Source organism: Octopus sinensis, linkage group LG2, assembly GCF_006345805.1.
Source record: "Octopus sinensis linkage group LG2, ASM634580v1, whole genome shotgun sequence".
Taxonomy (NCBI): domain Eukaryota; kingdom Metazoa; phylum Mollusca; class Cephalopoda; order Octopoda; family Octopodidae; genus Octopus; species Octopus sinensis.
The window spans coordinates 174,542,417-174,679,916 of record NC_042998.1 but is presented as its reverse complement, the minus strand read 5'-3'; the positions used below and the strand labels follow the sequence as shown (position 1 = coordinate 174,679,916).

Below are 137,500 nucleotides of genomic sequence, written 5' to 3'. Positions count from 1 at the left end.
GTATATATATATTATTATAATAATATATATATATGTGGTGTATATATATATATATATATGTATGTGTATGTGTGTATGTGTAGGTATGTATAGGCACACATGTGTACGTATGTGTGTGTGTATGTATATGTGTTTATGTATGTATGTGCACACATTTTATTTTTTCTATTTTTTTATTTTTTATTTTTTATTTTTTATTTTTTTATTTATTTTATTTTTTTATTTTTTTATTTTTTTATTATTTTATTTTTTTATTTATCTATTCTTTCATCTAACTTACCACTGACTCCTTGACCACTCCCCCAAGTATGATATTTTGCGCTATGCCTACCCCCAAAAAAGTCCCCCACCACCACTCCTTTAAACCTGCCTAAATGTATAAATGCTAATACAATTCTTGTTAAATAGCTTCCTGAAGATTTCTCTTGAATGAAACAGTACTAGTCCTGTAGAAGCTCCTTCTATATAATAAATTAATTTTACTCTGCTATGTATTGAGTACCTTACTTACTGTGGTTAACCCCGGATCAACCCGGGACCTACATATATATATATATATATATATATATTAAGCTATCTAATGAAATATAATTTTTACTTGTGTACAGCAAATAAATTTTTTTGGTCATTTTGGTATTTGCTGTTTTCTTTCAAATTTCTGATTTGATCACATCATATATCTTTACTAACCTCAAAAATGGGAAAGAAAAGTACCAAAAGGTTACAAGAAAGACCAAAAGACCGGTTGGTGTGTCATCTGCAGATACTCTACAACCTTTGGCCACACAGATGTTGGCTTTTCTCTCTGCCTTTTCTAACAATGTTACAAAGGTCACTGCTCCTCTGAGTTGGCTTGGACCACTTCCATTCAGGCACTACTGACTCATTCGTCTCCCCTCTTCTTATCACCCATGCTGTGTCCAACCTAAACCCATTATTATGCCTGGCACTTACCTCTATATCCAGTCTTCTTTTTTCTATGTTTCTCTATCAGGTGTTGACTTAAAACAGTTTAAGAGAAACGTTAACAGCATTAATTTCGCCGGTCTTTGAGGGCTTGGGAAGACCATAGACACCGCCTCGAGGATGAGGTGGGGGATATCACTTAACCATAGTAAAGTAAAACCCCTTTCGGTCATGACTGGCCATAGGATTGCACCTAGAAAATTACACCCCCGAGGCACAAGTCTGGGCAAGGTTGTTTATGGAAGACTAGCAGTCGCCCATGCATACCGGTCTCCCCTTTTCGCGTCACCGATGCTATCCAAAGGAAAGGCAAAGGCCGATATAGCTTGGCAGCAGCGACGTCGCATCTCATTTCTACAGCTGAGTGAACTGGAACAACATGAAATATAGTGTCTAGCTCAAAAACGCAACATACAGCCTAGTCCGGGAATCGAACTCACAACCTCATGATTGTGAGCCCGACGCTCTAACCACTGGGGAAAATGAATAAGAGCCGCCGATATTTTTCAGAAAATAATTGTAAGAACTAGATGACCCTGACGATGTCGTTGGGTAGGATAATGATTTCGATCTTTTGTCAGCATGTCACCATACAACTGTTTTTTTCTTTTCTTTTTTCATAACTTTTTTCCTCTTCTTTATTCATAGTTGTTATAAAACGGCTGGAAAGCCGAGACCGAAAGGACAAGAAGCGAAAGTCTTCATGGGAGAAAACGAAGCTGTTAAGTGAAACTTGTCACCAAGTAGTGCCATTACAAAGAAAAATTAGGTATTTTTTCGAAGCAAATAACTAATATACTAAGATATTTAATCGTCGACCTGATTATTTTTATGTTATATACTGGGCGAGTAACAATTTGGGGAGAAAACAAAATGTTGTACAGGCACGTTTAAAGACTTATGTACAAATACTGACCACATATGTAGAGAAGAATTCATTTTCTTCCTTGCATTCGTTAATATGAGATTTAAAATTTGTTCCAAATATATAAAGACACGGAAAGCGGTGCTATATAAAATAAAGAACCGATGTCAAGTTCACTTAAGGTTTTCAACACCAAATTCTTTTTTTCTCTCATACAAGATTCTATTGAAAATTTCCAATTAAGGGGAAGAACTCTATAAAGACTATCTGCAGCTAATATTATCTAACCCTTTTCTTCTGTTTGGAATATTAGAACGTTTATATTAACTCCCTGCCTTCTGCTCAAAAAAATATTCATAAGGATTATAATTCATTAAACTTTTCGACACGAATGGTTGCAACCCCACACCGACACTCAGAAAACCTTATATCGTTGTTCTTTCTTTCCTAATTAACTCATTCAATACTAAGGTCAGCCCTAGTCCACCCAGGCGTTCCACTTATGACCTCCACTAGTCGTTTTTATGGGCATTCCATTCGTGATCAACCCGTGTTCCAAACATGACAGTATTATCTTCCTTACAGGGTTTTTTTTTAAGACATTAGATTATGAAGTTTAGAGTATATGAGACCTTGGTCTTCTTAATTAAATTTGACCTAGGCTGAACAAAAATAACAGTAACAGACTCACCCCAGCCAATGAAGAATATTTTGTGCAGTCACATGATCCGCTAGAAAATGTACTCCCCTTATAACTCCATAGAGACAGTTATATATGACACTGGAATTAGCCACCTTGGCATGTCATTTCAAATCATCTGTTCCAACAAAATCAACAAATCTCACATGGTTCAAGGCCATTTCATATGACACATAAGGGAAATCATTCAACAGATCAAACATCACCAGCTGTGAAACATTTAAAAACCATGGCTTTCAGGAAACTCAATGAGAATATTGTCGATTTCATGATCTCCGAATTTTCTTGTCTAATTATTTGCGATAGGTCCTTCTTACTTTTCGTCAAATGACTCTACAAATGTTGTTGCACCCTTTTTTTGTTCACAATTTCTACTAATTTGGTAGAAAAATACTTTGTCCCTTACTAATTCAGTTATCTCTCCTAAACACATTCACTGAACAAAATAAATTACATGTTAGGAAAAATGCTGTCTGACATCATTTGACCATCATTCAAGTTGTGGTCATCTCATTCTCTTTTCTGACATATATTCTGGATTATATATTGTCATCTGCATGAGGAACAGCAAGATTCACAATGATGATATTCACATTCATTCTTAATATATTCCAGCAGATTTCAATGTCATCATCATCATCGTTTAACGTCCGCTTTCCATGCTAGCATGGGTTGGACGATTTGACTGAGGACTGGCGAACCAGATGGCTGCACCAGGCTCCAATCTTGGTCTGGCAGTTTCTACAGCTGGATGCCCTTCCTAATGCCAACCACTCCAAGAGTGTAGTGGGTATTTTTACGTGCCACTGGCATGGGGCCAGTCAGGTGGTACTGGCAATGACCTTGCTCGAATGTTTTTTCATGTGCCACCATACAAGTGCCAGTAAGGCAACAATCATGCTCGAATGGTGCCTTTTACGTGCCATTGGCATGGAAGACAGTCAGCCGCTCTGGTAATGATCATGCTTGGATGGTGCTCTTAGCACCCCACTTGCATGGGGCACAAGTGCCAGTAAGGCAACACTGGTAAATATGCTATTGCTGTTGTATTTTGTCATTGGAGAACAACTCCTTTCAGGCAAATTATCATAATTATTTAACAATTCTTAAGATGGTAAGGTAAAAGTTGGAAAAACAGAGCTGCAATTTCCTGCAGATTGTGCAATGATATAGAAGTTTCTTCATTCCTGTTAGCATGAGTAGTGCTACATTCAATTTCTTTTGTAACATTACTTTGATAAAGATAATGGTCTGGGAGAAACTAAATTTAGGAGATAGTTAGTACGTAAAAATATCATTGTTGAACATTTTTTATTATTATTTGCACAGTTGTATTGCTGATCACTAAGTCTTTGGTTTCACTTGGGCTACACGTAAGAAAGTTAGTTAATTGTGTCTCAGGCTTGGCTTTTATTACAGTAAGACTGAACAATGTAAAAAGTTGAATATGAAGACATTCCAAGTGTCAGATGTCAACCGTCTCAACCAACTGATTCCTCAAAATATACATAATATTTATTTCTGTAGAAATGAAGTCACAATGACAATGGGACTTCCAAATCCTCCTACTCTTCCTCATCACCATTTAATATTTACTTTCCCATGTGTACATCTATCTGTCTGTCTATCCATGTGTGAAGGCATGTAGCTTATTGGGGTCATGATTGTAAGGTTGTGAGTTCAATTCCTGGCAGCATGTTGTGTTCTTCAGCACAACACTTTTTTCTCATGTTGCTCCATTTCACTCAGCTGGCAAAAATGAGTTGTACCTGAAATTCAAAGGGCCAGCCTAGCCACATTCTGTGTCATACTGAATATTCCTGAGAACTATGTTAAAGATACATGTGTCTGAGGAATGCTCAGCCACTTGCATATTAATTTCACAAGGAAGCTGTTCTGTTGAGTGGATCAACTGGAACACTTGTTGTTGTAACAGATAGAGTGCCAGTTATCTCTCTCTCTCTCTCTATATATATATATATATGTGTGTGTGTGTGTATGTATGTATGTGTGTGTGTGATTATAAGATCCAAGGATCAAAATGTAGGAAGTTTGTAAGCTTTGAGCTGTTGTGGTAGGTATAAAAAAACAACGTTCAGGAACAATAACAATTTATTGGCATCGAAGGTTTTAGAATTTGATGAGCTGAACAAACTTTTTTCTTATAGCTTACAGTTAGCAACTTGAGTAGCTATGAATGTGAATAAAAATCCATATTGATGGAGTAGAGTAGGTAAAATCCAGGCTAGATGTTTCCTAGTTAGCAGATCCTCGGATATAATAATTACTCAATGATGGGTACACTGTCATTAAGGAATCCCAAGTTAACTTGCTGAAGATGTAATTTGAAATCTCATATACCAGGCTATGCAAAAGTCCTGTTGCAGCCAGTTTTGATCTTTTGAGATGTTAACGTGCGTGACAGAAAAAGTGCCGTTAAACATACTTATACTTCTATTTTTCCAGTACGTGTCATTAAAATGTCTTTTTCATTGTGTGCAGGTGTATCGAGATGGAAGCAAAAAGAATCAAGATCTCTGCTCTCCTGTGCGTGGGCCACAACAAGTCTGACATCGCCAAGTGGCTCAAAGTCAGCTGGATGACTGCCCACAGAGTTACAGAGAGGGTCAAGAATGGGAAACACTACAAAGATTGACCTTGATCAGGAAGACCTCAAGTCAACTGTTTGGCTGTGAGAAAGGCCTTCAAAAGTGATCTAAAGCTCAAAATGACTGCTCGTGAAGAACAACAAATTCTTGGTGACCATGGTTTCAGGGCCATCAAGAGCTTAAGTTGTGTGGAAAGGCCTCTGCTCACCAACCGTATGCAAGAACAATGTTGGGAGTGCTGTCATCACCTTCTCAATGACTTCTTGAAGTGTCATAGCAATCGAATTCTCATTTTTTCTGATGAAAAAACCTTCATAGTCAATCCGGTTATCAAGAAGCAGAACGACTGCACATTCACCTCCAGTCAGGATATCTCTGAGGTCTGCTACGTATCCACAACCAAGAACTTGACCTCCATGATGAAGCTCAGCATTGTGGCTCCGAATGACAAGAAGATGCCACTGGTGTGCTTTGCAGCCAGTTAACCCTTTCAATACCAACCCGGCTAAAACCGGCTCTGGCTCTGAATACAAATGTCTTGTTTTCATGAGTTTTGAATTAAAATCTTCCACCAAACTTTAATCACAATTTATGTTCCTAACTCTAGCTGAATGATAACAAAGTTATTTTACTAAATTCTTTGTTATATTTCAAAGTAATTGAAAGAAACACAGAGCATCTCAAAATAAATACAGTAACGAAAGGGTTAAAGGCTTACCATGCCCAACTACAGGGACATGTTGGCCACAAAAGTCCTGCCCTGGGTGAGAAAGATTACGAGTAAGGCAGACTGTGTCTTTCAGCAGGATGGTGCTCTGGTCCACATGGCCACAGCTGTACAAGAGTGGTTAGGGTTGAACATGAATTCTGGTTGAAGGACTTTTGGATGCCACAGTTGCCCAAACTCAACCTCCTTGGGAGTCCATGTCGAGGACAAAGCAATGTTGATGAGCTGAAGTCCTCTGTCAACCACATGTGGGCCAACATTAGGAAGGACTTCATTTGCAACATGTGCATGGCCTTCAAGTCTCATCTGGAGTGCGTGCTCACCACTGAGGGTAGCCACATTGATTAATATTTAAATTTAAACAGGTATTTATATGCTAAAATAATAAAAATGTGTCTAAATGCATCAAAACTATCGTCGTGTTCTTTGTTGGGAGCATTGTAACGAGTGTAACAGGACTTTCGAAAAGCCCAGGATATATATATATATATATATATATATATATATATATATATATTATATATATATATATATTTATTTATATATACATATATATATTGTGCGGTAAGTAGCTTGCTTACCAACCACATGGTTCTGGGTTCAGTCCCATGCATGGCACCTTGGGCAAGTGTCTTCTACTATAGCCTTGGGCCGACCGAAGCCTTGTGAGTGGATTTGGTACACGGAAACTGAAAGAAGCCTGTTGTATATATATATATATATATATATGTATGAGTGTGTGTGTATGTGTTTGTGTGTCTGTGTTTGTCTTCCCAACATCGCTCGACAACCGATGCTGGTGTGTTTATGTCCCCGTAACTTAGCAGTTCAGCAAAAGAGACCGATAGAATAAGTACTAGGCTTACAAAGAATAAGTCCTGGGGTCGATTTGCTTGGTTAAAGGCGGTGCTCCAGCATGGCCACAGTCAAATGACTGAAACAAGTAAAAGAGAGAAAGATATATATATATATATATATATATATTATATATATATATAAATATAAACACACACACACACATTATTACAGACTTTTTTTAGTTTCTTTCTACCAAATCCACTCAGAAGGCTTTAGTCAGTGCTAAAGTAGAAGACACTTTCCCAAAGTGCTGTGCAGTGTGACTGAACCTGAGATCACATTGTTGGGAAGCAAGCTTCTTAACTACACAGCTATGCCTGTGCCTCTACAATGTAATGAAATTATTCTAAATGACTTGTCAGCAAATAATAGCAGCAAAAGAAGTGATAACTATTTGGAGTTTATATATTTGTGAAAAATACAAAAGACAAACTTCTTTATAATTTACAGTCAGAGGTTATACAAACGTGTACAAGTTTATTAAGTGGAAGATTCTGCAGTTACTTCAGCATTGAGTGAGATAATGAGAGCTAGCTACCATATTACAATGGATAATAAAAATCAATTTATAAGGGTTAACAGAGTTTAGTCATTCCGCTGGGTGAGTGATTAAATTTCTCCATACTCATTTGGGGGAGTGTCTTACTAGAAAAGGCATTGAGTTTTAGTTTTTTTCAAATCTGTGAATATGTTTATGGTGATTTAATATTCCTCTGTACAAAGTGCTTTACTGCCAGATACCACAATGATATGTTCTTTCACAAGTGTGAGTAAAGTTGTGTGAGAAAATATCTCATCATATATATTCTTTTCTACTCTAGGCACAAGGCCTGATAATTTTTTTTTTGGTGGGGACAGTTGGTTAGATTGACTCCAGTACACAACTGGTACTTAATTTTTTGACCCCAAAAGGACGAAAGGCAAAATCGACCTTGGTGGAATTTGAACTCAGAACGTAAAGACAGACGAAATACCTATTTCTTTACTACCCACAAGGGGCTAAACACAGAGAGGACAAACAAGGACAGACAAATGATTAAGTCAATTATATCGACCCCAGTGCGTAATTGGTAATTAATTTATTGACCCCAAAAGGATGAAAGGCAAAGTCGACTTTCAAAACGTAAAGACAGACGAAATACCGCTAAGCATTTCACCTGGCGTACTAACATTTCTGCCAGCTTGCTGCCTTCATCTCATCATAGATGTTATAAAGATATGGTTTCTAACCTGAGTGAATATGTTGGTGGACAGTTAAATTACTCTTGAGAGAAAATGTTTTACCACAAATATCACAGGGGTATGGTTTTTCACCTGTATGAATACGTTTATGTGCAGTTAATGCACCTCTCTGTGCAAATGCTTTATCACAGATATCACATTGATATGGTTTTTCACCAGTATGCGTACGTACATGAGAAATTAATATAGTACTCTGTTTGAATGCCTGACCACAGACATCACAACGATATGGTTTCTTACTGCTGGTGGTGCTTGGATTGTTTGGTTTTATACTAGTGTGAATACATTTATGATAAGTTAACTTATATTTATGAAGGAATGTTTTACCACAGATATCACAGTGGAATGGATTTAGACCTGGGTGAGTACGTTTATGAGCAATTAATGTACTCTTGTGCGAGAAAGCTTTACCACAGCTATCACAAGGATATGGCTTAACCACAGAATGACTGTTTTTGTGATGGAGTAAATATACATTGCGTGTAAATGATTTACCACAGATATCACAGTGATATGGTTTCTCACCTGTATGAATACGTATATGACTGGTTAGAGTACCACTTTCAGCAAATGTTTTACCACAAATATCACAATGATATGGTTTCTCTCCTGTGTGAATACGGTTATGATTGGTTAATTTACCCTTCTGTGAGAATGTTTTACCACAGGTATCACAGCGAAATGGTTTCTCACCTGTGTGAATACGTTTATGATAAGTTAATTTACATTTGTGTGAGAATGCTTTGCTACAGATATCACATTTGTATGGCTTTTCACCAGTGTGAATATGTTTATGCAGAGATCGTGCTCCAGTATTAGTAAATGCTCTTCCACAGATATCACAATGGTATGGTTTCTCACCTGTATGAATACGTTTATGAGAAATAAACGTACTCTTGACTGAGAATCCTTTACCACAGATATCACAGCAAAATGGCTTCTCTCCAGAATGGCTGCTTCTGTGATGAGTCAAATGAACATTGTGAGTAAATGATTTACCACAAATATCACAGTGGAATGATTTTTCACCTGTATGAATACGAATATGACCAGTTAGTGTTCCCCTTTCAGAAAATGTTTTACCACAAATATCACAATGGTATGGCTTCTCACCAGTGTGAATACGTTTATGATTAATTAATTTACCCTTTTGTGAGAATGTTTTACCACAGGTATCACAGTGAAATGGTTTCTCACCTGTGTGAATACGCATATGGTATATTAATTTACATTTATGTGAGAATGCTTTGCTACAGATATCACATTGGTATGCTTTCTCACCTGCATGAACACGGACATGACGAGTTAGTGTTTCCTTTTCAGAGAATTCTTTACCACAAATATCACAGTGGAATGGTTTCTCATCGGGATGAATACGTTTATGGTTAGTCAATGTACTCCTATGTGTGAATGTTCTTCCACAAGTGTCACAGTGGTATGGCTTTTCACCTGTATGCATGTGTAAGTGTGAAGTGAATTCACACCTGAACGAGAAACTTTTACCACAGCTTTCGCAAAGATATGGTTTCTCACCTGTTTGCTTACACTTGTGAGAAGTAAAAATATGTTTCTCAGAGAATGTCTTTCCACAAATGTCACATGTGTACGATTTCTTCTCTATGTCTATTTGTGGATGATGAGATAAATCTTTATCACTGGATTGTATTTCACCATAGTCCTGACTTTTAGATGAGTTCTCTTCCATACTGTCATCAATTATAATTTTTATATTTTGTAGTGTTCATGTGGCTGTCTATGAGACATATCAATGAAGTAAATGTGCTTAACAAGTTTATATAATCAAAACTTGCTCTTGATTGTAATCATGATTACAATACCTAATTTAAAGATATTTGTAGATATACTCATTCACAAAGAAACACTGGAAGTTTGTTTTGTAATTAGAAATTAGAAACTAAAAATAATGCTACTAGCTCCAGTTCTTGACATGGAACAAGCATGTAAGACGTTATGTATCAATCAGTAAACATTAGCGTTTAAATTTCTCAAATATATTACAACTTTTTAACAAAAACACATGGAAATATATCTGTAAGCTATATACAAAATTTCTTTAAAGTGTCACATGTATTCTTGATAATGTTAGTGTTTCAGTTTGCAATGTTCTTCGTTAATTTGTCGAGGAATCCTGAGTAAGAAATCATTGTCTTAATATGACCAAACACCTGAAATGAAACAAAAATGTAAGAAGATATAATGGTGTATTAAATATAAATAGAAAGATTATCAAGAAGAGACTTGATGCAAATTTCGAATGTTAAAACAAAGTAAAATCGAAATCGATCAACATCAATGGAAATTGTAGCTGTGATACCAGTGCCGGTGGCACGTAAGAGAACCATCCGAAAGTGGCCATTGCCAACGCCGCCCCGACTGGCCTCCGTGCCGGTGGCACATAAAATGCACCATCTGATTGTGGCCGTTGCCAGCCTAGTCTGGCCCCCGTGCCGGTGGCTTGTAAAAAGCACCATCCGATCGTGGCTGTTTGCCAGCCTCGTCTGGCACCTGTGCAGGTGGCACTTTAAAAGCACCCACTACACTCACGGAGTGGTTGGCGTTAGGAAGGGCATCCAGCTGTAGAAACACTGCCAGATCAGACTGGGCCTGGCGCAGCCTTCTGGCTTCCCAGACTCCAGTTGAACCGTCCAACCCATGCCAGCATGGAAAACGGACATTAAACAATGATGATGATGATGATGATGATGAAGAGAGATGGGGAGAAAGTCATGGAAAAGTGGTTGTTTAGTCCCTCGATGACTACAATCAAGCTGACCAGCATACCAACCACAACCATCCTGTTTTTTTAGGGGTATGTACAACAGTAACTGTAGTCTTATATTAACTGTATTTTTTCTTTATTTAAGATGGTAAAATGTAATTTAAGGGCGAGTTGTTTGCAATTTTCCAGCAGATTGACCCACAAGGTAGAGGCTCACTCATTGTCAACATAAATAATATGGAGATAACAAAAGGTGAAAAGAATAATGGAATATGTTAATACATTACGCTAAGAATTGCTGAAGCATGGAACAAACTGCTGGCATCAGTTGTTAGTTGTCGGAGCACTGCATCCTTCAAAACTTCCATGCTTCCTGAGATTCGCCAACACTACACCTGATTTTCTCCCCTTCATACACACGCAAGCATGTATCTGACTCATACACTGTTCACTTCCCAGACATTTGTACATTACTGCATATGCTTTATACGCACTTTTGACAAGTTGTGGTGTACCTGAGCTCTGTATACAATAATTTCATTATTATTATTATTATTATCTTGGGTGGAAAGAGAAATTTCTTCTCATCTGCTCTGAGGATAACTTCGTTTCTGCCTCCTACTGATAATGGAGGCCTAAAAAGAGTCTTAGGCATTGCCTTTCTTTCTCTGATTAACCTAATGTATAAAATATATCCATAATGTTAATAAAAGAAAAATGAAGTACTACAAATCAACAGAAACAGATTTTATTCTGTTGAACACTAGCATTGACCACACCAAGTAGCAACAAGAATAGTAATAAGGCTTTTTATTTTAACATCATAAAATGTTGATAAGGCTAAATAATAATTCTTGCTGAGCAAGGCATGTGATTATGTGATCCAAAGAGACGTCCAGTGTTTATGAAAAGATTGATAAAAAACTAATCTGGTCAAGTTAGCATTCTTTTAGTAAAAGTTTTGTAAAGGAACAGCAGAAGTGTAAAGTAAAAAGGGCTTTAATGCGGACGGTATACCTGTGTTATAAGTATTGACTAATTCTAGTTGTATTAAGTAAAATACGTCTGACACTAAGTAGACACACCATGTTAACGTTTATACTTAGGCAGACAAGCACAGTAGATGGAACTTTGGGAAATTGATTTTGACATTACTTACATTACTGGATCTTTTCGGTTTGAATGGCAGTTTTTAACAATTTCTAGGTAACTAAAAAATTTTAAACTTCGTATACTGGTAGAACATATTTTTCTCTTGGCTTTATTGAGAAAATTCTATAGTTTGTAAGATATTCGTTCAGAGGAAGTTGTTTTACACCTATTACACACATTTTTTTTTGTTTCTTTGAATGGTGTAACGCTTTAGTTTAACCATTAGATATTAGGCGGATGTAAAGAATATGGACCACACACGCTTTCGTCTGTTTTTTTCCTTTTTTATACAGAACCCCCTATTTTCGAGTACGGAGATTCTGATTCTGCAAAAGGAGAAAAAAGCCTTTTAACACCTCCCCCGCCAAATTCTTCAATTTTCACTTTTTCAGAATTTTTTTTTTTTTTTTTTTTTTTCCGAAATACGTAGAAAAATACGGAGATTATGATTCTGAAAAAAAAATTTGTAAAGTTTCAATTTTTAAGAAAAAAGTGAAAATTGGACAATTTTTTGGGGGTGGGTGGGGAGAATTAAAATTTTTAAATTCCATTTTTTTTTTTGCAGAATCAGAATTTCTGTACTCGAAAATGGGGGATTCTGTAAAAAAACAAAAAAAGGAAAAAAAAAAAAAAGTGTGTGTGTGTGTGGGGGGGGGGGCACATTCACGTCCACCTAGATATTATGTAATATTTGGAGAATTTTTGTTTTGAAAATTCAGCGACGTTTATGTTTGTTTGCATTCTACTTTATGTTTCTCTATTGTTTTTAGTTCACGGATTGATATATATATATATATGTAAACAGTAAAAATAATTACAGACATGGACAAGAACATGAAACACCAAAGAGACGACACAAGAACCACAGGACGGGACATTCGAAGCCCTCAGTCATCAGTCAAGAACCAGATCATCTTCGCAATTTCGGCTGATTAATATATATATATATATATATATATATATATATATATATATATATATATGGCAATTGGCATTATAATTTCTTTAAGATACTACTGGCTATAATAATTACATTGAATGCATTCAGATAATGCCACCCTACATGCACAAAATTTCCCTTTTTCTTTTCATTCACCAACATTTTAATTCATTTTCGATCTAATAATATATGTTCCAACTTATCGGAGATGCTCTTCGAGATCAGCTTTATTGTTTAGTGACCAACCTCCATCAAACGGTTTACATAAAACTAACCAGAACAGTTATCATTTTTAAAATAAGAAATTAATAACAGGTTTACTTACTGTTTCACATGCCTTTCTTAACCGTTTACTGCAAGTGCAGGATAAAAACAATAATACGGAAAACAGAAACAGACATAACTAATCCAGCAAATTAGTAGCCTTGTTTTCGTAGATGGTCTTGCGTTCATTCATTCATTCATTCATTCATTTTTTTTTAAAGAATACGGAATATATCAAAGAATCGTTCAACATTTACGCAAGTTATTATTTTTTTGGTTTGCTGTACAACATAAGTTCCATCGATTTAATTTTATTATCAAGGAAGCATATCTACACAATTGTAGCCTCCCCCCTCCAATTAACTTTGTTTCCTCATAACTTTTAGAAAATGGATATTTTAAATGAATTTATTTACAAATACACTCCAGATGGCGTAGATTATGATTATATTGGACTTTAACGTAAAACTAACAAACAAACAAACAAACAAAAATGGTGGGTGTACACGTACATACTGACACATACCTCAAATTATTTTCGAAATTTCAAGTTTCATTTCGTAGATATATAAGTAACTAACAGCATAGCCCGGCGTTGCCCGGGTATGTAAGAAACTTTGTCGATAAGCAATGCCCTTTACCTTTTTACCCTTTTTTGTACTCATTGAACCGTTATTTTGTAAAATGAAGCCTAAAAGGCATTAAGGCATTCAAGGCACCGTTCCCTTGCATGCATGAAGAAAATCTATGACAGTCAAAGTGCATTTTCTGGTTTTGTTTAGCACACCCAACCCAGTTCTGCGGGATCAGTGTCGCGACGGGAACGCATGGGTTGTGAGTTTGACCGGCAGAAGTGATAAGGTTGCACATGCCAGCCCTTTTGGCACCGCCCCCCGAACCCAAATTGGGTTCGGACCACAGCTAAGCCCTGCCTAATCCTAACTTAAGTCTAGCGAAAGGGGGCTCAGGAGCCTCTAGTAGGCAACGACTAATCCCGATCTAGTCCTTTCCTTCTAGGGAACGAAGGCGCATGTGTGCCTGAAATCCGCCAACTATTTAACAAAAGTCAGTTTTGTAGGGTTCGCATGGTTGGTCTCAAAGTGATATGGTTTTGTCGATTTCTCCCAACACTTGTTAACTGCATTGACAAAAGGTCGTTAGTTTGACATTTAATGCAAACTTGATGTCCAACATCAGTGTAGGGAAAATTTATGTGAACTTTCAAAAGATATCGCAGAAAAATCGGTTTGCTATGTGTGCCACATATGATGTAATTAACCGATTTTTCCAGTAATAACGTATCCTATTGGAATCAAAAGGGCCATATAGCTCCTTGGAGCAGACATGATACTCGCTGTGAATTTCAAAAAAAATTCCTGCCAATTTGTTAAAGATATTGTCGAAAATTTGTCATCTTGAATTTGAACGCGATTTCCCAAAATGGTATGATTTTATCGATTTTTTCTGATGGTAAGGTATTGCATGGAAAACTAACGTCAGAATTAAGTTCCTTAGGGTAACATTAAGCTTCACCATGAGTTTGGTGAAAATCGATTGCAAGTTGCGAAAACTACAACGGAAAATGTGTTGCATATGATAAGCTTAGATTCTCGACCCCATGTCAAATTTATCGATTTTTTTCAGAACTGGGGGAACTTTTCAAAATTTTCGCTGCGTTAGTTTTGAATTATGACATTGGGCTATGTGTGTGTCAAGTTTCATCAGAATCGGTTGAAAGCCACGATCAGTCAGACAAACTGCCTTTTATATATAGAGAGATAGAGATGTGTGTCAGTATGTATGTGTGCACGCCTACCATTTCCCCCCGATATAATCATAATCCACGCCATTTGAAATGTACTGATAGAAATTTTCATTAAAAAAAAAACCTTTTCTTAAAGTTATGAGGAAATAAAGCCGACTCGTGTTAATTATGCGAAACTGCCCCCCCCCCCGTTACCGAAACAGCATTTTTACAACTAATTCTGATGTAAGGGAAATCTACGCTCTGAAAGCAATTTGTAGAAAATTTCATTTACAAATATACATTTTTCTGAAAGTTATGAGGAAACAAAGTCGGTGGGGTTGGGACATACCTACACTTGTGTAAATATGCTGTCAAATATTTTCGTTCTTTCTACTCATTTATATCTTTTCGTATATATTGTAATCGACCGTGTGGTGTACTAAAGGAGCCTTTCTCGTCACCTTTTCTTCGCACGGTCGTTTAACATACTAAATATGCGATTGTTTACAAATCCCGTAATGTGGGTTTAGTTTCGCCATTGATTTACAGTCAATGAGAATATTTCTGTTTCTTTGCAATAACTTATTCAAATCATTTTATTTTGTGAATATATCACAAAGAAAAAAGATATCGCACCTTGCAGCCATCAAAGATAGTGGAGTATCTTCAAAGAAAGATATGGTTATATGAAACAGTTCAACAAAGCATAAAACACAGTTTCCTTTTGACAGCCACTGCACTTCGGTATGGTATAAGAGTTTAGCATGGTCCTCATCATTTCTCAGACAGAGTTGATGGAGAATTCGATCAGACTAGGGACTGGACTTCAATTTGTTTACAGTCTTGATAACTAACTGAGCGCATCATTCAACCTACCACTAAATGCTGCCGGTGTGCCAAGCAATGAACAGTTAATATCTGGTGGGAAATTTCACGCTTTAGGAGAGATGAAAAACCTCTGTATCTTCCTATCATCGAAGGGGCTCCATTAGATGCACAGGCAAGAATATTACTGAGTGGGATATTCTGTTCAAAAAGGAAAGACTTAAGAGTGTGAAAAATAGTTGCATCTCTTGAATCAAGTAGTAATTTCTCTGTGAACAGCATTTCCTCACAAGGTTGAAGGTCTTCGCTGAAATACCGAACAAATACCATCATCAAACATTGATTGTCCACAACAGTTGGCTCATTCACTTGTATAGAAAATTCAGAAAGCTAGAGAATATTAATGAGCTCATGTTTGATATCGTTGGCCATTTCATCGATGCTTCGAGAAATTGTTTTATTACTAAGTGGGATCTTCTTCATAATTTTATCAGGTTTTTCGTGCATAACGATTGACGAAACCTCTTCAATAACTGGGCGAAGTAATGTTTTTCCAATTGTGTGAAACATCCCAGACTTAGCAACAAGCAAGGCAATGTTGTACGACGCAATCAACTTGTCAGCCTCCTGTTTACTAGTTTCCTGGAGTAGCGAGATGAATGTTTGTATTTACTTTTTGAAAGAGGATCTCAGTTGCAAAAAAAGAATGATAACGGCTTGTCCTTCTTGTCAGAATGCTTTGCATCAAAGAGATACTTCAAGCGTGAAGGTTTTGTAGCGGGCTCTCTCTCTTGGTTATATATACATGAGTACGGACGTAGTAGATAACAGCTAGTCTTCGGTCGCTTAGACTCTGTTGTGTCCACTACTCTGATCGGTTGGTATTGGCGCAGTTTGTCTCTTGCTTTGTTACGCGCCCATATGCAACCCAACCAATCTCAGCCTCTGATAAGGTCACGTGAGACAGTCTCTTCTAAATCTCCGTTTGCGCCGATTGGTCCCTATAAAAAGCTAGCTTCAACACCGTATTTCGTCTTTAGTTCTAGACCTTCTAAGGTCTAACCACTGACCACCGAGCACAAAGCCAGTTCCAACGAAAACACCACTAGCCACATGGAGAAAGACGCGGATCGCTGGCCAGGAAATGCCGGAGAGCAATCCTATGGTCCGGCGCCCCGATCCTCCCGAACAACGTAGCAAAGTGCGCGTGAAAGGCCTAGCGCATCTCTTCTTGTCCTTGGATCTCCTGTCCATACTCGTCTACCACAGACCTTATCGTAGCCTCCACGCCCCATCGGATTTCTTCCGAGCGAGCTCACCCGGCAACATTGATACCCTTGCGGCCCAGTGTACGTATTTTAGCCCGGACTCTGCATCCTTCGAGTTTGGCATTGAGGTGTCGGTCCAGGACCGATCTCGCTGTCAACACTTGGGATGCAGAGCCCATCCTCAGCGCTTCTAATGCCTTAACTAATTCCCTTTCTACTCTAGTCTGCTCTAGACTTAACTGCTTGCTAAATCTAATCGACTCCATTCGAATGACTCTTTTAAGGGCACTCCACTACCAGTTGTTAATCACAGAGCCCGTTAGTACCTTCATTACTAACACCTTAATCTGGCTACGGTAAGTTTCACAATCCAATAGGGACTTGTTTAACTTCCAATAGCCAGATCGCTGTTTATGAACCTTATCTATATGTATCCTACACGTCACTAATTTGAGATTCGTGTAGGGTACATAGGCAAACTGTGGACAGCTTAAACTAGACTTATCTCTAGCATTAACTATTATTCTGTCTATATAAGACCTGAGAGATCCGTCGTTATGAGATCAAGTCCACATTGGAACGCTCGGATTATCAAGTCTGTATCGATCTGCCAGCCTAAATCATTTCAGCAGATCGACGAGGCGTGATTTATACTTCTTAACATTCGAGCCTACGCTATCCAGGCGTGCATCTAGAATATCGTTAAAATCACCAAGCAAAATGTCACAAGAAAGTTCTCTAGGCATCGAGAGAACTCATCCCGTTTGCCTGGCGTGCCAGACGCGTAGATGCCCCCTTACTTTCTTGTAGAGGAGTGTGGCAACGATCCATGCCACCTCTACCTCTGGGGCAATGTTCTTAATCCTTATCTGGGACGTTCTGCGTCCCAGATATAGAGGCAGTAGCATGACATTGTCACATTGCAAGGTTCGAGTCTTGCCTTCGAACCTTGCTTCAATGTGCCTTGGGCTAGGTACTTTATTTCGCTCATCACTGGCCCGAGACACCTTTCAACTGTGCTTTCTTCACAAAACTCTAGTCTTTTCTTTTCTACATCATATGATTTGTATATAATTGTCTTTTCTTTTGTCTTGTTCCTTATTTCACTTGGTGGTGTTATCTTGCTTTCACCGTTTTCTTCGGTAATCATTCCATAGTAAGCCTGAATATCTTCCATCTTCAATGTAATTGTTTCACGTCCACCAATAGTAGCGGCAAAATTCATTTTTTTTCTATTTTGTTCTTCAACAGAAGACATTGTTTTTAATATTTTTTTTAATATTCAAAAATTCCATAATTTTTGTTTCGAAGGGGAACGCGATTTAAACTTAACCGCAAGCGGTAAACACAATTCATATATCCTTCCCCCTTGGGGGAGGATAACAGTTAACAATATTAACACAGACAAGAAATTTTAACAACGTTTCCCTTACGGGAAACCAACAAGCACAACGTAACAATTCCTGCAAGTAGGCAATAATTATAACAAGTAACCTTCAAGGTAAACACAAGCAAATATATCACGTAAGAATGTGAGCGAACGACGGTCTGGAACCAAAGACATCGAGACGAGGAGAAGCTGGGTTTTTATATGGAGCTGTAGATTCAAAATTGGGTTGAGAACAGGCTGCCTCACGTCATTTTATTTAGAGGCTCCAATTGGTTATATGCTGCAAGAGACAAATTGCGCCGATACCAACCAATCAGAGTAGTGGACACAACGGGGTCCAAATAGCGGCCAAACATTAGCTGTTACCTGTTACGTTCGAATGCACGTATATATAATAAAGGGGAAAGAGGCATTTCAATCGAGTGTACGCTACACGGATTTTAATGTCTATGGAGTGGATTTCTTCTACATACTAATCAAGTATCCCAAATGTTGGGATCAGCACTGGTACTGCAAATGCATTATGGGATATTAACTTGTAAGAGGAGAGTTCGGATTGCCACATTTTTCTTAGTCTGGTGTAATATTCTTGGGTCACTCTATCTTTATTCAAAGCACCTTGATATGATGTATTCTCATCAATGCCAAGGCACTTGTAGCATTCATTGTGTAGGACAGGAAGAATAAGTGAGAGCATTGATGCATAGGTTTTGTGTCTGAGAGACTTATGTTCCCTCTTCAACAAATAAGAACACTTCTGGTCAAATTCCATTCCTATGTCAGAAGAAAATTTCAGTTGTTTATTGGCATTGTTAACATTTTTAGCATAAATTTAAGGTCATCCACAAAGAAATTATGGGTTATATTAATATCTCTTGTAGTTGCAGACTCTATCATGTAGCCATTTGTTTTTTGTAGCAGGAATTACAATAGGTTTAACGTCAAAATGAACAGAAGTACAGAGAGACTATCTCATTTGAATGATTTATGGCATTAGAAACTATCGTTCCACTCTGTGTTCTAAGTGTAGGAATTGTTGCCCAGGTCTTTGTGAGCTTTTCAATGGCAGCAATTAAGATAGCAGGCATTTTTGCTAAATGGAGACACTTCAGTGGTCATAAGTGGGGAATAGAGTCAAATGCCTTCCTATAATCAAGTCATATCGTTGTAAGGGTCCTACGATGTTTTTTCTTTCTTAAAAATTTTTTTTTACCTCAGACAGTACAGCTTTGTTCATCAGATGTATGTCATTATTCAGTTTTATTTCAAGATTTCTTGCCAATAGAGAAAGAGTCGGTTTCTAACCTAGATCCAAGGCTCCTTCACTGGAATTTCAACATCAATAACAGGGTATTTTTGTATGTATGTATGTATGTATGTATGTATGTATGTATGTATGTATGTATGTATGTATGTATGTATGTATGCATGCATGCAGATTTATGTTTTGTTTTATATAAGTCTTCTCATGCATATGCTTGCGCATGCTCATATGTACTTAAATAATAAACTTCTGGAAAGATTTTTACAGTTCCAGTGATGGATTGGATCTGTAGTCTTCGAATTAGCTTTCTCTTTTCTGGTTTTGAGAAGCCTAATTTCTCAAGATTGGTATTTAGGCAGTGTGTTACATATCCCAGGGCCCCAATAATTACTGGTATAAACCTGAACTTGTAATCTGGATAGAATAACTGCAGATTGCTCAATAGTTCAGCGTAAGTATTCTCTTTTTCACTGATTTTCAGCTCTATGTTAACATCTGCCGAGCAGCTAATCTCCACAACTGTACACAGTTACTCTTTTCTATCCTAAACCATTACAAAAGGGCTGTTGTGCTTACATGTTGTTGAGGTTTTCACTGGGACATTTCACCAGTACTCCTTTTTTATTATGAGTGACTATGGCTTCTGCTTCACAGCGGGTTCTCATTTCTTTTCCCCTCGGGGTTATCCTTCCGATAGATTTCATTATATAGTTCTAACTACAACATAATATTTCATCGGTAGATAATACCGTGATAACATTTTCCGACAACTGCGTATGATGTGGGAGATATCTTCGGTGTTAACACCACGAAGTCTGCATCACTCGTCTCATTTTACTGCGTTTCTTGCATCTCTATTCATTTTGTGCATCAGGTATTTGATTTCTGGATTGCAAATTCATACTCTTCAAAGCTTTTATGATCAATGTTACTGGCGTCTCGTAGCTTTCTATCCGTGCATATATATGCACATTCTTTCATCTGATGATACATTGCGGTAGAATCGTGCGACTTTGGGCATGTATTTAAGGTTACCAGACAAGGAATGCTGTCTGCCTGTATGTATGTGTGTATGTATGCACGCACGCACATATCTACGTACATATGTACGTACGTATGTATGTATGTTTGTACAGGGATTTCCGTCTTCTTCAACAAAATAGATTTATTGTCAAAGTAAGTTTATAATAAAATTATGAAAAACTTCAACAAATTCTATTTTATTTTTTTACTATGTTTGGGCATTGGGTTGAACCCCATTGTAGGGTAGGCACGTTGTATCAAATGTATTGTTGACATGTAGATCATTGCTTTCTCCCAGGAGTTCATCTGTTTTCTAGATGGACTATTGATTTCATAGTAATTTATCCTAGGATATAGCATCGTCAAATTTGCCTCTAATAACTGATGGTGATAAATTCTTTAGTAAGAGGCAATTCATCCCACATCCGTCCCGAGATATGCTTCTTTTGAGTGTGTACTAAGCTTCTGTGTTTAGAATAGAGCTCTCAAAAGTTTCAACGTTGGCTCATTCGAAGCGAATCGTCGCGCATGAAAGTGATCTCCCAAGTATATTGCCATAAATGACAAACGAGATATCAGCAAATTACATTAGAGTTATCTACCTTAATGTTCACTGTTTAAAGATTGTTGTCTCCCTTCAATGTGTTGTTTTTCGAGTTCCGACAGTTTAATCAACATCAACAGATGTAACGGGTACCGTGGTCAGTTTCTAACTTGTGAAATATACGAAACAGTTTCGATTTCCGTTTGAAGCCATTTCAGTTTACCTATGCTGCTAATAACACTGTTAAACAAGCATGGTCATCACCCCTTCACCTTATTTCCACATACACACCTAGAATCGTTTACTTTGCGGAAAGAAATCAACCTTAGGTGCTTAAAACTAAACAAAAACAGAACTGAAACTGCTGCGAGATAACATCTCATAACATGTCAGATGTAGTAAGTTGTTTTTTTTTTGTTATGGGATATTTATTTTATATTTTATTTAAAACTTATGCATTCTTAGAGGGTGAATTTAAATTAATTTACATTTTAAAATTAGTTCAAATAACTTTATTTTATTCATTCGGCCTGTTTCAAAATAGTATTAATTGAAGTGTTGTGTTTAAAGCAGTGCACAAGGTGTGCACATCCTTCCTGTTTACAGTTTTCAGTTGTAGTTGGTTATACGGAAATCAAAGAATGCATTTTAGCTGTGTGTATGCACAGGCATACGTATATCGACTTATCACACTTTTTTTCTATCTGCATATGTGTATACACTCGCATTTATATACTCCATTCGTAATGTGCATGTGCGCATGTTTATGTTTTATGTTTCACTTTCTATTGGACACACTCTTACACATACATGGACACATTCAATAGGTAATCTTCATACTGCGGTAGTAAACTTAAAAGAAAATACTAAGTAGTTACCAGAATACTATTCAAAACCCGAACGTCGTTAAATTTTCGAATGAAACGACTATGCTTTAAATCCTATACAAAAGTCTTTTCGAAGTATAGAATAAGTAATTGCATAAAATTTGGGTGTTAATCTTACGTTCGTGTTTGTATTATATTTTGGATTCTAAGGCGGCGAGCTGGCAGAAACGTTAGCACGCCGGGCGAAATACTTAGCGGTATTTCGTCTGCGTTACGTTGTGAGTTCAAATTCCGCCGAGGTCGACTTTGCCTTTCATCCTTTCGGGGTCGATAAATTAAGTACCAGTTACGCACTGGTGTCGATGTAATCGACTTAATACCTATGTCTGTCCTTGTTTGTCCCCTCTGTGTTTAGCCCCTTGTCAGTAATAAAGAAATAGATATTTCGTCTGTCTTTACGTTCTAAGTTCAAATTCCGCTGAGGTTGACTTTGCCTTTCATCCTTACGGGATCGATAATTTAAGTACCAGTTGCGTACTGGTGTTGACCTAATCGACTGGCCCCCTCCCCCAAAATTTCGGGCCTTGTGCCTAGAGTAGAAAAGATTATATTTTGGATTCTGTTAAGTTCGTTCGGTGTTTACGTCCCGAATAAGAAGGCTTATCCATTTAGTGTATTGTTTCCTAACCACATGTTTCCGGGTTCAATTCCACTGCATGGCACCTTGGGCAAGTGTCTTGTACTATAGCCTCGAGCCGACCACGCCTTGTGAATGGATTTGGTATTTCAAAACATTGGTTGTCTGACTGATTAGTGAACTTCAATCCATCCACTATCTCGATGCTGTGGTTCATTTTCTCTACTGTTTGCTACAATGATTTCTTATTTCTTTACTGCCCACAAGGGGCTACACACAGAGGGGACAAACAAGGACAGACAAACGGATTAAGTCAATTATATCGATCCAGTGCATAACTGGTACTTATTTAATCAACCCCGAAAGGATGAAAGGTAGAATCGACCTTGGCAGAATTTGAACTCAGAACATAGTGGCAGATGAAATACCTATTTCTTTACTACCCACAAGGGGCTAAACACAGAGGGGACAAACAAGGACAGACAAATGTATTAAGTCGATTATATCGACCCCAGTGCGTAACTGGTACTTAGTTTATCAACCCCAAAAGGATGAAAGGTAAAGTTGACATTGGCAGAATTTGAACTCAAAACGTAGCGGCAGACGAAATACTGCTAAGCATTTTACCCGGTGTGCTAACATTTCTGCTGGCTGCTCTTTTTGAACTAGTGAGCTGTATATCTCATACACCCATTGCCTTTATGATATCTTATCTCTGTCTTCATTCATAAAGTACCACCTTTTCAGTTTTTGGTAGAAATCAATTTTACACGAACAGTTAAATACTGAATATTTTACTAACATTTTCTTTTTTTACTTTTGACAGAGCATCATTTTACCTGTGCACAATGCTTCTAAGTGGTTGGATGAATGTTTGAAGTCAATATCTGATCAGACATTTACAGGTTCTTTGGAATTATCAGCATATGATGATGCCAGTACAGTAAGTATTGCAGTCTGAAACATATGATGATATAAAGCACAAATTTGCCCTACACTTGAGTACTGTTCATGTATTATATATCTTGAATTTAGTATAGAGGCACAGAAATGACAAATGTTGTTCACATGCAACCTAGTTGTCTACCATTAGGTTTGTAGCATGGTTGCGAATAAAGTTGATATGTCAATGTAATCTTATTTAATAATACTAAGACACAGTTGCTAAATGTATAAAAAAACACAATCACAACACTACAGTCTCTCTATAAAATTCACTACAAAAGTTCACACTTTCCAATGACTCTTATGGTGACTCTGCAACTTCTATTATTATAGTTAATGTTGCATCCTAAAGCTGTTCTTGTTGTTAAGCAACAAGACGGGTAAGGGTGATTAGGTGATGGTCTAGGGCTTAGGGGCGGGAGACCCCCAGACCTTCGGAAAAAAGAAAAAAACTTAGGTCGTCTTGTTGTAGTCGAGGGCTCTTCGTTAACGCCCGACACCACTGGGAGGTGGCCCTCAAAGTCGCTGGAAATGGAGATCTCCTGGTCCAAATTCTTGAACTGCGCATCCTAAAGCTGAATTTATCTCTTCAGGGCCCAAAAATACTTTAGCTCTGAATAGTCGTTGATCCTCTACACCATACATATGTATCCAGTATTAGAGTACTACAGTGCTAGCTGCATACATAAATGTCCTACACAATGACACACTTACACATGCACACACGCAAGCATGCATGCACACAGTCACATGCACAAAAGGGAACACAATAAACAAACTTTCAGCTGTCAACATGCTATAATGATAAGTTCATTAACACTTGATGTCTGTGTCTATCATAAAGGTTTCTACTTGTTTGAACAAACAAGATGTATATCACCAAATGAGGTGTTTAGTAACAGACAGTCATAAGTGCCACAACTTAAAAACTGAGAAAAACACAGTCAAAATTTTGTGACTTTCAGAATGTGATATCTTGGCAAGGAATGAAGTTAGGAAGCTGGTTTTGGTCTTAAAATAACTGTGAAAATGTCCTCTAATCGTTCCACCTATGTAAAATTATCTATTTATGACTACCCATCTGATAAGGGTATACTAGGCACATGCATCACAACCATATGTGCGTGACATGGTGATCTCATATCAAGATAAACAGTGCATGACCTTGCAGTTGGGGCCCAGTTAGAATTTCCTTCTAGTCGAGTAACCCATCCCACTCAACAGGTCCCTGAGTAAGAGTTGTTTGAGGATGTTGAACGAAACACCCATGTTTCCAGAGGTGAATTATTCAAACCCCAAAGAATCCCTCTCAACACATAGCTATGATTCTCCCCCACTACTTCTGCTCATGATCAGAGATGCACATATTGTCAGCCACTAAGGGACATGCTCAACTGGTTAAGGTCAAACAACTGACAAGCAAATCTGTGGTATTGAGCAGAATATTTGCTGTAGCCCATCTTTTATACCAAGACAAAACAATGTACATGATAACACTTCCAATCAGTTAAGATCAGAAGCCACGAGAGCCACTAACTGGGCTCCAACTGCAAGGTCATGCGCTGTTTATCTTGATATGAGATCATGTTGCACACATATGGTTGTGATGCATGTGCCTGGTGTACCCTTATCAGACGGGTAGTCATGATGGGTATACTGGGCTTCGTATATTTTACCCCAATGTCACTTTGATGGCATGCACTGCTCTATCACTCAATAATAATAATAATATAATAATAATAATAATAATAATAATAATAAAAAAATGAGATAATAATAATTGATATTATTTATTTGAAACTTTAGGATGATTCATTTGACCTTTTAGAGGTTTGGAGATCAAAATTAAAAGAAAAAAATATCCAAGTTACTTTAATGAAAAATAAATATGGTTCGCCCAAGGGAGGTAAGTCACTAACGTTACATTTTCTCCTTTATTTATAGATATCTTTTTTATACAGATCTGAAACCTGCAATTTTTGGCCTCAAAAGATAAGAAGCTTTAAAATTCATAACTTCTTTGTGCACATTATCTGTCTATGTGAAGTGAATTAGTTCAATATAAGAACAAAACTTGTCTATGGATTAAGTTCAAAAACTTAACATCATTGTATCTGCGACAAGTTTTTTTTAATATTTAAAAAAAATATTTTTTAAAAATATTAATTTTGTTCGTTTGTAGAGTATAAACTGAATTTGTAGGAGCATTGTATTTCTGTAGTATATTACTTGTACTGCTTTTCATTAATTTCTAAGAAGATGAAAGATATTGTTTAACTGAGTGGTATACTTATATGGTGCACTTCTTATCCAAAACTATGCCCCAGAAAATCACTCTGCATCTTCATCATCATCATCATCATCGTTTAACGTCCGCTTTCCATGCTAGCATGGGTTGGACGATTTTGACTGAGGGCTGGCGGACCAGATGGCTGCACCAGGCTCCAATCTTGATCTGGCAGAGTTTCTACAGCTGGATGCCCTTCTTAACACCAACCACTCTGGGGGCCAGTCAGGCGGTACTGGCAATGACCTCGCTCGAATCTTTTTACATGTACCAGTGAAGCGATGTTGGTAACGATCATGCTCGAATGGTGCCCTTTTACATGCCATGGGTACGGAAGCCAGTTGGCTGCTCTGGCAACGATCATGCTTGGATGGTGCTCTTGGCACCCTACTAGCACAGGCATAAGTGCCAGTAAGGTGATGCTGGTAATGATCATACTTGAATAGCCGCTCTGTTAACGATCACACTCGTATGGTGCTCTTTGCACCCCGCTAGCATGGATGCCAGTCATCGAATTGATTTTGATTTTGATATAAACACAAAATCAGAATGTAGATAAATGGTAGTTCAAGAAAGGGCCTGCTAAAATTGAGATAGTGCATGTTATAAGTTTTCAAAATATTTAAGTTCACATACATCAAACACTTGGTATATTTCCAGTGAATGGAAGCAAATAAGATGTATTATTTTGTCTAGAGATATTACAAATTGTTTTCAGGGTGCTGGTGCCATGTAAAAAGCTCTGGTGTTGGTGCCATGTAAAAAGCACCCAGTACACTCTGTAAAGTGGTTAGCATCAGGAAGGTCATCAAGCCAGCCAAAACAGACTATGGGACCTGGTGTTGTCTCTGGCCTTGCCAGTTCTTGTCAAGCCATCCAACCCATGCCAGCATGGAAAATAGATGTTAAATGATGAGAGTGAGAGAGTTTGACCTTTAAATCTATGATCTGGTAATTAACCCTTTAGTATTTAAACCGGCCATATCCGGCCAAAATAGCTAATCTGTTTTATGTTCAAACTGACCAGATCCAGGCTCTCACACCAACCCTACAATGTTATTCTACATTAAGTAATTACACCATTAAGATCTTGAAGATATGAGATAATGCATGATTAATTCAAATCAATGGGAATCAGTAGGCATTATGTTTGATTGAATAATCTGAATACTAAAGGGTTAAGTAGTTTGTTAACTGAGCCATTTTGCCTCTACTCAAATGTTATTTTTATTCTTTTAAAAAGATAAATAAATAAAAATTCATTATGTATAGATTAACTTAATATACCTTTGTTGTACGATTTACCTGAAATGACTCATGGATTGTGTATAAGCAAGTAGTTATGCTCATATTATTATTAAACTAAACAAATTTTTGCTTCTTTTTACTTGCAGTTGGTTTTGCTCGAAACAGAGCTGTGGAAAATAGTTGTGGCCATTTCCTTTGCTTTTTGGATGCTGTAAGTGTGATTAACTGTTTTTTCAAGTATGAAATTTTACCTTCATAAATGTAGGTTTGTCTATAAATTGAGTGAATGTAATTTATATGATACCTAAAACGGACGAATATGAACAAACAAAGCTGCAATTTATTCAAACTCTAGTCAGCAACAAGAAGAGTTGTGATGGAATTGGTCAGGATGAAAGAGAATCTTCTGAGGTAGCTTTTTACACTGTTGTTTGACTTGTGCAATCATCAACATTAAATGTCTGCTTTTAATGCAGGCATAGGTTTGACAGGATTCCATCAGCTGAGTAATTTCTTATTAGGAGCTGTTGCTTTCATCAACTGGTACTTGTATGTATCATTTAGTTTGGTTTCCTCAGTAGATGACCTTCAATCACAACTTTTTTACAACTTTACTGAGTATATTAGGTGCATTCTTGTGGCACCAACTCTAGAGAGGTTAAGTCCTAAACAAGATAGGACTAAAGGGACCTCACATCCCTACACTTTCTCTATTCATTTGCCAACCATTCCATAGTGTACATTGGGTGCATTTTTTAGAGCACCAATACGAGAAAAGTTATCTCTCTCACCATGCAGAGTGACTGTGCAAGTTCTTTCTTTTGTTGTACTACCACATATGTATGTATGCCTTGGAAGCAGTAAAATTTAGAGGGTACTCAGTAAGCTATGATATGTAAACCAAAGAGGATATTAGAAGAAACCGATAGAAAGAGACAGAGTGTGGTAATAGCAGAACAGCTAGAAATAGGTGGATGAAAGGGGCAAAAGAGTAAGTGTTGAGAGAATTCAATTATCTAGAATGTGCAAAGTCTCTTAAGTGACTGAGGAGAACATGAGAGAAAGTGATGACAGCAGGAGGACCAGGATGGGTGAATGGAAGAAGCAAGAGTATGTTAGAAAAGGCAGGGTTATTGGGATGGAGTTGAGAGTGGATGATTGACAAAAGTAAGAGTAGGTGATGACTGGCAGTAGAAATGTTCCACTGAAGAGAGAGTGATAGTTAGCAGTACAGAAATGGCAAAGTTTAAAGTATACATGTTGGATATAGATGGCTTGATGCAGTCTCTTAGCTACAGCCTAGAAATACGAGAGAGTGAAATGAACACAAGCCAAAGGCTGTTATAAAGAATAAGAATTACAGTATTTTATGGGACTTCCCCATAAATACTGACCATACTATTGAAGTAAGAAAACTAAACATGATTATAGAGGGCAAAAGAAACAAACAGTATGAGATCATAGACTGTATAATACCATATAATAGAGTGGATACCAAAGAAATTGGGAAATATCATGACTTAGGAAGAGAGATTAAGAGATTGTGTAAGATCATCATCATCATCATTTAACGTCCGCTTTCCATGCTAGCATGAGTTGGATGATTTGACTGTGGACTGGTGAACCAGATGGCTGTACAAGGCTCCAATCTGATCTGGCAAAGTTTCTACAGCTGGATGCCCTTCCTAACACCAACCACTCCGAGAGTGTAGTGGGTGCTTTTATATGCCATCGGCACGAAGGCCAGTCTGGTGGTACTGGCAATGGCCACGCTCAAATGGTGTTGGTGCTTTTACATGCCACCAGCATGAGGGCCAGTCTGGCGGTACTGGCAACGATAAAGATGATAATTATTCCTGTGGTAACTGGTGCACTTGGCACAGCACTCAGATTGCTTCCTAAGAGGCTGAAGGATATTGGAATTGAGACTTATATTATCAAGCTGCAGAAAAGTGCAATCTTTTATTCTGCAAGAATCCTAAGAAAAATTCCTGAGATTTGAGGAGACTTATTATCACCAAACCTCAAGACAAGATCCCTGCAAACTAATATAGCATGTAGTGGTAGTTGAAGTAGTAGTAATCATCATCACCATCGTTTAACGTCCGCTTTCCATGCTAGCATGGGCTGGACGATTTTGACTGAGGGCTGGCGAGCCAGATGGCTGCACCAGGCTCCAATTTTGATTTGGCAGAGTTTCTACAGCTGGATGCCCTTCCTAACGCCAACCACTCCAAGAGTGTAGTGGGTGCTTTTTACGTGCCACTGGTATGGGGGCCAGTCAGGCAGCACTGGCAATGACCTCGCTCGAATCTTTTTTTTTTTTTCACAAGGCCTGAAATTTTGGGGGAGGGAGAGAATCACTTACATCAACTCCAGTGCTTGACTGGTACTTATTTTATCAACCCTGAAAGAATGAAAAGTCAAGTTGATGTTGGCAGAAAACAAAGCCAGAAGAAATGCTGCTAGGCATCTTGTCTGATGTGCTAATAGTTCTACCAATTTGCTGCTTAGCAAGAAGAAGAAGAAGAACAACAACAACAACAGCAGCAGCAACAAAACAACAACAACATTGGTTTCTGATATAAGTACCAGACCACTATTCTGTTGTGTCTGGGGAGAGTCATTTTCTTTTTGTGCCTTGTAATGTAACACACTCACTGGTAAAATTTCCACGTATTTCTTATTTTTATTATTACATTATAAGACACAAAAAGAAAATGGCTCTTCCCAGACACAACAGAATATGCTTCAATACACGAACTCATATAAAGAATCTTGCAAACCAAATCCAAAAACGAAATACCAGATCACTAGTTTTGAGGGGAAAGTGGTTAGCTGATACCATCAACTCCAGTTACTTGATTGGTATTTAATTTTATCAAATTCCGAAAGGGTCAAAAGCAAAAGTAACCTAAGAGAGATTTGAACTCACTTGTTTAGACATAAAGAGTCTAAACAATTGCCACAAGGTATTTTATCCAACACTCTGAAGATTCTGCCAGCTTGCTAAAATATTTTCTGGCTTTGAAGAAGGAAATCCAACAATTGGATGAAGTATCAATTGTTCTAAATGCATGATCACCAGAGAATATCTTTGCTATAACTGCTGTATGAATTTTTAATGTCTTTATGATTACTATTAGCAGCAGAAAATAATTGTTAATGTCATCATAAAAAATTGTCCGACTATTTCCTGATTGCTGAGCTCTATCATCTACATCTGTACCAGACCATTATCTAGTAACAGGAAAGAGAGAGAGAGAAGTTAATGATTGATGACAATAAGTTGCTGTGGTTATAATTTAACTCCAAGCCAGCTTTGATGATGTAGATCAAGACCAGAGGTGTTCCATCTATGATCTTTTCCCTCAGACACGTATAAAGTGCTATGCTGTTCTATATCTTCTTTCTCAGTAGGGTATGGTTTGAGGGAGATTTAACTGCTAAACAAATGCAAAAATGGCTCCTTCATTGATGATTAAAATTAAAGTTGAAAGCGACAAAGTGATGAAGGGGATTATGCTGACCCCATATTGTGGGGAGCTGAAGGCACAATTTAGTTTTAGTTTCTTAGAATATTTTTTACTTGCTTTGATGATGTTTTTGGGAAAAGTATGACCATATCACAACTTTGTATTTCTACTCTTAAAAGCCTTGCATTTATATAAATTTATGTCTTTGCAAGAAAATATAAGATTTTAGGCAAGAATGAGTTTATTATTCTTGTTATCGATGACAGGTTTTTGTAAATGTGGAATTCCCCAGAAAGAGAGAGAGAAAGTGAAAGCGAGTGAGTGAGCTCTTTTATAGAAGCCTGGAGACATTTCTAAAACATATTTAGTTCCATATTACATTATAGCGTTCTTGACTGAGTCCTTTGAGCTAAATATAATATAGACAAAACACGGAATGACAAACAAGAAACCTTTTTTTGCTGGTTTTAGTTGTGAAAGATAAACACATGACAAAAAAGAATTCCTTATTCATTTTTGTTGGTGATGCATTCTTTTATTCTTTCATTCCATTATGTCTTATTTTTATCTCTGATAAGATTATTTTGTTGCATTCTTTTATTTCTAATAATAAACATTCTTTCATTCCATAATGTTCAATTTGTATTTTATTTTCTAGTTTGTGTAGTATTCTTTTATTCTGTTTTTATCTCACATATTGTTTTGTGCAGTGTTCTTTTTTCAATCTTATTGTTATCTTTCTGTTCCATGTTATTCTATTGTATGTGATAGTCTTTAACTCTTTTATTCTACATTATCAATAGTCTTTTGTTTTTACTATTTTATTTCTGTTTCACATTCTTTTTCTTATTAAAAATTTTTCTTTTGAAATGTATTTTGTTATTCACACTTTCCATGTTGCTTTAGATGAAAAATAGTTTTTATTCCATTACAAAAAAAAAAAAATTAAAAAAAAAAAAAAAAAAAAAAAAAATTTATATCTTTTTCTTAAAACTGATAATTCTGTCATTTCATTCTAGATTTCAGTAATGAATTAATAATAATGATATGCCGTTTCAGGATGATGTCATGAGTGTAGAACGAGTACAAATTCAATACAATGCTGCCTTCGAACATCCAGAGTGTGTATGTAGAAGTCTTTCACTCAGCTAAGCTATACTTTTTCATCCCCTCTGAAAAACAGACATTTCTATGACACTTATCATCATCATAATCTATTTCTTTACTACCCACAAGGGGCTAAACACAGAGAGGACAAACAAGGACAGACAAATGGATTAAGTCGATTATATCGACCCCAGTGTGTAACTGGTACTTATTTAATTGACCCCGAGAGGATGAAAGGCAAAGTCGACCTCGGTGGAATTTGAACTCAGAATGTAACGGCAGACGAAATACGGCTATGCATTTTGCCCGGCGTGCTAACGTTTCTGCCAATCGTCGTCATCATCAGTATCATCATCATCATCATTTAATGTCTCTATTCTATGCTAGCATGAATAGAACAGTTTGACATGCCAAACTGTCCAAGAACTGCATTGTGTTCCAGTTTCTGCAGCTGGATGTACTTCCCAATGCCAACCACTTCATAGAGTGTACAGGGGTGGGTGCTTTATCTGTGACACCAGCCCTAATGAGGTTGTCATGAAGCTTGTAAAACAAATCAAGATTCCTTTCAACTAAATAGGGCTACTGTAGAGCGGGAGATGGCATCATAGTAGGAGATGGAGGGTTAAAGTATGAGAGAAGGGGCTAGAGCAGAAGAGGTTTCTTGCTTTTGAAGAGCTATATGGCTAATAACATTATAAAAGAGATGATGGGGGTGACCATGGAACTGGAAAGAGATAAAATAGTGGTTATGAGATGTCAGGGTGGATCCTTGAGTTAGGAACAAATATCAATGAGTGGGGACAGGGAGTGGATGTGCATAGACATTGCAAGAGTATGGAAAAGTGAGGGAATGGGTTAGGGTGTGAATATAATAAAATACAGGTGTTAAGGGATGATAAGTAGAGAAGGTCAGGGAGAGTAGTTTGGAGTCAGTTGTAGAAATTGGGTAGGTTGATGGTGGATAAGGGGTAGGTGGGTGGTTGACCAATATGGTATATAAGTTGGGGGTGGCTGGGGAGAGAGTAGGAAATGACTGGCAGTGCAGAAAAAGGTGGGGTTCAGAAGATAGGAAACGATGAGGAAGGGACAGTATTAAGAATGAAGGATGGCTAACAAATGAAATGGTTTTGGGTAATAAGAAGGATAAAAACAGTAGCAGGGAAAAGCTGGTGAATTGTACAGTTCTGTTTAATAAGAGTTGACTCAGAGTTTAGCAACAACAGATGCTCTATAATTTTAAAATGAAAAGTATATATTTAAGTCTAAAATTTTAGAAAAACTTGAATTAAATTTAAAAAGATAATGAGTTGGCAATGACCAAAAAACACTGATTGTATTATTTATTTAATTAGCTAGTTTTGTGTCTTAAATCTCTTCAATTGAAGCTGATCTGAGCTATTTAACCCTTTTGTTACCAATCCAGCTGAAACCAGCTCTGGCTCTCAGTACAAATGTCTTGTTTTCATAAGTTTTGAATTAAAATCTTCCACCAAACCTTAGCCGCAATTTATGTTCCTAACACTAACTGAATGATAACTAAGTTATTTTACTAAATTCTTTGTTATATTTAAAGTAATTGAAAGAAACACAGAGCATCTCAAAATAAATACAGTAACGAAAGGGTTAACCATAAGAATATCAACAGTATTTTCTCTGAAATAGTAAAACTGTAACTAAGAGGACTTTAAACCAAAACCTGTAAGGACCTATCTCTCAGTTTGTGCCATTATGTCAAAAAAAAAACCAGTTTTGCTTGATATTTTATCATTATTTATGCCTTATACTGTTTCTTGCCTTCTAGCTTATTGGAAGCCGTTTCCACCGAGAACCATCAGATTCAATGAAACGTTTTACATTGTGGGCAAACACATTAAATGAGGAACAACTTCAAACCCAGGTGAAGGATTATAATGTATTTATCTGCTTCTCATGTGGTAACTGTTCATCAGATGATTAATTCCTTCTAATCAGAAGTACATGTATACTCTCTTTACTCTTTTTTTACTTGTTTCATTCATGTGACTGTGGCCATGCTGGAGCACCACTTTTAGTCAAGCAAATCGACCCCGGGACTTATTCTTTGTAAGCCTAGTACTTATTCTATTGGTCTCTTTTGCTGAACCGCAAAAGTTATGGGGACGTAAACACACCAGCATCAGTTGTCAAGCGATGTTGGGGGGACAAACACAGACACACAAACATATACACACACATACATATATATATATATATATATATATAGAGAGAGAGAGAGAGAGAAAGTTTACAAAAAAAACAAAAGACGAAGACAAGTAGTGTACAAAATAAACAGATGTATTAGTATAATGCTCAGGAATAGAAAAAGTCTTTTACGTTTCGAGCCTACGCTCTTCTACAGAAAGGTACACAGAAAAAACAAGGAGAGAAACAAATATATATATATGTATATATACATATATACGATGGGCTTCTTTCAGTTTCTGTCTACCAAGTCCACTCACAAGGCTTTGGTCGGCCCAAGGCTATAGTAGAAGACACTTGCCCAAGGTGCCACACAGTGGGACTGAACCCAGAACCATGTGGTTTGTAAGCAAGCTACTTACCACACAGCCACTCCTATGCCTGTTAACTTGTTAAATACTCTCTATGATTCCATTTTCAAAAATACATCAATGCCAACTACGTGCCTTCATTTGAGTTCAAATTTAACTACTGGTATTACTTTGTAACTTAATAAAAGTCATACTTTTCAACCTATCCTTTGTTTAGTTAAATGAAAAAATAATATCTTTTGTTTTTTTGCCACTTAATTCAAACAAACGAAAAAAATAAGTGGGAAAAATATTTACTCTGAAAACCTGGTACTTTTTTCCTTACCAATCACTATAGTCAATACCAGAGCCAGCACGTTTGACCAAGAAGTAAACTCCTGGGGAGTCAAGATAGTAAACTGGTTTTAGTCCTCTGATGAAACTATATCACTTCCCTTACACTCCTTTGAGAAAAGCATGAACATTACACTTTCCATTGATGCCTCTTCTAAAACATGGGGGGTCTTCATATTTGGTCAAAAAGAAATCCCCTGTGCCATATTTTGATAAAATCAAGACCGTTTTATTCTTTACGTGTTTTCTGCTTCTGCCGAAATAACAAACAAGGCCATAAGACCGTAAGAAAAGAATCTGTTACCTTGTTTGTGGTTAACCAGTTGCTGAGTTCATGCTAATTTTTATTTGTTAATGGTAAATGCCTTCACTGAGTAAATATTTTTGGGAAAGGTATAAACTCTACAACTTGCCACTTACCTGACCCCGTATATAGAAAAATTGTTGCTCCATTAAGAAATTATTATTATGTTATTTGTATGTAGCATCTTTCTGTAATTAAGTTTATAATGTTTATAGATTTTTACATCCCATGGTCCCACAATTGCCATGCCAACTTGGTTTTGCTCTCGAGAATTATTTGACAAAGTCGGTGGCTTCTCAGAAGATGGTCAAGTAAGGGTTATTCTTTCTTTCTTCAACTATTTTTGCATGACTGTAGAAAGGACGGTTGGCAGTTGGGTGGATAGGTTTTTAACCTAACTATCAAATGGTCAAATGATATGTGTAAATGCTGCATGCATATTACTCTAAGGCTAATTGTGGAATGTTACTCGGGCCCAGTATTTTCATAATTACATCTGGACCACCATTAACGCAGCAAATGTATCAAGACATGTAGCTCTTAATTACTATACCATCAAGATTGTGCTAGCTGCATGGCTTGGAATGACTGAAAACCTATGTTAGAAATTTGAGTTCTGAATTCATATTCAGCCTTGAATTATGTACATGACTAGGAATAGGCTACTGGAGATGACTATAAATGTATGAATTGATATGAAACAGTTATTTTTAATATTAATACCATGTACAATGTTGATTGAACTGATCTGTGATCAAAAGATTTCCATCAGTGATTATTTTTTACTGACTTATATCTTGGACTACATTATATAATTTTGAAGGTGCATGGCTTAGTGGTTAGATTGTCAGGCTCACAATCATGAGGTAGTGAGTTCAACTCCTGGACTGGGCTGTGTGTTGTGTTCTTGAGAAAGACACTTTATTTCACATTGCCCCAGTTCACTCAGCTGTAGAAATGAGTTGCGACATCACTGGTGCCAAGCTGTATCAGCCTTTGCCTTTCCCTTGGATAACATCAGTGGTATTAAGAGGGGAGGCTGGTATGCATGGGCAACTGTTGGTCTTCCATAAACAACCTTGCCTAGAGAGTGCCTTGGAGGGGAACTTTCTACGTGCAGTGGTCAATCATGACTGGAGGGAGTCTTTACCCTTTACTCTTTTACTCTAGTATGTGATTTGAGAAAAAGCCTTGCTAGTATTTCTGGCTGTTAACACAACCATATAGAAGCTTCTTCATTCCCTCAATATATAGAAGAAACAAAAAAGATTATTTCAGCTATAATCTTTTTATTTCGTTTTTGGATTTGGTTTGCAAGATTCTTTAGATGAGTTCATGTGTTGAAGCATGTTCTGTTGTGTCTGGGGAGAGTCATTTTCTTTTTGTGCCTTATAATTTAATACACTCAACGGTAAAATTTCCACTTTTTTTTCTTATTTTTATTTTCCTAAAATTTTCGTTGCGTCTTGCAACCTTTTCAATAGTTTTGGAATAGTGAGTGTGTTACATTATAAGGTACAAAAAGAAAATGACTCTCCCCAGACACAACAGAATGTGTTTATTGTAATTTCGTTTTTGGATATATTGTAACATTTACCCATTTGTGTTTGTTATTTTCTAATTTTTAGGGAACACCTGAGGACCTGATATTTTTCTATAAACATCTGGACTTAAAAGGCAGTGTAATAAGAGTAAATAGTGATTTACTAATGTACAGATATCATTCCAGCTGTACAACGTTCTCAGTTTCTGAGTAAGTGCATTGCTTTGTGCTACATCTGTTGTGGTTTATTTGAGAATTTGTTGTGTATGTATGGCAATAACTGTATCTGCATAACACAACTACCTGTTTTATATCTGTCTGTCTCTGGCCAGGTAACCATGTACTCCCCTACAGCAAGACTCATGTTTCTGTCCCTCTGTCTCACTATAACTTTTCATCATCTGACACAAGATCCCTTCCTCCATTCCCCCTCCCCTCTCAAGTTACTTGGTGACCCTGCCAGTGCTGGTGCCACTTAAAATAGCATCCATTCCACACTGTAAAGTGGTTGACATTTGAAAGGTCATCCAGCTGTAAAAACCATGCCAAACTGACCTCACCTGTGCTTGTGTCAAGTAAAAAAGCACTCAGTCCACTTTGCTGGGTGGCTGGTGTTAGGAAGGGCATCCAACCGTAAAAACCATGCCAAAACAGACATAGAAGTCTGGTGCAGGCTCTTGCCTGGCCTGCTCCTGTCAAACCGTCCAACCCATGCCAGCATGGAAAGAAGACATTAAACAATGATGACGAGGACACACACACACACACACACACACACACACACACACACACACACACACACACACACACACACACACACACACACATTTTTAGAAAACATTTTTGATAGTCACAGTTTTTGATGGAAGATTTTTCTTAAATAAAAAAATTATTAATTATATAAGAAAAAATTTTTAAAAACCAGAATGACACAAACCTATGGAAAGAAATTTGTGCGTTGTGTTAAGCATTTTTTTTACTATTTCAGCTTTTCAAAAACAGAGAAAGAGAGAGGGTGGGGTGGGGGAATGGCCATGGGTCCAGATATGGCTTTGTGGTTGAAAAGTTTTCTTTGCAGCCACATGATCTCACCACATTCAGCCCCAATACGCACATTAGCATATTAGGCAGAAGCTTTGAAGATGCATTTGCTTCATGGAAATTTAAAAGAAGCCAGTTGTTTTCTATATGTGTGTGTGTGTGTGTGTGTGTGTATATATATATATATGGTGGCATGTAAAAAGCACCCACTACACTCACGGAGTGGTTGGCACTAGGAAGGGCATCCAGCTGTAGAAACACTGCCAGATCAAACTGGAGCCTGGTGCAGCCTCCTAGATTTCCAGACCCCGGTCAAACCATCCAAACCATGCTAGCATGGAAAATGGATGTTAAACGATGATGATGATGATATATATATATATATATATATATATATAAAAAAACACCATCCGAGCGTGGTCGTCTGCTAGCCTTGTCTGGCACCTGTGTCGGTGGCACATAAAAACACCATCCGAGCGTGGCCGTTCGCCAGCCTCGTCTGGCACCTGTGTCGGTGGCACATAAAAACACCATCCGAGCATGGTTGTCTGCCAGCCTTGTCTGGCACCTGTGTCGGTGGCACATAAAAACACCATCCGAGCGTGGTCGTTCGCCAGCCTCGTCTGGCACCTGTGTCGGTGGCACATAAAAACACCATCCGAGCGTGGTCGTCTGGCACCTGTGTCGGTGGCACATAAAAACACCATCCGAGCGTGGCCGTTCGCCAGCCTCGTCTGGCACCTGTGTCGGTGGCACATAAAATCACCCACTACACTCTCGGAGTGGTTGGCGTTAGGAAGGGCATCCAGCTGTAGAAACACTGCCAGATCTGACTGGCCTGGTGCAGCCTTCGGGCTCCCCAGACACCAGTTGAACCATCCAACCCATGCTAGCATGGAAAGCGGACGTTAAATGATGATGATGATGATGATGAACTCCATAAGATAGAGAAACTCCATAAGATGTACCTGGTGTAAGCTATGGATACATAAGAGGTGCAGCAATATCAGAGGAAGGTTAATAGGTAAGGTAGTTTTTGTGTGTGGGAGATGCACAGGTACAATAAAGACCATAAATGTATAGGAAACAGATTCCATCACATGCCAGGGGGAAACTAGAAGTAGTTGATAGCTTCCATTACCTAGGTGACCAAGTCAGTAGTGGGGGTGGATGCGCTGAGGGCATAGCTACTAGAATTAGAATAGGCTGGGCAAAGTTCAGAGAGCTCCTACCTCTGCTGGTAACAAAGGGCCTCTCACTGAGAGTGAAAGGCAGACTGTATGATATCTGCATGTGGACAGCTGTGCTGAATGGCAGTAAAACATAGGCTTGTAAGAAATGAAGCTAATATGCTCCACTGGATATGTAATGTCAGTGTGCATGCATGACAGAGTGTAAGTGTCCTGAGAGAAAAGTTGGACATAAGAAGCATCGAATGTGGTGTGCAAGAGAGACGACTGTGCTGGTATGGTCGTGTGATGCATATGAATGAGGATAGCTGTGTGAAGAGTTGTCGCACTCTAACGGTGGACGAAACCTGTGGAAGAGGTAGACCCAGGAAGACATGGAGTGAGATGGTGAAGCATGACCTTCGAATGTTGGGTTTCACGAAGGCAATGATAAGTGACCAAGACCTTCGGAGATATGCCGTGCTTGAGAAGACCCAGCAAGCCAAGTGAGATTGTAGTCATGACTGATGTCAGTGTCATGTAACTGGTCTGTTAAAAGCACCCTTCAGTTATTGTGTGATAAACTGTGCTTGTGAAGACCTGTTGAACCGAGTGAAATCTTAGTCGTGGCTGATGCCAGTGCTGTCTGACTGGCACTTGTGCTGGTGGCACATAAAAAGTGTTGTTTAAGCCTTGGGCCTCATGGAGGCAGTGACACGTGACCAAGACCGTTGGCCATATATCATGGTTGTGTAGACTTGTCAAGCCAAGTCAGACCATCCATAGTCATGGCCAATGCTGGTGTCAGGTCAATGGCACCAGTGCCAGTGGGATGTATAAAACACCCACTACACTCTGGGAATGGTTGGCATTAGGAAGGGCATCCAGCCTTAGAAATCTTGCCAAATCAGATCGGAACCTGGTGCAGCCCTCTTGCTTACCAGTTTTCAGTCAAATTGTCCAACCCATGCCAGCATGGAAAGCAGATGCTAAATGATGATGATGATATATATATATATATATATATATAAATTATTATGAAGAGTAATTGTTAAAAGGTTTTGTAAGCTAGACAGTGTAGAGAGTATGGGAGTGGTTAGTATGTAAGTGATAAGACTTTCAAAATGTGAAAAAATAAAAAAAATTTAACATGGCTTGATGCTTTGAAAGAGAGCCTTCATTGAGGATAATTCTTTCAAGGCATTAATAAAGAGAAAATGTTCCGTTACCTAATTTTACAGTTTATTAACTCCGAATTTAGTGAGTGCAAAGCTAGGTCTGGTAAAGTGTGTCATCATATTAGATAGCACAGCTCATCACACACCCAAGATAATCGTATTAGCCTTCGGGCTTAGAATGATAGCACACATCTTGTGCAGAGTTTAACTGTCACTTCATAGAGAACAATTTGCCACAAATTAATTTTATCTGTATTACATATTTCTAGAGAGATTGTCTTGCTATTTAATGAATTTTCATTTTTTTAAAATGTTTTTTGAACATCTGAAAATGTAACAGTATTTTTTATCTGACATTTGCTTGAACAAAAGATGTACATATTTCATTTTCATAAGTTCTTGATTTGCTAATGTAAAACGTCGAGCAAAGTACATAGTCTTTTGTATTTTAACGTTGACTGTTCAAATCGTGCTAGGTTTAATTGAATTTTTCCAGGATTGGTTACATCATCATCATCATCATCATCGTTTAGCGTCCGCTTTCCATGGGTTGGACGGTTCAACTGGGGTCTGGGAAGCCAGAAGGTTGCACCAGGCCCAGTCTGATCTGGCAATGTTTCTATGGCTGGATGCCCTTCCTAACGCCAACCACTCCATGAGTGTAGTGGGTGCTTTTTATGTGCCACCGGCACAGGTGCTAGACGAGGCTGGCAACAGCCACGATCGGACAGTACTTTTTACGTGCCACCGGCACGGAGGCCGGTCGGGGCGGCGCTGGCAACAGCCACGTTCGGATGGTTCTCTTATGTGCCACCGGCACTGGTATCACAGCTACAATTTCCACTGATGTTAATCGATTTTGATTTTGATTTTCACTTGCCTCAACAGGTCTTCACAAGTAGAGTGAAGTAGGTACCTACACTCTGTCGAGTATGAACACTGACATTACACATCCATTGGAGCATACTGGCTTCATTTCTTGCGAGCTTACGCATATCCTCAGCAGTCACGGCCCATGTTTCACTGCCATATAGCATGGCTGTTCGTACACATGCGTCATACAGTCTGCCTTATATATATATATGTATAAAGTAAATCGAAAATTAAGAATAACAAAGCAACAAAAGTCAAAAAACAACATACACATGGAATGTATTAGCTTGACACTCAGTATAAGATGGGAAAAAAGAGTGGCTATATAACGTTTCGAACATGGCCCCACACACTTATCATCATCATCATTGTTTAACGTCCGCTTTCCATGCTAGCATGGGTTGGACGATTTTGACTGAGGGCTGGCGAACCAGATGGCTGTACCAGGCTCCAATCTTGATCTGTCAGAGTTTCTACAGCTGGATGCCTTACCTAACGCCAACCACTCTGAGTGTAGTGGGTGCTTTTTATATGCCACCGGCATGGGGGCCAGTCAGGCAGTACTGATATTTGTGTGTAAATTTGTAAATGAATTTGTCTTGGTGAATGTTTGCTTGTGTGTGTTGCATAAAAATAAACTTAAAATGGTGCTGTTTGTTGACATTCTTTGTCACCAAAATTATTCTCTGATTCTGTGCTTTTGAAGAAGGAATAAATCTTAATTGAAAAAATACAAAAAACAAAAACAACAACAAGGAGTAGTGGCAGGAAGGGCATCCAGATGTAAAACAAGGCTTCAATAGGTATTTACTTAACCCAGCCAGTATGGAAAAGGAATGTAGACTATTGACATACCATCATCCCCCTTAATGTTCACTTTTATATACTTCCATGGGTCTGACAGAGTTTATTTGAGGCAGATTTTCTACAGTTGGATGCTCTTCCTGTTACCAAACCTCACCTGTTTCCAAGTAAAGTAATATTTCCTCATGGCAAATCACATTTTCACAGAATCAAAATCATATTTGATGACTGGCATCCGTGCTAGCGGGTGCAAAGAACACCATACGAGTGTGATCGTTGACAGAGCAGCTAACCGGCTTCCGTGTCAGTGGCACATAAAAGGCACCATTCAAGTGTGATTGTTACCAGCGTCACCTTACTGGCACCTGTGCCAGTGGGATGTGTAAAAAAATTTGAGCGAGGTTGTTGCCAGAACCACCTGACTGTCCCCCGTGCCGGTGGCACATAAAAAGCACCCACTACATTCACAGAGTGGTTGGTGTTAGGAAGGGCATCCAGCTGTAGAAACTCTGCCAGATCAAGACTGGAGCCTGGTGAAGCTATCTGGTTCACCAGCCCTCAGTCAAAATCATCCAACCCATGCTAGCATGGAAAGCGGACGTTAAACGATGATGATGATGATGATGATTGGAAATGAATGACACTCATTTACATCTATCAAATGATTTCAATACAAGGAGACACACACACACACACACACACACACGCGTGTGCGCACACACACACACACGCGTGTGCGCACACACACGATCCAAAAGTTTATGTTAATAATGGGATACCAGTCCATTACAAGATCACTATTTTTTGCTTGCTGAATGAACTATGCAACATGAAATAAAGGTTTGGGGTCCAATAATTGAAACCTGAAATCTTACAATCTTACAACCACTAAATCACATCCCTCCATGCTTGTAAGTAAATGTGGGGTGAGGAGCCTGTGTTTGCACTCTTAGAACAAGACTGACTCCATACTGCTGGTTACCAAGAGAATGCATCATGGTAGACTTTACAGATTGTGGGAGTGGTAGTTGGACAGGCAGTTGTAGCGGTGGGAACAAGGTCATTTGTACTTGTGCTCTGAAGAGCAAACTGAAGTCAAGATGACAATTCTTAAGAGTTAATTGATTAATTGTAGTAATTGCCCATGGTGAAAGAAACAGAAAATTGGAATGTTTTCACTTAACTATTATTAAACAGCATGTCATTTCCTTGAAGCCAAAAAAGTGAATGGCAAATTTAGTGGATGTGAGAGCAAACAAGAGACGGGGAGAGAGAGAGAGAGAGAGAGAGTGTGACTGGGAGAAAGAGACAGTGACTGGGAGAGGGAGATAGAGAAAGGAAAGGAGAGATAGAGAGAGGAAAGGAGAGCTAAAATGAAGAAAAATATCTGAGGCAAACACGTTTACTGTTGGATGAGCTAGAAACCTTATCCAGAGGCAAAGAAACATGATTTGGGAACAAAAAAAAAGAAAAGAATATACGTTTATATTTGGTTCTGTGAAGAGCTAACTAAAAATAATTGCCAAAAGTGAAGGAAATAAAAAAATAAGAACGTTTTTCACATAGCTGTTATTTAACAGCTTGTTCCCTAGAAATCAAAAAGGAATTAATAAATATATCACAATCATCATCATCATCATCGTTTAACATCCGCTTTCCATGCTAGCATGGGTTGGACGATTTGACTGAAGTCTGGTGAACCAGATGGCTGCACCAGGCTCCAATCTGATCTGGCAGAGTTTCTACAGCTGGATGCCCTTCCTAACGCCAACCACTCTGGCGTTAGGCGTTAAGCCTTTGGGAAGTAGAGGGAAAGAATTGGACACACACACACGAAAATATAAATATCATAAAAATATTAATGATATTAAGAATAAAGCACCATATAGGTAGAATTATAAATATATATATATAGCAGGTGTGCACAAAGTATGATCGTTGCTAGAAATAGCAGCCTGTAAGTTTATGGTGCTATGTAGAGCTTCACTGAATATTTACAGGTAGAGATGTGTGCAGGCAGTGAATATAAGAAAATTCCGTCTTACCTCTATGGAGACCGTTAGAGGAATAAAGGATAACTCAATACTGCAGTTTCAAACTCTTCAGATCATGTGTGTGAGTGCACCATCCGAACGTGGCCGTTGCCAGCGCCGCCTCGACTGGCTTCTATGCTGGTGGCACATAAAAAGCACCATCCGAACGTGGCTGATGCCAGCGCAGCCTTGTCTGGCTCCAGTGCCGGTGGCACATAAAAAGCACCATCCGAACATGGCCGATGCCAGCGCCGCCTTGGCTGGCTTCCGTGCCGGTGGCACGTTAAAAGCACCAACTGATCGTGGCTGATGCCGGACTCCCCTGGCACCTGTGCAGGTGGCACGTAAAAAGCACCCACTATACTCGCAGAGTGGTTGGCGTTAGGAAGGGGATCCAGCTGTAGAAACTCTGCCAGATCAGACTGGAGCCTGGTGCAGCCTCTGGCTTCCCAGACCCCGGTCGAACCGTCCAACCCGTGCTAGCACGGAAAACGGACGTTAAACGATGATGATGATGATGATGTGTTTGTGTGTGTATATATATATATATATATATATATATATATATAAACACACACACATACATACACACACATACAGGGTGCGGTCAATAAACTGTTGTCTAAATTACGCAAAAATGAAAATAACACTGACATCTCTTACCCAGGGTAGCACTACCTCTTCCAGGCACTTGATGTAGGCCTCTGTGTTGAGTCTGAGGCCGTGTGGGAAGATGAATGGAGGCATAATGTCACCATCACTAGTGATCACTCCAAACGTCATGATGTTTCATTTTTATCACCCTTGGTTCATGTCCTCAGATTGCACTGTACTCAGATTGACACCCAAACACTGAAATGTTCATATTGGAGCTTCCGGTGTGAATGCCAAGTAGTACAGCTTGTTTTCAAATTTCTAGCAGAGTGAACTGTGTCATGATGCTGTTTTTCTCACAGACAGTGCTCAACTGACTCTGCTATACTGTATAGTTGACAAAATCAAAAACAAACGATGTGCATGTGTGAAATATCTTGGAAAGCGAACAATGTATGAGTCCGATACATGCTTGCGTGTGTATGGAGGGGAGAAAATGAGGTGTAGTGTTGGCGAATGTCAGGAAGCATGGAAGTTTTGAAGGATGCAGTGCTCTGACAACTAACAACTGATGCCAGCAGTTTGTTCCATACTTCAGCAATTCTTATTGTGAAAAAATGTTTCCTAAAGTCATGGGAGCTGTGCTGTTTTCTGGCTTTGTAAACATGTCCACGGGTGTTAGACAGTTTGAAAAGGTGCTCAGAGTTATTGTTTGTAAGATCATCATTTAATCTGTTTTATATAGATATATAAGAAATTGAAATGTCAAAGGAATAAATAATTATCTTATGAACTTAATTAGCTTATAACTACTTCTGGTATAAGATGCAATGGACTTATTGTCGTGTGTCTAAGTATTACCATATAACTGAATCATCATATTGAAGCTCTGATGAAGCTATAAAGCGATACTCAGGCACTCTACTATGAGTCCATTGCATCTTATAGCAGAAACAGCTGCAAGCTAATGAGGTTCATAAGATAATTATTTATTCCTTTATCATCTCAATTTCATATTACCTCTCTGTATTCAACTGATGTTTTGTTCTGAAGCATACATATATTAGTACCACAATGGCCTAAGTGAAATATATATATTTATGTCTTCACAATTGTGTTTGTTGCCCATCACTGCTTGACAACTGGTGTTGGTTTGTTTACATCCCTGTAACCTAGTGGTCCAGCTGAAGAGAGCAATAGAATAAGTACCAGACCAAAATCGAAATTGATCAACATCAATGGAAATTGTAGCTGTGATACCAGTGCCGGTGACATATAAGAGAACCATCCAAATGTGGCTGTTGGCAGCGCCACCCCGGCTGGCCTCCGTGCCGGTGGCACGTAAAAAGCACCGTCCGATCGTGGCCATTGCCAGCCTCGTCTGGCACGTAAAAAGCACCCACTACACTCACGGAGTGGTTGGCGTTAGGAAGGGCATCCAGCTGTAGAAACACTGCCAGATCAGACTGGGCCTGGTGCAGCCTTCTGGCTTCCCAGACCCCAGTTGAACCGTCCAACCCATGCTAGCATGGAAAGCAGATGTTAAACGATGATGATGATGATGATGATGATTGAGGCCAATTTGTTCAGTTAAAACCTTCAAGGTGGTGCCCCAGTATGACTGTAGCCCGATGACTGAAACAAATAAAAGATATATATATATATACGAGGGGGTACCCAAAAGAAACTGGAATTTTGCAATATTTTATTCACTTAGTTTTACATGTATACACTTTTATCACCTTCAAAGTATTCTCCATTTGAAGCAATGCATTGGTCCAGGTTCATTTTCCACTGTTAGAAGCAATGCTGGAACTCTTGTGAAGTGATGCCTTTTAATGCCTCTGTGTTTTTTTTTTTTCTTTACCTCTTCCACATCTGCAAATTCCATAGCACTAGCTTTTGTCACCAGTGATGACCTTCAAAAAAAAAAAAAGGTCTGGGTCAACTTCCAACTCTTCTTTCAGTTCATGACACACATCCAGTCATGACTGCTTTTGATCTTCTATGAGCAAGCGAGGCACAAATTTTGCTGCAACTTTTTTCATTTGCAATTCCTTGCTCAAAATTCGTTGACAGGAGCTCCAGGACACACCAGTCATATCAACAAGTTCGTCATTTGTTTGGGCATAGTCTTCCAAGATCATTTCATGAATTTTCATTATGTTTTCATTTGTTCGGAAGATTGACAGTCATTGTGAACGAGGCTGGTTCTTAAGCGACAATTGACCATTCCTAAAGCATGGAAACCACTCGTAAACTTGTGTTTTGCTCATGGCAGCATCCTTGTAAGCTGTTTGAAGCATGACAACTGTTTTGGCTACCATTTTCTCCTGCAGAAAACAGAATTTCATAGAAGCATGATGTTCCTTTGTTTTAGCCATTGAAAAATCGATAAACAGGGGAGAAGTACTGCAAAACAAGGATGCACCACATGGCAGTATGACTTCAACTGGCTTTGGTGGTCAGCAGACTGATGCCTGAAGGTCATATCAAGTGGCTTCTAGTGGCAGAAGCCTGAACTACAATGTGTTTATTCCACAGAGAATGTTTCTTATTTCTTTACTGCCCACAAGGGCTAAACATAGAGGGGACAAACAAGGACAGACAAACGGATTAAGTCGATTATATCGACCCCAGTGCGTAACTGGTACTTAATTTATCGACCCCGAAAGGATGAAAGGCAAAGTCGACCTTGGCGGAATTTGAACTCAGAACATAACGGCAGACGAAATACCTATTTCTTTACTACCCACAAGGGGCTAAAAATAGAGAGGACAAACAAGGACAGACAAATGGATTAAGTCGATTATATCGACCCCAGTGCGTAACTGGTACTTAATTTATCGACCCCGAAAGGATGAAAGGCAAAGTCGATCTCGGTGGAATTTGAACTCAGAATGTAATGGCAGACGAAATACCGCTAAGCATTTTGCCCGGCATGTTAACGTTTCTGCCAGCTCGCTGCCTGGTTTCTCTTGGGTACCTCCATGTATATAAATGCTAGAAGTATCTGTTCAGTGGAACGTGGTAAGGCTACTTAAAGGAATCAAAATATTGAATCTAAGACAGAGTGATAGAGAGAGTGGTAGGTATAAATCTGAAAGGAATACAGAAACGATAAAGGTAAGGGGGGGGGGGGGAGAATGTAAGGTGGTGGTCTTTTACATTTTGTAGTGTTAAATTGGTTGAGGGTTAACTTTATTCTTGATTAGGGTTTTGGTCTATTGTATGTAACTTTGTGTGTGGGAGGAATCAAGATCAGAATAGTAATTCAACAAACCATCACATATAATAACATAATGCTTTTACTGTGTATCAGTAGGGGGGGAGGGAGAGAGAGAGAGGTATTGAGGAGACAGAGAGGGAAAGAGCAGAAGAGTAATAGTTAGGGTTATGTAGGAAAAAAATAGAGGAAGAAACTACATGCAGTGGCCAAAGGTGTGGTAAGGATTGGAGGTGATGAGATGGAGAGAGAGCTAGAGGAAACTTGGAAGAAAGAGGGGTGGCAAAGGAATTAGAGAGAGGAGAGAGAATAAATATCAAATAGAAAGGGAAAAAGACCTGACAGTTATATTGTAGGAGGTGCAAAAAAGAGTTTGAGAGAGAGAGAGATACTAGATGTGCTGTATCAAAAAGAAGTGGTTGGAGGGAGATACTAGAAAAAAAATATTAAAAAAAAAGAGAGAATGAACAGAAATTTACATTTTACCCTGATGAAAAAAACCTAACACAAAATATATAAATAAAACAAAGAAAAATAAACGAAAACGAAATAAATGAGAAATAAATGACCTTGTTTGAAAAGCTTTAATTCACGTTATATTTTATTACTGAAGCCTTAGAATGGAGTGTTAATGGATGCTAGCATATCTGTTTTGCATTAGCGTGCTGGAGAGTTCCATAATTGTCATCATCATTTCACATCTGTTTTCTATTAATGACATGGGTTATACAGGTGTGTGTTATAGTACAGCTTCTCACCACTTGTTACTGTCACTTGCTGTCTCCTTTGTTACCAGCTGTTAACAGTGCCCTTGACTTCATTCATGCTTTTACTACTATGCTTTCGCAAAACCTGTTTCCACCGCTGATTAGGTCACCTTGGTAACAGAAACTGTCAATTTTAGTTATCTGTCTTGGCAGTTGAAGAATTGCATTTCATAGGAGCTTCTATTACTAACTATTCCTGTGTGTCTGTTACTTCCCAGTTTACTTCTTTGAGATCCTACTGCACCTTTAGTGCACTTACAGTTTACACTGGGTTCATAGTATAGAATTCCTATCCATTCCTTTTCTGCATATTGAACATAGCCACTTCCTAGATGCCAGAAGAGTTCTGTATTCTTACTTGCTAACTAAACCCTAAGGTTAACATTTATGCCCCTCAGTTCTAGGCCCTGCTTCTAACTGATTCAGCTCTGAGAACTAGTTTGTCAGTATGTGGGAATTCCCATGGGCATACTCTTGTTATAGTATTAAGAATTATAATAAAATGAAGGTGACTGTGCTGACTAAACCCTAAGGTTAACATTTATGCCTCTCAGTTCTAGGCCCTGCTTCTGACTGATTCAGCTCTAAGAACTTGTTTGTCAGTAAGTGGGAATTCCCATGGCATACTCTTGTTATAGTATTAAGAATTATAATAAAATGAAGGTGACTGTGCTGACTAAACCCTAAGGTTAACATTTATACCTCTTGCATAAGATCTGGTCATCAAATCAAAGTAGAGACTTCAAACTTGAAATATTCAAAGCCACAGTCGAACCAATCCTACTATATGGCTCAGAAACCTGGACGTTATCAAAGAAGCTTGAGAGGCGGTTGGATGGAACCTACACTCGCCTCCTTATGAGAGCTCAAAATCTCTCGTGGAGGCGCCATCCAACCAAAATGCAAATATATGGGAAACTACCACCTGTGTCATCTCTTGTGAAAGGTAGGAGAGTCCAGTTTGCTGGACATTGTTGTAGAGCTGAAAAAGAAGTAATTTCTACTCTTCTCCTCTGGAAGCCATCTACTCGCAACACCAGAGGGCGCACACTCTCTTACCCTGATGTAATCTCCAGGGATACAGGCATCCAGCAACAGGACCTCCGTAATGCTATGATGGACCGTGAAGTCTGGCGCAACATGGTAAATTCCATTGTCTCGACCACGGTCGAACAATGATGATGATGATCTAGGCCCTGCTTCTGACTTATTCAGCTCTGAGAACTAGTTTGTCAGTATGTGGGAATTCCTATGGGCATACTCTTGTTAAAGTATTAAGAACTATAATAAAATGAAGGTGACTGAGGACTAAAATCTGATATACATCTACCTGCATACTTAATCGTTCACTGAACTTATTACTAATTCTAATTTTAGGTTTGCACACTTCTCATATTCCAAATTACTATTACACAAGTCTGAGAAATAGAACTTTTTGAAATTTGTTTCCTTAACTGTATGTTACTTTATATATTTTTGTAGTGCAAATTCAAAATGTCCAAAAAAGCTCTTTCCCTTTATGTAAGGTTTTCTCACAATTTAATGATAAGGTATAGCATAATTTCTAGGAAAATACACATATGATAGGATTAAGCGAAACTACTAAAAATGAATTTAGTGCTTTATTTAACAAAATGAAATGGCAGAAATGCTATTGGAAGGTGAGAAAATAGGTTTTTATAGGGGTTCCATTCATTTTTTAGATTTGGCACCCCAAAATCTCATTTTACTCCAAAACTAAGGTTTGGGATTATGGCTGGATGCCCTTCCTATAGCTAACCACTTTACAGAGTGTACTGGATGACTTTTAATAAGGCACTGACACAAGATAAGTTATGTCATTAGGGTACTTTCAATCCTATACTTTTTTCACTTGTTTGCTAACCGTCTTACAGCATGTACAGGGTGCATATTGTCATGACAATGATATCAAAGTTGTCAAGACTGCATTAAAAGGATCTGTCAACCCCTCTATTATCTCTACTTATTCACCAATTACCCCTGAGAGTGTAACAAGCATGAGAGGGGTACAAAGTAAGTGTAACGAATACTATCTTAAGACATGCATGTTTGCTCAAAGCAATGTAACGGAGAAGTGTAATAGGAGAGATTGCAATCCCAAAAGTGCTGCTCTCCCTACTATTCTCCTTTTTGATCACATTTAATCTAGATATTTCCTTGTCTTTACTATATCTTTTATTAGCTCTAATATTTAGGATTTAAAACATGATCCCTATTCTAAAGGTGATATGGATATTCATATAGGAGATTTGACAGATCAACCAGCTACAAGGCTGTATGTAATTGCTCAATCTGTTAGAAAAAGCAGTTTAATCTATATCAAGTCATACTCTTGTGTTTTTAAAAAAGAGAGGTCATACTGGAGGGTGTAGTCTTAGAAATACTATGCTTTAATAGAAAGATGCACTAGTTACATTACAACTAGGTCTCCTTTGATCATAGATCTCCTTGATAAGAGCTGAGCTGGGGCAAAATAAGAGCTCTGTAACTGTAGCAACATTAGTAGTTCTTCGGCACCAAATTTCTTTATCTTTCATCAATCATTTAAATTTTCAAGAACTATTTTTTATTTCAACAGGGAAACAATTTGGAATATTCGACTTCAACGATTTGAGAGAGACATTCTCAACCATCTATCACATTTTACCATTTGGAATGCTGGTAAACAGGGACGCAAATTTTATCGTTCTTTGAAACCAGACAATAGAAAAAAGGTAATTGATTATTTTTATTCTATGAAATTTCTAAATTTTCAATGTTTCTCTTCTTGAGATGTAACACCTGCAGTATGCATCCTTGATCACATCCAAAGAAAGCTTAATAATTACAAGTCAACAAGGAAGCCTCTAAATGGTCTCATGAACTGCTAGAAATAGTAGTCAAACCTTGTGACTGTCTTAAATAATAGACATATTTGATATAAGTTTTTTCATGATTGGAATGCTTTAACAAGCTTGCTTAATCAAAGACAATCAACAACTAAACTACAACATTGTAAATACTTCTCCTTCTTTCTTCAATGAATCGTATTCTTTGTCTATTTCTTCTGCTTTATTACTACTTACTATAGACTTTACATTTCCAAATGTGTTAACTTTGTTTTGTACTTAAACCACTCCATTTCACTTATCTTTACTATTTCTCTTATTCTTACACCAGGCTTAATATGAAGCACTTTGCTCAATTCCTCTTCATTGGAATTGTATTCATTTGGAATTTCCTCATTAACCATTTTTTACCTATAAACCTATCATAATTCAAATTAACTGTTAACATAGAAATACCTGCTTGAAAGGATTGTCTTCCTTAGAGACTGACTATAACTGTCATACTCTCTTATATGAACATTTCAAACATGCAGATATATTACATACCTTTTTATCTCTTATTTCGGTCATTTGACTGTGGCCGTGCTGGGGCACTGCCTTGAAGGGTTTTATACAAAGAAGTCGATTCTAGTACTTATATTTTAAATCTGTTGGTCTCTTATGCCAAATCACTAAGTTATGAGAATGTAAATAAACCAACACCAGTTGTCAATTGGTGGGAACAGACAGACAGACACACACACACATATATATATATATACACACACACATATGTATATACATACACATATACACTTGATGGTCTTCCAAACAGTTTCTGTCTACCACATTCACCCACAAGGCAGTGGTTGACCTGGGGGCATAGGAAAAGACATTTGCCTTAGGTGCCACATAGTAGGATTGAACTTGAAACCACCTGGTTGCAAAGTGCACTTCTTAACCACACAGACATGCTTGTATTATGTAACTAGTGTTCCCCATTCACTTTAAATCATTGCTACATTGATTATGAATTAAAAACATTTAATAGGAATATTACAGCTACAAAGTTCCTAATTTTTAAAATTAGTTTTTGAAACTTCAGTCTTGTTTTACTTAACAATAGTGGATATATATATTATTCCAGGTTTCCATGTTTTGTGATGTGGATGCCAAAAAAATAAAGAAAGCTGTTTATATATATGAAGAATCCCAAGTAAGTTTCTGGGCATCAGTAAAGCCCAAGTTTTTAATTCCAAGTGATGTTTTACAACCCTTCAACGATCAAATTTATTAGTAACTTATAATATCCTTCAGAGATCTAGGGCTTGGGCCTTCTGCTCGGCATGAAATGAAATGGGGAGGTAAAAAAAAAAAAGAAATGGAAATATTTTATTGAATGTATGTGTTTCTAAAAATCTATATCTGTTTTGTTTTTGACAATTTCCAGGAAAGCCCAAAGCCAAGAGTCCCAATTTGTCATTTCAGCAAGGCAGAACCCCCAATAGTCATTTGTATGAAAATGGTAAGTTTCCATTGTCATTTTTCTACGATCTACATAATTTAGTAAAATATTTGTCTGGCCAATGTTTCATGCTGTTATAGAATATTTGCTTCAAATAGCACAAAGAATATACTGAAGCTTTAGACAAGTAAATTGTTGTAGTATTTTACAGAACTAGACACGAGTACGGATGTATTGGTTAAGAACTTTGCTTCCCAATGGCGTAGTTTCAGGTTCAGTCCCACTGTGTGGCACTTCAGGCAAGTATCTTTTACCATAAGCCCTGGGTCAACCAAAGCCTTGCGAGTGGATTTGGTAGAGGGAAACTGAAAGAAGCCTATCACACATGTGCATGTGTGTGGTTTGATACCATGTGATAATTGTAAATGAGTGCCATCATCATCATACAAGTGGTGTCATTAATTTTCAATCTTTGAAAATATATCTGGCCCTAGAAATATATTACTTTGCTTGGCAACAGGAAGGATATCTGACCAAAGAAAATTTGTCTCAATGAATTTTGTCCAATCTTTGTTAGCATGGGGAAGTGGACATTAAAATTATTTTTTTGCACAAATGGATGTTTAAAGAAAGTGAATAGTCTCCATAAATTTTCAAAGATTCCATTAAATTATTTTAGAAATTATAAACTCTTTAGGTTATCTAAGAGTGTCCACAAGTCATAACACTAATAACTCAACTAGAATAATGAACCTTATCTTAAGGTGACAACAACAGCAGCACTAGTGAAACAATTTCATTTAATGTTTATGTTGGCTTGGGTTGGACAGTTTGACAAGATCCAATAGGCCAAAGGACTACTTCATGCACCAGTATGATTTCCATGGCTGGATGCCCTCAATGCTAACCACTTTACATGTACTGGGTGTATTTTTCATGCCACCAGCACTAGTGAGACTGTCATGCAGTTTGAAAAAATATGAACCCTAGGGATGCAATTTAATGCTATGAGGTGAGGGGGCATATGATGAGTAAAAAATGAGGGAAAAGGCCAAAGTGGAATGTTTTTAATAAAGTCAGTACCTTATAGATATCTACTCTTTCAGGCAAAGCCAGTTAAGCTATAGACTATGTCTTATTTATCATTTGACTTTGGAATTGTCCAATTTTGCATCTATTTTTATAAAGAAACTCCTGTAAGCAGGGGTTATAGATGTTAGACAGAATAGAGAAAATTGAATTTAGAAATAAATTATTAATTGGAGCTAAAAAGTTTGTTGCATGGAGAAAAAATTCTTGGTGCCTATGAAGAGGTGTGTAGATTAGATTAGTGAAGGTAACTAGAAAATTCTTTAGAGAAATGAAATTCAATAAAGTCAGTCACTCCTGATGGGATTATCTAAGCTGAGGCCTTAAAGGAGTACATTTGACATTTTTGGGAAACTGGATTAACATGCATACAATAACATTGTTCATTCTCAGGCAAAAGACATTAAAGATGCCATGCAGTAGGATTGAACCTGAAACCACATGATTGGGAAAGTAAGCTTCTTAACCACACAACCATGCTAATGATATTTACATGTCTGTGCACTTGCTTTGGAAGTATATATACTAAAATTGGAATGATTCAGAGATGTTTACATATCTGCATCAGTAATATTATTAGCATTATCTGAGACATCTAAAACAGCTTCCCAATTCCTCACAGATATCAGAAGTTTAAAACCTCTCCTAATGCTATATTCTCTTTTAATCTAGGATTTGACAGGAGGAAAATTTGAAGAAAATTTAAACTCACTTCATCTAAAAGAAAATCAAGATTATCATTATTTTAGTTAATAAAAAATGAAGAACTTAAAAATCTGTTTCTAAATTATTTTAATAACACCAGGGACACAAAACTAACCATTACCAAATACATGTACTTTTAGATAAATTGATTTACTGAATGCCGTTTTCAAAAATATTCTCAAGTGAAATCTACGTCTGGACCAAAAAAATTTTTTTTAAATTGTCAAAAGTGGAGACAATTTCAAGGAATTTACATGCCTATTCATCAAGTTCTTTGTAATTTCTGTAAGCTGAAGAAAGAAAATTAACAGTATTCAATACGTCACTCCTTGGTATAAACTGTTGTTCAAAACTATAAAGCCACGTGCTTTTTCAAGTTATTTAGAAATTTAGCTCTGTATTTAAGTGGACTAATCTACTGTAAATGGACATTTCACAAATACTTTGAAATGTAAAAATAAAAAAACCTTTGTACCTTTACCATCACATTACAACACTTGATTTTCCAAATTTCCCTAGCATATCAACACTTCCAAACTATAAAGCCACTAATTTTCATTTCTTTCCAGATTGTTTTGGAAAATATTTGATTCAATTGTATTCACTGTAATCCAAATTACATTTCCAGTGTGCCTAAAGCTACAAAGCTTTCTGAAATTGAGTTAAGGAAGATTCTTGCACTGAAAGCAGAAGATTGTCTAGAAGATTCAATAAAGCAGAAAGTTAGTGAACAATTTTTTGAAAGATGTTGACGGCTATAACAGGGTTCATGCTGGTAGACGTCCAAAGGCTACATCAGAAAGTGATGAAAGGGCCATTGTCAGAGCTGTGGAGAAGTCATGCTGCTCTTTTGTTTAAGATCACGGCATCAGCAGGAGTCTCAACATCTATAAAAAGAGTGATTTTGAACCATGGTTTCCACCTGAAGAAGTGGCTAGGACGTCTGTTATTGTCCTCTTCCCAAAAGCCTGTGAGATTGGAGTTTGCTCAGTAGCAGACGTAGGATGGTGGATGGACCAGGGTTCTGTTCTCTGATAAGAGAAAATGGAATTTGGATGGTCCCAATGTTTATAAGTATTACTGGGCTGGTAAGTGTATACAAAATACTTATTTCAAGTGGCAGGACAGTGGAGGAGGTTTTATGATGTGGAGAGTAATATCTGCCAATGGGAAGCTGCTGCTTGTCATCATGTATGACTGTTTCAATGCTGCATGATACATCGATATATTGAATGGGGCTCACATTGATGAAGGAAGAAGGCTCTGTGGCAAGAACTTCATGTTTCAACAGGACAACGTTCCTATTCATAAAGCAAAGGCAACTTTGAATTTCCTAGGCAATCAGGGTTGAAGTCATGCCATGGCCAGCTAGAAGTCCTGATTTTAATCCTATAGAGAATGCCTGAGGATATCTCATGAACATTGTGTATGGCAAAGGCAAGCAGTATTCTTCATCTGTTGATGAACTGAAAATGGCAATAAAGAAGGCCTGGAAAGAGCTTCCACTTGCTCTGTTGCAGAAGTTGATTAGGAGTATGAATTTACATGTTTTTGAGGTAATTCAGAAAGGTGGTGGTCAAATGCACTATTGTTGATGTATTGCATGAAAATACCATTGAAATATATAATTTCCTTGTTTTGCTTCATTTTTGCAACATTATTCAACCTGGCATAGTTTTGAACAAGAATTTTTTTCTTTGAATTTCACTAAAATTGAACATTGAAATGCCTTCTGTTCCACTTCCTATCTAGAGGTGAGTTTCATGAATTTGGATAGGATATTTTACCAGGAAAAACAGACAGCGCTCGGGTTTTATAGTTTTGAACAACAGTTTATACCAAGGAGTGATGTTATTGAACACTTAATTTTATTTCTTCAGCTTACAGAAATTTCAAAGGACTTGATGACTAGGCATGTAAATTCCTTGAAATTGTGTCCACTTTGACAACTTAAAAAAAATTTATTTGGTCCAGACATGTAGATTTCACTTGAGAATATTTTTGAAAACAGCATTCAGTAAATCAATTTATCTAAATTTATGACATTGGTTCATTCTAGTTATTTCCCTTCCTTCAACCTTTGGTCACTATAAAAAATATTTGTAACTATGTAAAAGTTTTTGTAAACTGATGAGGCAGGCTCAAGTAAACTATACTTAGCTGATGCAGTCTATTATACTGAAACATATCCATCTTTGTCTTTTGCCTACAAAGACCAAGCTTTCACCTAGGTATGTAAATTAACAAATTAATGTGATTTGCAGATTTTACTGCTATTTTTAGCAGTTTCAGTGACCATGTTGCACCTCTCCTCTTCCATTGTTTCAGGGTGTGCATTAAGTAACAAGTTAATTTACTGAAGGAATAACAAGAACTTAACATGTGTACTCCAAATTTCAGTAGGCATGGATGTGACAAACTAAATACTGTAATCTTTGTTTCAGTCATTTGACTGCAGCCATGCTGGAGCACCGCCTTTAATCAAGCAAATCAACCTGGGACTTATTCTTTGTAAGCCCAGTACTTATTCTATCGGTCACTTTTACCGAACGCTAAGTGACAGGGATGTAAACACACCAGCATTGGTTGTCAAGCAATGCTAGGAAGACAGACACACAAACAATATATATGATGGGCTTCTTTGAGTTTCCATCTATCAAATCCACTCACAAGGCTTTGGTTGGCCCAAGTCTAAAGTAGAAGACGCTTGCCCAAGATGCCACGCAGTGGGACCGAACCCGGAACCATGTGGCTGGTAAGCAATCTACTTACCACACAGCCACTCCTGCGCCTATACAATCTGACACAAAATTTTCAGTTCAGGAAATGAGTGACAAAAGTAGTACATAGCCATGTTTACGAAGATTGGGATAGATTTCTGAAGTGAGAGAAATTGAAGACTCAAGCAATTACAAGAGCTAAATGTCAAGCACACCATTTAAGGGTGAGGAATGGGGAATTTTTTTTTTTTTTTTTTTGACGGGTCATCTTATGGGTTATAATTGATCAAAGGACAAGTTAGTCAATCATGATGGAAGAGTTCTTTGATCAATGAGATTCAAACCATAGCTATCCTGTTGCTGGCAATGAACATGGAAGCATCTCTGAAAAAAAGTACTGTTAAAGAAGTCAACTTGTTTGATAAGTATTGTAGGAAGATTCTGAAAAGTACAATGTTTGGCAAGTGGTTAAAAGACTGCTGCAATTTGGGAGCACTTGTCTATTTGATGTGTAAAAGTATCCTCTAGTTGAATTTAAAGTACCAGAAGATTCGCACCTATGTCTTGGTAAGCAAGCAAGACATAGATGTAACTTGTAAAGGTAGTTGTGTGGAAATCCTTACGACCTTTGCACCAACAATGCCAGGGTGATACAGGTATCAAGATGAGTTTTCTATATCAAAGTCAACAAAGCTAACTACTTGTGAAAGGGATGAGGCAAAAGACAAAATAAAATTTAGGAAGCTGAATGGCTTTCCTGCTGTTAATGGCTCAACTTTCAAGTTGAGCTGTTAGCAGGTTTCAGTTTCAATGAAGAACCTTAGTTGAAGAGATATGAAAAGAACATGAATTTAACCCTTTTGTTACTGTATTTATTTTGAGATGCTCTGTGTTTCTTTCTATTACTTCAAATATAACAAAGAATTTAGTAAAATAACCTAGTTAGCATTCAGCTAGTGTTAGGAACATAAACTGTGACTTAGGTTTGGTGGAAGATTTTAATTCAAAACTTATGAAAACAAGACATTTGTACTCAGAGCCAGTTTCAGCCGGGTTGGTAACGAAAGGGTTAATGGAAGAATGCTGAAATACTCTATCCAAACAATTAATAGGCTGCCAAGATAAATTGGTGGAATTATTCCAGAATCAGATAAAATCATTTGTAGTTATTTCTTCAGGCTTTCTTGGCTCAGAAATAGAATTCAGATCTTACTGAGATTCAGTTTTGTCTTGCATCTTGTCAATAAATAACAGTCATATATTGACGATGGGTTTTTCTTTTCCCTTCAAAATAGGCTATAAACAAGATGGTGTCTTAACATCTGAAAGATAGCAATTGAAAACCACATTTGTTTTCAAAAATTCAAAAGCAAGCAAAACTAAGGATTATGTCAACATCACAGCAAGTGGGTTTTTTGTGTCAATATTTGATGTTAGCGTACTTGATTAACAATGCTAAGATATCAAATGTTACAATGTACAGTTTGTAGTTCTCACCTGGAACCAGATTAAGTTGGCAAAATGATCAAAGAATTGTTCAGCCTTTTCAATATACCGTAAAATGTCATTGTTTTTGTAGCCATCATTAAAACTAACCATCATTTACCAAAGCTGCTCCCATTCAAACTAAGCACAGAAGCATTAAGTAGTACTTCAGTTGAAAATACAAGTGAATTTAAAAAGATAAAAAAAGTGCTTGTCCATTGATCCCAAAATGCATAGAAAAGTTGTGAACCGATGTACTAGTCTGATGTGTTAACCAATGTAGGTTTACAAGGGTAAAAACTATCACCAATGTAAAATGTAAGTCATCATCTTGGAATTAGGTGTGGATTTATCTCCACGGTACTCACTATAACTCACACAAAATCCCAGAATATGTTTTGTAAAATTTTATTTGTATTAAAAATAATTTACATATTTTTGATAGAAACCTGATAAAATATATAATGTGAGAAGAATGTTGAGTAACAATTTTAACTCTTTACACATCTCTAATCTAATGACAAACCATTGTTACATTTCAGTTGGGAAATTCATTTGATAGAATGAGGTTTGAAATAATTCTCCGAGCCGTAGTTGCGAATTTTACAATGCTTCAATTATTGTAGATGATTTTATCCAAAATTTCGAAAATTTGAAACTTTAGAATGATTTTTTAAAAAAATCAGTCTAAATTTTACAAATTTTTCTATTTACAAATTTTACATAGGTTTTTTTTCTGTTATATAAAATATAAAACAAAAAGTTAAAAATTAAAAAAAGCAAATGAAAACACTTGCTGATTTTGGATAATAAAAAGTATCCTTTGAAACGAAAATAAGCTTTAAAATATACAAATGTAAAAATTAAGTTTTAGGTTTCAATAACAAAGTTATATTTGTATATACAAAAATGACTTGAAAGCTTTAAGGAAAAGCATATATAAATATATATCTATCAAAGAAAAAATATAAATATAAACCCTCCAAATAACAAATCTGGGAGAAGAATTTTTTGTACAATAAATATACATTGCTTCTCATTACTTAACATTTATCTAAAAAGGTAAATGATATAAGCGGAAAGCTAGTCATCCATTAGAGCAAATAAGACCTTCAGAAATTGGATAAAAATATTGGAAATTGTTTATGGCATTTAAGACTTTCAGAGCAAATTACATGGATTTATAATATATGCATTTGTTTTATATGAGTACTTAAGAAAAAAAAGAAAAAACTTATATTTCAAAATTATGGATTTTTGGCTTTGTAAAGAAAATTAACAGGTTGATAAAACTTCTGAAGTTCTAAAAATATATTTCACTCCAAAACGTTTTTGAAATGTAGTGCTAAACAACTGATGGAAATCATGTAGCAAAGACAAATTTGCTGTATTGTTGAGTATAGGCTTATAGTAGATTTGAGAATCTTGTGTCATTTTATGATATTCAACTTTTCTTTGAGAACTAGTATTGAAGAAATTTTCAAGAAAAAGCTGACTACATGTTAGCACAACTTAAATTTCAAAGAAGTTATTAATGATAAAGAGATTTATTAGTTTCACCATTGTAATTAAATATTACTGGATTGATTAAATTTGATACTGAAGGATAAATATTTGATTGTTCATAGTACACATTTGGGTCTTCATTTGTGTAATGGAAAGTTTGAGACCAGCCATTAAATGAGTGGTTTTCCAACTTATTCAGTGAAATCCCAATTTGTGATTCAATGAAAAAGTCTTTCTCATTGCTCCAAGAATTAACATCTGTAGAATGGTCTTGATGTAATAATGCCTGCTGGTCATTATTGATGTAGCTTTCTCTCATGACAAACTGTTTCAGGGAGTCAGAGGAAACACTGGTGTAGGAATACTGGTTTACTCCAGTCAGATTCAGCCAAGAATTAGATTCATCGTCTCTTTTTGTTGTAAGAACAAGAGGTTTCTTTGAGGTTTCACTTTGTTTTGAAGATATAGCTTTATTCTCTCTATCCATCTGAGCCAAAATATCTTTAGAACCTGGGGAAGATAGAATTGAAAACTATTTTCTACTTTAAAGATATGCACCAATGTCAACTTTTTCTATATAAATGTTAAGTGTTTCTTTAACAAATTTATAAGACATACAATAAAAAGAAAAAAAAAAATGAACTGAATATCACTAAAGAAAAGTTTCAACTAGCTAAAACTGAGAGAACTAAAACTTGTCTCTACAATGGCATCCTATTTATTTGATGCAAGTTGTTGAATGACAATATTTAAGAATTATAAAATCTAATAATGCAATTTTAGGAGACAAAGAAAATTTCAAAATTAACATTACATATGAACATTAAATCAATGTAATAAGAAAGAATATAAAATGAGACACGTAAGCATCTTGCATGTTCATAGACATTTAAACAAAAGAAAGTGAAAAATGCATACATTTTAATCTTTCTCTTTTAAAACTTGCATGCCACCAGCACAAACAACTTACCTTTAGGGTTTTCATTTAGTGTTGGATAATATTTGTTTTCAATCTTCTTGAGGTTCACTACATTTGGAATTGAACTCAACATATCTATGACAGACTGGAAGTTGTACAGTGCTGGCTTAATTTCAGTTCCATATAAATCATAGAAAGCACTTTCAAAGTCAGATAAGGAAAGATTATGATTTTTTAATATTGGTTTTAATAATTGTGAAAATTCTTGAAGTGGAGACAGCATTACAACTGCAGATTCCTTTTCACCAATTACCTGAGAATGTAAAATATGCTTTGAAAGAAAATATTGTGATAATCTATCAACTGAATGTCATAGTGAAGAAAGTAAAACCTAGGAATATCCTCAAATCTAGAGTAGCAAATTGGGTCAATATTTTGATCATTTTAACAGATACTTTTCCATGCTTGCATGGGTCAGATGACTATGTTGAGTTTTCTCTGACATCGCCCTTCCTGACACCAACCTCCAATTGTTTTCATGAGATGAAAACTTATTGGACAGCAAACAGCCTGGATGTGGTAACTCAGAAAACTAGAAACAAATGATAATGAACAAGCCTTTTGTTTACAGAGATCATGCAAAATGTCAAGAAGTCCAGACATGTGTTCATAGTGGACTGCAGGCAAACAACATTGTCCAAGAGGCTACTGTTTACACCCAGAAAACATGTGATGGAAAATATAAACTCACTCACATGCACATATGTGCGTGCACACACAGAGAGCTTCCTTCAGTTTTTATGTACCAATGGGTTAACTTACGGCTTTAGAAGACATTTGCAAGGTGCCATGCAGTGGAAACTGAAGCCAAAACCATGTTCAGAAGACTTCTTAACTGCACAACCACCCATGCCTGATATTCTAAGTGAATTCTTTTGAATCCAAGTAATAAATTACTAGTTAATATAATGCATGAATCAGTAAATCTCTTGAAATCTAATTCTAATTCCGGCTTTTGTCACATTCATACATTTTAACATCTATGAAAAATTTCACTAATCTTCATTCCTTTATCCATTTTTATCAAAATACAAAATCATTGAATCAACAGAACTCATTCCAAAAAGAAATAATCCTATATAAAAGAATAGTTGTCAATTGGCCTATCTTTCTACTTCATTAGTTATTGTGTAGTCCCACTCAGCCTTGATAAAGTGAATATTGAATATTAGCACCTGGTAATCAACTGAATTGCTGAAAATCTAATCTACTTCCTTGTGTAACAAAATTATCAAATTCTAAAATTGTATCTCTCTCATAGAGAGAGGTTTGTGCTTAGATTTTTGTAAATTTTTCATGTTTGATAATGATGTAGGAAAATATATCGATCTGCATCTTTATCAAATTAAAAAATTTAAAACAAAATAGTAAGGTTTATGTTGGAAAACTGTTCACTAGATGGCTGAAATATTTCAACTACACTGCTTTTGTGAAACCAATATAATTCATATACAATGGTACTGTCAGTAAGAGGAGTGTTAGCAATTATCAAGTAACAAATTTAGTATTCATGCAGGTATCCCTCAGAGTTGAGTTCTATGTAAATAGTTTACATACCTAAATCAAAGATTTAGCAGAAAACATTCAAGCATGAAAGTAGAGCCTAGAATCAAAATCTAATAGTAAATGTAACAAAGATGAAAGTCTTAGCAAAAAAGTGCACAGAACATTGACCCTGCTTCCTGAGCAGAAAATTTAGAGAAAGAATTTCACAATCACTCAATATAAAGAATAAGCGCTCAAGAAGTGCAGTGGAATCACAAGTAGGCTGACAAAAGAGATTGTAACAAAAACACAGAGAATAAGTTAACACACAAAAATTCTTTTAAATACCAAAAAAGCCTTCCTTGAAGGAACTTATAGCTTCTGCTATATAAGTGAAATAATTAGCAGTGGAGGTAGGTGTTTCAAAAACAGTAGCAAGAGTAAGAATAGATTGGGAAAAAAAGTCAAAGGAGCCATTACTTATGTTAGTAACAATAGGTTTCTGAGACAAAGGTACTTGAGTATGAAGTGTTATGTTGCATTATAGTGAATATTGGGCCCTGAATGCAGAGAATGTGCAAAGGCTGGAAAGAATTTAAGTGAGCAGGAGTCATTGGAAGTATAATGTGATTTTTCTCAACTATTTTTATCTCTCCTGCATGTTATACATTTATTAGGTGTGTAATATGGAGGAAGGAAAAACTGGGTATGAGAGGAATAAGTAATAGTAAGAATGGTGATTCGACTGGTACAGGAATATGATGTGAATTGGTAAAGAAGTACCAAGCAAACCAAATGGAAGAAATTTCTGGGAAACTGAGAAAGAAATGGTGAAGGGTGATTTAAGGATGTAGAATCTCATGAAAGAGATGACAATGGACAACAAGTGATGAGATGCTGTTGGAAAAGACACTTCCAACCTATGCAAGTAAGGGAAAACAGACATTCAAAGAGTTTGTGATAAGTGGAAAACTACTTCACATAACTGATTTGAACAACTAACTCGAGCATTCATAATTCTTACAAAACCTTTGCAGCTTAAATTCTAAGTTTTTGACCAAAACTTTACACTTACCATATAATTGTATTCAACTGTGATTTATATGATAATCTGATTATATAAATCAGTTATTGCAATCAAATATTTTATCCTGCCAATTGACTTGTCAAACAAATCATACTTAATGATTTTTGGCAGGTAATTAGTTTTCAAAAGCAAATATAATGGGACAATCTTAAGTTCATTGCAGCTTAAAGATCTTTAGAAATGGCAAACACAAAAGAAAAAGGACATAACTCCAGAACACTGGAGTGCTGTAGTGGTATGTGTTAATATCAAAATCCTTTGCCCAAGAATGGAGTGTTCAATACAGATGAAAATTGGAATAGGCGCAGGAGAGGCTGTGTGGTAAGTAGCTTGCTTACCAACCTCATGGTTCTGGGTTCATTCCTACTGTGTGGGCACCTTGGGCAAGTGTCTTCTATAACCTTGGACCGACCAAAGCCTTGAGTGGATTTGGTAGACGGAAACTAAAAGAAGCCCGTCGTATATATGGATATATATATGTGTATATAAATGTTTGTGTGTGTGTGTGTGTTTATCGCCCCCCCCCCCATCGTTTGACAACCGATAGTGGTGTGTTTATGTCCCCATAACTTAGCTGCTGCCACAAAAGCGACTGATAGAATAAGTACTAGGCTTCCAAAGAATAAGTTCTGGGGTCAATTTGCTCGACTAAAGGTGGTGTTCTAGCATGGCCGCAGTCAAATGACAAACAAGTAAAAGAGTTAAAGAGTATAGCTTCAATAGTTGTTTATGTTGCATGTTGAAAACAATAGCATTAATAGATACACATTTCCACTGGACCAAGCACTGATTCAATGCTTTTATAATGGCAACAGTGACAAGGGATTGCCTATGTAACTTGAACAAAAAAAAATATTTTCACAGATTTTCATGTGAAATTAGTTTATTGCTTTTCTTGCCAATCTTCAACAAATAATATACACATGGCAATTTCTGTATGAATGTATTAGTCAACCTGGGGTAATGGTAGACAACTTCCCAAGGAACTGCATGCACAATGATTGAACCTGGAACAACATCACCGAAACAAAATTCTTACCTATGCAGTTATACCTCTCATTTTCTCATTTTTAAAGTAAAAACGTTTAATCACCATTTGTTTGATACTTGTGATTGTACGAAGTCAAGCATGACATCCATCAGTCACACACCATTTAGCTAATTCTTGCTTGCTATCACTCTCTCACTCCTATCATCTGTAGTGTTGGTACTATGAAAAATGCACCCAGACATAATCTCTTTAATGCTGGTGTCCTTATAAATTGCACTCAATACCCCCATACAGTAGTTGGTGTTAGGAAGGGCATTCAGCTATATTTAAAAAAAAAAAGAATGAAACTCCAAGCAAGATATGCACCCCCTAACCCATCTAGGAGAAAAGTGAGCCATTCAACCCATTCCAGAAAAGTTTACATTAACACTGAGGTTGAATGTTTAATGTAAAATTGTGGAAATACATGTAATATTCATAATAAGTAACAGGGTATCATTGCAGTAATGCTTAAGATTTCTGCATTGAAATAATCTGAAAACTAAATTTGATGAAATCATAAAGCTCTTTAGTTTCATTTGTATTATTCAAGAAAGGTGCAGGAGTGGCTGCGTGGTAAGTAGCTTGCTTACCAACCATATGGTTCTGGGTTCATTCTCCCTGCGTGGCACTTTGGGCAAGTGTCTACTATAACCTCAGGCCGACCAAAGCCTTGTGAGTGGATTTGGTAGACAGAAACTGAAAGAAGCCCATCGTGCGTGTGCGTATATATATATATATATATATATATATAGTACAAAGTAAGATAGAGGTTATGAGGGTAACCCACGATGGGATATCAGTTATCCAATATACTATGGAATATATGACCAATTTCAGGTGGATTGCCTCTTGACCATAGGCTGAAACAGCTGTAAGGAGCAGTTTATTTGTATTATTAATTTGCATATTGATGTATATTGTTTTGTTCGATTTTCATCTTCCTATTTGTATAATTAATAAATAATATTAAATTGAAATTTCTGTAAGTTGATGATCGAAATAAATTTGTTCCATTTTCTTATTTTTATATATATATATATATATATATATATATGTATGTGTGTGTGTATATGTTTGTATGTGTGTTTATCCACCCCAACATCACTTGACAACCGATGGTGGTGTGTTTATGTCCCCATAACTTAGCAGTTCAGCAAAAAAGACTGATAGAATAAATACTAGGCTTCCAAAGAATAAGTCCTGGGGTCGATTTGCTCGACTAAAAGGCGGTGCTCCAGCATGGTCACAGTCAAATGACTGAAACAAGTAAAAGAGTAAAGGAATAAAACGGTTATTTGATGCTCATGCAATTACTAACAATACTTACTTGAACATAATAGATTAAATCTGTCAGTAAACTGCAGTCTAATGTTTCATGGAAAATTTCTTTGTAATATGAACAAACATCTTTGAGAGCAAGAGAAAATGTGTCTGGACTGTACTCATTTATTATAGATATAATCTTCTCAGCAAGAGGTGGACAAAACGCTTGGCTAGATTTTATGGTCAGGAATGTCTGTCTATCTTGCATCTCAACCTGAATATGTGAACAAAAGTGATGTATATAAAAGAGATACATAATAGAATTTTTACTTGTATTAAACGAAAATATGAGTAATTAGTAGTCAACGCTATTACTCAGTTTCATTAATTGAGAGCTATTAAAAAGCTAATTATGTTGGTTTTAATCAAAATTTAGTTTTAAAAATCAACTCTCAACTTATCTGAGATAACAAATTATGAAAAGCTACAATATAATTTTGTAATTAAAAATTTGATCTAAAAAGTCAGATGCAATTAATGTAACTAAAGAAATCCTTCAATTTGACGTGTATACACAATTCTATGCAAAACTATAAGATATCAATGTTAAGAAGTAATGAAATTTACCTGAAAGAGGGGTTTTAACATTGCAAGAAGTTCTTGCTGTGTTTGTGTGTCTAAGTCAAATGGACATTCAAACAAGTAGTTGTAAGAAACTTCAACATCAAACAGCGACATCCTTTGATCAGGAGAAGATCTTAATAATGAAGTGATTTGGTCAGCAAATATTCTGAGCTTTTCTGGTTTTGTTAGAATAAGCATTCTTTCTTCTCTCTCTTCAATCTGTTGGAGAAGAAAAACATTCCTTAAATTGGTCTTAGAAAGAACATGGAAACAAATTACACTAATCCACCACAATATTGTACATTAAGCCTTCAAAAAGCTGAAGGAAAACATCTCCGAACAGATATGTTTGCTTATGTGTGGAAGATGTTCAGCCTCTTACAACTTCTATTTTCCCCTTGATGTGGTTCTTGCTGACTCACGGGATTAAGCCAGCTTCAATTTACATTGCTATATTAAAATAAAAGTATTGTGATACTGATACCTTTCACTCAACTTTTATAGAGAAAAAAGATTTCAGACTATCAGCTACTCCATAAATAAAGACTCGGCTGTCTGTCTCTCTCTCTGCCCTCCCCCGACTGTCTGTCTCTCTGCCCCTCAGCCAGGGTTACCTGATGAACAGAAAGGCCGATTTTATGACATCCTCTTGCAGACTACCTTGTCGATGAATGACATGGACCTTCTCTTTGTGGCTGGTGACTTCAATGAGCATATTGGACAATATCCAAGGAGCTTCCATGGTGTGCATGGTGGCTACAGATTTGGTTCCCACAATGAGGAAGGAACCAAGCTGCTAGAGTTATGTGTTGCAAATGATCTTATGATTTGTAATACTAACATCAAGAAACCTGCCAGCAACCTGTTCACCAACCAGTCTGATGGGCACACTAGTCAGATTAACCACATTCTTGCCAGGAAATGGGAAAGATGGCTACTTATAAATGCCAAAAGTTTCCCAGATGAAGAATGCACCCAACCTTATAGGTGACTTCAGGATCAGGGCTAAATGGCTGCCCAGAAGACAGCCAGCAAGGAAAAGAAGGGTCTGGAAGCTTAAAGATCCTTTGAACGGACAGAGATTTAGAGACGTATTGAAGGTTTTGACAAAAGGGAGGATATAACATCACAATGCGGAGGACAACTGGAGATTCCTATGGTACCAGGTCTATGGCTGGTGCAAAGTCCCCTCTTGACCTAAGGTAATGTGGTGGCAGAACAATGTTGACAGGGCCATTAGGGAAAAGAAACAGGCATGGAAGGACTGGAAGTGCAGTGGAAGCAGGGTGTGGTATCAGATCGCCAGAAGGGGATAGGTTTACTTAGCTAGAGGGGAAGCAGATAAGAAAAAATTTACCAATGTTCTGTGTTGTGAGTACTAGAGACTAAAAGTGTTTTGCATTGATAGTGTGTGAGAATCATGAGGTCATAGGAGAGAAATGTGTTTGCATGGATGATAGCTCACTTGCACTTAATGATGTTGCAGAGACTTGGGGACGCTATGATGAAAGGTTGCTAAATGAAGTGAATGAATGGGAGAAAGAGAGATGATGATATATACATACACACACCAAACAATGAGAATAAATATTCAGCACCACATTGGTGGATTAAGATTATTTGTGTAATAAGGCTACCACTGGTCTCATGTTAAGGAATGCCTCAATTATTCAAGCCATAGAGAAAAATAGTTGCTCTATTGGTTAAAATTTATATAAAAGTTATGCACCAAAAGTAAAATAAAGCATTTATAATTTCTTTGAAATAGGTAGAAGGCTGACCTGTACAACATGTGGAATACATTCAAACAATTCAAGTAGTTTTACTACACCATAGTCTGCTACTTTACACTGCCGGCCGAAGTGGTGATGATATGATGGAATGAATTTATTGAAAGTCATTTCACAGTGAGGATTGTGTCGAATGATATCTACCACTTCCCGTGAAAACTGCTTGGTTCTGGCAATTTCTGCTGCAGTCTGATCTAAATATAAAGGAGAAGTATTCCAGGATTATATTTATACATATAAGAATTTATAAACTTTGAGACGACATTACTGGAAGTCTTTATGTGCTTTGAGATTCACTGTTTGTGTGTGTATATGAGGGACTCTCCTATCATTAGACAATGTATGAGGGTTCACCAATTTTCTTACTGAACAACCACACAATTTGTTTATAGTGGTCAAATGTTTGTGTAGACATAAGCTTACTCTCTCCATCAGTTCAACACTACCTTCACAAGTGCAACGGGTGCCACATGTCAGATGTTGAAATGATTGCAGAGCAATGTGAAATGAAGTGCTTTGCTCAAGAACAAAACATAAAGCCTGGTCTGGGAATCAAACCCACAATTCCCGCAATCATGAGTGCAAAACCCTAACCACTAAGCTATGCACTCTGTGTGTGTGTACGTGTGTGTGTACGTGTGTGTGTACGTGTGTGTGTGTGTGTACGTGTGTGTGTACGTGTGTGTGTACGTGTACGTGTGTGTGTACGTGTACGTGTGTGTGTACGTGTGTGTACGTGTGTGTACGTGTGTGTGTGTACGTGTGTGTGTGTACGTGTGTGTGTGTGTACGTGTGTGTGTGTGTGTACGTGTGTGTGTGCGTACGTGTGTGTGTGCGTGCGTGCGTGCGTGCGTGTGTGTGTGTGTTGTGCGTACGTGTGTGTACGTGTACGTGTGTGTGTGCGTACGTGTGTGTGTGTGTACGTGTGTGTGTGTGTGTACACGTGTGTGTGTGTGTACGTGTGTGTGTGTGTACGTGTGTGTGTGTGTACGTGTGTGTGTGTGTACGTGTGTGTGTGTGTACGTGTGTGTGTGTGTACGTGTGTGTGTGCACGTGTGTGTGTGTGTGTACGTGTGTGTGTGTTGTACGTGTGTGTGTGTACGTGTGTGTTGTGTACGTGTGTGTGTGTGTACGTGGTGTGTGTGTGTGTGCGTGCGTGCGTGCGTGCGTGTGTGTGTGTGTGCGTGCGTGCGTGCGTGTGTGTGTGTGTGTGTGTGTGCGTACGTGTGTGTACGTGTACGTGTGTGTGTGCGTACGTGTGTGTGTGTGTACGTGTGTGTTGTGTGTACACGTGTGTGTGTGTGTACGTGTGTGTGTGTGTACGTGTGTGTGTGTTACGTGTGTGTGTGTGTACTGTGTGTGTGTGTACGTGTGTGTGTGTGTACGTGTGTGTTGTGCACGTGTGTGTGTGTGTGTACGTGTGTGTGGTGTGTACGTGTGTGTGTGTGTACGTGTGTGTGTGTGTGTGTACGTGTACGTGTACGTGTGTACGTGTACGTGTGTACGAGTACGTGTGTACGTGTACGTGTGTACGTGTACGTGTACGTGTACGTGTTGTACGTGTACGTGTACGTGTACGTGTGTACGTGTACGTGTGTGCGTGTACGTGTGTGCGTGTACGTGTGTGCGTGTACGCGTGTGCGTGTACGTGTGTGCGTGTACGTGTGTGCGTGTACGTGTGTGTGTACGTGTGTGTGTGTGTGTGTGTACGTTGTGTGTGTGTACGTGTGTGTGTGTAACGTGTGTGTGTGTACGTGGTGTGTGTGTACGTGTGTTGTGTACGTGTGTGTGTGTACGTGTGTGTGTGTACGTGTGTGTGTGTACGTGTGTACGTGTGTACGTGTGCGTGTGTACGTGTGTACGTGTGCGTGTGCGTGTGTACGTGTGCGCACGTGCGCGTGCGCGTGCGTACGTGCGCGTGCGCGTGTGTACGTGCGCGTGTGTACGTGCGCGTGCGCGTGTGTACGCACACAAATGTTTAAAAATTTAATAATGAGAATACTCAATACTACATACAAGTAGGGTCAAATTTATTGTAAGTTCAATATAGCTGGGAGTAAGTTTTACCATCAGGCAAAACAATGCTGTAATCTTGAGACATCCAGTTGTGCTTCAAAGCAGCCTGTTTTACAACTCAGTGGCAAAACCTGGAGAAAGGAATTCTAATTCGTTCCACAGTCCTCCTTTTCATCATGATAAATCCTTTTCATCATGATAAAGTTCAAGGAACAACAATATAATCAGGCAGTCAACAACATACAATAAGGGGCTTTCATGGTTGATCTTACACTGACAACTACAATCTATGTGGAAATGGAACAGGTGCTGGCTTCACTTGAACACATGGCAACATGGGATAGAATGAAATTTAAGACCAAGAAATCTAGGACTGATGATCAGAAGAGGCAAGTTAAACAGAATCAAGGTGCAAGTGCAAGGAAAGGCTATTCTATCAATAGAGGAAAATCCAATAAAATGCCTTGGGAAGTGGTTTGACAATTCACTATAGAAGCAATGTCACCAATACTGAGAAGCAGACAGATCAGATGAGTGGCTGAGGAAGACTGAAAGATCAGGGCTTCCAGTAAAATATAAGGAATGGCTCTATCAACATGAACTGCTTCCAAGATATGCGGATATTGACAATGTATGAGATTCCAATGACAAATAGAAAGAATAGAGAGGAAGGTAAACAAATACCTACAAGCTTCACTTCAATAGGCCTTACACATAAGCTGAAGCAGTTCAGATTTTATTTATGGGGAAGGAATTCAAGGTTGCAAAGTGTAGAGTTGTAATGATGTATAGGGACTTCCAGGATAAGCCAGTCAGATATTTAGGCACCATCACAAGATTAGGGGTGGGTGAGCAACCTGAACCACACAAGCTGAAAGAATTTACATTTACAAGATGGCAAGGTACTCAGTTGCTCTTATTTCCAACAACATAAGACATCAAGTAGGGCCATGATCCATGCAGAAGTATAGTACCTGATGGAAGAAAGGACAAGGACCTAAATTGGTTCTCTCTAGAAGGAGGGTTACATGGATAAGGCCTGTGAAATCTGGAACCTTTGAAATGGTGCCATGACAATGCACTTGCAAGACTTGATAACATTCTGAAATAGGAAAGGCTCAAAACACAGCATCAGTAGGGAAAAAAAACCCACCAGCAATTTCATGAAGGAAGGCAAAAGTCTAGTAAAGACAAATAATTACATGGGTTCCAATCATGGAATATGAAAGTAGATCAGTGGGGAAAGATTGGAGTTTGCCCCAGGTTGTCCAGACAACCCTGAGGCCAGATGTAGTTTTGTGGTCTGAAAAGGCAAAGAAAATTATCTTAACTGAGTTTACTGTCTTATGGGAAGAAAGGTATGATCAAGCTCTTGAATGGAAGCAATGCCATATACAAAAGCCTTCTGCAAGATTGTAGGGAGAAGAGATGGCAGTCACAGCTATTCTCAGTTGAGGTTGGGTGTAGGAGATACCCTGTCCACTTGGTAGAGGATGATTATAGCCATTGGAAAAGAGGAAAAGAGCAAAGGGTCGTAATAGTTACAGATCATCGTTCATGGTAAAAAGTTTTATTCTGTGGCTCATTAACAAGCAGTGGTGGTCATTATTGGGCCAATTTCCATCACACACAAATAAGCCCATGCTATAACATTTTATGCCATAGACTGAAATTTTATGATCTACATAGTGGGAGAACATTTTCCTGGTTTCCAAAGCATTAAGTTGAGGCATTTCCCAATTAAGATGTTAATCTGGCATCAAATATAACCTGTATAAAATAACTATTACTTTTGGAATGAAAATTTAGTCACCCTTGAGCTGACCAAGCTGCTTTCACTGTCAGAGACTAAAACATTGTTACTCTCCCACAGTCATACTAGAGTTGTACATAGCCAATGATTTTATTTCCAACTGGTTTTGATTAGGCATCCAAGAACTGCAGTTCTGAAATATTGCTATACGAGACTGGCTAATTGCTTTTGCCAGGCACAACTCTTCAACATTAATTTAACATCCATATTTCTTATACCAAAAGCTAAGATGAGTCTGCATGTCAATATCTCTCCATTCGTTCATCAATATTTCTGTGCTATTTAATTGGATTGGCAATTCTATAAAATCTCATTGTTAACTTGTCACAAGTTATTTGCTCTACATCTGCCTACCTGATTACTATCCTAATTCTTTCCTCATACATTCTACTTCATATGAACCACTACCTCCTTTGAATGAGGTGAATAACAGTAGCTCGTTTAAAAGAAAAAAAAAGAAACACTTCAGTAGACTTTTAAGAGTAGAATGTACATATAACAAGCTGTATATACTATACAGCTGTTCACTCAATAAGATGACCACTGGCTATGGCTTAGCATCATCATCATCATCATTTAGCGTCCGTTTTCCATGCTAGCATGGGTTGGACGGTTCAACTGGGGTCTGGGGAGCCCGAAGGCTGCACCAGTCCAGTCAGATCTGGCAGTGTTTCTACAGCTGGATGCCCTTCCTAACGCCAACCACTCCGAGAGTGTAGTGGGTGATTTTATGTGCCACCGACACAGGTGCCAGACGAGGCTGGCGAACGGCCACGCTCGGATGGTGTTTTTATGTGCCACCGACACAGGTGCCAGACGAGGCTGGCAGACGGCCACGCTCGGATGGTGTTTTTATGTGCCACCGACACAGGTGCCAGATGAGGCTGGCGGACGGCCACGATCGGATGGTGTTTGTTACGTCCCCAAAGCACGGAGGCCAGTCTATGCGGTACTGGCTACGGCCACGTTCGGATGATTTTCTTGTGTGCCACCGGCACTGGTACCACAAAGATACAATTCCATTGATGTTCATCTATTTTGATTTGTTTTGATTTGATTTTCACTTGCCTCAACAGGTCTTCACAAGTGTCACAAGAAGGAAGGTATGCACAGGTGGACTGACTACGTCCCAGGGGTTATGGCCTGACTAGTCTTGCCGGGTCTTCGGATGGTGTTTTTATGTGCCACCGACACAGGTGCCAGATGAGGCTGGCGAACGGCCACGATCGGATGGTGTTTGTTACGTGCCCACAGCACGGAGGCCAGTCGATGCGGTACTGGCTACGGCCACGTTCGGATGGTTTTCTTGTGTGCCACCGGCACTAGTACCACAAAGATACAAATTCCATTGATGTTCATCTATTTTGATTTGATTTGATTTGATTTTCACTTGCCTCAACAGGTCTTCACAAGTGTCACAAGAAGGAAGGAAGGTATGCACAGGTGGACTGACTACGTCCCAAGTAGGGGCCACGGGTTATGGCCTGACTAGTCTTGCCGGGTCTTCGGTTGGTGTTTTTATGTACCACCGACACAGGTGCCAGATGAGGCTGGCGGACGGCCACGATCGGATGGTGTTTGTTATGTGCCCACATCACAGAGGCCAGTCGATGCGGTACTGGCTACGGCCACGTTCGGATGGTTTTCTTGTGTGCCACCGGTACTGGTACCACAAAGATACAAATTCCATTGATGTTCATCTATTTTGATTTGGTTTGATTTGATTTGATTTGATTTTCACTTGCCTCAACAGGTCTACACATCCAAGTGAATATTTTTATTTTACAGACAATTCAAACTTTATAGCCATAAATTCATGAATCGAAAGTGTGCCACTTCCTAGACTACTAATAGCTCATCTCTCAGACAAAGTGACAAAATCAAGATATAGGAACAGACAATGTGGTTAAGAAGTTTGACAGCAGCAAGATTATGGGTTCAATCCCACTCTGTAGTACCATAGGCAAATAAGTGGAATTTGATAGTTAAAAACTGCACAGAATACCTCAAGGTTTTACAATGTGTGTGTGTGTGTGTGTGTGTGTGTGTGGTGCTTGCCAGCCACTGTACTTGTATGTAGCATGCACATTTGACAGGTGTGCGAGTGTGGTGGGAGGTTAAGGTAGGTTGAGACATGTAGAACGTGTACATGCAGTGCATGTGAAATACATGTGAGCATGTCACGTGTGCAATGCACAGACATACATGCAATGCATGTGGCATTTGTGCATACATCTAAAAGTAACTGATAAACAGAATAACTACCAGATTGAAATAATTACTGGAATAGACACAATCAACTACAATTCTTATAGGTTGTACCCCAGCATGGGCATAATCCAATGAAAAACTAGTGAAAGATTAAGAGGATATATACTTACTTCTTTTGGGTGCTGAGAGGACTGGGTCTGAATCTTCTCCCACCTGGAATTATAAAACCTTCACTATCACATGCAAACAGACAAAATATCCACCTACAAATGATCTACTTTAATTCAAACTTCTTTATCATAAGACTTATAAGAATGTTGAACATTGTCCAACATGTTCTATATTTGTAAACATTGAGCAACATCAATACATTTTCCTAATAAACACTTAATCATGTCAGTGGTATTTACTTTAAGTCTCAGAGAACAAGATCTATGTTGGAGATGCAGGTATAACTGTGGTTGTGTTCTCCTTTCCAACCATGTTTTAGGTTCAGTTCAATTGCTCAGCACCTTGGAAAGGTGTCTATTATAGCCCTAGGCTGACCAAAGCCTTGTAAATGGATTTGGTAGATTGAAAGAAGCCTGTGTATATGTGAGCTGCCTTGACTGGACATCACATGATAGTTGTAAATGAGTATCACCATCATACAAGTGGTGTTATTTGGTTCCAATCTTTAGTGAAAGCATGCCTGAGCAGCTGTCTGCCTTCCGTGCTGGTGGGCACGTAAAAAGCACCATCTGAGCGTGATCGTTACCAGCGTCGCCTTACTGGCATGTGAACAAAACATTTGAGCGAGGTCATTGCCAGTAACGCTGGACTGACTCCTGTGCAGGTGGCACATAAAAAACACCATTTTGAGCATGGCTGTTGCCAGTACCACCAGACTGGCCCTCGTGCCGGTGACACCAAAAAGCACCCACTACACTCTTGGCGTTAGGAAGGGCATCCAGCAGTAGAAACTGCCAGATCAGATTGGAGCCTGGCGCAGCCATCTGGTTCACCAGTCCTCAGTCAAATCGTCCAACCCATGCTAGCATGGAAAGCGGACATTAAAGGATGATGATAAATAGATATACCTATACATACATTTATAGACATACATACAGATATATATAGATATAGCAAAGAGATGACACAATATCAGTAAAAATTAGAGAAATTTGAAAAAATACGAAACCAGTTATTTCTCCAAAAACAATGTCACTGCACACAAAATTTGATAACATTTTCTTAATATGATTTAAATATATTCTTTAGCCATATAATACAAGTCTTCTGTAGTTTTTTGATTCTATAGTTTTTTATACATCCAACCACATGCTTTTACATACCAACTCTCTCACACACACACACATTATATATATATATATAATATATATATATATATATATATATATATATATACATGCATACACTTTCAGACCAAGACAGGTAGAATTGATAACTGGTCAGGTTAGCGAAAAAATTCTTACATAATGCATGGTCATAACATTTGCTAATGTCAGGGCCAATGATATCACTTTCAAAGTGCTCAAGGATAAGATAAGTGGTGTGTAATTTAAGAAAAGTGTGGTAAATGTGGTTATCTGAAGTCTGACTCTTAAAATACTCAACTCGTATAAACTCAAGATGGTTGTGGTAAGAAATGCCAATTCATCAGAGAGATAAGACAGAAGTTAATTTTAGCTTCTAACATAACTCGTTTAAGAAAGCTATCTAAAATTCTCTAAAGAAAAAAAAATTAGGTTTTGAATTTTGCTTACATTAGGCATAATAATTCCTCTCTAAAGTATGTGTTAATCTCACAAATTATTTTAAGCAAAGAAAAAAATATAATTTTGCTCTATAATATATATGGTTTAAAAATGAAAAAGAAAAATGACTAAAAAATGTGCTTGTCTTAGCTGTAATGGCTGCAAATGAAACAAAAAAACCCGAGATTTACCAATAATGTAGCAGGTGGAATATCTGAGAGGAGATCTTCAATATAACAAACACCATATTCTTTTACATTCCATGGTTTTTCTAGAATTCTCTCTAATGATGGTAATAGTGAAAAGGAGAAAAAAAAAAACAAATCAATAAGCGGAACTTAGTATTTTAATATTAAACAATTTATGGAATATTACTTATTTTTCTGTCCACTTTATAACAATAGGAAATGACTGACTGCTGGAATTCTTCCCAATGTAGCTTTCATCAGTCAGTCTAAACACTTGTTTGTTCTAAACTTTCATCCTCCAGCCAAGTTTTAATTGAATTGGGCCTTTGTTTCATAAACCATTGACTGCCAGGAATTAATTTGATAAACTTCACAGGGATATAGCTTCCAAATCAGTAATCAAGATTGCATATATGCACACACACACACACACACCACACACACACACACACACACACAGAGTGCGGTAAATTGCTGTCTAAATTATGCAAAAATGAAAATAAAACCAACATCTCATTTTAACAGATATATTTACCAAAATTACATAAAAATATCTTGAAATATTAAAGAGTATATTCATTCAATAAAATCACCATTGGCACCAACCATGGCCTCCAGACAACTTCGGAATCTCCTGCAACTCTTCTGGATGGTCTCTTTGTTTAAGTTGGTGAATGCTGCTATAATGCTTGCCTTCAGTTTTATCACAATCGTCATCTTTGGTGTCACAAGGAGTTTTGTTGGTCTCTCACTCAACTGCACCCCACACATAATCAAGGGAGTTGCAGTCTTGGGAGTTAGGTGGCTAGATGTTAGGGGTGATGTGGTCACAGAAATTGTCTGAAGGCCATGACTGGGTTTTCCTGCTCATATGACATGGTGCAGAGTCCTGTTGCCAGACATAGGGTCTTCCAGCAGCCACTCTCTTGATCCAAGGTAGCACTACCACCTCCAGCCACTTGATATAGGCATCCATGTTGAGTCTGAGGCTGTGTGGGAAGATGAATGGAGGTATAACATTGCCATCATTAGTGATCACTCCAAACACCATGATGTTGACCGGATGTTTGATTTTTATCACTCTTGGTACATGTTTTGGGGACAAGGCAAGCCAATGGTTGTTCTGTGTGTTCACCATCTGATTCTGACAAATTTTTCTCATCTGAGAAAAACCAAAGCATGTTTGGTTGGAAAAGATTCTTGAGTTTGTTGAAAAGCTTTGTAGCACACAGTCTTTCCTCTTGTTGTTGATGGCTTGGGATAAAAATTAACCATTTCTCATCTTGTATGAGGAATACCAAATGTATTCATGCACTACCTGCCTGTTAAGAAACTTCCATGTCCCTGGCGATGGACCTGATTGACTTGGAGGGATCGTTGCCAATCATGGCTTAGAGCTCACCAACAAATTCAAGAGTTCTTTTCAGATCACAATGACCAGAGTGAGTTTTCCAAGTTACCATACCTTCGTAATCACCATTAGACTCATCCAACTCTTTCCAAATCCTCTGCACTGTCCTCAGATTGACACCCAAACACTCCGAAATGTTCATATTAGAGCTTCTGGCATGAATGCCAAGCAGTACAGTATGTTGTTTACAAATTTCTTGAAGTGTAAATTGTGTTATAGTGCTGTTTTGCTCACAGATGGTGCCCAACTGGCCCTACTATATTGTGTAGTAAAAAAAAAAAAAATGAACATGCACAAAATTAAAAATATAAAATGGTGACAATTTACTCATTACATTTTGTATATATAAATATATATAACTTGGATTGATATACACAATAGACAACACTAGACTAAAATAATGATGTGTATATCATTTATAATGTATACGTCGATGTAAAATAGAACACAAAGTTCTAAAATAGCAAAAACTCTTTCTTAATCCTTTAGTGGTTAATGCAAGAGTTTACCATCAATATTTAACTTGCATTACATAACTGATGTCATTGAAAGCTATTAGTTTAAACTACCACCTATTATTTCTTTAATCTTACTAAATCTCTATCTTACAAAAAATGGGCAGTGGAGAGGTTTCTGAACAATCAATTATCCCATGTAATTAATTAAAAGTCAAAGAAATGAAAGAATACAAGACTATGATAAAATCAAACATGTATGTTCTTCAAGTGAAAGAAATTTGTAATTTATGTACAACAAAGAGAATTAAGTTAAATTTCTTACCATAAGCTGAAGGAAATTCTGAAAGGCTTATTTCCTTATTGCTTTGAAGTTTTAAAACTTTCAATAGATCTGCTGTAAACCGACGTATTTGCGCTTTGTGGCTTAGTGTAAGTACTCGCTTTTCACCATTTCCAAGGATCTAATAAATGTTACCAATATTTAACATGACATTATTAAAGAATAAGAGAAAATAGGAAACTTCCACCACCCCAAATGAAAGTACAAAAAAAAAAGTAAACAAATAGGCGCAGGAGTGGCTGTGTGGTAAGTAGCTTGTTTACCAACCACATGGTTCCAGGTTCAGTCCCACTGCGTGGCACCTTGGACAAGTGTCTTCTACTATAGCCTCGGGCCGACCAAAGCCTTGTGAGTGGAATTGGTAGACGGAAACTGAAAGAAGCCCGTCGTATATATGTGTATATATGTATATATATATATATATATATATATATATATATGCGTGTGTGTGTTTGTCCCCCTAGCATTGCTTGAAAACCGATGGTGGTGTGTTTATGTCCCCGTTACTTAGCGGTTCGGCAAAAGAGACCGATAGAATAACTACTGGGCTTACAAAAGAATAAGTCCCGGGGTCGAGTTGCTCGATTAAAGGCAGTGCTCCAGCATGGCCGCAGTCAAATGACTGAAACAAGTAAAGGAGAAAAGAGAAAGAAAGATCTTTTCAAGATACTAACCTGTACAACGTGAGGAATGGCCTCCAAAAGTTCCACTAATTTCGTATAGCCGTAGTCAGCTACTCGGCATTGTCGACCAAAATGGTGGTGATATTCTGGAATAAATTTACTGAAAGGTACCTGGTAGTTTGGTGCATGTTTAAGCAGATCTACCACTTCTCTACTGATCTGATTAAGTTGTTGTGTAAAAGAGGAATTATTCGGAGGTGTATAAGTACATTCAGCCATATCTGCATTGAAATCAATATCTTTATTAGAAAACATTCCAATAAAAAACTTTACATCTCTAACAACAATGTTTATATAAAATTCAAATATTACGCATCAAGTAAATGATATTCCATTCAACATTAGTAAATGATATAGATGGGAACAATCAGAAAAGTACTTCCAATATCAGTAACAAGCTTAAAAAACAAAAAAATATTTTCCCCAGTATTGAGAGATGTAAAACATTTGGCAACCTGCTACCTAAAAAGAAAAGCTGGATGATCCAGTTCTTGATGGATTTGATATGACATTTGTATACTGCATCATATCTATAGATATTTTATTTATTTGAAGCTAACTCTGTATTTAACAAATGTGAAAACATACTTTTACCATGTTTCAATCCATGGATTTAGTTTTTATCAGGGATTGTGCACACTTTATACAATTCATGAGTACACTGCTTATAACCCACTGTTAAGTAAACTGGATAGCCTAATTTGAATGTATAATGCTTTCTAAGCAGCAAGTTCAAATATGATTACTGTTGTGTTAAATGCTTTGTTTCATTGCCATATTGTACAATATAATTTAACAGATTTTTTTTAACCAACAGTAAAAGATGGAGTACAATAGCTGACGAAATCCTAATTCAAGGGTTGAAGTATGTTTGGCTATTTCTAGCTTCCCTATCACAAAGAGAATTGTATATAGAGATATGTTAACATCCATTCATAAAAAGTGATGGCTAAAAAGTAGATATAGCACAACAATGAAACAAAACAATGCATCTAAAGTTCAATATCTGAAAAAATAGGGTCGTCGTATCTAGAAATAGTTTTGATAATAGGTCTGTCTGATCAGGGCTAAACAATGAAGAACTAATTTCGCTATATATATATAATTTGGAATTTGAAAGAATATTCCACTGTCTAGATTTATATACATTTTCTAATATAGGAAGGGAATGATAATTCAAAATCAAACACTAAAAAAAAAAAATAGAATTTATATTTTATCAAAGTCAAGCCACAAGTTGTTCTAAAACTAAATATTGCTTCATAGGCACAGGCATGGTTCTGTGGCTAAAAAGCTTGCCTCCTAAGTATATGATCTTGAGTTCAGTCCCACTGCATGGCACCTTGAGCAAGAGCCTGCTACTACAGCCCTAGGTTGACCAAAGCCTTGTGAATGGATTTGGTAGAAAAACAAAGAAACTAGTGTGTGTGTCCTTGTCTTGACACTGTGGTTGTAAATGAGCATCACTGTTATACAAGCAATATTGTTAGTTTTGTGTCTTCTGTGAAAAATGCGTCTGGCTACAGAAAAAATATTACTTTGCTTAGAAGCAGGTGTGAATGACAGAAAGGGCATCCAGCCATAGAAAATCTGCCTCAACAAATTCTGTCTGACCCATGCAAGCATGGAATAGTAGATGTTAAATGAAGAAATGGAATATGAAGCATTTAATACACTACATCTTATAGATTAACCAACATTTCTCTACTGGTTGACAGTCTATATTTTATTATAGATGATGTTCTATTTTTGGACAAGAAACTTTTCTCAAAGCTGAGTGCACACCTAGCCAAATCATTGAAAGCTGCAGTTCACAACAGTATGTGTGAGACAGAGGTTTCATTAACATGCAAGTGTGAGTTGCAATACTCTTATGATATAACCTAATTCAGGCTATCATCCTATTTAGAGTCAGAAGACTTTTAGTTCAGCTTTACTATACAGAACACCTTTCAGAGACAGGTAACATAAATAACTAGGTAAATATCCAATTGAAGGACAATTTGATTCAATAAATTCCAACTTGTTAGACTCACAATCGTTCCTTCAATAGTCCAGGTATTTTCTCCCACCTGAGTTACTGTTCTTTAGCCCTAGGCCAGCTCTAACTGAGCAGACTATTATCAAAGGTAATCAAGCTAAGATTTTTTTTCAGGCATAGTGTACCTAGAACTACAATATCTATTATCTCCTTTCTATGTGTTATACGAGTGAGATTTGGCTGCTATCTCTAGCTGGTCAAATAGTTTTGTTGTAAGACTGACTCTAGGTACATGTTTAGTCTATAGAGCTTTGAAATCCTGTAGAAAAATTAAAATTCTGAAAATAATGGAGAGATGAGAAACAAAGATCTTGATTTACCATTGATGTTGGAATTGTGGCTTGATAAAACAAATTGATTCGACTTGCTCTCTACATATTGAATCTTCTTCACTCCCAATTTTCCACTCGAAATTTTGATACCAGGTATTGTACTAATTAGATGTTCCAAGTTCACACCATCATTATTAAAAATCTCAAGAGGGTGAATTTCCAAAGAATAACAAACTGGGAAACTGAAAAGAAAGAAATGTTAAATTTGTAATCTTTGAAATGCAAAAGACAAAAAAAGTCTTTAATATTAAAATATTACAAATCATAACCAATTGTTAGAAAATTGTTCCATGCCATTTAATGAGAAATACCGATTAGTTTATATGTAGTCACCTGATCAAATTCTTATTTCAGCTGATTTGGCAAGAGGAAGCCCTAAATTAGAAAACTGGTATTTTGCCAAAAACGATTTTACCAAACCTGATTAGTAATTGGGGGGGGGGAACAAATTATTTAAAAAGTCAAATCTAATACTGAGATTCATCAGAAGACGCATTACAAATGCATCCAACATGAATTAGAACAGAAAGCTAATAAAATAATTAGTTTAAAGTTATAAATTAATGATAAAGTAATGAACAAGTGAGGCAGTAAGTGAAAAATACGTTCCTTATGCTTTATTTGATAGTGAATTTCAGTTCTAGTTGTATTTAAAATGTCCACTTTTACAGCAGTGACCATGTTTAAGATACTGTGTGTATACTGAGGGAGAGCCAGGGTATTGTGTGTACATTGTAGGTGAACTAGGATATCATGCTTATTGAATGAAAGCAGAACTATCAGTTATATCTTCATCATTGTATCTAAAGATAAATTTACGTCTATATAATTAAAATTACAGTTTCTAAAGTGCAATTTAAGTACTTGGCTACTGTTTGCAGTGTTATTGTTGACAGGGTGATTGCTCTTTGGCCAATATTTGACTTTTGAATTCTGTGAAGGTAGAAAAGTAATACCCACGTCTTTCCTAAAGGAAATAAAATGGCTGACTAAGAACTCTGGTTTTTAATTCCCAGTATTCAATTCTTTCTTGTCTTGAGACAGCATTCACTCGGGGTGGGTTGAGCTAGCTTCATTCATCCTCAATGCTGCATCTCTCACAAACGCTGACCAGACCTGGTTTGTTTTGTTCACTCAAAATTAATTTATACAAAGATCCGTGCTGGTGGCACGTAAAAAGCACCATCTGATTGTGGCCATTTGCCAGCCTCGTCTGGCCCCCATGCCGGTGGCACATAAAAAGCACCATCTGATCGTGGCCGTTTGCCAGCCTCGTCTAGCACCTGTGCACGCGCACGTAAAAAGCACCCACTACACTCATTGAGTGGTTGGCGTTAGGAAGGGCATCCAGCTGTAGAAACACTGCCAGATCAGACTGGGCCTGGCGCAGCCTTCCGGCTTCCCAGACCCCTGTTGAACAGTCCAACCCATGCTAGCATGGAAAATGGATGTTAAATGATGATCTGACATACAAAGTAGCAAATCAAACAGCATAGATATTCCTGTCAGAAGCACAATTATAACTATACTCATAATGTTGTGAATGTTTATCATGATAGGCAACCTACTGGAATATTTTTATAATGTTTATGTCTCAAGATTTCTCTGGCCTCCAGTGTTTGCTATGAATCAAAACTTGCCTCAGAATTCCAATTTGGATGTTAAGTATTGGTTCAAGAAACTATCAGGTTTCAGGAATATGGAAGGAAAGCAATTACAATGAATAAAATCTTTAAACTAGATAATATCAATATTTGCATATTACTGGTACTTACTGGCTACATAAGGAAATAAGAGACTAAGTTAATCTTGGTGAAACTTTGAATACTTAAGAGTGCTCTAGCTACTGATTTACAATGCCTGCTAATTCCACTTGACAGTTTTATATACAATGAAGAGAGTATAAGCCAGGGTACTGAACAACAGAAGAGTACAAAGTAGCTCAACACCAGGAGTATTTGATTATGGAAATATGAAACTAAGGAATTTAGTCTGGTGCTCAGACTTTTTCAAAATTCATGACTATCCATAATAGATTGTAATTTTTAGCAGAAGGCCAAATAATTTAAGAAGCATTGTCAAATAAATCAATTCTAATATATGGCTGGTATCTACCTTAATCAACAATAGAAGTGACAGGCACTGATTTCAATACCTATTTCTTTACTACCCACAAGGGGCTAAACACAGAGGGGACAAATAAGGACAGACAAAGGGATTAAGTCGATTACATCGACCCCCAGTGTGTAACTGGTACTTAATTTATCGACCCCGAAAGGATGAAAGGCAAAGTCGACCTCGGCGGAATTTGAACTCAGAACGTAATGTCAGACGAAATACCTATTTCTTTATTGCCCACAATGGGCTAAACACAGAGGGGACAAACAAGGACAGACGTAGGTATTAAGTCGATTACATCGACCCCAGTGCGTAACTGGTACTTAATTTATCGACCCTGAAGGATGAAAGGCAAAGTCGACCTCGGCAGAATTTGAACTCAGAACGTAACAGCAGACGAAATACTGCAAAGCATTTCGCCCAACGTGCTAACGTTTCTGCCTAGATTTCAATACCATAGTTTAGCAATAACGTTAATGCATCAGTCCAGATATGGGAAATAACTAACACAAAACTATGACAACAAATGAGAAGAAACTAGGTAGAAATGTGTCTATAGTAAGAACTGCAAGAGATCTAGAAAAAAGGAAATATTAGTATGTATCTGTTGGTCTCAAGAGACCATGGATCTGCACCCCCAAAAACATGTCAGCTGTTGATGGTGGTGCAGTATCTACTGTGGCTGTAGAGGCCCACATGGGAGTTGTCAAACATACAGTGACTTCATATGAAGGAGCTCTTTACTGGCACTACTGGTTTTTCTTTCTGTTGAGTGCACTTTTCTTTGATGTCAAGTTCCTGTTTCTGTTCACCCTGCTTATTAATGCCTGACATGTTCATGACCTTAAAATGGTAAAAGGTCGATGCCTTGGCAAGAAATAAAAAAAAAAAGTCTTATAAATGCTCAAGGGACAGACATGTAAACAAGAATTGATCAGGTGATCACATGTCCTTTACTAAATGTTTAGGAAAAGATTATATAAAAAAAAAGTAATGCTGCTGAAAGAAACAAAATTATAATACTTCAATCTTAACCGAGATGAAAATTTAAATGCTTAATGAGAATCCATTACTGAAGTGACAGTCACAATTACAAAGATTTGTTATTAACGAATGACTGCTTTGGTGATGACATCAAAGCAACAAAGGCAAATTACACAATGCACTTAGAACTGGCAGATGTATAGAAAGACTGCTTCTATGAGACCTGTAGACCATGCTCATAACAAATAATAGTGACCTCATTATTGTAGTAGGTAGGTAAGTTAGATAACACTGCAATGGCTTCTTTGGGGTTCACGTGGGATATTGTTATGGTATACAGAATAAGGGTTGTGGTTAAAGTTCATTGAGTTTTTTTGTGATGTGCATGACAACTTGCAACTTTAGGAAACCAGTTTGCAAGGAAAGTGGCTATAAAACAACAACGATGACATATGATAAAAATACATACACACATATGTATAGAGAGAGAGATTGGAGAGTTAAGGCAAAGTACAATTTCAGTCAGCTTGTAGACTTAACTTCGGTAATTACTACCAGAATATGATATGTGGAATATTTAAGGGCAGCCTATCCAAACGTCTGGTTTCTTATAAGAATTTTTACACAGAAGTGTAGTATATATATCTTTAAAATAAATGGTGTAGCTATACAAACTAAATACGATATTTGAAAATGATTTCATGTAAAAATGTTGGATACAGGCAGAATTTTGAACAAGTTTCAGTTTGATATTTCTTGCCATATATCTTCCACTTACTATCTTGGCAAAAGGCTTTTCAAGTACAACATTTAAGCTGAATAATGGCAGTTAGAAATATGGACTACCAAATTTTGTTCCGATAACACTGAACAGATAAGATAGATGTGGTGATGACAATTCTGACAAGGTTTTTTTTCTAAAGCATCATTCAAACATTTATTGCTGTCTATTCAGACTTAAGGAAACAACTAGCATAACTTCTATTTCACACTTAGCAAATAATTCTTGCATCAAACATTACTCAAGCAGTTCTTGTATAATTTCTACCAGCAGGCTGTAGCTACAATCTATTAGTATTCTATCACACAGATACATGTAGCTATATATATATATACACACACACACACACACACACACAGATACACATATCTATCTATATACATACAGACACACAGATACACATATCTATACACATACAGACACATATGTGTATATATATATATATATATATATATATATATATATAGAAGTGTGTGTGTGTGTGTGTGTGTATACACATATATAGAAGTGTGTGTGTGTGTGTGTGTGTGTATACATATATATATATATATATATATAACACTGAACAGATAAGATAGATATAGTGATGACAATTCTGACACACACACATCTACATATATCAAATGATGCCTACAATTGGTTGACTGTACTATTTGAATTTATTAACCAAGCTTAGTACAGGCTATAGTAGCAGACATTTGTGCAAGGTGTCATGCAGCAAAACTGAACCATAAACCATGTGGTTGAGAATAGTACTGAGCTATACATCCATGTCTGTGGTTGCTTTGAATAAATATCTTTTATGTCTTCTATAGCCCCAGGCCAATCAAAGAAACTGAAAGAGGCCTCTGTGTTTGAGATGGTTGCAAATGAGTATCACCATCATACAAATGGTGTCATTCATTTCCAGTCTTCCATGAAAACATGTCTGGTTATAGGGAAATATTACTTTGCTTGGACTTTGGTGAAGGTGACAAGCATCTGGCTGTGAGAAAATTGTGTCTTGAGAAATTCCTTCTGATCTATGCAAATGATGGATTACCACTTCCAAGTTAATTAATAATATTTCAAAAGTAAGAAATTCAGTTTTAATTGTAAGTTAACCTTACTCAATTTGACCAGTTATTACAATTTTTTTTTTCTTTTCCTGCCTTTAACCCTCCAACAGAGTATAGGCCACATAATTGAATTCCATGTCACATAATTTTTCACTTCTGTACTTACACTGCCATGAATGTCCTTTCTCTAGTTCCTTTTGTGTTGATCTACACCACGAGTGCTTAGACCTACCTATCTTTCTATATCCAACCAGTTTCCACTGTAAAGCACTTTTCGCTACATTTGGTGTGTCTTTTCTAATTGTGCTACCAATCCACTTCCACTTTTTCTTAAATATTTGCTCCCTAATCGAAACTTGATTTGTTCTTTGCCATAGCCCCATATTGCTTATGTATTCGGGCCATCTAATTTTAAGTATACTATGCTAGCATCTGTTGATGAATGATTGTATTTGCTTATTTGACTTAACTGTTGTTCGCCATGTCTCAGCCCCATACAATAACACCGCTTTTACGTTAGTGTTAAAAATTCTTATTTTGTTCTTTATTGAAATTACACTTGTGCTCCATACTTTCTTTAACAGGTGAAAAGATGCTCAGTACATGCTGTAAATGTTAGCTTCATTTCTTTCCAGTCTTCAAGTTCTCTGCATTTAAGTTCCAAAACTCATTACCATGCAACATTGCAGTTCCAATACAAACGTCACACTTCTACTCTGAAGGAAAAGACTTGTTTCCAGCAGTGGTAGAAGCTCCCTCAACTTTTCCCAACTTGTTCTTATTCAGGCTGCAATACTTTCTGAACCACGATCTCCCTTGATAATTACACCCATGTAACAAAAAGCTATTCACTAATTCTAGTGAACCATCTGGACATTTAAGGGAATATTTCTGGTATGCTCATAACACATACTACTTCAGTGCATCTGTCACATCTGCAACTTTGTTATTTTGCCTGAGGTTCTACTATATCTCCTGTGCTAAATCTTACAATGGGTACAACATATGTAGTTTATACCTACTCCTTTTAAGCATATTGAGCAGAACCCTGATGATATCAGAGTCCTGTCTTCTTTCCTACTTACTAATACCATAGGCTATGCTAAGTTTATCACAAGACATCTTAATTCTTGGTTTAGATTCCATGATTGAAATTTCCTCTAATTTTACTCTAAATTTAGCTATGAGAACTAGACTATCAGTATACAGGGGTTCCCATAGACAGCCAATCTGAAAGCTGCAGGAATATGATGAAAAAGAGAGTGCTTACCTTTGATGGAGTCCTACCTTCATGCTAAATTTGTCACTGTAATCTTTGTCGACTGTTCATTGCATCATTGTACATAGCTTGTACAGCCCTCACAAGCCATTTGGTTACAGATTCCTCAATGACCACCAAATACTGAATGTAGTATCCTTTCAAATACCCTCTCCAAGTCAACAAATGCTAGAGATAGTGGTTTACTCTTAACTTTCTCTTCAGGTCCTTAATAGCTTTATCTAACATGCTGCTGTCAGCTTGAATTGCTGGTACCCGAGTAGGATCAGCATGAGGAAGCCCCTCTTTTTCCAAGGAATTCTCCACATTCAGCAATCTCCCATAAATGCACTTTCATACCACTTTGTCTTCCATATCAATGGCGCTTATGCATTTATCATTCTATAAACACTTTTCACCCACGATATCTTCCTTCTCACTAACAGTCTTGTAATTCTAAACATTTCATGATTCTGAACTTCAGGTTGCAATCATGGGCAAGTCCCTTCCTTTCTGCCTCATGCTTAACCAAGTATATTCTTCTAACCATTTGATAACGCTTCCACCTGCAGATAAATGTTCAAAGTGGAAGTTCTTATCAATGCAATGATATTGAAGCTTCTGTTTTTAATTCTTGAAACTAGGATGAAAATTAATACATTGTAACATGCCACAACAGTTAACATGTTCATTTATGTTGGTGGTTAACAAGATTGACAAAAGTTTATTTTGATACTGAAAGGTTGGAAAACAACCCTCCCCCCCCCCAAAAAAAAAAATTCAAGACAAAACAAAAACATACCTCATTAATGGGATGCTGCCTCTATGTTTCTCTAATAGAATTTTCAGCTGGGATGCCAGATCAGAGCGTCTGATTTTCACATTTGGGAGAAAGTTACTTGAAAGCGTTTCCACTATTTCAGTCATACTTCCAATACAATGGATTGGACAAATAGAAGATTCTAGAGAGTCTTGTATCTGGAAAATAAGTTTACAGAAAATTCATAGGTGTGTTAATGAAGACCTATTTAGAATTTAAGAACTATTTCAGTGTGAATGAAAGAAAACTATTTTTGATAAATATTTGTATAATGCATTAATGTGATATAACCCATCAATGGGTAATTAGAAGTATTGACCTTAGAAAAAGGAAATGATAATTGTAATATTCATGACTTCTACAAAGCATACTAGCAAATTGAATGAAATGACAGTTGGGAATGAAGAAAATGCTAGAGATAATCTAAGTGTAAGGAACAATGAAGTAAAAAGAGATAAATGTTAACTTTACCTTGGTATCTTCTTTTTGGGATGCAATAAATGACGCTGTTAAATGAACCATTCTTCCAGCTCCACCTTGTTCTCTAATCTCAAGAATACCTTTCATTTTATACAATTCTGATACAGTGATAGAACGGTGATGCCTGTAAAACAAAAAACAAAAAAATCTAATGTAAAGCAATGTAGAATTCAATTAAGATATGAGAGAAAGGTTATATTTCATGTTAAAACAGTTGTGTGATTGGCAAAACAGTAAAATAAAATTATTTATATTTATAACTAGTTTATTTCAGACTTTCAGAGGGATATTTCTATTTTATTTGTACACTATGTTCAAAAAAGGAGTGCAATGCCTATCAACTTTACTAAGAAGCTGACACCTGTAGAGAAAATATGGGCAAAGAAGGAATTCCAAAAAGTTGCAGTTCTTGAGGTTGAATGTTTAGTGAGTATTATTTTTTTTAAAGGTGTGTGTGTGTGTGGGGGGGGGGGGGGAAAGAAGAATCAAGTGAACCATTATAAACCAGTCCAATACCGGTAAAAGAGTCTTTTAGATAAGTGATTTTGATGTTGATTTGGATATTAATTTCCAGCACTAAAAGTGACCATATTTGCTCAAAAATAAAGGATTTCCATTTTAAAATGGCTTTGTTTTATCATCATCATCATGGTTTAACGTCCGTTTTCCATGCTAGCATGGGCTGGACGGTTCGACCGGGGTCTGGGAAGCCAGGAGGCTGCACCAGGCACCAGTCCGATCTGGCAGTGTTTCTATAGCTGGATGCCCTTCCTAACACCAACCACTCTGTGAGTGTAGTGGGTGCTTTTTACGTGCCACCGGCACCGAGGCCAGTCGAGGTGGCGTTGGCAACGGCAAAAAAAAAAAAAAGTCATCTAAAATTGAGTAACAATAAGATCCTACTATAACTGTTACAACTATGTTTGAATACAATATTTTCTTAAATTTTCACATATTTGTTAACAACTGAAAATTGTTTACAAATAATTTCAATTATAATTTAGTTAGATTAGGGCTGTAATAAAACTGGAATCAGTTGTAATATTTCAAACCCAAAGTGATAAATAAAAAGGAAATTGTAATAGGATTTGAACTTAGAGACAAGAGTATTGAAATGCATTTAGAGCAAGCATTCTCCAGATTTGGTATTTATTAACTAAAGATTCTTTTTCTAGAGAATGTTCTCCACCTCCATTGAATATTCGTCTAAAATTAACACAGGTGGGAGAGAGTAATAAAGAGGGAGAAAAGATTCTCATAGCCTATTATTTACTGTTATAGTTTGGAGAAAATGAAATTGAAAATTTAATGTAACAAGATAGCAAAATGAATATTAGCACAACTAAAATTGAGTGAGTGTGAGAAAATTTAAAGAAATGAAAGAGTAGCCTATAGCATTTCCTAATCAATATTAGGAAATAGTTTCTATCTAAAGTACTCAAGGACTTCCAATTTCACATTCTTTCATACAAATTAAATTACAATCTGTTTTGCCACAACATCAACGAACAATGTATTTGATTCAAGAGTATTGAAAGGACACAGAAAATGTTAAGATTATCACTATTATCATGTTTGAAAAAATGTTTTGTAAATTCGTTTGTGCCTTAACCATGGAAAGAAATTTTACTCATTTCCCCAGGTATGACCAACTACAGTTTGAGATACAAATATATCTGCCAAAAAGAAAGTTTCAACTGCTTCAACAAATTACTCTTTTACTCTTGTTTCAGTCATTACACTGTGGCCATGCTGGAGCACTGCCTTTAGTTGAACAAATCGACCCCAGGACTTATTCTTTGTAAGCCTAGTACTTATTCTATCGGTTTCTTTTGCCAAACCACTAAGTTACGGGGACGTAAACACACCACCATCAGTTGTCAAGTGATGTTGGGAGTGGGGGGGTGGGGGCAAACACAGACACAAACATATATATATATATATATATATATATACATATACATATATATACATATATATATACATATACATATACATATACATATATATATACATATACATATACATATACATACATATACATACACTTATATATGACAGGCTTCTTTCAGTTTCCATGTACCAAATCCACTCACAAGGCTTTGGGCAGCCCGAGGTTATAGTAGAAGACACTTGCCCAAGGTGCCATGCAGTAGGACTGAACCCGGAACCATGTAGTTGGTAAGCAAGCTACTTACCACACAGCCACTCCAAAATATTTGATTCTAGTCATTAATTGAAAAAATCTAAAATGTCTTAAAATTTACTAAGAGATTACCAACAGAAGGATTTAATGAACTACTAAAGGTCTTGAAAAGTTATTGAAGCAGTATTGTCAGGGGGTAAAGTGGTTGATAAAGCTGTGTGACTTTTGCCACAATGTGCAGTCTACCTGGAATATTTGCATTGCTAAATAATGTGAAATAATAGCATAATGACATATACTTTACTATACAATCCTTTTTACTATGGCACAAATCCTGAAATTTTGAGGACGGGGTGTGGAGTCAATTACACTAACTCCAGAATTTTCTACAGTTGGATACCTTTCTTGATGCCACCCCTCACCTGTTTCCAAGCAAGGTAATAATCTCCCAGTCTATCAAACAACCAACATCCTGAACATAATTACATAGAGAACTGGAAACAAACAATACTGTATGAATGTGCACTTTGTTTCATTTACAAAGGTTGCACATGTTAACAAGCCTGGACGTTTTGTGGTGCAAGCAAATGGCACCACAGTGAAGCCATTGTTTATAACCAGTGAACACATGTAAAAATGTTGAAAATATGAATTCACACATACACGCACAAGTTTTCTTTAGCTTCCATTTATTAGACCTAGTTGTAAGGCTTTGGTTGGCCCAGGGCTATAGTATAAGACATTTGTTCAATGTACCACACAGTGGGACAGAACCCAGAACTAAGTGGTCAGGAAATGAATGTTAATCACCCAGCCTTGCCCACACTTGTAAAAAAAATATTTTGGATGAAATTTAATTTCAAACCAGTTCTATAGTAGCCCTCCTAACTGTTCTAAAAATGGAAGAAATTTTGTTACAAGTTCTTTTCTTCTTAATTTGATAAAGCAACAACACAACCTCAGACAGTTTTGCTTGTCCTGCACAATGTAGCTGTCAAATCTCAAACTATGGTTTCATAAATATCCTACCCACTCGTTTTTGGTCATGAATCATTATCCGACACCTCTGCAATTAGAACTGACATCAAGCAATTACCAGAAAGGGGAAAAGAAAAGAGACGAAGAGGTATAGAGGTAGAAGGAAATGGATAGCAAGAGGGAAGATATACAAAGTGTGTGTGTGTGTGGGGGGGAGTTGGGATATGGGAGGAGTTGAGTGGGGAGAAAGAGAGAGAGTGTGAGAGTGAAGGTTTGTAAATGAGTGGATATTTATGGATTTCAGTGTTAGAGAATTTGCATATGAGGCTGCTGTCTAAATTTTAAAACTAATTTTTATTTAATGCTAATACCTGAAACACAGAAAATGCCAGCTCTATCAGAACTTCTTAAATTGGCTATAATTACTATTTTAATTACTATGTGTAATTTTATCAGCAAAGTGCCTGCATTACACCAGCTCATGCGAATTTTGATTTATTCATCTTAAATCAAAAATTTTAAAAAAATCATACTATAAATGCAAACACTTGACTGCATATTCTCATAGGTCAGAGGAAGCTGAGCTGGTTCTGATTTCAACTTAAAACCACTTTGTAATAATTGATTCCTTTGAGAAAGGCATGCATAGTGGAAAGTCAGAATTTTCATGCAGGCCTCCTAAAAAACCTGTCAATTTTCTTTATAGCTAAGGAAAAATTGTGGCTACTTTTGACTCTTTTCAAAGACCAGTGAGAGAATTATTTCAAAATAGCCTGAATGTCTGTAACAGAGTAGGCTCAGCTGAAAGCAGCCATGGACCAGTTGATAGTCTTAAGCAATATAGTCAGTCCATCATCTAAATACAAGAATGGTTCCTGATAGATTAAAAAAAAAAAAAAAATCTATTCAAGAAGCTGTGGAAAAATTCTTGATGTGAAGAAAAATTCTTGACCACACACCTATATTTGCACCCATATAAAATCAATTTTCAGATTTTGAGTAGCCCTAGCTAGCTGTTGAGAACAATACATTTCACAAAGTTTGGAGTGTGAGACGGCAGTCTGGAAATACTGTGTATTTTGCTTCTCAGTTTCTTGTATGAAGCCCTGGTGGCTGTCACAGTGCAATATGCAAGGTGGACTTGAGAGTTTGTTGCAAAAATAGTTTGATACACAAGAGTCATTGGAAATGATTGAATTAGAACCTAGTGTGATTCTGGTCAACAGTGTGGCATTGTGATTAGCATAATTGTATACTGTGTCGAGATTATAGCTTTTCAGTGTATTCAATTTTACATCAGTCAGCCACTGAGATGGAGAGAAGCAAAAACATCACAATACTTCCTCAAATTTATGGCTTTACATCTATCTTAGAAAGAAGCATTAGTAGTTAATATTTTGATACACAATGATTTACAATTTGTGGAAATGGCATTGATGGCCTTTGTAAGGGTTAGCAAATGTTAATTGAAATATCTTTAATCAGGAAATTGAATTAAGTTATGAACTGCTCGCTGGAAGTTGGTCTATGATACTGTCTAGTAACAAGGGTCTATATCTAAGAGACTAGATTATAGTTGACACTGATACATATTTCAATTCCAGAAGAATAGCAGGTGAAGTTGACTGAAATTTTGTGATCAAACTCTAGACACTAAATTATATCATCTAACTGTGCTATAATATTAAGCAGTTCAATCTTGAGTTGAAATAAATCATACACACTAATTATGCATTTCTTACTAATTACATGTTACATCTTGGAAGTTGTGATAATTACATTTCTCACATTAAATATTGCAGACATTGTTATTTGTGTATTCAGCTTAATTACAATCAAGATAATGGATAAACTCTCTTTGTAATCCTATCTTTAATAAGACTTGATAGATAGCCCACACATCTCAAAACAAGCATTCTCTTACACCAGATAAATACAGAAAGCTGCTTCTTATATTTTCTTGGGAAAATACTGACCTACTGAAAATGTAGGGCTGGGAATAGGTCCTGAATGTTGGAAATTAGCAAATTGTTGGATCACAGTATACAAAGCACAAGAGAAAAGTTAAAAAAAGAAGAAATGCAATAGCATTGCATAACCTTTATTTCTTCCCCTGCAACAATGATACATACATGGCTTTACTTGCTGCCAAAAGGAGAGAGAGAGAGGCATGCAGCTTTGCTCTCACTCCTCATTGCACACACACACACCCTTCACTGCTGCCTCCACCAGAGAGAGAGAGAGAGATCCAGCTTCTCTATTTACCACCACAGCAGAAGATAGTAACATTTATTCACCAAACTCACTCAGAGTAAGGGCATCACAACTGATAATGAATTTCACATTAACAAAAATAGATGTCAGATTGAAATATGTATATCTTACCTTTTGTCAAAGTGTTCAATGAACTTGAACAGTGGCAAAACATGTCCTTTTGCTTCTTTTAGTATGGCTATTGCTTCTGATCTGCTTGGAACAAATTTATGTCTTCATGAAGTATTATTTATTACTGATGTACACAATTACATTGACTTCCCAATCACGGCAAGTTATTTTTCTCAAAAGTTCATTGTCATACACTGGATTATTTATTTTAATGAATATCAAAAAATATTCTTCAGTCTTGCAAAAAATACCTTTGTTAAAGACATTTTTTGTAGTGGGGGGGGGGAGGAAGGAGCCATGTACAAGTTGGTGCTCGAGTGCCTTAAGTAGAGTTTGCTATATTGCAAGCATTTAGTCCAGGAGTTGTCATGACCTTGCTTTCAATGCACCACCTCCTTACTCAAAATACAAAAGTAAAACCTCCAGACAATTTTCCCTCCAGTATCTAAACTCATTCCAATCTAGATCCTACTCATACACAGACCATATAACCTAGTCCTCTTTGAGACAACTATAAATGCAAGCAATATTTATACAAGTTATCAGGATTCAAGTCTCCCTCCTTCACTCCCCCCCAAATACAGCTGCACCTTTTATTACTCTTCTAATTCTTCAAACCACCAAAATCTTTGACCCTGTCTCCTCTTGCACTGAAGACATCTTTCTTCACCTCCCTCTAAAGTTGTTCTCAGTGGCTTTAACATTCACAACTCCTTGTGATTCTCATTTATTCCACATTGATGCCATTTGTGCAAAATCTGAACCTCTTGCAATCATCAACTTCTCTATCATCAATTTGTCTTACCCACTACTTGTCCCAGATTGATACCCAGAGTCAAAACACCAGTGATCTTTTCCTCTCTTCTGAATCTAATTTATAGCCTGACATAGTCCTAACAATGACTTTTCTAGTAAACCTCAAGCATTGTGCTCCAGAACTTGCCCCTCTATTCACCAAGCTCTTTAATCTCACACTCTACAAGTATCTATCCCTTTCTTTAGAAATATGCTACAGTGTGTCCCACTTTCAAAAACAGCACCCTCACTGCTGTCTATTGGAATTTTACATTCACTCCTAAAATCTTAAGCAATGTAGAGTCATTAATGCCTCTCCAACGACTTTAATCTTACTCTTAATGACAGTAAAGCCAGATTCACTAGTGGCTTAATCACTCGTCAGTTGGCTTGTACCTTGAACAAATTTGGTGAAAGCAATGTGGTTACCCTCCATGTCAGCAAAGCTTTTGACTGTGCTGGGCATATGAATAAAACTGATCACCTATGGGCTCCACATGTCTCATCTCTTGGATTAAAAGCTTCCTATCAAATTGCAGTGTTGCACGTTTTGATGGAGCTCATTCTGTTTATAAAAACATATCATAGGGTTCAGTTTCATCTCCATCTTCCTTCTATTCATCAATGACTAACTTGCTGTCACATCCAACAACACCTACTCTTACGTAGATGACACTATCTTTTATTCCTCCCAACATTCTCTAACTACATATCATCCATTACAATCTCAAAACTATGTTAAACCTACACCAGCTCCATGAACAGAGACCTCAAAAGCATCCTCTAATAAAGATATACCAAATGTTACTCATAAAAACATCATTGCATCGCACTACATTTAACTTGAGCTTTCACAATTACTCCAATTCTTGAATATCACTTTTGAGGAATACTCCCTAGAAAAGTACACTAACCACAAGGCCATATCCCAATGACTGGCTCTTCTACTCTACCTGACCTCATCTCCAGTCATTGCAACAATTGTCCTGCCACTTGATCAACATGGGAACTTGAAAAGTGAGGGTGAAAGTGCATAACTCATTATTACTTCAATCAAACCTGTTGCACAAGTCATTAGTCATTGTTCACCCACCGTTCAAGTATGATTGCAAGCACACAACTGACATCTGCAACTAAAGGCTGGATAGTCTTGTAGCACATCTACGACAATGAAATACCTTCACTTCCATGGTTTCAAGCACATAGAAGTAGCAGCACAGGTGGGAGCAATTGCATTTCTCTGGTCCTCCTCTCATGACTGCATCCCTTTTGGAAGAGCTGCATAGCCACTGACTGATTACTGATGGCTGAAACTTCTTGAACAAACAGTGGCCTTTCATTGCTATGGTCAAAGTATCACACATCCCAAACATCGCCCTATCTTAGGATGACTAAATGGCCCTTGTCGGAAGATAGACCAGCAGCAGCAAGGCAAGTGGTATTGTGTCAGTGGTCAATGAATTGGTAATACTCAGAAAAGGGAAGATAATTATATCAAATGTGCTTTTAGTTGGAAAGTAATGAAGGCAACAAGGAAGATTCTGCCTCCACTGTTTGCCCAATCAGAAAGTCACTCTTAATGACATGAGATAATGTAGTCCTAGATGAGTTATGATACTCTTAGAGGGTCAGTAAGCACTTTGGACATGGCTTCTTCAAGATCAAATCATTGACAAAATGGTTTGGAAAAATATGGGACAGTCACAGCTGGAACAGCTCTGATTTGCAAGTCTTTTTGATTAAAGCTAATATGTGATTAAACAATAGCAGAAAAAAGAGTTATAACAACAAACTATAAAAGTATTGACTTCAACATTTTTATAACTTGAACAAAATCTTGTTTGGAATGTTTACCAGAATGAATAAAATTTGCTTTCTTTTCAACATCACAAACATTTACCTTGTGCTTTACATGCAAATTTAAATGTTTAACAATTTGTAGAATTGAATTTCTTACATGGAGTAAGCTCTCAGGTTTATAAAGAAAATGAATTGATATTAGAATGGAATGGAAAAAAAAAAAAAAAAATCAAAAGATTAGCATTCAACTAGAAAACATTTGCAGCTGTTTACATTGCCATCAATTTACTTTTGTGACTAAATATAACTATTTAAAAGGACATAATTGAATTCATCATCATCATCATCGTTTAGCGTCCGTTGGAATAAAATAAGTTACAATACTAAGAAGCAAATGGTTTCTAAAGAAAAATTTAAAGTTAATTACCAAAATAATTTAAACCATTTTACTTACATATCATTCAATAATAGAAGGATCAAGTGTGTCAATTGATGCATTTGGAAATCTTAATTGCACACAATTCAAAAACTAAATTCATAAAATTCAATAGATTAATACATTTAATAAAGGTTTTTTTCTTTCAAACTGGAAAACATCTTTGGTTCAATTGACACATTCTGGTCCTTAAAGATAGGTTAAAAGTCTGGTCCTTCTAGTGTTAACATCCCTTCTCCATGATAAATATAAAGTAGACTATTTTTTGATAAGGCAGGATAATTTTCTACTTTACCACATATAACCAACAGAATAAAGCCCGTGTTATATATTTTAACTTCAGAGAAGTTAACAGGAAAAAAAAAAAAAAAGACATGGCAGAGCTTCGATACAGAACCAAGGAATCCAAATGGCTGCAATAAAGCATCTAACTTGATGTGTTTCCATCCTTCCTTACTACCTATTCATCATTTTAACCTAATTTCCATGCTTGTATGTGTAAGAATTCCTTGAGGCAGATATTCTATGGTCAGATATCCTCCCTGTCACCAAACCTCTGTTTCCAAGCAAGGTGAATTTTTTCCCCTCCTGTCAGACGTTTTTCATAGAAGACTGGAAACAAATGACATTGCTTGTATGACAGAATACTCATTTTACAACTATCATGCAATGTCAAAACAAAGCACAAATACGTGTTTCTTTCAGTTTTCATCTACCAAATCCACTCATTGATTTGGTTGGCTCACGGTTACTGTAGAAGATGCTGCCCAAAGTGCCACACCATGGACTGAACCTGAATCCATGAGACTGCAAAGTGAACTTCTTAACCAGCCATGCCTGAACCAAAGTGATGCCTGCTCTATCATATCTAATTTCGCTTTCATTTTAATATCTATTTTGGCAAGATTCTTTTATTCTTTAACTTGTTTCAGTTATTTGACTGCAGCCATGCTGGAGCACCACTTTCAAGGGTTTTATTTGAAGAAATCGACTCCCTGCCTGAACATTATAAGCTTAGTACTTATTCTATCGGTCTCTTTTGCCAAACTGCTAAGAGGACAAACATACCAGCATCGGTTGTCAGTTGATGGTGGGGAGATAAACACACACAAATACATATATATGACAGGCTTCTTTCAGTTTCCATTTATTAAATTTACTAATAAGGCTTAGGTCAGCCTGAGACTATAGTAGACACTTGCCCAAGGTGCCATGTAGTGGGACTGAACCTGGAACCATGTGGTCACGAAGCTTCTTACCACACAGCCATGCCTACACCTAGTATTGGTATAAGAAAATCTTACAAGTCTTGCACATCTAAAATTTACTGCAATTAGCTTGTTGATTCAAGTTCATACGAGAAGTAGCAAAGTGATGATGTGCTTTTTTTTTTCACTGTTTCATAACTTACATAACAGGTAAAAATTATTTAGTATTTTATTGCTCTTATATGTTAAGTTAGACAAATACTGTAGAGTAAATTTATCAAACTAAGTTTATGGTTCAGATTTTATTTGTGGTTGGAGTTGTATCAATTTCAGCATCATCATCGTTTTACGTCTGTTTGCCATGCTAGCATGGGTTGGACGGTTTGACCGGGGTCTGGGAAGCCAGGAGGCTGCACCAGGCTCCAGTCTCATCTGGCAGTGTTTCTAACACCAACCACTCCGTGAGTGTAGTGGGTGCTTTTTACGTACTACCATCATTGTTAATATTATAAACTAGCCAGTAATAGGGCCACTGTCTAGTCACTTGACCTACAAGAAATAGGCAAATCTTCCTTATATTACACCTCTGAACTTGAAGACAATGTATTCCCAGATATGAAATTCTTAAGATGAGAAAGACATGGCTGGAATGCTTTTGATCATAGGTCTGTTTCTTTAGGACTGACCTGGGGTCAAACAAAATTATGTGTTACATAATTTCTTAATCCCTCTATAAGAAGCCACTTGTCTAAAAAAATAAAAACAAAACATTTGAGGTTAATTTAATAAGGAAGTTTATAAATTAGTTTAAATCTGTAGAACTCTTTCTGACAATGAAAAAGAGAAAACGTACCTTATGCTAGACTGATTTAGATTTCCTTCAGACTTTAAACACACATGTACTCTTTTATAACCAATTTTCTTTCCATGAAATTGAGATATTGCAAATCTGGCATCATCAGTTGTTGGTACCCGCACAATGGCCAAGTTTGAATTGTCAGATTGTGCTTTGACTGTTACATCAATAACCTGATAAAAAAAAACTATACAATGAAACTAAAGCAGAGATAAAAGATTAGATAATGTTATACTTTAGGTGGGTCATTTTGACAACACACTGGTTGTTGGTCACTTCAGTATTATGTCAAAATTTTGTTACAATGTGGCCTTTCAATAATTTGTTTTTCGTGGCTGAATAACCTTCTGAAAATACCATGGTGGTAATAAAAAAATAAAAACTTGCAGAAAATAAAATTAACATTGATTTTACTGGAAGCTATGATTTGGAGCCTAAGCTTTTTGCTCACCAAATTGTATACACCATACAATTATTTCAAGAGAGCTTTAGACAGAACTGAAGTGAAGGAACTGTAGATGACTACATGATAGTTACATTATTTTTCTTCTGCTTCATAAAGTTACAGTCAGTATATCTAATGTAATATTTATCAACGAGAAACCTAATAAGCAAACTGAATCCCAGTGTTAGACTACCAAGAGTAGACATCAGGATGGGCATCTAGCTTAAAAAAAAAAAAACTGCCTCAAAAACTCCCGTGCAACCTATGCCAGCATAGAAAAGGGAACATGGTATGGATTTTCTTTTCTTTTTGCAACTGGTTAAGAAACAGGACTTGGCAATTATTTGGTCAAACCATGCTAAAACAAATATTCTACCAATTAGATTTTTGATTACTGAGCCTACTTAAGTGAATTAAGTAGCAATTTTATACAGCAATAATACAGAAATAGTTGTCAGGTCAGGACCAATTCTATTACAGGTTGATGGAAACTTGCTACCAACAGCAGTACTAACTGTTAATAGTTAAGTGAATGGTGAATAAACAGTTCCCAAAAGAATTTTCACAAAGAGTTTGACCATTCAGGAGGATTAAAAAACCAAACTTATCAAAAGCAGATGAGCTTGATTATGGCACCACACCTTGGGGAAGAGATGGATTATCAAACTCATGAAGCAAGTGAATGAAAGTTACATCAATATTTAATTCTATACTGAACATTTTTTAAGATATGTCACTTTTACAATTCTTGTAGAAAATTTTATAACAATTGCATTACTTTCCACTCATCTCAACTGAAAGTCAAAGACAAAGGAATAGAATTGTTAAAAACAAAATTGAAGTGCCCCAATGGCAAAAATGCTATGAGAATGACTTGACAGAAATAATGTACTGAATACTGACAAGAAAATGAAAAGCAGTATTTTAAAAATATGTTACCTTAAGATTTTTCTATTATTTGCATTATGTAGCCATTACAGCAGTTTCATGAAATCAGAAAAAAATGGATGTAAAAGTCTTTCATCATAGATTTATGATTTAGCCATTGTATCAATACATTAACTATGTCACATCTACAACATAGCAAACCTATATCTCAAAGACTTGCCTTCATCAAGAATAAAATTCTCTATCTTTCCAACAGTTACGAACATACATTGCAGTACTTCTCCCAATCTGAGAGAGTGCTGTTGCTAATACACACATAAACCACATACAAAATGCCATCTAATTAATTAGCATAGAATTTTCAACTTTTGGTTCACAAATGTGAAATCTCACTGTCTTCACTGCTATTATAGTGGCTTCTATTCTTTGAGCTGGCCAGTTCTTATTTACCCATATCTAGGATTACCTGACTCTTGCATACTCCTGTTCCCCTCCAAGCATTATACCCAATTGTTCCTATCTAGAATACCAACACTCTGGAATTTATTCCTTGCCCATGTTTCTCCAGACAATGTCTAACAAAACTTAATGGCTAAAATGATTACAACAATGTAATTATTTTAGTCTCAGGACTAAAATCTCAAATCAAATCACTAAATATCTGAAAAAGATATTTTATAAATAGCACAGTAAATGTAAAATACTACTTTTAACTTTATCACTCTAGCTTACACTTATCTTGATGTATATGCATATAGGGACACCTCAGATCAGTTTGTGCACCATATACTTGACCCATATTGCCTTCCACTGGCATTGTAGTATCAATGGCCATCATTCACTCATTTATCCATCTTTTTCTATCCACCACACTCCCATTCTGTCTAATGCTGGTGCTGCAATAAAATGCACACAGTGCACTGTAAAGTGGTTAGCATCAGAAAGAACATCCAGCTGCAGAAGCCAAACCAAAAATGAAATTTACATTGAGTCATTGTTCACCAATCTGTTTGAGACTTGTCCAACACAATAGTATGAAGAATATAAAATGATGAGAATGATTATAGTGTATGGGAATATGTAGGACACCCTAAATATATATCCTAATACTTCTATGTTTGTCTTATTACTATAAGACAAACAACTACATCAGAGTGTGAGAGTGAGTATATATATATATATATATATATATATATATATATATATTCCTTTTTATATTTGACTCTCCCCAGACAATCATATATATATATATATATATTACATGGAAAAATGCAAGTATGAAAAGTAATAAGATTATAAACCTGTAAAAGTATAGGACAAGCTATTACTTCTAGCAAAGAAGAAACTTTTTCCTTAAAATATTGCAAAGAATGCCAGTTCTAATTTATCACTCTTTACAGTTATCTTTTAAATTTATTGTACAAAACTGTTCGGCTAATTTGTAAGTTTGTCTAATTAGTCACGTTTTTCTGTATTCAAGGTAATAAATTAGCCAAATTTTACTTAAGTATAGTGTTATTTGTAAACTATAATAAAGTAAGTTTTAATATTCAAATTTTAATTTTAGCAGCAATATTTTAAGTAAAATGTTTCTTTACTTTACTAGAAATAATAGCTTGTGCTAAATGTAATATCTTGTCCTGTACTTTTCCAGGTTTATAATCTTAAGAATATTATTTTTTCATGCTCCCATTTTTCCAGGCATTGCTGTTATAAGATAATAATGTACCAATAATTTAAGATTTTACCTTATATTTTACTTCCATGTAAGTGATAATATTTCAATTTTTTTTTCATGTTTAATTCAAATATATGTTGTGATTGAATTATTTGATATTACCCATCCACACCAAATTAATGGCAGGGATTTTTACCATGCTGTTGGTTGCACCATGGCTCAAAAAAAGTTACAAACAAGACCCCAAAACCATTAGTTACTAGGTTCACCTTAACTAAATTTTGCAATATTAGGTCACAGGAATTCATTCAACGAAAAAAAAATTCCAGTGATTCTGGGATTGGGGGAGGGGACCCCCACCTCTTTTTTCTGAAGCAAAATAAGGGATTTGCAGCATATTAGGTCAAGGTACTTGATTCGACGTAAAAATAAATCAAAATTGATTTTTTTTCTTAGTGAAAATCGTGCGGGTGTTAATATAGAAATTTACCATAATGCTATTTAACCTCAAATCAACCCTGATACTGCAAACCTATCATCAAAGACATTCCAGCATTCAGCAAACTGTCTTTTTAGGCATTATGTAGGACATTACATACAATAGGTATGTGATTTAGGTAGGGGGGATACTCTGGCTGCTATTTTTAGCGTGTTGGCTGACCAGGTAGAAGCTCATCAGTTCAATTGCGTGAGGAGATTTTTTTTACACATGTGTAAAAATGTATGTATGTGTATATGTATCATTGGCAGAAGTTAGAGTGTAAGTAAAAAGCTGAGAGTTTCATGTATTGGCACTTATCAAACATGCATTTGTCCAATGTCACTAACTTCTGATGAAATAACTTCTAAAATACTAAATTTTGTCAAAAATGCTAAGAGTAAACCCTGTTCTATGTGACACATTCTACCAATATCAGAAGTTTGAGAGTGTCTAGTTAAAAAAAAAAAAAAAACTAAATCTATACATCAAAGTCGACCTCTGCGAAATTTGAACTCAAAATGTCAAGACAAACGAAATACCTTTTTCTTTACTACCCACAAGGGGCTAAAACACAGAGAGGACAAATGGATTAAGTCAATTACATCGACGCCAGTGCGTAACTGTTAATTTATCGACCCCTGAAAGAATGAAAGGCAAAGTCGACCTTGGCGGAATTTGAACTCAGAACGTAATGGCAGGCGAAATACCGCTACACATTTTGTCCGGTGCGCTAACATTTCTGCCAGCTTGCTACCTTAGAATGTAAATATTCATTTTAGAAATATATTCTTTATTGTTATTGCTTAAGCATTACTCCCTTACTGACATTAAGTTTCATAACATTTTACATCATAACTGTTTTTCTACTAATTTTTGTTCAATGTGACTAACGATTCTGAATTTTTCATGCATTTTCCTATCATTTAAGCAAAGTATACTTTTAATTTAAAATTAAAAAATTTATGTTAATTGAAGATGAATATCTTTCTTACTGCGCCCCGCCCCTTGAGGTCGCAGATATTTTAATGTAACTTTTTTTCTACAGAACCAAACCTCAAACTATGCCAAAGTGTAGTTGAGGAAGTGTCCTCTTTAAAACTAAGTTTGCAATTTAGTTGAGAACTGAATTAGTGGTGAAGCTTGGTAGCTGCTGCGATTGACGAAATGGTGAACTTAAAAAATAAATTCAATCACTACCGTGGTTGAACGATACATATACATATGAACATAACCATCCATCCACTAAGCATCTATGTTGCTATAAAGAACTAAGAATAATAATTTATGGAAATCTTACCATAACTGCAGCTCGAAAAGTTGAAGAGAGAATTTCTTTCCACTCTCTTGGACTAATGTTATAGTCAAGATTACTAACCAGTACTTCCACAGAATCTAATGCAGTACATTTTTCAGAGTCTGACATTAAGACTGGATTGGTGTTTGTTATTTGGGAATTTGTTGTTTTTGCTGTCACAGGATGAAATGAATTTTTAAGTGGGTTTTGATGGGCATACAAGCTATGGGTGGCAGAATATTTTTCAGATTGATTCTTAAAATTGTTTGAAGGATCAAATGTATTGGATTTTGGAATTTCTAGTAATCCAGGTTGTAAACTAGGACTGACTTCTTCAATTAGCTCTTTTTGAATGCTATTTTGTTTTAAAATATTGGAAAAATTATCTTTGTCTATATTGGTTCTATAGGAAGACTTGACTCTTTCTTTAACAGCATTGATGTGATTTTTGTGTGAGGACTCTGGCAAACTGCTATCTGGGTTATGGTAAAATGTTCCATCATCAAAATTACTATTTGAATTCGATCCTGATATGTTAGAGTCTGTAAAAAAAAAAAAAAAAAAATGAAGATAAAATTCTTTATGAAAATTTGATGCTATAAATGAAACGGTATCAAAATAAGTTATTCACTTTGAATAAATTTAGATTGAGGTATAATTTAAAAAGATAACCATTGAAATTGACTAGATGTAATCTTGTAACTTTATTGATATGAAAATTAGGATAAAATAAGCAAAATTTCTAGTAAATAATTGATTTCAATTAATTCGGAATTGAATTCTATTTTCAGAAATTAATTGAAGAATGATCTACTTTATTTTAAGTTAATATATGAAGAACATTAAACAAAACCTCATAACGTGAAATATATTTAAAACAATACACAGATATTTACTTTAATTTTAGTAATGGTAAAAAGAAAAGAAAAATAGCCAACTTCGGTATGTAACAAAATTTAAAAAAAATTTCATTCCTGATAAAAAAAAAACAACCTTGGTTAAAAGTATTTTGAAAAAACAAAATTCAAAAGACTTATATTAAAGATATAATTAAAATTATCTTCAACATAGAACATAAAAACAATGCAGGTTATTATTTTAAAACAAATTTATTTCCTTAGCAATAATGTATTGTAAAAATACTTGCCTGATATGGAAGGTATATCTAAACTTGGCGAGTTATACATTGGTGGTAAGATAAAAGAGTATTCACAAGAGAAATCTTTGTAAAAATCTTGAAGGTCATTCATTGAGAATTAATTTTAGTTTTGTTCTCTTACGTCCCGAATGTTCAGTAATTTAAAATGGATGGAAAGTAAAAATTTACTATTTTTAGGTGCAGTACACACACTGAATCTCCAGAAAAGAAATTATTAAAAGTAATAAGCACTCTAGATATAAAAAAGGAAAATAATGCAGCTTCTTTCTCATTTAAATATTTTGACTAGGAAATAAAATTTGCATATCAACACACAAGTTTTAAAGTGTAATCTTATTTTGCTGCTTATCAGCAGTTCAATTGTGCTTTCTCTCTGTGAGAGATGGCAGGGTATTCCTCAATTAACTCTGTTTATTCAGATATCAGCGAATTGTCGTCATTGGAAGAGGAGCTCGTGAGAGCTGTAAAGAAAATGGATAGGCATTTGGACTGAAAGACCTTCGCGGAAGCCACAGAAATTCGTAAAAAGGAGGTAAATGTGAAGAATCTGAGACGGTTCGAAAACCTGGTGGATAGGGATGGTGGCGATGTTAAATTGTCACCGCCCGAGGTAAAAATGGAGAGGTCATTGTCTACAAGGTGTACTCAGCGGAAGAAAAGATCACTTTAGACTCAACAGAAGTAATCGAGAAAGCATTGAGGCCAATTTGGCGAGATATAACTAACCTTGCCAGAGGAAGCCGTTTCGGAACAGTGAGCGTTCATTTCAAAAGCATCAAGAAAGCAAGGGAACACTGAGTAACACTCCTGAAGACAGACAAAGCAGTCCTCCTTCCAACGTACTTGGGGAGGACTGCCAGAGTCAAGATGGAAGGAATTCCCCAGGAAATAAACGTGACTTGGGTGGCTGCAGCAGTGTTTCTGACAAGCGAAGAGGAAGTGACAGTCATCCAGGCCACGAACTGGCAAGGTAAGGCTCTTGAAATCATAATTCAGTGCGCTACGAAATATTTGGAAAAAACGGTCGACCATAACGATATGTGAAGTGGTGTTGAGAGTATGAGTGGAGGGTAGAATCCCTCGCTGCTACAAATGTTTCCAAAAAGGCCACATCAGAGCAGATTGCCCTGAGAAAAAGAAAACCAGGAGGAAAAACGGAAGAACTAGAGAAGGTGGAAGAAATAGCAAAGAAGTAGGAAGAAATATGGAAGGTGGTGAAGCAGAGAAAAGGGAAAAAAAATAAGTCTAGATGAACAGGAACCCCAACCCATGCCCTCTTAAACCCACCCTAACTCGGCAGACACCAAACCCCCATTCCCCTCCTACACAGAGAAAAAGAAAAACAGTTACCACAGAATGTACAAAATACCCCTCCCAGTGTGATATGCTGTGCTTGTGCAATTACGGAGGATATAGATGAGGAACTTCATAACAACGTGGAAAAATGTAAAGTTTGTAGAATTACAGGAGTGCACGAATATAGTATACTGGTGTCAGAAAAACAAAAAGAAAAAATAACTAAATTTAAGAAAGGACAGGAATGCCGGAGAATAAGCGTGGATATTAATAAAATACAGGACAATGTGACATACAAGGAGCTAAAGGAAGAATACGGTATAGATATACTGAAAGACTCGAGATTTAAAAGAAAAAATGGAAGTAAGTGATGCTGCTTGACGTGGGGCAAGCATCGTTTTCATTAGCATTTTCATATTTTATCGTATTTTTTCGTGTTGTGTGTCCCCACACGTTTTTGTGTTGTCCCCTTATGGGCAATAAAGAAATAAGATTTTAATTATGTTTGTCTCCTTTTTTTGAGGTGCGTGTCTTTCATTTTTGCTATAAGTCTTTTGTGTAAACAGTTGTTGTTTTTGGTACTGCTTGCAGCAATTTTTGTGTAAAGCCATCAGTGTTTGGTGGTGGTGAATTGTCGGTGATGTGAGGAAGTTATACCGCGGCAACGAAGAGCCGAACTTCTGTCGGCCCGAGGGTGCTGAAGCAGGAATTGTGGCGTGGTAAGGAAGAGCTGTACAAGAAATATAAAAACATGGTGAGGAGAGAGGGGGGGGGGGTCGAATATCAAGTTAACCCTACCAGAGGGAGAAAAATTGAAAATGGCGAACAGAACAATAACATACAATTTTGACGGACGTGTACAGTTAGGGTGGGCAGGATCCCACCACGCATTGATCCTGAATGGATTATTACAGGAAGTTTTTCGGATGATAAAGATAGAAACAATGAGAAATTGAAGATAATATTGATGAATCGAACCCAACTAATGAATTGGTAGGGGTACGGGATTGAAGCATTACGAGTGCGGCGAAAAGGGGCACTTAAAAAGGAAGTGCCCGAGGACAGTGAATGAAATAGCAGAAACTGAAAATCCTGAAAAGGAAAGAGAGGAGGAACAGCCGATGGAACAAGATTTCGTGGCGGTAAAATCGAGGAAAAGAGAGGAAGAGGTCGCCAACGACAATGGAACAAAAACAGACCAGTCAGCAATGTTAAGTAAAAAGAGTACACCAATAGGATCTCCAATTAAAAATGACACAGACGGGGCCGTGCTAGACAAACATACAGACTTCTTAGCGTACAAAAATTCAGACCCACACACATAAACACGAAGACAGGCAGAGACGCAGAAATATATACAAACAGACACTAGAAAAACCAGAATTACAGAAACTGAAAAGCACAGACGTACTAACGAAATACACAAACATTCAGATAAGTCTCAAAAAAGCACAAACACAGAATCGTAAAAACAAAAACACAGAACAGACACACAGGACAGAAACAGAAATAAAATTTTACTAGTAATGTTTAGGACAACACTAAAAATAGAAAAATTGCGAAATTGAAAGGAATTGTGAAAATAAATCTAGAAGGGTATGACAAAGATATGAAATGTATCTTGACTGACGAAGTGAAGTACAGTTCATTAAAGGAGGCGTTCCCTTCAGCCGTAAATCCACTGGGGCCGGAGGTGGACATCAAACCTCGCGCTCCGGTGATGGCGTACAAGGAGATAAAAGAAAGGATAAAATGGTGAGTGACATTTGTTTTGAAGACTGCGAATAGACTTTGGTAAATCTTTTAAACTCTTTGCTTAAAAAAAAAAGTGCAAAGATTTGTAAAAGTTTTCTTAAAGTTTAAAAAAGAGAAAATCTCGTAGACATCTTGGAGTGGGGCCAAGATGTTTTTTTCAAATCATTTTCATTATAATTATTTCATCCCATTCGTCTTTTCATGTTTTTTGTCCCCTCTGTGTTTGGCCCTTGTGGCTTGTAATAAAATCCGATTTTAATTGGTTTTGTAAGGGAGGAACTGAGGTAAAGGACATTGATAGCAGTATATTTCAGCTACCCGTTTTATCAATTTGAGTTAAGAAGGCAAAGTTGACTGAAGCAAAATTTGAACTGCTTTGTCCAGTTTAATTATTCATTTTTTTTTTTTTTTGTTAAAATGACCACATGAAGAATGTGATTGAAAAATTCAGTTAAGTCAACCTCAGTATGTTATCGATATGTATTTTAGTGATTGGAAAAGAACCTTTATTTTCAGTGTAATATTACCAATAAGAAAGTCTCATTATAGTTACTAAAACTGTTCATTCTACCAGTATACGAAGTTTCAAATTGTTTAGTTAATTAGAAAATTCCGTCCATCAAACAGAAAAGATCCGAAATATTAACTAAATGCTTCCTACCAACAATGCCTTTCCCTCTTGGATAATGTCTTCAACTGCATTGTCTGAAGATAAAATAAACTGGTCATGGCTGGAATGCTTATATTGTAGAATTCCTTGAACAATGATGACTTTACTTACATTTTTCGGATCTTTTCGGTTTGAGTGGCAGTTTTTTCTAGCGGTGTCATATGAAATTGTCACCCATAATTATGACCCTAGTATTGATCTATTGCATAGGGTCAGGGGTGGGGGGAAGGGTATTTTTTTTCTTCAGAAATGTAAATAAACCCAATCTGTTTCTTAAACGAGGGACATATTCATACGGCACAGAAAGTTTTCACCTCAATAGACGTCATTGATTGGTTGAAATTGCAGAAATTGAAGAAAAACAACAACAAATATCTTACAAACTATAGAATTTTCTTAATAAAGCTAAGAGAAAAAGATGTTTTATAAACACATTCTACCAGTATACGAAGTTTAAAAGTGTTTAGTTACCTAGAAATTGTTAAAAACTGCCGGTCAAACCGAAAAGATCCCATTTTTCATGTGGTCAGCCTTAATTAAAAAAAAAAAAAAAATTGGACAGGGAGTTCCAATTTTATTCAAGTCACCTTGCTCCACTCCCCTTCTGAGTTGATGAAAATCGGTACATGAAATATACTGATATCAATGCTCAACATGACTCTTCCAAAATTTACTTGTGCTATTTTAAAACAAACCAAACTATGTATTGATAACATAGATTAATAAAAGCTAATGTGTTTCTCAATTCTAAGGGAATGAAAGCCAAGTTGTGTATATTCAAAATTTGAACTGAGAAAGGGTGTTAGGAATAAAGTCTGTGTTCTACCAGCTAATTTCACCATTTTATTAGTATATTACGTAATTACATAACTCTTTCAAAAAGTCTAGGAGTGATATAGTTGACTAGATCAATTCCAACATATTGCTGTTGTGCATCTGGAACTCTGTAGGAATAAAATAATTCTTCCTTAGGTACTGTAAAAGATGATGCTAAAAACATTGTTTTTAGTTCAGTTTTATACCATTACCACTAATCTTATTGTTGCTTTTGTTTAGTTATAAGGCAGACCTATGATTAAAAATGTTTGTTGTACTTATCTTTGGTGTATACAGGACTACATTAATCCAATCTCTTTAAGATGGCTAAGTATGATTCAAAGGAAATTTGGCTGTAATTTTTAGGGACTTAAATAACCATACATACCCTCTAACTAGTTTGTTTCTTTTATTTTTATGTTGTACAATGTAAGTATAAAAGAACCTGGTCAGAAAATTTATAACAAGCTAGAACTATTTATTCCTTTGAGAAATACATGCCTATAATAACTCTTACATGAGGAGACCACATGTAAGAAATAATTTCATATAAAAAAAAAAAGTCAGAACTCCAATTACCTAGGAATTTGGAACCTAATGACTGGTTTCTTTTTATGTTAACCTGTTGAACAATCATCACAGTACAAATAATGGAATAAGCCAAATAAATATTGGGGTAGGGGTAAGTCAATTACATTGATTCCAGTATTTCAGCTAGTACTTTATTTCATTGACTCCTCTCCCCTCAAAAGGGATGAAAGGCAAAGTTAACCTCAGCAGAATTTGAAATCAGGACATAAAGATGGATGACATACTGCTTAGCATCTTGCTTGGTGTGCTAACGATTCTGCTAGTTTACTGCCTTTCAAACAGTGGCTAAGTAACCGCCACAGAGAATTGAATGCCATACGTCTCAACTCCTGGTCAAATGCTCACAAGCCAAATAAATATTGAAGAACATTAAAATCCATTTTCTAATCATATGTAACAGTCAATTGTTTAATTTTTCTTACTTAACCCTTTTGTTACTGTATTTTGAAATGCTCTGTGTTTCTTTCAATTACTTTAACTATAACAAAGAATTTAGTAAAATAACTTAATTATCATTCAGCTAGTGTTAGGAACAGAAATTGTGACTAGGGTTTGGTGGAAGATTTTAATTCAAAATGAAAACAAGACATTTGTACTCAGAACCAGAGCCAGTTTAGTAACGAAAGGGTTAAAGACATTCATAAATATCTGATAAAATTAAATTGACTTCTGGGCCAGCAATGTCAAAGATAGCCCTGGTTTTGTATTGCCTTTTAAAGTTGTGTGACTTGATTTGAACTCAGCACAGTAAGCTAACAATTCACTTAATTATACAGATTTTTTTAAAGGCCTGTTGAAATAGAGATTGTAGAGAATCAAACAAAACAATATTTAGTTTTGTTCTTTGTGGTTTTTATTTCAAAACTTGTCAGTCAAACCTGTCTTTCATTCCTATATTGATAAAATACAAGTTATACTTCGACTAATTCTACAGCATATATCCTTATTTACACAGTTGTTCGAAGTATAAAGAAATAAATATATAGCCTTCAATTCTTTCAACAGTGGATTGGACCATAACCTGTTGGTGGAGTGAATTCTTATGAAGTATTTTTACAAGGAAATTTAGCATCCCTTGTTCAATAAATACAAACCATTAATTCTTTGGCAGATAAATGGTGCGACCTCACCTGGAATTTGCATCACCGGTCTGGAACCCCTATCTTGCCCAGGATATTAATCGTCTGGAAGCCGTTCAGCGATGTGCAACCACGAGAATACCTTCCATCAGGTATTTGCCATATTCTGAACGCCTTACTTCCCTGGGCATGGACACATTGAAACTCCGACGTCTGGCAGCTGACTTGGCAGACATCCATAAAATTATTAACCATCTTACAAACAATAACTCTGAGCACCTTTTCAAATTCCACCTGTCTAACACCCGTGGACATGTTTACAAAGTCAGAAAACAACACAGCTCCCATGACTTTCGGAAACATTTTTTCATGCTAAGATTTGCTGAAGCATGGAACAAACTACCGGCATCAGTTGTTAGTTGTCGGAGCACTGCATCCTTCAAAACTTCCATGCTTCCTGAGATTTGCCAACACTACACCTGATTTTCTCCCCTCCATACACACGCAAGCATGTATCTGACTCATACACTGTTCACTTTCCAGACATTTGTACATTACTGCATATGCTTATACGCACTTTTGACAAGTTGTGGTGCACCTGAGCACTGTATACAATAATTTCATTATTATTATTATTATTTAAATCTGCATTCTAATTACTTGATCTCACTAAAAATACATCTGAAAAGGAGGAAGAAGTAAAGGAAGTATGTTGAGACAAATATCAATTTATTTCAAGATGATTTGATGCCATGTAGATGTAGCGTATTCTATTTGATAACTATAGCACAAAGGTAGTTGGCTGAGCAACTTAATGAGATCTGTAGTGCCAGTACTCTAGCTATATTTAGTCTCTGCCAATTTGAAAACTACACTGTTCCTACAATAGTTGTTCCAAGTGAAGTCCAGTTAAATGAACCTAAAATTTAAAGAGTGTTACCATTGTGACTATCCAGTCTTTTGTATATCTACGGCTACATTGTTCAATGTGTACTTACATTTCTATTAAAGAAAGTATGATTTAAGGATGATTCAGCTGCTATTTCTAGCATGCCAATTGATTATGTAGAGGCTCCTTATTGTATGGGCAACAGTCTGGGCCTGTTGCATTTTCTCCTCTATCCAGTCTGTTTTGTTATTTCTTAAGGCACTGATTTCCCAGAGGTAAAAATAGCCAAATCTTTTGAGCTACTCTGTTCTTAAAAAAGAAAAAGCACATTGGTTTACTCTCTCTCTTTTACTTGTTTCAGTCATTTGACTGCGGCCATGCTGGAGCACTGCCTTTTAGTCGAGCAAATCGACCCCGGGACTTATTCTTTGTAAGCCCAGTACTTATTCTATCAGTCTCTTTTGCCGAACTGCTAAGTGACGGGCTTTAGATTTGTAATATAGCTTCTGGTTAAAATATTTATGGCAAAAACTAAAAATCTTTGGATCTTTTCGGTTTGAACGGCAATTTTTTTCTAGCGGTGTCATATGAAATTGTCACCCATAATTATGACCCTAGTATCGATCTATTGCATTTCAATCTGTTTTAGGGTTAGGGGTGGGGGGAAGGGTATCTTTTTTTCTTCACAAATGTAAATAAACCCAATCCGTTTCTTAAACGAGGGACATATTCATACGGCACAGAATGTTTTCACCTCAGTAGACGTCATTGATTGGTTGAAATTGCAGAAATTGAAGAAAAAAACAACAAATATTTTATAAACTATAGAATTTTCTCAATAAAGCCAAGAGAAAAATGTTTTATAAATACATACTACCAGTATATGAAGTTTAAAAGTGTTTAGTTACGTGGAAATTATTTTAAAAAACTGCCATTCAAACCGAAAAGATCCAAATCTTTTTTTTTCTGAGACCTGTTTTTGGGATCCTATAAAGATTTGAAACTGGTTGCAGATTTTTCTGACTGGAAGTTTTACATCCACTCCACACACTAAAAGAATAACAATGTTTTGTTATTTTTATTTTTTAAGATCATTAATAGGTTAATTAAAATGAATTTGTATCTGTAGATGTAAGGATGGCTATGTGATTAAGAAGTTTGCTTCCCAACCACATAGTCTTGGGTTCAGTACCACTGCATGGCACCTAGGGAATTGTCTTCTATATCCCTGGACTGACCGTGTGAGTGGATTTGGTAGATGGAAACTGAAAGAATCCCATTGGGTGTGTGTATATGTATGCTTGTTTCTCCTTGTGTTACTGTCACACAAGCAGTATCATTTATTTCCAATATTCTGTGGAAACATGTGACCATAGGGAAATATTACCTTGTTTGGAAACAAATGGTGGTTGGTGACAGGAAATGCAATCAACTATAAAAGATCTGTCGCAAACTTCATCTGATGCAAGCAAGTATGGAAAAGTGGATGTTAAAACGATGATAGTAACAAGCCAAATGGAAGGTAAAAGGTGATATTTTTTTTTTTTTATAAACAGACAGTGGACTGAATTGGCTTCTGGATTAAGCACAAGTTTTAACAAAAAATATATTCTTTTAAATAGACACCTGTGCATTACTTATTCATGGTAGCCAAGCTGCATTTACAAGGCACATCAACATTCTACAAATATCAGCCAAATTATTAAGTCACCTTACTGAAATGGTAAAAAGGAGCACAACAGATAATATAGATTTTTCGTTTTTGGATTTGGTTTGCAAGATTCTTTATATGAGTTCGTGTGTTGAAGCATATTCTGTTGGGTCTTGGGAGAGTCATTTTCTTTTTGTGCCTTATAATAAGAAAAAAGTGGAAATTTTATTGGTGAGTGTGTTACATTATAAAGCACAAAAAGAAAATGACTCTCCCCAGACACAGCAGAAGATAATTATAGACTTTTCTTTTAAAAAATGGAATATAGACCTGGATGCAGAATAATAGAAACAAGATGAGATAGTCATGGCTGGAATGCTTTTGATCATACTTTTGTTTGATCAGAGATCATTAGGGCTTCATAGCAGTAACAAAAATCCTGCATTGAATTTCACACTGGTACCCCAACACCCTATCCAGTAGACTGTTGTTTCAGCAAATCTTTGTGAGAAACTTGTATCAGAATTGACCACGTGCTCTGAAAGTCCAGCTGAACCAAAAGTGATCTTAGTTACTCCAGCTGTAAGGTACACTGACATTGCCAAAAACAAAATACTATACAAGATATTTTCTGTATCAAAACTGGTTGGCAATAGCTAACACAGTCACAGACAATCTGTGGGACTTTCTGAATAGCATCCCTAATAAAAAAATTACCTTGAATTTTTAGTAGTGTAACTCACCTGCAGGTAAGACATATCTCATGGAGCCCACTTTGCATAAAAAGTTGCCTGTCTGATCTAATCTGTGCCACACCTACTGCTACAGTTTTGTTCAAAGCCAACCAAATCACCTCACTGTTGCAACTACTGACTAGAACTGTGACATGCTGTAATGTACTGATCACAGCAACTCACTGGCATTCTAATTACTGATATTATCATTCTGATCTTGCCAACTATCATCACCACTACGATTCCAAACACTGCTACCATTATCATGATTGCTATTAACATGACCCTTTCTACCACCACCTAAAATAGAGTTAACTGTAGCAATTAGTGATCATGAAAAAATTATTAGATGCAGCTTAACCAAAGTCCTCAGATTAATGTTCTAATGTTAAATCACCTATCAGCTTCCAATTACATAAACATCAATAGTTGGTATCAAAGCTAGTATCTCTCAAAGTATAGTTTAAATCGTAAAATGTAAGTATAATTAATTTGAATTTATTACAATAAAGAAGATTCTGTTTTTATGTCCTATTAAATAGTTTCTAACATAGGCACATAGCCAGACATTTAGGGGAATGGCAAATTTTCAAGTTACTGTTGGAATGAATTACTTAGCATTACACAGCAATAAAAGATGTAAAGGTGTGAATATTATGTCAAATTAGATATTTTATATATCCTATGGTTTTTACAGTTCACATTTGTTGTTCCTGATATACAATGTCTCTTCCTAACCAAGGACCGCACTGCACACTCCGACATAATGTGATGATTCACATGGAGTGCAGTGTGACAGTCCGGAGATATCCTCTCTCTCCACTGTCCAGTTGATTTCTAAAGGAATGTAATTTCTGGTGGTGGACTCAGCCGAGCACGACGGTAGCTGTTCTTTTGCACTTAGTAGTAGTATTGAGGGAATGTATCTAAATATTTGCATCAGAGATAAATCAATGGTAGCATCTACAAGTTCGTCCGATCTACAAAACAACAACAACAACAACAACAAAAAGGAGCCAAATTTCTCTCTAGTGTCCTACGTAAAAAGGACATCTTATATTAGGTGTTTCTGGGCACAATATATCTAGGAGTAAGAAGATAGTTACAGTTTGAATGCCTTTGATCATGGGTCTGTTTAATTAGGACTTTAGGACTGTAAGAGTTGACTGATTTTGCTATAGATAAATGCAACATCAGTCACGTTAGGCGAACGGTCCAGATTTTCGGCAGGTAGCTTGATATACTGATTTGCCTTGATATAAATTTTCGATATGCTAAAAGCGCCGAACGTTCTATCGCAAGAAAACGGAGACAAGTGGACGCATAAACGATATTGTTTATACAATGTCTCTTCCTAATCAATGACCGCGCTACACACTCTGACATGCTGTGATGATTCACATGGAGTTCAATGTGACAAGCAAGACAATATTTTTTTTCATTTACAAGCGATCTTGAAAATGCTGTTGGCAACGAAAATTCTAGTGTACATTTACTACCAAAAGCTTAGTGGAATTAAAGTGATTTAACCTTACATAAAAATTTTCAGATTCTCTCCATATTTTTAATTATCGAACCTCATAGAATAAAAGAGGATATATTTCTTTATTGCCCACAAGGGGCTAAACATAGAGGGGACAGACAAAGGGATTAAGTCAATTACATAGACCCCTATGCGTAACTGGTACTTAATTTATCGACCCCGAAAGGATGAAAGCAAAGTCGACCTCGGCGGAATGTGAACTCACAACGTAACGGCAGACGAAATGCGGCTACGCATTTCGCCCGGCGTGCTAACGTTTCTGCCAAAAAAGAGGATAGTCAGTTTTTACCTTTTGTTGTTTCAACATACTGAGGTCATTAGTACAGGCATGGACACTACAACATTCCATTTCCATTTTGTTCAAACATTTGAGAGATCGATTTTTCGTTAGATGGCCCATTTAAAAAAAGTTCTTACGACCAGATTTAAGAAGCTAGGAAATAGCCGATGAATATATCCGTAAATATAGATATAAGAATGTCTAGCATGAAAGTTTAATTTAACTTCCACTGTTCACTGTTCAAGCCTTGATCACATTCTCTTTGCGGCGGAGGAAAAGAATACGCATAAAACCCCTTTTTCGGCCTAACCATAAACACCGTATTCTTTACCTGCAACGTCTTTGCTATCCGACACTTGAGGACTTCAAACATGTGGTGTTCGTTTTTAGCTTAGCGGTATTTCGTCTGCGTTACGTTGTGAGTTCAAATTCCGCCGAGGTCGACTTTGCCTTTCATCCTTTCGGGGTCGATAAATTAAGTACCAGTTACGCACTGAGGTCGATGTAATCGACTTAATACCAATGTATGTCCTTGTTTGTCCTCTCTGTGTTTAGCTCCTTGTGGGTAATAAAGAAATAGAGGTATTTCGTTCTATTAAGAGATTAATTACAGTGAGACAAAATACTGATGAAAAATGGCCTTGTACATCCATAGATTTATTCATAGATTTGTCTTGTGTTTGACGATACATATATTAAAAAGTGTTGAGTTCTACTTCTGAAACGCAGTCACATGGCTAACATCCGGTTTACTCGTGAAAACCCCACGAGCAAAGAACTAACGGACATGCGTTCAGCGAGACTCGTGTTTCGCTGCACTATGTTGCTATGTAGTATACGGAAAAAGAATCACAAAACAATATATATGTTTGCCAACTAAATTACAACAAGTCAAAATGAATCCAGAAAGAAAGCAAAAGGCCCGCCTTTATCTCCAGCGTGGTGACAAATTTCCAGAGAAGCTTTATGCAGTAGTTGAGGACGGCCGTATTCTTCGGTGGGACAGTAATGGCGTAAGAATATCACTAGGCTTTCCTACACAACAAAATGCTTCAAATTCCTTAATTGAAGAAAATCCTGGACCTAAAAATTATGAAGCTTTAGTAATGGACTTGTATCCAGGCTTTGTTCAAATTCCACAGTTTACTAACCTGAGGCGTCTTTTCCGCGAATATAGTTTTGGCTGGCATGTGTCTTCTAGAGGTGTTTTTTCATTCAGTCACCCTTACTTTCGCAGAGGCCGGCAGGATTTATTAGCCAATATAAAGACCAGGCGGAAAACCATACCTTTTTATAAATGCGGCTTCGGTCAACGTGTTAGCCGAAGATCTCTGAAACTAAAGAGGGACCCTGATGAATTTGATTATTCCGAGGAATTACCCCCCGATTTCCATGCGGCACTGAATAAAAACAATAACAGTCTGGAAGAAGGAAAACTAACTAATGTGGGACATTGTGAAAAGCAACGAGAAACTCGAAATAGACGGTCAAAGATTAACAATGAAGCTGTTTCGAAATTAGACTCAAAGCATGGCAAGTTCGAGCAATCAGAAATGGAGTCAAGTAGACAGCGTTTAATGAAAAAACTACAACTGAGAGATATCCTCTCCTCTTACATTAAGAACGAGTTTGATAATGAGCAGGATATTCAATTACTCTCCATGTACCTGTTCTGTTGGAGCGGAATTTTCAATGGAGCCAACGACACCACTGACCAAATACTGACAGAAACTCTCTCCTCACCATTTGATTCATCAACACAAGCAGAATATATAGAATGGCTTTCTGGCAACAGCGGTTATTTAAGACCTGTTTCAAATTCTGGAGGTAACATTATTCGAGAATATTGTCCACTGTGAAGATTACTTGCACTTGATGGAACATATTTGTCGACTTTGGTTTTTAGTTTGTTTTAACTATTTTTGTCTGTCAACCATTCCTATCACCAACATAATCATCAAACTTGTTTAGAAAGAAAGTAAAGGTTTATACATCAGTAAAATGGTATCTTTTTTTCCATTATTTCAAATTATTTTTCGCAGATTTGTTAAAAATTTTTTTCCTTATATACACAATTCGGTGGGTTTATTTAGTTGTCTCGTTTTATGACCGATCTTCAATATGGAATGGTTTTTATTCAACAGATTGTAAATATTTGACATTTTCTTCCCACATAGTTCGAATCTGTATTCCAAAACCCTCCACTCAATATTCAGTTAAGCCACCTTTCATAATCTCCACTTGAAATTTGAACTCTTCCAGGGAGAAGTTATAAAGTGTGTCCTCTAACCTATGACATCTCGCGGGGAAACTTTTCTAATAATCTTTTCCTAAATGAATGAGATTATTAAAAAGATTGATAGTTTTCTCTTTTTATTTGCTTCATTCTTTAAGAAATTGTTTCCCGTTACTAAATTAATAATTATTAAGTGACCATTGTTTTTTTTTTTAACCTCGAAATACGTTTTACACGGTAATTGTTCGCATCTAAACGCTAAACGAGGAAAAATACTAGAAATAGAAAAATAATTCCGTTTAATTACCTGCATATTAGGTGCAGCTGGAAGGCTTTAACTTGTCATGCACAGCTAACTGATTAACTAATGTTTACTATCCAGAAGAGTTAATTAAAAAGTTACCTTCACAATTTTCTCGCACCCAAAAACACTTCTTTATTAAAATAGAACCTTATGTGAGTACTCGTTATGCTAGAAATAGAAGCCAAATGTCTCAAATCATACTTCCTTTGCAATGGTTTTCAAACGGTGTGCCGCAGATAAAAAAAAACCCAAAAAAACGTAAAACATTTTTCAGTCATAGCCAAACTGCGACTCCCAGAAATTTCTGAGTTGCAGACCTGACGAAAAATTACCTTGAGGCTATTTTCAGTAATGCAATTTGCCTGATGATGAATCGTGTCTTGCCACCCGCTTCTCGAAAAAAAGGCTTTAAAACAGCAGAAAATAATCAACTATTACTGTATTTGAGCGTTTTGAAAAGTAAGAAAGAGATTTTTCTTAAGCATTTAACTTTCCTTTTATTTTATTTGATAACAATTATTTAAAAACTTTCCATGTGAAGCACTCCACGAATTGAGAATCATTGTCCTACGGTTTTAGAAATGGAACGACACAGAGGTTAACATATTCCGAGATACTCTAAAAGAAAAATAGGATGGTCTTTTATAGCTTTGCTCGTTCAGGGCTGACATGGCGCTATCTTCTTTGCTATTGAAGCAATAAGAAAAGGTAAATTTCTGTATTAATATTCGCACAATTTACACTAAGAAAAAAAAAAAAAACTCGGATTTTTTGCGTGTAATCAAGTGCCCTGACCTCCTAATATGCTGCAAACACCTTATTTTGGTTCGGAAAAAAAAGAAGGGCGAGTGGGGTGGGGCATCCCGGAATCATTGGAAAATTTTTTTCTTTGAATGAATTCCTGTGACCTAATATGCTACAAAATCCATTTTTGGGGTTCGAAAAATGGGGTGAGGTGAGGTGGAGGCCTCGGAAATTTCACCTCACACCCATTGATCTTTTCACCCGCACGAAAAAGTGTGTGTGGGGGGGGGGGGAACGCCCCCTTTTTTTCCGAACCTAAATAAGGGATTTGCAGCATATTAGGAAATCAGGGTACTTGATTTCACGCAAAAAAAAAAAAATCCGATTTCTTTTTCCTTAGCGAAAATCGTGCGGATGAAAACATCGATGATGGTCGGGGGTGAAATTTCCGAGGCTTTCACCTAACCCCACTCCGTTTTTCGGACCCCAAAAAGGGTTTTGTAGCATAATTAGGTCACAGGAATTCATTAAGCGAAAAAAAATTCCAATTATTTTTTTCCGAACCAAAAACAGGGATTTGCAGCATATTAGGAGGTCAGGGTACTTGATTCCATGAAAAAAAATCCGAGTTTTTTTTTCTTGGTGAAAATTGCGCTGGTGTTAATACAGAAATTTACCTTTAGTATACTTTAATAAGGCGCAGGCGTGACTGTGTGGTAAGAAGCTTGCTTACCAACCACATGGTTCCGTATTCAGTCCCACTACGTCGCACTTTGGGCAAATGTCTTTTACTATAGCCTCGGACCGACCAAAGCCTTGTGAGTGGATTTGGTAGACGGAAACTGAAAGAAGCCCGTCGTATATATATATGTGTGTGTGTGTCTCCACCTATGTTGGTGTGTTTACATCCTCGTAACTTAGCGGTTCGGCAAAAGCGTACCGACAGAATAAGTGCTAGGCTTACAAAGGATCATTCCTGGGGCCGATTTATTCATGGCCGCAGTCAAAATGACAGGAACAAGTAATAGAATGAAAGAATACTGTCTGAAATAAATAAAAAAAAGACGGAGTTTGTTGAAACAACTTTGGTCATAGTTATGTTTATCAAGCTTAATCTTTATTCATTTTTAGCTTTGATTTCATGAGTTCTTAGCATCTAATATTCTAAGTGCAGATGTAAAACATATTTGGAGCTGTTACGCGTTTAATAAAGCTAGTGTAACTTCTTAACCCAGTAAGGGTTTATTAACCACTCGACTGCTGGCTAAAAAGTATTTTCTCGTCGATGATTGCCGCATGGCATACATTTTATGCGAAAGCCTTAAAAAAGTTTTTTTTAGCTATGTTCTTTAAACATCTGTCTCCGTCACCAGCAAAATAATATAAGGGTGGCTGGAACAAAATTGGTAATTTCTGATTTCTTATTTTCTCCAAGTGGTTGGAAGAAAACGGAAAAGATCTCCAGTTTTCTATCTCCCACACAAGACTATATATATATATATATATTTAAAAAAGGAGATGTGGAACATGAGTTGTGATATATAAAAAAAGGAAATGAAGAAAATGCTGACAAAATAATTAAAGTAAGGGAGAGTGTATTTAATTAGGTGAAAGTTCTTTTTACCGGTTGCGCATTTGTTATGCTTATCTAAAGATATTTTTTAAAGATTTTTTTCTCTTATCTATCAGAAAGGAACTCTATATCTCTTTAAAAAATATCTTTTGATAAGCATAACAAATGCGCAACCGGTAAAAAGAACTTTCACCTAATTAATACACTCTCCCTTACTTTAATTATTTTGTCAGCATTTTCTTCATTTCCTTTTTTTATATATCACAACTCGTGTTCCACATCTCCTTTTTTAAATATATATATATATATATATATATATATATATATATAGGAGTGGCTGTGTGGTAAGTAGCTTGTTTACCAACCACATGGTTCCGGGTTCAGTCCCACTGCGGGGCACCTTGGGCAAGTGTCTTCTTCTATAGCCTCGGGCCGACCAAAGCCTTGTGAGTGGATTTGGTAGACGGAAACTGAAAGAAGCCCGTCGTATATATGTATATATATATGCGTGTGTGCGTTTCTATGTCTGTGTTTGTCCCCCTAGCATTGCTTGATAACCGATGCTGGTGTGTTTATGTCCCCGTTACTTAGCGTTTCGGTAAAAGAGACCGATAGAATAAGTACTGGGCTTACAAAAGAATAAGTCCCGGGATCGAGTTGCTCGATTAAAGGCGGTGCTCCAGCATGGCCGCAGTCAAATGACTGAAACAAGTAAAAGAGTATAATACATACCGTTTTATTTGGAATAAAGTGCTGCTACGATGAACTTACAATGATAAACAGGGAAACGAAAGCTATTTTTGATCCCAATATACTTTTTTCAATTAAAACTTATTTGGATCTTTTCCTTTAGAACGGCACATTTCAACACAATTTCTAGTTAACTAAACACTTTTAAACTTCGTATGCTGGTAGAATGTGTTTATAAAACATCATTTTTTCTTGGCTTTATTGAGAAAATTCTATAGGTTGTAAGATATTTCGGCAATTTTAACCGATCGCTGGAGTCCATTTAGGTAAATAACATTCTGTGCATAATGAATATGTCCCTCCTTTAAGAAACAGATTGGGTTTATTTACATTTGTGAAGAAAAAAAGATACCCTTCCCTCAGCCCTAACCCTAACTCTAACCCCAACTCTAACCCTAACCCTAACTAACCCTAAATCTAAAATAGATTGAAATGCGATAGATCGATACTAGGGCCATAATTATTGGTGACAATTTCATACGACACCGCAACGGAAAATGGAATTTTTTTCTAGCGGTGTCAAATGAAAATGTCACCCATAATTATGGCCCTAGTATCGATCTATTGCATTTCAATCTATTTTAGATTTAGGGTTGGGGTTGGGGAAGGGTATCTTTTTTTCTTCACAAATGTAAATAAACCCAATCTGTTTCTTAAAGGAGGGACATATTCATTATGCACAGAATGTTATTTACCTAAATGGACTCCAGCGATTGGTTAAAATTGCCGAAATGCTCGAAATTAAATACGAAATATCTTACAACCTATAGAATTTTCTCAATAAAGCCAAGAAAAAAATGATGTCTTATAAACACATTCTACCAGTATACGAAGTTTAAAAGTGTACAGTTAACTAGAAATTACGTTACAAAGTGCCGTTCAAAAGGAAAAGATCCACTTATTTTCTACATTTTAAACGACTGAAATGATCGTTTTATAGATACTTCATTCAAAATTCTAATTTTGTTTTTCACACATCCACTTGTAGTGTATAATTTTAATCGTGAAAGGTACAATGAAGAGAAGGCAAACTACAAGTATTTCAGATTGTGGGGTATAAATAAAACAACGAAAAGGAAAAACAATGTGGGTTGGGGCACAATGAGCTATATTTCCTGCATTTTTAACTTTTCGAAAAGAAAAAAGAAGAAAATTTTTTTACAGATGTTCACTATTTCGCAAAAACTACATCAGCTAAGCAAATGATCTCTAAATGCATTAAAAATAATGCAACATATTCAGAACACTATTTCAGAAAATTATCTCTCTTCTCTGAGAATACAAAAGACAAATTTAGGTGGGGCAAAATGAGTACTACGAATTAAGGTAAATTTGCTTTTTTTTAGTTCTTTACATTTGCAAAAAGACCCATATTGAAATTAGTCATTACTCATTTTGCTCCAGTTTAAGTATTTCTTTGAATATTGGAAATGATCAAATTAGTTATTAGTGTGGGGAAAAAATTGACTTGGACTCCAACAGAGAGAAGAAACTTTAGATTTGTTAAACACCAAGAATTATTCAGCTTCAATTATAATCGGGTCAATGTTGAAGAAGAATTTATCGAAAATAAAAAAGAAACACGCACTTGTTAGTTAACTATGTTCCAAACTCAACGTCAATAACTATGCTGACCAAGTTTTACTCCCTCAAAGTACGTAACAGTAGAAAATGACCATACAATTCTTGCAATGTTAATAATTTCAAAGCAAATAACACCCCCTCCCCCAGAAATTACTCATTTTGTCCCACTTACCTAATTTGCTTCCTCTTAAATAAGACAGAAGCATTTGAAGTTATATATTTTTAGCCAATGAAATGAGTCCCGTGTCCTCACAAGCGCAGGCAAAACTGTTTCTTTTTAAAAAGGAATTTAATGAAAGCAAATAAACAACAAGGGAGGCTTATTGTCTTAAATAGACATGAAAGTAAACTAAATGAGTTTTTCTTTTAAACAAAATAATGGTTTCTTTATTGGCCACAAGGGCAGAAGTCGTAGATAGATCTGTTCGGGATAACGCATGTCTACCTGTCACCGACCAGTTTATTGATGACGAGCGCCAACCAGTTGGCTAACACCTTGGCCAAAATCTTATCTGCGTTCAATAGAGTTATGGGCCTAAAATTATCTATTTGACCCCCCTTGTTCGGGTCCTTTCTCAGCAGTACCACCATGCCACGGCTCACAGCACTGGGTATTCTACCGTTCTGTTGCCAGTTGCGGTAGACATCTGCCAAGAGATCCCCGAACAAGTCTGGCGTATGAAGATAAAACTCCGACCATCCATCCCCGGTGAATTCTTCCTTGTGCAGCTCGTCTTCGTGTCCCATATGTCTTCAACTGTTATCTGTATTTCGCAGAACTCCGCATCTCTGGTCGAAAGACGCGGCATGCTGCCGAGATAGGCGGTGAAATCCAATAATGAAAGAAGACAATGATGAAATAATGAATATTTCTTCTTTATAAATGGAGTGTAATGAAAGGAAATGAACATCATTTTTGCTTTCTTCCAACTACTTAAAGATTTATATTTATATACAACTAGCAGTATCGCCCGGCGTTGCTCGGGTTTGTAAGGGAAATAACTATATAAGCATTTTTAGAGATGTAAAGTATAATAGCCATCTCAATATGGCTAACCACAAAGGGGGGGGGTTACTGTAGCTTTTTACGTTCTGAGATTTAATAATAAATTTTTAGAGAGTTACTTCCCTTATATATGCCAAAAATGCATTAAAAATGGGAAAAATTGATGGTAAATTCTTTTTAAAATCCTAGACTCATCGTAGACGCGCGCTAATACCCAGAAGGGCTCGATATGAATCACGGCTATAAGATACCCGCTTTTGGTTACACTGCACCGCAAAATGTGGGAGTAGTTAGGAATCTAAATCGTAGGAGACAGACACACAACTTCACTTTTATATATAAAGATTAGAATAATGATAATATTATTGCCGAAAACAATGATATTATCTTCTCAAACAAATCATAGTTTTCAAATCTGCGGAGTCACATAAACTCGCAGAGATACGGGTCCACTGTAAAATGATGAGTGCCACAGCGTCATTTATTCCCTCGCTTAAGATAACCCTAGTGCTTTCTACTTGTTGAATATGGGCCCCCGTCTTCCGAATTTACAAACTCAATGCTATGGTTCACCGTTCTATGGTGAAATTGGTGCCCAGGTATCTTAGGAATTTGTGAGTATGCGCGCCACATGTCACTAGATAGTTGTTCCCAGAAGAATTGATTGAAGAATGTACGAGTGTGTTTCGATCTCAAGAATGTACAGCGAAAAGAAAAACTCCTCGAGTTTCGCGGCACACACCGCCCCAAACCCGATATTCGGGTAGCTTCCCATCCCGGTTGTACTTTCCTCTCGAAAAGACTGTTTCGCCTATTTCTGAAATTCTATCCGGACCACCGATCTTCTTTGGATTGCAGAGCAAATCGTCTGCGCAGTCCTCCCGTAAATATTTTTTAGAATCTACTTTTGCCGTCGCACCAATCCCTAGTTCATCCTTGCAAAACCTCAGTTCCTCTTCCAACCATGTGCCTCTTCCTACGGACACAACCTTTGGAATTCTCTACTACATCTCCAGTATACGTAGCCATAATGTTTTATTTTCATCTTAATTTTCTGTCAAAGTCAAAAATATTCATCGCTTAATTTTCGTCTTAATTGATGTCGAAAAATTGATGGAAATTTTTCAAAAGAATGGCTACTCGCGTGTTCGTGCCCAAAGGCAAAAATAATTAATGGAGCTGAGTTGCCATAACTACCAACAGCGTTGACTTCCACTGTGAGGAGAGTGGTTTAAGATTCATTGACTAAAACTACGTAATTTAAATGCTTCTAATTTCTTAAAGATTTTCCAAAATAATGCGATATTCGTCATCAGCATGTAAATCTATATAAAAAATACATTTTTTGAAAATTTTCAGATCAAAATTTGTAGTCGGAAGAAAACGAAAACAATCCAAAAATAATATAAAATTAATTTGATGAGAGTAGTATCAACACAAATTCTTAGTTTTTCTCTGAGAAAAGTATGAAACCCCCCCGCCAAAAAAAACAGTGAAGCTCTACATGACTGCTGAACTTTTTCGAAAAGGTAGTAACATCTTCCATCTTTTCGTAAATCTTGGACTACATTGGCCAGTGTAATTTGATGGAGATTTGACTGCTATTTTTCAGCTTGAAGAGCAACTGCGTAGAGAAGCTCTCGTTAGCTCTACCGCAATGTTCTTTACAGGTAACTTTTGTTCGTTAAATAAATGAGTACGATGATTAGTGAAATGCTTTGAATGAAGATATAAATTCCGCTCAGATGCGAGCTGAATTTGTCTTTGAAGAACGTGTTTTTCATACTCACGGGATCTATTCCATCTCAATCACAGATTCTTTAATAAATTTTTTAAAACTAAACAGTTTGAAACTTCGAATACTGGTAGAATTTCTCACGTAGAATACGGTTTACTCTGAACGTTTTTGACAAAATATCGTAGTTTAGAAGTTATTTCGTGTTAAAGTTGTCGTATTTGGGTAATTTCAACCAACCAACGACGTGCATTCGGTTGAAGAAAGCTACTGCTGTTTACGAGAGCATCTTTTCGCTCTCTATAAGTTCTCGGTAACATGCAGAAGCATTTGTTATGGTAGTAGAAAGTTTTCCACTTCATTCAAAATTTAGATCTTGTGTTTGAAAAATAAAACTCGTAAACCCGGGGTCTTGTAAAGCCATCTTCGTAAAGCGAGGTATTACTGTATGTATAATCAGTGTGATGTTCAAGACGTAAGAAAATAGCTGTCAGAGATGTCGTTTCTTAGGATTGCAACCTCGATTACTATCTATATGGACATAGTATTATCATCTCAAGAATCAAATGTTTCAGAATTCAATTCTATCTTCAAAATAACCGTGGAATTTCCACGGGTACTGCTAGTGATATATATCTTATCGGCAGAAGCTACTCGAATCGTAATTCCGAATTTCGGTATGTCATTTTGTCTTTACCGTTAAGATTTGAAATGATGAGAGAGAGAGAGAGAGGAGAACTGCTAATTGCAGAAGTAGATTTTGGCTTGTATTCTAAGTGGCTGCGTTGAAAGGTGATTCTAAATGATTTTGTGATGTGAAGGAGGAAAAGACGGAAATGGAGAGAGAATTACGGGGTAGTCTTACCTGTCTATCTGGAAGGGTCACTCACAACGTCCACGTGCTCTGTCTGCCGCCGTACCGTCTAACAGGTCTGCTCTCATACGCTGTCCACTGCCAACTGCCCGCTCGCGCTTCGCCGACCCCGCATACTCACCGCGGCCCTTCTAGTGGGACCCACAGGCTCCACTTCAGACAGCACATGCATACTCCCTCACTCCCGGCCCTTCCTTACAACACAGCCTGGCTCATAACATCACACGCCCCACTGACTGAAGATCATTCAACAAACCTGCCCACACCCTCTCCTCAACCCTGACTTCACGCCTTAACTTGTAACCAGTCAACCAGTGAGGAGGGCACCGCTCCCTCTGCGACCGCCGTGGGACTTCAGGACTAGAAGACTAGCCCCAGTCCCTGGCATGTTGCTGCCGGCTTCGTCCTCTTGTCCATTACTATTGGCTCCATCCTCCGACGCATTGATGATCCTCTACACATCCAAAACATGACGTAGCATGTTATCTACGGAAAACATTGTTCCTCGAATTTGCAGAGGTTATTGTCCCCTTTACCTATTGTGATGTGCACCGCGCATTTGGCGGTTTAACCCAGACTTCTTCCTGGCCTGCACAAAGGCATGCTCTCTCTCTTCTGCGGGTTGCAGCGATGCAGTACATGGTTGTCTCCCACTCGTATATGAATATTGCCCTGTGTGACACTGACTCCTCAGCCTGTCCCGACATGGGCGACATATTATACAAAAATAAAACAAAAAACGACCTCGACCGGTGAGATGTGGCCCTTCTCTGCTATGGTCTTGATGGTGCAACGATGCCTTTCCACAACCCCATTGCCACTTGGCCGGTATGCCGCCTTGAAGAAACAGTTAACATACCACTTGTCGAGCATTTCCCTCAGCACCTCCGAACGAAACATAGTGCCATTGTCCACTAGCAGCTCATCCACGGGCCTCGTTCTAGGAATATCTCATTTAGCATTCTTGTGACTTCCTCCGCGGTCCCCGTCTTTATCGCCCTCCATATAGCCAACCGCCCCGGTCCGCAGGCGACCATCGAGAGGTATGTCTCCTGCCGGTAGTGCGTCATGTCTACTGCCAGTCATTTCCAGTTGTGTTCCACTGGAATGCTTCCTACCTCATGCACACTCGGAACGGGGGTCAGTGGACTGGCACCTGTCGCAGCTCCAAACTACTCTCTGCACACCCTGCCTGGTTAAGTCAGAGTCAACTTTCCGGGCTAAGAAAAGGGTTAGGGTTCAGCCCCCGTGTGATGCATGGTATGCAGTCTCCTCAGCTCCGAGTCACTCAGTCGACACACTGCATCCACTCCTTGCTCCAGATCCTCTGGCAACTGCAACCAGGCTTTCTTTCTCTGGTCAGGATGTCCACTCTATTCCTCTCTGAGGGTACAAAAACCACACTCAGCTTCAGGTCAAACTCAGCAACTAGCTCGCCCAGAATTCCCAAATGGCGTCTTATCAGCATCTCTGCACCCCCTTTGGTTCGCACCCTTCGCTCGCCGGTGACTATTGATCCCACCCATCTATGTACAGTGGCCGAATCGGTCCGGATCTCGATGGTACGCAGCCCCCACCTCAGGGCCAGGTTGAACTCCTTCAACACGGCATCCAGCTCCACCACGTTGATGTAGTTGCAGTCGTCCTTCTTCCTGAGCTAGGCCGCATCTTCCACTACGACATCTCCAATTTCCAGGACAATCCTCGTTGCTATGCTGCAAGCACCACACCACACGATCCCATTCTTCAATTTGGGCACACATCAGTTTCCTCTTACTGGGTCCTCCGCAGTCACTCTCTTCAAGACTTCTTGCACCATAGCAACTGTCTTCTTGCTCACTTTGTCACTCCTTCAGCTAGCCTCTTGATGAAGCTGCATGCTGTCCAGAGCCACACTGTAATCGGGTAGTGTCCCAGCAGGTTCACACACACAGAAAACAGTTCTCGCCTACTCGTCTTAGTGTCCAATTCTGGGACCTCATTCCTTCTCCGAAACACCAACGCGCCGGTCTTGTCTCTCCGTAGCTTGAGTCCCAATGCAGCTCTCCTTCCATCGCCTCCGGTGGTTTGGAAGTTAGCCCGAAACTCTTCGGGTGACTTATGCCGACACTATGCTCCCGTCTACCAGGATGTCATCATTATAGAAATTGGTGGCTCTTTTCACTTTGTCCGCTTTTCCCAGGATAGTTTTTCTTTTTAATGTGAAGCATGAGGTACATTAATTTACAAATGCATGATAATATGCACGCACGGGCATGTATCTGACTCATACATTGTTCGCTTTCCAGACATTTCTACATTACTGCATGTACTTTATATGCACTTTCTGACAAGTTGTGGTGCACCTGAGCACTGTATACACTAATTTCATTATTTCATTATTATAATATAATGATGGATGCTATCACATTTAACCGAAACAGTCAATTGAACCAAAACAAATATCTTTTAGGTGATTTGTTCATACGAAACTAATTTCAAGAGGTTTATCGTATAATACTGGGATATACTTGGGATAAACAAATTCATACAGTCTGCAGTTTTGCATGGAAGTTTCGCTTGTATTAAAATTGCTAATTGCTAACAGAAAGTTGTGGAAAACTTCATCACAATAGTTAAAATATCATTAGTGACTTCCGTAAAGATGTCTTCAGTAGAAATTTAAAATATGATAGAATAAATGAATTATTTAAAAGTTAAAGGATGCGTAGTCATTAATAAGATTATATTTTTCCAGCTTCTTAACCTTTTCTTTACGAGTTAAATCTGTTTGTCAAATACACTCTAAAGATGAGGTAAACAACTTGGAAAATTATCATCAAAGGCTAATGTAGCGTGCTTCAACTTCAGAATATCATTTGAAATGGTTGTAGGCTAATCATCAATATTATAATATCTAAGTCGGATATAAATTGTCACGAAACTTTCTACACTCACTGACAGACAGTAGCCGAATGTTGTCATTTGTTTTTGTTATTTTTATTCTAGCTCCTGCAAGCAATGTTCGAGTAGATTTACTATCAAATGTCATTGTCTTTCATCGTTTTTAAACTTTCAGTAATGAGACCATTAATACTTTTATATAAATTAATTTATCGTACTTGTAGGAAGATATTGCAAATTATTCTGCTTTTCAGTTTCCCCCAAACAGACAGTTTTAAAAAATATCTAAATCACAGTTGAAGGAAAATATTTTGCTCTGTATCTATACCATTCAAATATTAAAATACTTCTACGTGCTTCAAAGCTAAGCAAATGCACAACATTGAACCAAGGGAAATAACTCAAATAACGTTACTTTCAAAGCAGGCCCTCAAGTGGAAGTTATAAACTTAATTTTGAAGGCCAACCCATTTTAATTAAAATTACTCTTAGTATAATGTTTAAATGTCAAGAAAGGTAAGGAAGCCATTTCCAGAATTTAAACTAATTGAAAATTGAATTAAAGACTACAGTATATAGCGAGTGTGATCCTTGGCATTATAACTCCAGACATCTTTCGGTCTTGTTAGAATCTCTTCAGTGAAGCAATCTAATCACTACTAGCCAGACTCTAGATGACTTTGAATGGTTAACCAATGGTTAGTGTCAAAATCATTAAGGAAAAAATATCTAGAAATGCCTTCTGCATGTAAAAATAATAGTTAAGTGTATGCAACTTCTCACCATTCAACTTTTAATTTCACTAAATTCCTTTTGAAGTCGTACATTCCACTAGTCATACTTTAAAATTGCTATGTAAGTATTTATTCAATCAAAATCTCTATATCTCAATCACTTTATTAGCTTATTAACTCAATCAGCTTATTAACCACAATAGAGAAGATTTGCAGAAAATGTATAATTCAAAATATACTAAACTAAAAATTATATATTTACATATTTAGCTAGTATTAATAAAGACTGATGCATGGTATTAGCTAAGGGAATATTTATGTTATGGGACATTCTAATTTTACACTAATTTCTTAAAACTAAGGGTTATATTATAGGTTTTAGAATCTATTATTGTTACTCGATACACAATATTTATAGTTTTCAAGGAGTACTTAATTAGAAGGGCTACTTATATAAAGGCCCTTATAAATTCTAAGATCAGGAAGGCAGAGCATTTTAAGAAAGGGATAAATCAAATAACTTCTAAAGATCATTTCAAACAATATTGCCATATTGTATAAAGTTAAAATGTGGTTAATAAGCTACATATACTTTATCCTGTTTTTAATGATTAAGCCATTTTATTCCTTTTCTATGGTGTTCTGCCCTACCTGATTATTTTATTTCTTTATTATTTTTATAATAGCCTTTATTTATTTATAAAATAAATCTAATTTTTGTACCTTTATAAATTCATACTTAGCTTATATATAACAATACTGGTGTATTCACTACTTAAAATAAACTGTTTAGATTATTATTAAATTAATATATAGTTAGCATGTTCTTTTACCTAAGTACTCCTTTATTAAATACCAGTATATACCAATTGATCAATATCCATTGATACCATCTGATAAGTTAGTGTTTAAGTTTATAATATGTATGAATATTAAACTATTTCTGAATAATTTCTTTTCCTCCCTCTTGTGGCATTATGGGCACCTAAAAGAATTAGCAACCATGGAACATGTTACCAAGCCATATTCACTTGCGAGTGACGGTTATAGACTTCTTTTTACTTGCTTGATACTTTATCTTATTGAGTCTAGAAAAATAAAAAGTAGAGTTGGCATTGGCGTGTTTTGAACTCAGACCATAAAAGGCTGGAATTTAAAATCCATCATTCCCACAAGCAATTTTGCTTGATGCCAGTGGCACGTAAAAAAAGCACCATCCGTTCATGGCCGTTTGCCAGACTTGTCTGGCACCACCATCCGTTCGTGGCTGTTGCCAGCCTCGCCTGGCCCTGTGCCGGTGGCACGTAAAAAGCACCATCCGTCCGTGGCCGTTCGCCAGCTCCGTCTGGCACCTGTGCGGGTGGCACGTAAAAAGCACCCACTACACTCATGGAGTGGTTGGCGTTAGGAAGAGCATCCAGCCATAGAAACACTGCCAGATCAGACTGGGCCTGATGCAGTCTTCTGGCTTCACAGACCCCAGTTGAACCGTCCAACCCATGCTAGCATGGAAAGCAGATGCTAAATGATGATGATGATGATGATGATGTTCTATTGTAAGTTAAGGAGATAGGTTGCAAATTGACAGAGGCAAAAATTAATCATCAGAGATGCTTTGTCTCACAAAGAAACAGCAGGAACTAGTTAAAGATATTGTAAGCCCTCCTTCTGATGGTGACTGAAGCTATCACAATGTTGGAAACCATTTGTATCTCAGGGCTGAAAGCAAGTATCTCAGTGCTAAAAGATTTTCATCCTGTAGCCTGTACACTTCATTTGAATAGGATAGTTAGCACTGAATTAGCCTTTGTCTGCATTATCAGTCTTTGTTACATTATCAGTCTTTGTTACATTATCAGTCTCTTATTAACCACAACTGCCTGGAACTGGTTTCAGTTGCCATGGATATCTCCTTGGTCGCTTTCTGTAGTTGTCAGGCTCCAAACCAATTTACTCCTATAAATAATATACCGATTTTCCTGGAAAACTGCAGAGATGTGTCTTCTCTTTTAGCAACTCTAACAGAAATCTTAATCTGAAATGGTGAATTCACTACTTGCTCAATAACATTACCCTCAGCAGAAATAGAGAGTAGCTAAGTTTGAGAATGCAGAACAGAAAGTATCCTGTAGTTGTAGTTATTGTATGTAAGGCGGCAAGCTGGCAGAATAGTTTGAATAAATCACTTTCCAGCATTCGTTCTGAATTCAAATCCCACCAAAGTGAACTTTGCCTTTCATCCTTTCAGTGTCAATAAAATAAAGTACCGGTTAGGTATGGGGTCAATGCAGTATGAACTGCTCCTTTCCCTTTCTAAATTGCTGGCCTTGTATCTAAATCATAAATCATTGTTTTTGTTGCTGTTTAGCCCCAGGTCAACCCTGATTGAGCAAATCTATGAACTGATGCATTCCAGCTGTGATCATCCTTTCTTTTTTCTATGTGCAGGGAATTCAAAACCACATTATCCAATGTGTCTTTTAAGAAGGAAATTTAGATGCTATTTCTAACAGTCCAAGGCTTCTTCGTTGTTTCGAAATTACCTTTATATTCACATCAGTGACATGCAATGCAAACTGATTATCCGTTTGTTCATGAATTCGCTTTTTGGCTTATTCACGAAGTATGAAGCTAATAGCAGTATAGCGCAAGTATGGTGAAAGTGTTGAGAGAGAGAGAAGAATTAAAGTATATAAAAACTCATACAAGCAGGCTTTTCTGTACAAATATATTGCATGTGCGTGTATGTCTTAGCTAACCGAAGAACTTAGTAAATGAAAGCAAGAGGTAGATGCAGACAGAGATAAAGAAAGCAAAACAGAACGAAGAAGAATATATGAAGAGGAGGGCGCAAATAATTTCGTCGACTATCATCACTATCATTGCATTTCTAATGAAGATTTTTCAGATGTAGCCTATGGCAAGATGACTGTAGTTTCACAAATTTCAGTCTAAATAAATTGAAAACTTCCTTTCCTTTACTTTTGAAAAGTTTTTGAATCTTGTTCAAGACTATTCAGTTGGAGACTGTTCTTACCAAAAGTTATCACAATCTTATTTTAACCAACATTGGAACATCTGTGTAATTACCGTCTCTGTTAAAAAGAGTACTGTGTGTGTGTATGTTCAACTGCTCGGGTGACCTCGGAAAGACAAGAGTACAAGGGATTACTTGCACGCACAAGAATTTATTATTAATCACGACAAGGGTGAGTTAGATGTTGTGCTTGCTGTAATGCTCTTTAATATGTTTTTCCTGTGTGCCACCAGACTTCTCCACACCGACACTGAACTTAGCAGCAGCCTGACAGTGGACTTCAGATAAGATGGTAACCCTTCTAACATCAAGAGGCTCCATGCAACCATCAGATATTGCAGAGAGCGAGTGTTGGTGTTATATTACACCAAAATACTGTGATCTAATACACCTCCTGCTAGCCGGACTAGATTATTTTATGCGCAACTCCATTGTCTCCTGAGACAAAAAGGATGCCAACAACAACAATTATTCTCAGAACACTCCTCGGGTTGTCCTTACCTTAACAACGAGAGTGAATGCTAGGGTAGGGTCACTATCAGCACCATCCAAATAAAAGTCAACTCCACCAAAAAGGAAGCGGAGTGCTAGTGTCCCACTCACTGCAACTGATTTCACTGTTTGTGATAAGCAACAGGCAGTGATGTCACTTATCAAAGACCTGGGAAGTATTCTCACTCTGAGGATAACAACATTTACAACGAACATCCAAAGACCAACTATAAAAGAATTGAAGGTATGATACTCAGTGCTAGCAGACGAGGCTGAGACACTTGATAAGTACGCCCCATATCCGATGTCCACAGAGTCGTATACTGCTAATTGTACGTTGATCAATGATCAGCTTGTGTGCTGAAGAAGATATATATATTTTTTTTCTGTGTCCCTTTCTGTAGAAGAGCATAGGCTCGAAACGTAAAAGACTTTTTCTATTCCTGAGCATTATACTAATACATCTGTTTGTTTTGTACACCACCTGTCTTTGTCTTTTGTTTTTTTCGTAAACTCTCCCTATATATATATATCGGCACTGCTTGGAACCCTTTCTACTAAAGGCACAAGGCCTGAAATTTTTGGGGAGGGCACTACTTGATTATATCGACTCAGTGTTTCACTGGAGCTTATTTTATCGACCTCTGGAAGGATGAAAGGCAAAGTCGACCTCAGCGGAATATGAACTCAGAACATAGTGACGAGTGAAATACCGCTATGCATTTCCTCCAGAGTGCTAACGATTCTGCCACCTCGCTGCCTTAATAATAATAATAATGATAATACTAATAATAATAATGATGATAATAATAATAATAATAATAATAATTTAATAACCCCTAACTCCAATCTCTGTTTTCTTTTAAACGTTTTATCGAGAAAATCAAAGTATTAGGGTTAGGCGGTGAGCTGACAGAAATCATTACCGTACTGGACAAAAATTCATAGAGATAGTTCATCCGTCTTTACGCTCTGAGTTCAAATGCCACCGACATCAACTCTGTCTTTCATCCTATCGGGATCGATGAAATAAGTACCAGTTGAGGGATCTTTTTGGTTTGAATGGCAGTTTTTTCTAGCGGTGTCATATGAAATTGTCACCCATAATTATGACCCTAGTATCGATCTATTGCATTTCAATCTGTTTTAGGGTTAGGGTTAGGGGTGGGGGAAGGGTATCTCTTTTTCTTCACAAATGTAAATAAACCCAATCTGTTTCTTAAACGAGGGACATATTCATACGGCACAGAATGTTTTTTTACCTCAATAGACGTCAGTGATTGGTTGAAATTGTAGAAATTGAAGGAAAAAATCAACAAATATCTTACAAACTATAGAATTTTCTCAATAAAGCCAAGAGAAAAAGACGTTTTATAAACACATTCTACCAGTATACGAAGTTTAAAATTTTTTAGTTACCTAGAAATTATGTTAAAAACTGCCGTTCAAACCGAAAAGATCCCAGTTGAGTACTGGGGTCGATGCAATCGACTTACCCCCCCCCCAATTTCAGGCTTTGTGCCTTTAGTAGAAAGGATTATTATTATTATGATTGATATTCACTTACCAGCGCATATAATATACACAGGCTAACATACATCGCCCCTTACACATAAACATGAGCGCACTCGTACACACACACTCAATTGTGTGTGTGTCTCTCTCTCATCGGCCACGTTCGGATGGTGCTTTTTACGTGCTGAAAGGAAGCAATAGAAAGTAACAACCACACTCTTACCCGCGCGTAGAGCGGGTCACCTTAAGCTAGTATATATATATTACTAGAGAAAGAGCTTCTTGCATCGTAACTGTGTCACGTCATATCACTGGAATGGTAGAGTAGGAAAGCTGCAAAACAATACAGAAATATTTATGAAGATATGAAAATACGATTAGCGATCACGATTTGGGTGCTAAGAACATTTAGAAAATATGCCACACATCCATCTATTCATATTGTCATAAGTAAAATACATAATCTATTAACCAATTCGCATGCAAATGCACGTGATAATTTCATGTCTTCAGTATTATGCGCACAAAGCACGATATTTGAAATTTTAGAGTTGATGAATAAACTATTGAATATGATAACGGACCAAACCACGCTCGTACGTACACACGCACGCATGCAACTTAATAGCCTTATCTAAAATAATGCATTTCAGTTTTGGAAGTATATTAAGAAAATTTGTGTGGATCATTTAAATGCTAAACAAATTTCTGAATAGCCTTGTATATTTTTTTTTGTATATCTATTTTGTCACTATTTTTAATCATATTTTTTAATACTTCTATACATCGTTAATAATATCATTATGCAGTGAATATCTTTTCACCCACGCACACACACACCATACACATACGAGAAAAATATCTTTATCAAAAGATGAGGGAATATTCATTTTCCTAAAAATGGCCCAATATATAGGTAATCCCGGTAACTTGTTCGAGCATACCTAGTTCAAAGTGGTCTGAGTAGCTGGCAGTATGAACAGCAGAGCAGTCGGTCAGCTATCCATTAATCTCTGAGTCGAAGCAATGAACGGGGAAACTGGGGGTCGAAGACGACGATTGAAGAATGCAGTGGGGAGGTGGGTGAAGGCTGTGATATGGGGGTTTGATGGGTGAGTGAGGGATAGAAGGAGTTATATAGATAAGATGTACTTTGAGAAGCTCACCCGGTGGGACTTAAGTAAAATTATAAATGATAGCACGGAAATACTGGTTTAAGAAACTCCTTAGATCGATTGCTACCTGTGGAACTCGAATCCATACCTCCTGTAAACATGAGAGACGTTCCACCGTTGTACCGAAGCAATCGTAATTTCTCTTTC

At 36.9% G+C, this 137,500-nt stretch overlaps 5 protein-coding genes across 19 annotated transcripts in view; 1 reads left to right on the top strand and 4 right to left on the bottom strand.

The window, feature by feature from the left end:
- LOC115226805 (zinc finger protein 91-like) overlaps nt 1-2,065 on the bottom strand; it is a 33,315-nt gene extending 31,250 nt beyond the window's left edge. For both annotated transcript variants that reach the window (XM_029797828.2, XM_036500456.1), the window contains exon 1: nt 1,883-2,065. The gene's annotated coding sequence lies outside the window, so the exon portion shown is untranslated. The remainder of the gene's footprint in view (nt 1-1,882) is intronic.
- Nucleotides 2,066-7,624: 5,559 nt separating this feature from the next.
- LOC115226783 (gastrula zinc finger protein XlCGF26.1-like) lies at nt 7,625-13,456 on the bottom strand. Of its 2 annotated transcripts, none has more exons than XM_036500457.1 (3): nt 13,125-13,456; nt 7,845-10,153; nt 7,625-7,676 (listed from the first exon to the last, which is right to left on the bottom strand). In XM_036500457.1, the coding sequence occupies exon 2, from the start codon at nt 9,670-9,672 to the stop codon at nt 7,951-7,953; it is 1,722 nt and encodes a 573-aa protein (XP_036356350.1). In that variant the 5' UTR covers nt 9,673-10,153; nt 13,125-13,456; the 3' UTR covers nt 7,625-7,676; nt 7,845-7,950. The 2 variants fall into 2 exon arrangements, with proteins under 2 accessions (XP_036356350.1, XP_036356351.1); XM_036500458.1 differs by having other exon boundaries at nt 7,641-7,699; nt 7,868-10,153.
- LOC115226772 (zinc finger MYM-type protein 6-like) lies at nt 10,079-15,965 on the bottom strand. Its single transcript, XM_029797796.1, has 3 exons — nt 15,687-15,965; nt 15,024-15,071; nt 10,079-10,153 (listed from the first exon to the last, which is right to left on the bottom strand). The coding sequence occupies exons 1-3, from the start codon at nt 15,963-15,965 to the stop codon at nt 10,079-10,081; spliced, it is 402 nt and encodes a 133-aa protein (XP_029653656.1).
- Nucleotides 15,966-21,164: 5,199 nt separating this feature from the next.
- On the top strand, nt 21,165-55,927 carry LOC115231495 (UDP-GlcNAc:betaGal beta-1,3-N-acetylglucosaminyltransferase-like protein 1). 8 transcript variants are annotated; one of them, XM_036500449.1, is made up of 12 exons: nt 21,184-21,522; nt 23,415-23,531; nt 25,340-25,439; nt 27,215-27,279; nt 31,604-31,669; nt 33,456-33,551; nt 35,038-35,133; nt 36,451-36,575; nt 50,650-50,785; nt 52,026-52,094; nt 52,329-52,403; nt 52,545-54,098. In XM_036500449.1, exons 1-12 carry the CDS (start codon nt 21,511-21,513, stop codon nt 52,710-52,712), a joined length of 1,125 nt encoding a protein of 374 aa, XP_036356342.1. In that variant the 5' UTR covers nt 21,184-21,510; the 3' UTR covers nt 52,713-54,098. The 8 variants fall into 8 exon arrangements, with proteins under 8 accessions (XP_036356343.1, XP_036356342.1, XP_036356345.1 ...); XM_029801513.2 differs by lacking the exon at nt 52,545-54,098 and adding an exon at nt 54,105-54,207 and having other exon boundaries at nt 21,193-21,522; XM_036500453.1 differs by lacking the exon at nt 52,545-54,098 and adding an exon at nt 54,766-55,927 and having other exon boundaries at nt 21,194-21,522.
- Nucleotides 55,928-59,299: 3,372 nt separating this feature from the next.
- Nucleotides 59,300-119,587, bottom strand: LOC115226762 (meiosis regulator and mRNA stability factor 1-like). 6 transcript variants are annotated; one of them, XM_036500445.1, is made up of 19 exons: nt 119,574-119,587; nt 115,041-115,188; nt 114,898-114,970; nt 104,252-104,790; nt 100,847-100,858; nt 99,460-99,635; nt 94,368-94,451; nt 88,850-88,982; nt 88,361-88,536; nt 81,348-81,541; nt 78,978-79,207; nt 78,286-78,424; nt 76,098-76,189; nt 74,320-74,362; nt 68,101-68,303; nt 66,323-66,538; nt 65,760-65,969; nt 60,819-61,080; nt 59,301-60,358 (listed from the first exon to the last, which is right to left on the bottom strand). In XM_036500445.1, exons 3-19 carry the CDS (start codon nt 114,917-114,919, stop codon nt 59,874-59,876), a joined length of 3,216 nt encoding a protein of 1,071 aa, XP_036356338.1. In that variant the 5' UTR covers nt 114,920-114,970; nt 115,041-115,188; nt 119,574-119,587; the 3' UTR covers nt 59,301-59,873. The 6 variants fall into 6 exon arrangements, with proteins under 6 accessions (XP_036356335.1, XP_036356338.1, XP_036356334.1 ...); XM_036500442.1 differs by lacking the exons at nt 115,041-115,188; nt 119,574-119,587 and adding an exon at nt 105,396-105,523 and having other exon boundaries at nt 59,300-60,358; nt 114,898-114,912; XM_036500441.1 differs by lacking the exons at nt 115,041-115,188; nt 119,574-119,587 and adding an exon at nt 105,396-105,639 and having other exon boundaries at nt 114,898-114,949.
- Nucleotides 119,588-137,500: the final 17,913 nt, after the last annotated feature.

Bases quoted from the DNA above. Each gene is read 5' to 3' on its own strand.
- LOC115226772 (XM_029797796.1), bottom strand. From the start codon at position 15,965: ATGGTATTTGTTCGGTATTTCAGCGAAGACCTTCAACCTTGTGAGGAA. The intron at 15,072-15,686 runs GTAGGTTGAATG...AATTGCTTTCAG, and splicing joins CACACCGGCAGCATTTAGTG to AGCGTAGATTTCCCTTACAT. The intron at 10,154-15,023 runs GTAACGGGGGGG...GTTTCATTTCAG, and splicing joins GTTGTAAAAATGCTGTTTCG to GTGTTTGGTCATATTAAGAC.
- LOC115226783 (XM_036500457.1), bottom strand. From the start codon at position 9,672: ATGGAAGAGAACTCATCTAAAAGTCAGGACTATGGTGAAATACAATCC.
- LOC115226762 (XM_036500441.1), bottom strand. From the start codon at position 105,498: ATGAATGACCTTCAAGATTTTTACAAAGATTTCTCTTGTGAATACTCT. The intron at 94,452-99,459 runs GTACGTTTTCTC...ATTTGTTCCAAG, and splicing joins CTAAATCAGTCTAGCATAAG to CAGATCAGAAGCAATAGCCA. The intron at 61,081-65,759 runs GTAAGTATTGTT...TTACATTCTCAG, and splicing joins ATTTAATCTATTATGTTCAA to GTAATTGGTGAAAAGGAATC.
- LOC115231495 (XM_036500449.1), top strand. The intron at 31,670-33,455 runs GTATGTAGAAGT...CTTGCCTTCTAG, and splicing joins CCTTCGAACATCCAGAGTGT to CTTATTGGAAGCCGTTTCCA. The intron at 50,786-52,025 runs GTAATTGATTAT...ATATTATTCCAG, and splicing joins AACCAGACAATAGAAAAAAG to GTTTCCATGTTTTGTGATGT.